We start from the raw sequence: 144179 nt of genomic DNA on the forward strand, positions 1-144179 counted from the left end.
CCGCATCCAGCCACTTGATCACTTCCTTCTTCACCACCTCTTTCATATTCAGGTTCAGCCGTCGTTGATGCTCTCTGGAAGGTTTGTGCCCCTCTTCCAAGAGAATCTTGTGCATACAAAAGGCTGGGTTGATACCCTTTATGTCTGTCATGGTCCAACCAATAGCAGTCTTACATTCTTGTAACACCTGCAAGAGTTGCTCTACCTGCACAGCTAGCAAACCAGATGATATAATAACAGGCAAAGTAGAATTAAGCCCTAAGAAAGTGTACATGAGGTGTGATGGAAGCGGTTTCAGGTCCAACTGTGGTGGCTCCTCTATTGATGGTTTTGCAGGTGGTGTTGCTCTTTCTTCTAAGCGTAGGGGCTCGAACTAAGGTTCCCTTTTCCAGAACCCTTGAACCTCGAGAGCCATGACCCACTCCGCCAACCCTTCACCATCTATCTCTTCCAAATTCATCAAACATGCTTCTAGCGAATCCCTGACATTAAGGGTCTCATCCTCCTCTTGCAGTATCACATCCACGGCCTCCACTAGCAAGCAATTTGTAAATTTGCTGGGTCTCCTCATGGATTGTTGAACGTTGAATATTATTTCTTCATTGTTCAACCTCATTTTCAACTCTCCAATCTTACAATCAATCAATGCTCTCCCAGTGGATAAAAACAGCCTTCTCAGAATAATGGGTATCTCTTCATCCACTTGCCAGTCAAGAATAACAAAGTCTGCAAGGAATACAAATTTCCCCACTTGAACAAGCACATCATCAAGAATTCCTGTCGGTCTTTTGACTGTGCGATCAGCCAGTTGCAACAACATTGAGGTCGGTCTAGCTCTGCCAATGCCCAGTTTTGTATAGATTGCCAAGGGCATCAAGTTTATACTGGCCCCCAAGTCACACAATGCTTTAGCAAAAGCATAACTCCCAATGGTGTATGGAATAGTGAAACTACCTGGATCAGACACTTTTTGAGCCATAGGTCTTGTCACTACCGTGCTGCAGGTCTGCGTCAGAGTTACAGTGGACAGGTCCTGGAAGTCAAATTTTCGCGACATCAGGTCCTTCATCATTTTTGCATACCCTGGCATTTCCCTCAAAGCATCCATCAGTGGAATATTCAATTGAATTTGTCGAAGCATTTCCATGAATTTCCTATATTGATCATCTTTCTTTTGCTTTGCCAATCTCTAAGGGAATGGTGAAGGAGTCAACCTCTGCCCATTGTTTGGTGTCTTTTCTTTGTTGGAAGCTTTTTCTACCACCTGTTCTGAGAGTTGTTCACCTTCCTTCTCCTTACCCCTGTTAGCCTGTACTTGTTCAATTATAACCTCGGTGAGCTCTGCTGACTCATCTGCCTCTAATGTAACTGGAGTAGTTGGCATAGTCTCTCTTCTAAATTGAGCAACTTCTTGCTCTCTGTCTAAATCTCTTCCATTCCCGAGACTCACTGCCATTAGCTGATTTGGGTTATGTTCCTTTGGGTTAATATTTGTATCTGCAGGCAATGTTCCTTGTGGGCAATTGTTCAAGGCCATAGACATCTGTCTCAATTGACTTTTAATGCCTTTGATTGCCGAATCATATGCTGCTAACTTTTCTTGCATCTTACCATTTGTCCCAATGAGTTGTTGCAACATGCCCCTAATTTCTGTCATGTTGCTGTCTTGTTGTTGATGAGGTGGTTGGTAGGCTAACTGTTGCTGGTGCTGCTGATTATAGCCCTGTTGCCTTTGATAAGGCATGACTTGGCCTTGTGGTCGTGCGCTTCTTGGATTGGGGTTGTGTTGTGGCTGGTTTGGTATGTACTGCTGGTTTGGTGCTAGTCCCCATTGCTGCCCACCTTGTCTCTGACCTCCGAAATTATTGACATAATTCATGTCCTCTCTGAATCCCTAGTTGTCATTCTCTCCACTCTACGAGCACACATATGACTGGTTTATGCAAGGAGTGCACAAGCCTCCATTTATTGTATCAACAATGTGCACTTGATTTATACCCATCTCATCAATTTTCTTTGTCACTAAGCTCATCTGGGTCATGAGAGTGTCTATGTTCTCTGCATTGGAATTTTTTGGGTCAAGAGCAACATAATACACTATTGGTGTAAGTGTCGTACCTCTAGTCATCCAGCCTGAATTTTGAGCCATCTTGTCGAGAAGAATCTTGCACTCTGTGAACATTTTACTCAAAAGTGCACCCCCAACTGAAGCATCTACATTGGCCTTCAAACTGTCTGCCAAACCCATGTAGAATCTCTGCCCCAGCATCTGATCTGGAATGCCATGGTGTGGACACTTCACTAGCATACCCTTGAACCTCTCCCAGGTTTCTTGCAAGGTCTCAGTCGGTTTCAGCCTGAACTGCAATATCTCATCAATTTGCCTTGCAGTCTTGTTGGGAGGATAAACCTTGTTTAAGAACTGCTTGACTAATTCTTTCCAAGTAGCAATGGAGTTTATTGGGAGCAAATTCAGTCAAGTTTGAGCCTCTCCAGTCACTGAGAATGGGAACAGTAATAGCTTAATTGCTTCAGGAGTCACATTCGGCTGTCTTTGAGTCACACAAATCGATAGGAAGTTCTTCAGATGTTGTTGTGGGTCTTCGATGTATGACCCAGAGAATAGTCCCTTATTCTGCAATAGGTGCAGCATGTTGTTGGTAATCTAGAATGTTTCCACTTGTATCTGAGGAACAACAATGGCAGTGGCCAGGTTATTAGCAGTTGGTTGTGCCCAATCATAAAGAGCAGCTTCCGGCACAAGAGATGCCACCACTCCATTGTTTGGGTCAACACGATCATTCCGATTGTTTCCGTTGACGTCGTCTATGTTGTCCATTTCACTTTCGAGTTGGTCTTTTTGTTTTAACTGTTTGTTCTTCTTGTTGGCCCGATTTAATGCCCTGAATGCTTTCTCGGGGTCTGAGAGTCCTTCAAAAAGTTCACCAGTTCTCAATGAGCTTCTAGGCATACACCTGAGTCACATAAGAGTTCAAATGTGAGAATTTCAATGGAAATTTTAACACCGTAGAATTGATCTAAACTAAGAATCCTAGCAATTCTTCTAAGTTGTAATAAATAACACCGTTAGGTCCCCGACAACGGCACCAAACTTTGATCACGCCCAACTATGCCTTGTAAAAAGGACTAAGCGGTCGCTGCAAATATAATCTGGTTCAAGTCCGGGGTCGAATCCCACAGGGAACTAACCTATTTACTACAACTTTTAACAATGTTAATGATAAGCTCAGATAATTTCCGGATGCAAGATTTTTAATAGAGCATAAGTGGAATTTATTTATCTAATGAAAAAATGACAACAAAATTAGAAATAATCAAGAATAAGGTTGAATTCAAAGGTTAAAAGGATCAAGGGCTATTGATTTCCCCAATTGCCGGACTAATTCATGACACGTTAGCTTTAATATTGCCGTAATACTCTATGAGGATTATGAGTTCCGGGCTACCGTAATTATCTCTCGATCAATTACGATAATTTACTAGAAGCATTCTCTCGAACTACTCTAGTTAACAATTTATGCAACTCAGAATTATCCCACCAAAATCTCGTTATCTCTAACCCTAATTTTAAATTCAAGTAATTAATCTCTTAACTTATCCGAAAGTGGTGTTGTTCAACAACAATCTAACCAAGTGTTCTTTCTCAAGCAACACAAGGTAACTAGACACGATTAATCAAGGGCCCTTTCAATTAATCACAACACAACACATAGTTGAACAATCATAGAATATGAACGACTCAATTATATCTAAACATAGTCAAAACATCATCCAACAATTGGTTCCATCAACCCTAGATGATGGGTTTAGCTACTCATACTATTGGATAAAAATTCACTATAACAACTCATAATCAACAATGGAAGTAAGAAGAAGAAGATGAAAACTCTTAGGAAATTCTCCGTCTTCTCTCTCTTGTTCTTGCCTCCAAAATCTCCTAAAAACAGCCCTCCTTCTCTTCTGGGCGAATTAGGCTTCATATAGGTTTAGGTTAGTCGCTTAAAAATTACATAATTGCCCCTGAGTTGTTGGCCTCCGTCCGCGACCTCGGATTCGACCGCGGATCTGGCCGCGAATTTCAGCCAGTGATCTGCTCCAGTGCGCGGTCCAATTTGCGATCAACTCTGCGGCCGCGCACTTGGAGGTGACCTCCCCGCTTGCTTTTATCGCTTCTTTTCGACCGGGCTGGCCTTCGATTGGCCTTCCACACTCCATATTGACTTCAAAATACTCTTTAGCCTCCTCCTAGCTCGGAGTGGCCCTGCAAAGCATAAAATTCTTAATTAGAGCATTTTGTTATCTTTTAGTATTCAAATATCAATAAAGTATGTCTAAATTAGAGTATAAATAGTGTCTAAATTGCATAAATATAGCCTACTATCAAGTATAAATTATGTTATGTTTCTAGAACCATCACTAAAAAGACAAAAATCAACTGATAGTGTTAGCACAAACAGTCAAGTAAGAAAAAATAGATGCAGCATTAATAAAAGAGGATATACACTTTCTCATAGAGTTTATGTCTAGCAAAAGCACTGCTACATCTCCTGCAGTTGATGAGACATCCATCGAGAAGTGTATTGGCACGTTGGAACTCTAGTGACATAGTAGCTGGGAGTGAAATTTACAGTTTCACTATGAATATGTTCCGCAAGAAAAATAACCGACATATATTTTTTAGGATGCCTACTGATGAAGCTCGCAAGTGTTGGTTGGAGTTTAACTATCAGTTATACCTCAAGAAAAATGGATAATGTATCATTGTGGTTGAGTATTTCTATTATTCCATATACGAATATTGTGGTTGTATATGTAAACGTTATTACGGTTTTATGTGTAAACTTTATATATTGCTTCTTGTTTAGACGTTGTGATTGTATCACCAAACCTTTATAAAATTAAAGCTTATGTTTGTTGAGCTTCTATTGTTAAGCTTCGGTTAAGCTTACTATTGTTAAGCTTCAGTTAACATCATGTTTGTAAAGCTTCAATAATACTTTAATAACTTCAATTAGCTTTTAGTTAGCTTCCCTTTACTTTATGTTTGTAAAGCTTCAGTTAATGTTATGTTTAGAAAGCTTCAGTTAACTTATGTTTTCATTTTCAGTAAAATGGAGAGTTCGAACTCTAGTGACATAGTAGATCCTTATCTAAGTTATTCGTCAGACGGTGAAGACAAAGAAGAACTGGAGGAAATACAGAGGGAGAAAGATGAGAAGGAATGGACGGTTTTATGTCAAATAGCAGGTAAATTGATTTTGATGTATGACAAAAAATACCTATGCAAGAAACCTTGTCGTACATCTAGTCGCTCTGAAAATATATTTATTCGAGAGATATTAAGAGGAAAAGAGACTCATTATTATGAAAATTCTTGATTGAGGAAGTCGGTGTTTGTTGATCTATCGAATGACTTAACTGAAAAATATGGGCTTAAACCCACACGTGGAATGTCTATACACGAGATGTTATGTATGTTCTTGATGACTTGTGCACATGGATCTGGAAATCAACTGATACAGAAAATCTTTCAACATTCGGGAGAAACAATTCACACACACTTTGATAGTGTTTTCAAGGCCACTTGTGAGTTTGCAAGAGATATAATTAGACCACATTCAAATTACAATGATGGTGCAGGAGCTCACAAGCCATGTAACAGTCGATATCTCCCTTTCTTTAGAGTAAGAAATATTTATACATAATTATTTTTTTATTAAACTTATAACTTAACGTTTATAAGTATTACTAACTTAAGTTAAATTTATACTTGTATATGTATGTAGGATTGTATTGGAGCACTTGATGGCACACATGTTAAAGCAAGATCACCGCAAGGTTAAGAGATACCATATATTAGATGTAAAGGTTATCCGACTCAAAATATTCTTGTTGTCGTAGATTTTAATATGCGTTTTATATTTTCACGGGCTAGGTGGGAAGGAGCAGCTCACGATAATCGTATATTTGGTGAGGCCTTTCGTACACCAGAACTTAACTTTTCACGTCTAATTAGAAATAAGTATTATCTAGTTGATGCAGGATATCCGCATATGAAGGGATATATGGCTCCATACAAAGGAGATAATGTGAGATATCACCTAGCACAATTCCGTCGTGGTGCAATAAGACAATTGCGAGAATCAAGAAGACGAATTAAAAAATTTAACTATTTTCATTCTTCTTATAGAAATATTGTAGAGCGCACATTCGGGGTTTGGAAAACAAGATGGTCTATTTTGCGAGACATGCCTTTCTATCACATTGACACTCAAAGAGACATCGTACTTACTACTATGGCCATTCATAACTATATTAGAAAGAAATGCAATATAGATGATTCATTCCGAGCAGCTGAGAATCAAAGATATGCTCCATCTGTTGATCCTGATGTTGGTACATCTTTGAGAGCTAATAAAATATAAATGCAAAAAATGTGAAAGAGCAAAGTGATCTCGTTTGGATGTGTCTTCGTGATTTGATTGCTAATGAAATTTGTGAAGCTTGATACTTGTAGTTGTATGAATCTTTTAAAACACTAATATTTATTGTTTTACATTCCAATTGAGAAATGTTATTTTGCTTCGTTCTCTTGAAATATACATATAATGACCTAACATTCGATAGAATTTGAGAAATCATTATTCTGGAAGTTTGATGTATTGATTTTATATTCCGAATCTTTATTATTTAAAGGAACACATTATTTTTCTTTGCTCTTCTGTACAAGCTAAACACATTCCAGTGGAATATTCTTTTCTTCTTTTCCTAGTGTCTAATCATTAATTTTTTTTTTGTATTCTTATGAAAAAACAAAAATTATATGGAGAGTGTCGATAATATTGAGTTGAATAGTCAGCTGCATCCCCCACCCTATGCCAATACCTATCATTCCATGATATATGCTTCAGAACAAAAAGTATTATATGCTTCAGGACAATGAGCTCGTTTTATTTTTATGGATGTTTACTTGATTGAAGGTGGTGAAAAATGAGCGTTCAAGAATTATATTTGTAAAAATATCTTAAGTAATCATTTAAATTTAAATATAAATTATTTTTTATTTACATTAATTATGAATTAAATATATTGTAGTAGTCAGCTTCTTTATAATGTTAACAGCTTTAAGAATATTTCTGTCTTTTTAACAGAAAAAAGTTCTTACCAGCACTTGTTACACTTCAACAGCTTTTATTAAGTTTTATCACTTTTATCCAAACATATAACTGCTTATTTATAAAACAAGCTTTAGCACTTAAAAGCTACGTTTTTCCAGCTAATCCAAACAGGCTCTAAACTTACGTGGACTGAAGAGGCTTTCAAAATTGGAGCTGAAGTTGGGGAAAGTTATAGAAGAAGAGGAAGAAGAAAGCAGATGTTGCAACAAGAATGGAGAAAATAAAGAGATTGTATGTTTTTTTTTAAAGAAACAAACAAAAAAAAGCCAATGGCTATTGCTACCAAATACAATATAGCAGTAGCATAATAAAAAATGAAAAGTACAAAGCTACTAATTTGAAACATCTAATTATTGGCGACGACAATGAATTCACACACCAGTTGCAAACAATTCCTTGTAGAATATACAAAGCTCTCACCCGACGCCATTTGTTGCAATCCAAAGAAATAGGTATGTATAAATCCACTAGTTGTAAAGCAAATCAGTTTGGACATCTTCATTTTGAGCCTGCATTACTCCAGCAGCATTGTTGGTACAGAAAACAGACATTTGAGATTTCTTTGCTTGTGCTATAGTGTGCATTGTTAAGTGTGATCAGTTAACAAGTCAGGACAGTTGATACTTTGAGGAAAGTGTTTGAACACTTGAAAATGATTCAGAATTTCAAGTTGTAACTGAGTTGTATCTTTCTATCTGTTGAGGCAGCAACCACAGACTGAGCATTATATAATGCTAATACCACTGAGTGTTAAAACATCTCCAAACAGAAATGATACAGTCCTAGAGAGCCCAGTGTAGTAAGTCTCATCAGTAGTAGCTTCTTCAATTGTCTGCATAAGTACAACAGATTGCTGAACAAGCCAAGCAGCTTGAGTATGAAGGTATGTAGAGCAGGATTGCTTTCAATTTTCTGCAGCTGATGTGTATTGACATCTGCCTTGATGAAGTGTTTTTGTTGTAATGTGTCAATCAACCCCCATAATGAGCATTGTAATATGCTAAACCACTGGCAATTGATACGAAGACAAACAGGCAGTAATAACCTTCAGAAGAACACCAGACATAGAGATATGTTCTGCAGAAACAGTTCTGCTTGAACTTGCTGTGTAATGATGTTCTACTGAGTATTTGGAGTGCTAACACCCATGTATGTGGTTGCATAAAAAATCCTAGCCTATCTCTGGTACCTGCAAAATGAAGCAAACAAGTTAGGAAGGAATGCTCTGCTCCCAGGTTCTTGTGTGTTCTGGCAGCTTTGTAGATGATTAGATTGTGATTGATGGAGAAGGGCTGCTGGTGCTGTCTTGTGGGTGTATTGTTGTATATCTTCAAACCTTCCCAAGGATGGGTATGTTGCCATGCTAATAATAGGGGGAAATAATACGATAAATGCAATATCTCCCTAGTATCAACAGCAGAGGTCAATCTCTTTAAGTGTTGCCTTGTTGTTGTGTTTAAACTCTTGATTTGGATGATATTCCAGTAGCAAGAAAGAAGCAGTAGCCCAAATACAAGGGTATGTGCTTTTGGATAAGCTGTTATAACCAAACACCCAGATATAACAAACACATAATTATGCCAAATGAAAAATCTGTACATTAGTTGCCCATATACAGTGTAACCTAGTTGTTGTGTTAAAGTTCTTGAGTGAGTTGTACTCGCAGTAGCAAGGAAGAAGCAGTCTCAAGTGTTCTAGCACAATCAGTCCTAGTAATTAAAGGTCTCAATTAATGTAAACCTTGTAACAAATCAGTGGTAGTCCCCCAGCTTGCGGCAATATATAAAAGCTCAGAGACTGTCTTAATCCTTCAGTAGTAGAGTGCATTGTGCTATTTAGAATCAGGGTAATATTTACTAAATGGATTAATTAGTCTGGTGCTTTCCTTTTTGCAATTCTTACCCTAAAGTGAAGGATTTATGATTTTTTCATGTTAAGGATTGTCTTTGCTACTGTAGGCAGACTTTCAAATGAGTGAAATATGGTATCACCTGCAAAAGAGAAAACAAAGTTAGCTAAAAGGTCAGCAACAACATTTCCTCTGAACACATGCTTAAATAGGACATTATAGTTGTTCTTGATCTTTTTTATTTTCTTGACATCTGCTCTTATGGTCCATGGGCATTCCCATTCCCCTTCAATGATCTTTTTCATTACCAAAGAGTCGGTTTTCATGATTAGTGGATGCAACTGTTTATCAACACAATATAATAGGCCATGTAAAATTCCTTTTGCTTCTGCAATTATATTGGTTGTCTGTCCTATATCTGCAGCTTTAGCATATAGCAAATCACCAGTACCGTCTCGTACATAGTAGCCATAAGAACTAGGGCTTGGGTTCCCTTTAGATACCCCATCAGAGTTGCATTTGAACCAGCCTGTAGTGGGTAGTTGCCAGGTAACTCTTCTGCTAACTATATAAGGCTTGTAGTTCTCAAAGTATCTGATCATATCCGGCCATAATACTGGAATGTTTGTCAGCCAAGAATATCTTACTCTTGCTAGAAGATACAAAGTCTTGTTTACTTCATGTATCACCCTCTTGTCTGAGACAGCTCCCCCATGTTTCATTTTGTTTCTCCTCTTCCAAAGTTCCATGTTATAATGGCAGGTGTTGCTTGGAATAATGGCTTTAGCTTTGGGCGACATGGTTCATTCCACTATGCTCTGATAACTTGATGAACTTGCACCATGTTTATCATTATTCCAGCTGGTTGAAGGAAGCTTTTCCACACTCTGTCTGTTGTTTCATTCTTCATGAAGAGATGTTGGACGGAGTTTTCCTGTGGAGGTAAGCAACAGATCATATGTTTTAGGGTTTTCTACCGAGGGGTAATTTTGGAATTAAGAAAAATTATAAGTGATAAGAATGTAATATCCTTGGTCAAAGCAATATGGCTTTTAAGCCAATTTAAAAAAAGTTGGGTTTACCCAACTTGTTTGTTGTGGCTCTTTTTAAGAAGATTTTAACTTTGTTTAAGCCCCCTTTTTCGTTGTCAAACACTTTCAAAAATTAAAAAGACAAGTGGTTTGACCAGCCTTCAGCCTATCCAAACAGGATCTTAATCTTCCTTTTGAATTTCAATTCCTGATGTGTTTTCAAAGTTTTGGAATTATGAACATCATAAACAAGTCTTGATATTTAATGTTTACCCATTAAAATTAAATACTATTATGATTTATTTCTGGGATGTACATAATTTTTTTCTATTTTTTGCTCAAGGATTAGTACTTTCACCCCCAAGAGATGGCTCGCTAAATGCTCTAGGATTTTAATTTTGTTTCTGTACTTGCATTTGCAGTCTACTTCTTTTGCTAAATAGAAAATTGCAATGTGCTTGAACTAGGGTTTAGGAATGTGTTAAATAGAAAATTGATGACATCATAAGATCTTCACTCTTTATGAAGAAAGAAAAAAAAGGTTTAGGATGACAATAAAGAAATAAGAACATATAAGATAAATTGAAGTGGCATACTTGTCAGAAAGTTCATGATTGTAAATAAGTATTGTTCTTGCTGAAGCCCTTTATTGTGGGAGGTGGTTGTAATTCTGGAAGCCAGAGGATAACTTTCTGTACCGGAATAAACTAGTTCAAAGTAGTACTATTTAACTTACACCTACACAAATATATAGTTATATTTAAAAGAAACTTAACATGTATCACATTCCAGCTAAGTTTTATGTTGCCTTCTTTAGTTCATTAGATTCTGCTTTTGGGATGGATATGATAAGGTATTTACTTGTTTGTTTAGTTCTTATTAAAGCCATCAAGGTTATTCGCCTTATTTCTCAAATATAACAGAAACCAAACATAATACTTCATCAATAAACAAAAAGACAAGTGGCCATCTTCGCTTGAGATCTGCGAATAATTCCTTCACAAAACCTCAAAGCAAACACCTAAAGGCATTCTTTTTTTCGAACACAAGGCTCTTTTAGGCTCTCTTTATGTAACTTCAGTCTTAGCTTCTTGGTTGTTCTGCTTTCTTCAGATTATTTACATTCAATCATACCGAACAATGCTAAGTGGGACGATGATACATATATTATATTTCTTGAGTTGTGTGAGCAAGAGGTTAGAAAAATAAATAGACCAAACACTTACTTAAATAAAGATGAGTGGAAAAGTATTATTGACGAGTTTTGTAAGAAGACGAGAAAAGACTATATTTAAAAAAAATGAATAATTATTGGAATTACATGAAATGCGAATGGACACTTTTAAGTAGTTGATGAGAGGGGAGACAGGTTTAGGATGGGATGCCACGAAAAATACGATTATGGTAGATGATGATTGGTGGGAGCAAAAAATTAATGTATCTCTCTCACATTATTATATGTGTAATTCTTATTTTTGTCATTGTTAATTTTATCAGTTTGATTAAAGTAGTTTTGATTTTTTCTTTTTACAAGAGAATGTAATATATAAGAAATTTAGGAAGAAATATCTTTCGCTCATATGGTTTCGCTACGATGCACTGTTTCATGATGTTGTTTCCACGGGAGAAAGAGCACGTGCAACATGTAACGACTCGACCGATTATTTTGCTTTCTAGATTCCTCTTCCTCTAAATAAGACTCCTCGTATGCACTTCTACTATTTTATAACTTACGGGGATGGTTAGTTCGGGACTCGAAAAGATTCGGGTTGAAATTGAAACAATTGGTTCCTTAAGGTTGGCTAAAAGGGCTAAGTTTGACTTGAGTCAACGTTTTGAGTAAACAACCTCGGAACCGAGATTTGATGGTTCCAATAGGTTCGTATGGTAATTTTGGACTTGGGCATACGTTCGGATCAGGCTTTGGATGACCCGGGAGCGTTTCAGCGCTTAATATTGGAAGTTGGCACATTGAATGTTTAAAAGTCCCTTAAGTTTGGTTTGAAGTAGGATTTGGTGTTATTGAGGTCCGATTGGGATTCCGAGCCTGAGAATAGTTCCATATGATGATTTAAGACTTGCACGCAAAATTTAGAGTCATTCCAAGTAGTTTAAGTATGATTTGGTGCGTTCGGAGTAAGTTGGAAGAACTTGAAGTTCATAAGTTGATTCTATTGGTTTTGGCGTATAATTCTTAGTTTTAATGTTGTTATCTGTGTTTTGAGGGTGCGAGCGAGTCCGTTTTATGTTTACAAACTTGTTGGTATGTTTAGATGAGGCCTCAGGTGCAATCCGGATGATTCGGACGATGAGCGGAAGTTATTTGGCCTTAGTTGGATAGCTAAAGCACCCAGCTTCTGCTGCAATCGCGCCTACGGAGGGCCAACCACAGGTGCGTGCTCGCAAAATGGAGCCAGCAGCCACAGAAGCGGCCCAATATAGGCAGCCCAAAAATCACAGATGCAGAGGCGTGGTCGCAGAACCGTTCAAGGGACCGTAGAAGCGAGGATGACCGCAGATGCGGCTCGAGCGCTGCAGAAGCGAGCCATTCTTTCGGAGATGCAGACTTAGGCCAGCCAGGAGAGGACCGCATCTGCGATGAACCTTCCGCAAATGCGGAGCCGTAGATACGGCCCAAGGACTGCATATGTGAAAATCCTGGAGGCAGTGAGATCCATTTATTTCGGACTTAGGTCATATTTGGTTCATTTATTTCGCTTCTTGGGGCGATTTGGAGCTTCCTAGAGAGAGATTTCCACCTAGCTATTGGAGATAAGTAATTTCTATCCAATGTAAGTTAAATACACAGATTATGGGTAGATTTTAACATGAGAATTCGTTAAAATTATGGGTTTAGATGAATAACCCTTGGTTTTAATAAAAATAGGATTTACCCATGAAAATGGTTATGGGATTGAGTGAAAATTATATATTTGAGTTCGTAAGGTTATGGGTAACAACTTTCTTCAAAAATTCCCGGAATACAGGCACGTGGGCCCGGGGGTGAATTTTAAGAATCTTCTAATTTGGGTTGGGTAATTACTATAATAGTTAGATCATTTACTTTTGAGCGTATAATGATTAGTTTATACAATATTTGTCTAGTTTCAGATTGTTTGGCACCAAGTTGAGGCTTTAGGGTGAATTTAAGGCAGAAAAGCGAGCTTTGAGACAAGGTAAATCTCTTGCCTAACCTTGTTAGAGAGAATTTACCCGATAGGTGATTTAAATTGCTATTTGCTTCTAATTGTGGGGTCTACGTATGCACGAGGTGATGAGAGTCCATGCATAGCTACTAATTATGCTGTGTTCGGGTAGTTTAGGACCCGAATCATGAAATACTTGTAACGTTTGCACCATACTTGCTAATTAAAGCACCTAAATTATATTGAAACTTGTTAAAGGAATTGTAAAAGACCGAATTTCACTTACTTGAGTTTTGGCGGGTTACTTGACCGTTAATGAAAATTGTGTTTTGTTGTACATTAGCCTTGTATTAGCTCTTAAATCGGTTGTTTATAAAGTATCCTCTTTTCTTGTGGAGTGGGTCGAACGTCTCGCCAGTAGATAGATGCATCTATGGTTCGTGCCTCTCGACCCTCGGCAGTGTACACATTATTCTGGATTAGGCCGTACGACCTCGACATAATCGTGCATGATAACACTCGAAGTGTAATTAAATATTTGATATCTTTTCCTGGCCTGAGAGGCAAAAGTTATATAGGACAAAAATTTATTTGGAACTTACCATGTGTGAATTATTATTATTATTATTATTATTATTATTATTATTTTTATTATTATTATTATTATTATTATTATTATTATTATTATTATTATTATTATTATTATTATTATTATTATTATTATTATTATTATTATTATTATTTACATAACCCATGCTTATTTAGAATTCTGTATTTATTTACTGTTAGCCCTTAGTAAGTGTCGATGTCGACTCCTCGTCACTAGTTCTTCGAGGTTAGACTTGATACTTACTGGGTACATATTATTTATGTACTCACGCTACACTTCTGCACTAACTGTGTAGGATCTGAGGCAGGTGCATCTGGCGGTCACAGCGGCGCGCATCCACGATACCTTGTGGCCTAGTAGTGAGCTGCTTCCTGATCTGTTTTGCAGCACTAGAGCCTTTCTTTTGTACTTATTTTCTGTCTATGATATTTCAGACAGTAGTTAGAGTTTTGTATATTCTACTAGTGCTCATACACTTGTGACTCCAGATCTTGGCACACACTCTAGTAGACTTTATAGTTTTGGAATATTTATATATTTATGATCGCACTTAGTTTCTTTCGTTTTATTTATTAAATCTTCTACTTCTTAAATCTCTTAATAAATGAAATTTAATTACTTGGAAACCTATTAAAATGAGTAATCACGTAGTTAATTCACTGTTGGCTTGCCTAGCGGCGACGTTGGACGCCATCATGGCCTATAGGAGAAATTGGGTCGTGACAACATAGTATCAGAGCATTAGGTTCACGTAGGTCTCACAAGAGCAGGCCTAATTTGCGGATCGGTGCAGAGACGTCCGTACTTATCTTCGAGAGGCTATAGGGTGTTAGAAAACTACTATTTTCTTCATCTACTATCATGCAATTGATGTTGTACTAAGTGTCATTCTCTTATTCTCTCACACAGGGTGAGAACGCGCGTGACAAATGTACCCGATCATGGAGGAGTTGCTCCCGCTATTGCTAGAGGCTGAGGCTGAAGTCGGGGGAGGGCTCCAGCTCGTGGTAAAGGACGAGGGTGCCCCAGAGTTGGTCCAGCCATGCCACTAGTAGATCCGGTAGAGGATCCTATTATTGATGAGTAGGGCAAGGTGCCTGCAGTAGAGCCAGCCCCAGTGGATTTCATGTCTGCACCGGGATTCCAGGAGGTCATGGGCCGTATGTTGTGGTTCATGGATTCTATGACTCATGCTGGTTTATTTCCAGCAGACCCAGCCACATCTCAAGCAGGAGGGGGAGCACATACCCCTACCGCTCAGGCTCCAAGGCATGCAGTTGCCGTATATCAGACCCCGTGCGCACTACTAATAGGCAGAGCCCAGCCAGTGGCAGCAGCTATACCTGAGCCTAGACCACCTGCGACCGGCGATATGCAAAAGCTATTAGACCGATAGACTAGGCTACACCCTCATGTCTTTGGAGGTGAGCGACATGAGGACCCCTATGACTTTATAAATTAGTGCATGGACAGACTGCACAACATGAGGATATTAGAGTCCCATGGGGTGGATTTCACTACTTTCCAGCTGAAGGGTGGGGCCTGTAGGTGGTGGCAGTCATATCTTCTCAGCAGACCAGCAGGTTCTCCTCCCATGACTTGGGATCAGTTCACACACCTCTTCTTGGACATGTATATTCCACCCTCTCAGAGGGAGGTGTTGCGATTTTAATTCGAGCAGCTCCAGCAGGGTCAGATGTCAGTGACTGACTATAAGGTGAGGTTTTCTGAGTTGTTTTGCCATGCATTTATGATACTTCCTACCGATCCAGAGAGAGTGCAGAGATTTGTTGCCGGTTTGCACTCTGGTATCGAGGCCACCATGGTTTGAGAGTTGGAGATGAGGACTTCTTACGGGCTAGTTGTGGAGATAGCTCAGAGGATCGAGGGTGTCCGTCAGCGGAGCCGAGAGCAGGTGACGATGGATAAGCGATTTCGATATTCTGGAGAGTTCAGTGGTGCCCCGACTGGGGGCAGGGGACAGTTCGTGATGGGTCAGTCTAGTAGGCCAACATATCTAGCACTGCCGCCTCCATGGGTTGATCCAGTGTGACCTTAGTTTAGTGCCATGCCAGAGAGGTCCTACCACCCACCAGCTATTCAGGGATCCTCCATAAACTTAAAATATAATCCATTGCGGCGCGCAACCCGATCCCCCAATATATTCATTTTCATTTCTGTTGCGGCGTGCAACCTGCTCCAACAATATAAAATTAACAACTCTCGATTGTAATAAAAATACTCCAATAAATTTCACATTCAATAAGAAATTATTAGGCAACAAAGTATACAATGATTATAATTTATTCAGGAAACAAGAAATGACAAGTAGCAATTACTTGTGGAAATCGGGAAAAAAATAGGTAATTTCATATTTAATATGCTAAATGTCAAGTAGCAATTAAGACACATAAATCAAATAACCATGTAACAATTATTGCATGAATTCAAGAATTAATAATTCATAAGGAATATGAGAAAAATAATTATTATAACAATTAATTCGTGTCTTAAAATTATTTATAATTTTTAAATAATTATGCAAACAATTAATTTGACAAAGTATAGGCACTTGTCACCTTGCCTATACATCGTTACATATGAAATCCACGTAGAAAATAATTCAAGCATTCTATTCCCTCAAGTCAAGGTTAACCACGACACTTACCTTGCTTTGCAACCAAATTCAAGATTCAAATACACCTTTGCCTCACGAATTCGTGTCCGAAATCCTCAAATCTAGTCATAAACAATTCAATATACTCAGTACAAATCGTAAGAATTAATTCCATATGAATTTACTAATTTTTCGAATTAAAATCCGAAATTCATCTCAAAAATCAATAGTGGGGCCCACATATCGAATCTCAGAAAAACCTACGAAATCCGAACACCCGTTCCAAGACGGGTCCAACCATATAAAAATTATCAAATTTCGATGTCAAATGGACCTTTAAATCTTAAAATTTTCGTTTTTGGAAAGTTTTACAAAACTTTCAATTTCTTCCATCTAAATCCGAAATAAATAATGAATATAGACATAGATTTATGAAATATAATCACTATATGATAGAGAACACTTACCCAGTTCGAAATCATGAAAAACTCCTTTGAAATCGTCCCTAAACCGAGTTCTAATTAAGGGTTTGTGAAAAATGGGAAAAATCCCGTTTGGGTCTGTTTTAATCACTGCGCGCCAGGCCTTCTTCGCGTTCGTGAAGGGCCTGTCACGTTCGCGATGTGCAGCAGCCCAAGTGGCCTTCGCGTTCACGAGTCCTCCCACGCGTTCGCGAAGGCTGCTCCCCCATGGCCTTCGCGTTCGCGAGCCAATACTCGCGTTCGCGTAGAAGAAACAACGATTCCCCCTCCCCAGGTCACAAGACTACGTGTTCGCGGGAAGCTGGTCGCGTTCGCGAAGGGTAAGGTCCCCCATTGCTTCGTGTTCACGACCCAACTATCATGTTCGCGATGAAGAAAATTCACATATCCCAAATTCCTCTTCGCGTTCGCGATAAAGGCTTTGCGTTCGCGAAGCACATGACACCAGAAACCAGCAGAAGTCCCAAAAAAACCTAGATTTTTCAAAGAACTAAGGTCCGTAGGCTATCCGAAACTCACCCGAACCCTCGGGGCTCCAAACCAAATATGCACACAAGTTCAAAAACTGCATACGAACTCGCTCGCGTGATCAAAATACCAATTTAACACATAGAACTATGAATCAGATACCAAATCAAATGAAATTTTTAAGAAAACTTTAGAATTTCTATTTTAACAACCGGACATTCGAATCACGTCAAACCAACTCCGTTTCTCACCAAATTTGACAGACAAGTCATAAATATAGTAAGGACTTATACCAAATTCCGGAACCAAAATACGGACCTGGTATCAACAAAGTCAAATATTGGTCAATTCTTTAAAGTCATTAAGCCTTTAAACTTCAAAATTTTGATAACAAGCGATAACTCGAGCTAGGGACCTCCGAATTTGATTCTGGGCATACGCCCAAGTCCCAAATCACGATACGGACCTATCGGAACTGTCAAAATACTGGTCGAGGCCCGTTTTCTCAAAATGTTGATCAAAGTCAACTTAATTGAGTTTTAAAGCTCTATTTCACAATTTAGTCAATTTTTCATATAAAAACTTTTTGAAAAATTATACGGATTGCGCACGCAAGTCGAGAAATAATGAATAATGCTATGAGGTCTCACAATATAGAAATAATTATTAAATTTAAAGATGACCTTTTGGGTCATCACATACTTACTGGTTATATGTTGTTTATGTACTCACGCTACACTTCTAAACTAACCGTGCAGGATCTGAGGCAGGTGCATCTGGCGGTCACACCGGCGCGCATCCCCGATACCCTGAGGCCTAGTGGTGAGCTACTTTATGAGTCGTTCTGCAGCACCTAGAGCCTTTCTTTTGTACTTATTTTCTGTCTATGTTATTTCAGACAATAGTTAGAGTTTTGTATATTCTAGTAGTACTCATACACTTGTGACACCAGATCTTGGCACACACTCTAGTAGACATTATGGTTTTGGAATAATTATATATTTATCATCGCATTCAGATGATTTTGTTTTATTTATCTTCTTAAATCTCTTAATAAATGAAATTTAATTACTTGGAAACCTATTAAAAGGAGTAATCACGTAGTTAGTTCACCGTTGGCTTGCCTAGCGGCGACGTTGGGCGCCATCATGGCCTATAGGAGAAATTGGATCGTGACACAGCAAATCAAGAACAATCATCCGGTATTGGACAAAATCTTGATGAAGAAGAAATAAATGTTATTGATGATTGTGACAAAGAATACTTTACTCATCTTAAAGATGAAATAAGCGATGAAAGTGATGATCTACAGAATATAAATTCTGTTATATTTCCAGAGCTATCACTAAAAAGACAAAAATCAACTGATGGTGTTAGCACCAACAGTCAAGTAAGAAAGAGTAAGAAAAAAAATAGCTGCAACATTAATAAAAGAGGATATACACTCCCTCATAGAGTTTATGTCTAGCAAAAGCACTGCTACATCTCCTGCAGTTGATGAGACATCCATCGAGAAGTGTATTGGCATGTTAGAACAAATTCCTGATATTCTAGCTGGGAGTGAAATTTACATTTTTATTATGAATATGTTCCGCAAGAAAAATAATCGACAAATATTTTCGGGGATGCCTACTGATGAAGCTCGCAAGTGTTGGTTGGAGTTTAACTATCAGTTATACCTCAAGAAAAATGGATAATGTATCATTGTGGTTGAGTATTTCTATTATTCCGTGTTCGAATATTGTGGTTGTATGTGTAAACATTATTACGGTTTTATGTGTAAACTTTATATATGTTTCTTGTTTAGACGTTGTGATTGTATCACTAAACCTTTATTAAATTAAAGCTTCTGTTTGTTGAGCTTGTATTGTTAAGCTTCGGTTAAGCTTACTATTGTTAAGCTTCAGTTAACATCATGTTTGTAAAGCTTCAATAATGCTTAAGTAACGCCAATTAGCTTTTAGTTAGCTTCCCTTTACTTTATGTTTGTAAAGATTCAGTTAATGTTATGTTTAGAAAGCTTCAGTTAACTTTATGTTTTCATTTTCAGTAAAATGGAGAGTTCAAACTCTAGTGACAAAGTAGATCCTTATCCAAGTTATTCGTCAGACGATGAAGATGAAGAAGAACTGGAGGAAATACAGAGGGAGCAAGATGAGAAAGAATGGACGGTTATATGTCAAATAGCAGGTAAATTTATTTTGATGTATTACGAAAAATACCTATGTAAGGAACCTTGTCGTTCATCTAGTCGCTCTGGAAATATATTTATTCAAGAGATATTAAGAGGAAACGAGACTCGTTGTTATGAAAATTTTCGATTGAGGAAGTCGGTGTTTGTTGATCTATTGAATGACTTAACTGAAAAGTATGGGCTTAAACCCACACGTTGAATTTCTATACACGAGATGTTAGGCATGTTCTTGATGACTTGTGCACATGGAGCTGGAAATCGACTGATACAGAAAATCTTTCAACATTCAGGAGAAACAATTCATAGACACTGTCATAGTATTTTAAAAGTCATTTGTGGGCTTGCAAGAGATATAATTAGACCACATCCAAATTATAATGATGGTACAGGAGCTCACAAGCCATGTAACGGTCGATATCTCCCTTTCTTTAGAGTAAGAAATATTTTTACTTAATTATTTTTTTGTTAAACTTATAACTTAACTTTTATAAGTATTACTCACTTAAGTTAAATTTATACTTGTATATGTATGTAGGATTGTATTGGAGCACTTGATTGCACGCATATTAAAGCAAGATTACCGCAAGGTCAAGATATACCATTGTCACGACCCCAAATTCCCTTCATAGGATGTCGTGATGGCACCTAGTCTCTAAGACTAGGTAAGCCTATCAATGCGGAATAATAATAATATCTTAAATAAATATACTATAATTCAAATAATTTTAACTCCCAAAACCCGGTAGAAATAAGTCACAAGCTTCTAAGAATTCATTCTTTATATTTCTATACATCAGAGTCTAAAGCAAATAAGAAAGACAACATAGTAAGATAGAAGGGGACTTCGGAGTCTGCGGACGCTGGCAGATATACCTCGAAGTCTCCTCGTACAGCTAGTTTACTGATGCCTGGTCTGATAAGATATACCTGGATTTGCACAAAAAGATATGCAGAAGTGTAGTATGAGTACACCACAGCGGTACCCAGTAAGTGTGAAGCCTAACCTCGGTAGAGTAGTGACGAGGTCAGGTGAGGCCCTACTGGAATATAATAATGGAATGGTAAAATGTTTAACAATATAGTGAAATAAAATGACACTGGAAATGAATCAAATAGTATGTCACATTTAATGACACCAAATAATCGCAAATAATATCTCGTGAAATCAAAACATAATTTCCTTCAACTTTATGAAAATCACAACAATTAATCGAAGGCAACTATGGCCATAAATCAATATTAACAAGGGCACTACCGAGGTACCGCCTCGTAGTCCCAAATTATAAATAATTTCACAATATCTCATTTTTTTATCTCACCGCGGGAGCTTTCACAATTTATTTTAAAAAAATATTTTTCCCGAAATAGCATCCCGCGTTTTAGCCACCCTTATCATACCGCATGACTTCTAGTAGTTCCCCTACTAGCCACGCGTATCAAGCCACCCTTATCTCACCGCATGCATTTCAATACCCAGACCTTATACCACCGCATGCGTATCAATATCACAATATATCATAATTTGCACCTCAAGTGCCCAATATTTTGATTTTTCCAAAAATAAATCGACAACAATATTTTTCAATAATAAAGAGCTCACGGTTCATGCCAAAATAATCCAACAATAATATTTTTTCACAATAAAGAGCTCACTGCTCCATCACAATGAGTACAAAAATATTCAGGAGTAAATAATTCAGGAAAATAATATTTCAAAATCTTTAATACGTTGCTTCAATATCAAGTTTAAAAATGTCAAATACTTCATATTAATAATATTTAATCTAAAGAAAATCAACCTTGAAATAATGCACAGAATTAAAGAAACCAAGTTTCAACTAAACAGGTCAAATAATTAGTAGGAAAAGGTCAAACAAATTTGAAGTATATATCTCATACCATTGATGAAGAATATAACAAGATAAAATAATTTAATAAATGCACAATAGCGATCTACACAATTTAAAAATATAATCTTTCACATTTAGCCCGTGTACACACTCGTCACCTCATGTACATGACTTTCAACATATTTCAATAATCACATTCATATTAATTCTAGGGGAAATTTCCCCCATATAAAGTTAGATAAGTCACTTACCTCGACTTGCTCCAATTTAACTAAGTATTATGCTTTTTTCTCGAATTTTCGAGTCCGGTCGACTTGTATCTAGTCATAATTAATTCGATACAGTCAACAAAAATTATAGTAATCAATTTCATAAAAACATATTACATTTTCATTAAAATCCGAAATTAGCTCAAAATTTTCCCGTGTGGCCCACATCTCGGAATCCAGCGAAACTTACAAAATCCGACAACCCATTCAATTACGAGTCCACCCATACCAATTTTATCAAAATCCGATAACAACTGGACCTCCAAATCTTAAATTTTCGTTTCTATGAGATTTTCTAAAATTTTCCAAATTTCAATCTCAAAACACTAATTAAATGGTGAAAACAATGATATATTCGTGTATATTGACCAAATCCGAGTTAGAATCACTTACCCCAATATTTTTTCTTGAAAATATATCAAATATCGCTTCTGCTCAAGCTCCAAGTTGTTAAAAATGGCGAAATGGACGAAGCCTCCCTGTTTTTATAACTTACAGATCTGTCTAGGGTGACCTCGATCTCGGGGGACTCCGATCATGGGGAGTCCGATCATGGGAGTCCGATCATGGGGAGTCCGATCATGGAGTCCGATCATGGAGTCCGATCATGGTGAGTCCGATCATGGACTTCCTCGATCATGGGCAACCTCGATCTGTCATGGACCTCGTTTTGTAAGGGACCTCGATTTGTCATGGACCTCGATTTGTAAGGGACCTCGATTTGTAAGGGACCTCGATTTCTTAGGGTCCTCGATTTGTAAGGGACCTCGATTTCTTAGGGACCTCGATTTGTAAGGGACCTCGATTTGTCATGGACCTCGATTTGTTATGGACCTCGATTTGTAAGGGACCTCGATTTGTAAGGGACCTCGATTTGTCATGGACCTCGATTTGTCATGGACCTCGATTTGTTATGGACCTCGATTTGTTAGGGACCTCGATTTTGTCAGGGACCTCGATTTTGACAGGGACCTCGATTTTGACAGCAGCCCGATTTTTGACAGCATTTCCAGCAGAAAAATTGCAGCAGCTTTTGCAGCAGCTAAGTCCCACTTTTGATTCGTTAACCATCCGAAACTCACCCGAGGCCCTCGGGACCTCAACCCAAAACACCAGCAAATTCTAAAACATCATACGAACTTATTTGAAACCTCAAATCACATCAAACAATGCTAAAATCACGAATCATGCTCCAATTCAATCTTAATGAAACTTAGAATTTCCAACTTCTACATTCGATGTCGAAACCTATCAAATCAAGTCCGAATGACTTCAAATTTTACACACAAGTCATAAATGACATAACGGATCTGTGAAAATTTTCAGAACTGAATTCCGAACCCGATATCAAAAAGTCAACTCCCCGGTCAAACTTCCAAACTTTAAATTTCTATTTTAGCCACTTCAAACCTAATTTTACTACGGACTTCCAAATAAAATTCCGATCACGCTCCTAAGTCCAAAATTATCATACGGAGCTGTTGGAATCATCAAAATTCTATTCCGGGGTCATTTGCACATAATTCGACATCCGTTCACTATTTAAACTTAAACTTTAAATTTTTCATCAAAATTCCATATCTCGGGCTAGGGACCTCGGAATTTGATTTTGGGCATACGCCTAAGTCCCAAATAACGATACGGACCTACCGGAACTGTCAAAATACTTATCCGAGTCCGTTTACTCAAAATGTTGACCAAAGTCAACTCAGTTGAGTTTTAAAGCTCTAATTCACATTTTAATCCATTTTTCAACTGAAAACTTTTCGGAAAATTTTATGGACTGCGTACGCAAGTCGAAGAAGGATAAATAGTGCTTTTCGAGGTATTAGAATACAAAATTAATTATTACATTTAAAGATGACATTTTGGGTCATCACATTCTCCACCTCTAAAACAAACGTTCGTCCTCGAACGGAGTTAGAAAAAGTACCTAAGCTGGTGAATAAATATGGATAACAGTTGCGCATATCAGGCTCGGTCTCCCAAGTCGCCTCTTTGACCGGATGACCCGTCCACTGAACCTTCACGGAAGCAATGTTCTTTGACCTCAGCTTTTGATCCTGCCTATCCAAAATAGTCACTGGTTCCTCAACATTAGATAGATCCTTGTCCAATTGAACCGAACTGAAGTCCAACACATGAGACGGATCGTCGTGATATTTTCGAAACATGGAAACATGGAATACCGGATGAACCCCAGAGAGACTAGGTGGTAGTACAAACTTGTAATCCACCTCTCCAACTCTCTCCAGAATCTCAAATGGCCCAATATACCTAGGGCTCAACTTGCCCTTATTCTCGAACCTCATCACACCCTTCATAGGCGAAACCCGGAGCAATACCCGCTCACCAACCATGAATGCAACATCACAAACCTTCCGATCCGCATAACTCTTCTGTCAAGATTGGACTGTACGAAGTCAATCCTGAATCAACTTAACCTTTTCCAGGGCATCCTGAACCAAGTCTGTACCCAAAAGTCTAGCCTCGCCTGGTTCGAACCAACCCACTGGGGACCGGCACCGCCTGCCATGCAAGGCCTTATACAGAGCCGTCTGAATCTTTGACTAGTAACTGTTGTTGTAAGCAAACTCCGCAAGTGGTAAGAACTGATCCCAAGCACCCCCAAAATCTATTACACACGCACGAAGCATATCCTCCAGTATCTGAATAGTGCGTTCGGATTGCCCGTCCATCTGAGGGTGAAATGCTGTACTCAACTCTCCCCCGAGTACCCAACTCTCGATGTACAGCCCTCCAAAATCGTAAGGTAAACTGTGTACCCCGGTCAGAGATGATAGATACCGGTACACTGTGATGTCTGACAATCTCGCGAATATATACCGGAGCCAGCTGCTCTGAAGAGTATGTAGTAATCATAGGAATAAAATGAGCTGACTTGGTCAATCTATCCACAATCATCCAAACTGCATCGAACTTCCTCCGAGTCCGTGGGAGCCCAACAATGAAATCCATAGTGATCCGCCCCCATTTCCATTCTGGAATTTCCAACTTCTGAAGCAATCCACCCGGTCGTTGATGCTCATATTTCACCTGCTGACAATTTAGGCACCGAGCTACATATTCCACTATGTCTTTCTTCATCTGCCTCCACCAATAGTGTTGTCTCAAGTCTTGATACATCTTTGCAGTACCCGAATGAATGGAGTACCGCGAACTGTGAGCCTCCTGGAAAATCAAGTCGCGCAAACCATCTACATTTGGCACACATAGCATGTCCTGTATCCGTAATACATCTTCATTTCCAATAGTGACTTCTTTGGCATCGCTGTGCTGAACTGTGTCCTTAAGGACAAGCAGATGTGGGTCATCATACTGACGTTCCCTGATACGATCATAAAGAGAAGACTGAGAAACCACTCAAGCCAAAACTCGACTCGGCTCGGAAACATCCAATCTGACAAACTGGTTGGCCAAGGCCTGAACATCCAAGGCCAAAGGCCTCTCTACTTCCGGTAAATATGCTATGCTGCCCAAACTCTCCGCCTTACGACTCAAGGCATTGGCCACTACATTGGCCTTCCCAAGATGATAGAGAATGGTGATAGCATAATCCTTAAGCAACTCCAACCATCTCCGCTGCCGCAAATTAAGATCCTTCTGTTTAAACAAATTTTGTAAACTTCGGTGATCGGTCTAGACCTCGCAATGGATACCGTACAAATAATGCCGTCAAATCTTTAAGGCATGAAAAATAGCTGCTAACTTAAGGTTGTGTACAAGATAATTCTTCTCGTGCACTTTTAACTCTCTGGATGCGTAGGCAATCACCCTACCGTCTTGCATCAACATTGCGCCGAGGTCAATACGCGACGCATCACTATACACAATATAAGATCTTGAACCTGTAGGTAATACAAACATTGGGGTTGTAGTCAAAGTTGTCTTGAACTTTTGGAACCTCTCCTTACATTCCTCGGCCCATATGAACGGAGCACCCTTCTGGGTCAATCTGGTCTTAATAGTTGTTCATAATCAATTACAAAAATGTCAATTAACTTTATGTTAACAAAAATCTCGTTTTAAACCTTCACAATACTGATAACGAGATACGAGACATGAAGACCTCATAATTATTTACCCGAATTAACGAGTCACCTTTAACTTCACCTAGGAGGGAACCTACCTCGTAGGTTAAAACTCAATAATTACAACACAAAATTGGCAAGTATGCACAGAGAATTTCATATAGAATTTTCAAATAAGCCTAACAGGCATGACTCCCTATTAGTACTATAGTACAAGTTAAAATTCACAAGGGAGAACTTAAACACAAGAATTTTCCTCACAAGGATCTCGTCCTTATATAACTTCCACCGTAGCTCGTAGCCCGGTTTAAACATATCAGTTTATATTAAAATGCGAGGATCTCATCATCGGTTCAGAATCACAAGTAATATGCACATCGTGCCAATTGAAAATTTCTATTTTCTCCTTTTAAATAATTTCGGTTGCACCAAATCACAACACATAATGAACCCCATACCGGTAAGGCATATAATTCATAATTTATAATTAATTATCCGTAAATTACATAAAAACTTACCGAAATGAGTAACAAAAAACCACATTTAGCCTCACAGGTCTTATTAGTGACCAACATGGAATGATAGGCGTAGTTATCTCCATGGAATCTCCCAACAAGAGTAAACATATAAGTAGATTGTAGAATTATGAAACTCACTCATAAGTGGAGCACAATAGGAGGACTCGTCTCGATACTCAGAACCGAATCAAGTTAAGGAATTTATTCCTTTATATTGTATGAAGGTCGTACATGTAACGACACCAAATGATTTAGCGACCTCCGCCATACCATAAAACAAATATATCAACGGTTGGGTCTCCACCTCTAGGACACCTTCTACCCGTCTGTCCTCTACCCCTAACTGGTTGTGTGGGTGGTGTAGTAACTGCAATGGGGCACGTAGCCTGAGTGCTTTGATGAAATAAGTCTCTCCCAAGTTTGGGACAATTTTCTCATGATGTGCCTAGTATCACCGTATTCATAACAACCCCTTTGCGGGTTAGGCTGCTCATATTGAGTCTGTGCCAGATAACTAGAATAACCATTGTAGGAACTCATGTCGGTGGTGCATTAAAAGAACTTACTGGAGCACCCTGAGTAATCCGATGTGCGGACTGGGCTGGACGACTGCCTGAGCCCCCGCCATAATGATTTATACTTGCAGAGTAGAATCCACTGAATCCCCCAGAACCTCGAGACGTCTTGGTCTCCTTAGTTTCCTTTTTTTTTCCTCACCCTGAACACGTTCTAATATCTTGGCAATTTGTACAACTAGCAGAAATGAAGTATCAGCTTGTAGCTCCCGAGTCGTACAAAATTTTATGATCATAATTGAGTCCTTTAATGAGTCTGTGGACTCGCCCTCTGGCTATAGAAAGCAAAGTAGGAGTATGACGAGCTAACTTATTGAACTTGATGGCATATTCTGACACCGTCAATGGTGACCTGACGCCACCATTCAAACCCTATGCGCCACGCATTACGGAGAGTCCGGGAAACAAACTCTTTCAAAAGTGTTTCTGAGAACTGAGCCAAGTGGCGGTGTTGCATTGGCTGGTTTGCCCTCTTCATAGGATTTCCACGAACACCGATGGAAAATTATCTCTCCTAAGGCAAATTTCTTCTTTTGTTATGCTGACTCAACACTGTTGAGCTGACCCATTTCTTTACATACTCTTTGATTCTTCTTTGGGGTAACCCTTACCCCTATTTATACACAACGATCATAAAAGTAGAACTCTATATAGACAAATCTTGGCATGAACCACATAGTCCATAATCTCGTCAACAACTATACTTCCTCCAAAGCACCCCAAAATCTGCAACCGTGACGTCCACGCTGAGTAGACCTTTTGCAAATTTAGAGTTGTTTCTATAACTCCTTTGGTACTGAAGTACATGATTATTAAGGATGCGTACATACCGCAAGTCCCGACCTTATCCTCTACAAAATCTCAGGCCTTAAACATGTGTAAATTTTAGGGAACCTTTCAGTACCACATATAAACATTTCAGGCCAAAACTGATATAATACATGACCCCGCAATCCACCAATTGGTAGTGGACTCCCCCCCCCCCACTCGGGGCGAAGTCATAGGTCACAACGTCCGATGATCCACAATAATAACCTTCACAACTTGTATAAATCAACCAGACGCCAACATCCATTGCACCCCCACATGATTCACTAGGTGATCTCTCAATACGCCCGCATCTTCAGTCGGAACCACACGTTGAGGCAATGTTTGAGCATCTCTGGTTCCCTCATAGTCCATCTACGGCATCACGAACCATTGACGCATAATTGATACCAAATGCGCAATATCATACACGAGTGAATACAAAGGAATATAAGATATATGTTTCAAGCTAAATCCATGCCGCACGATAAAGAGTCAAAGAAGTGAATAGTTCCTAACTATTCCATAGTCTCTCGAAGATAAGTACAGATGTCTCCGTACCGATCCACAAGACTCTACTAAACCTGCTTGTGACTCATGACACCTATGAACCTAGAGCTCTGATACCAACTTGTCACGACATCAAATTCCCTTCGTAGGATGTCGTGATGACACCTAGTCTCTAAGACTAGGTAAGCCTATCAATGCGGAATAATAATAATATCTTAAATAAATATACTACAATTCAAACAATTTTAACTCCCAAAACCCGGTAGAAATAAGTCACAAGCTTCTAAGAATTCATTCTTTATGTCTCTATACATCAGAGTCTAAAGCAAATAAGGAAGACAACATAGTAAGATAGAAGGGGACTCCGGAGTCTGCGGACGCTGGCAGATATACCTCGAAGTCTCCTCGTATAGCTAGTTTACTGATGCCTGGTCTGATAAGATATACCTGGATCTGCACAAAAAGATGTGCACAAGTGTAGTATGAGTACACCACAGCGGTACCCAGTAAGTGCCAAGCCTAACCTCGGTAGAGTAGTGACGAGGTCAGGTGAGGCCCTACTGGAATATAATAATGGAATGGTAAAATGTTTAACAATATAGTGAAATAAAATGACACTGGAAATGAATGAAATAGTATGTCACATTTAATGACACCAAATAATCGCAAATAATATCTCGTGAAATCAAAACATAATTTCCTTCAACTTTATGAAAATCACAACAATTAATCGAAGGTAACTATGGCCATAAATCAATATTAACAAGGGCACTACCGAGGTACCGCCTCATAGTCCCAAATTATAAATAATTTCACAATATCTCATTTTCTTATCTCACCGCGGGAGCCTTCACAATTTATTTTTAAAAAATATTTTTCCCGAAATAGCATCCCGCGTTTTAGCCACCCTTATCATACCGCATGACTTCTAGTAGTTCCCCTACTAGCCACGCGTATCAAGCCACCCTTATCTCACCGCATGCATTTCAACACCCAGACCTTATACCACCGCATGCGTATCAATATCACAATATATCACAATTTGCACCTCAAGTGCCCAATATTTTGATTTTTCCAAAAGTAAATCGACAACAATATTTTTCAATAATAAAGAGCTCACGGCTCATGCCAAAATAATCCAACAATATTTTTCCACAATAAAGAGCTCACTGCTCCATCACAATGAGTACAAAAATATTCAGGAGTAAATAATTCAGGAAAATAATATTTCAAAATCTTTAATACGTTGCTTTAATATCAAGTTTAAAAATGTCAAATACTTCATATTAATAATATTTAATCTAAAGAAAATCAACCTTCAAATAATGCACAGAATTAAAGAAACCAAGTTTCAACTAAACAGGTCAAACAATTAGTAGGAAAAGGTCAAACAAATTTGAAGTATATATCTCATATCATTGATGAAGAATATAACAAGATAAAATAATTTAATAAATGCGCAATAGCGATCTACACAATTTAAAAATATAATCTTTCACATTTAGCCCGTGTACACACTCGTCACCTCGTGTACACGACTTTCAACACATTTCAATAATCACATTCATATTAATTCTAGGGAAATTTCCCCCACACAAAGTTAGACAAGTCACTTACCTCGACTTGCCCCAATTTAACTAAGTATTATGCTTTTTTCTCGAATTTCCGACTCCGGTCGACTTGTATCTAGTCATAATTAATTCGATACAGTCAACAAAAATTATAGTAATTAATTTCATAAGAAAATATTACATTTTTATTAAAATCCGAAATTAGCTCAAAATTTGTCCATGGGGCCCACATCTCGGAATCCGGCGAAACTTACAAAATCCGATAACTTATTCAATTACGAGTCCACCCATACCAATTTTACCAAAATTCGATAATAACTCGACCTCCAAATCTTAAATTTTCATTTCTATGAGATTTTCTAAAATTTTCCAAATTTCAATCTCAAAACACTAATTAAATGGTGAAAACAATGATATATTCGTGTATATTGACCAAATCTGAGTTAGAATCACTTACCCCAATATTTTTCCTTGAAAATATATCAAATATCGCTTCTGCTCAAGCTCCAAGTTGTTAAAAATGGCGAAATGGACGAAGCCTCCCTGTTTTTATAACTTACAGATCTGTCTAGGGTGATCTCGATCACGGGGGAGTCCGATCATGGGGAGTCCGATCATGGGAGTCCGATCATGGGGAGTCCGATCATGAAGTCCGATCATGGAGTCCGATCATGGTGAGTCCGATCATGGACTGCCTCGATCATGGGCAGCCTCGATCTGTCATGGACCTCGTTTTGTAAGGGACCTCGATTTGTCATGGACCTCGATTTGTAAGGGACCTCGATTTCTTAGGGACCTCGATTTCTTAGGGACCTCGATTTGTAAGGGACCTCGATTTGTCATGGACCTCGATTTGTAAGGGACCTCGATTTCTTAGGGACCTCGATTTGTAAGGGACCTCGATTTGTCATGGACCTCGATTTGTTATGGACCTCGATTTGTAAGGGACCTCGATTTGTTATAGACCTCGATTTGTTATGGACCTCGATTTGTCATGTACCTCGATTTTGTCACGGACCTCGATTTTGACAGCAGCCCGATTTTTTACAGCATTTCCAGCAGAAAAATTGCAGCAGCTAAGTCCCGCTTTTGATTCGTTAACCATCCGAAACTCACCCGAGGCCCTCGGGACCTCAATCCAAATACCAACAAATCCTAAAATATCATACGAACTTATTTGAAACCTCAAATCACATCAAACAACGCTAAAATCACGAATCATGCTTCAATTCAATCTTAATGAAACTTAGAATTTCCAACTTCTACATTCGATGTCGAAACCTATCAAAATGACTTCAAATTTTACACATAAGTCATAAATGATATAACAGATCTGTAAAAAATTTCAGAACTGAATTTCGAGCCCGATATCAAAAAGTCAACTCCCCGGTTAAACTTCCAAACTTTAAATTCCTATTTTAGCCACTTCAAACCTAATTTTACTACGGACTTTCAAATAAAATTTCGATCACGCTCCTAAATCCAAAATTACCATACGGAGCTGTTGGAATCATCAAAATTCTATTCCGGGGTCATTTGCACATAATTCGACATCCGTTCACTATTTAAACTTAAACTTTAAATTTTTCATCAAAATTCTATATCTCGGGCTAGGGACCTCGGAATTTGATTTCGGGCATACGTCTAAATCCCAAATAACGATACGGACCTACCGGAACTGTCAAAATACTTATCCGAGTCCGTTTGCTCAAAATATTGACCAAAGTCAACTCAGTTGAGTTTTAAAGCTCTAATTCACATTTTAATCCATTTTTCAACTGAAAACTTTCCGGAAAATTTTATGGACTGCGTACGCAAGTCGAGGAGGGATAAATAGTACTTTTTGAGGTATTAGAATATAGAATTAATTATTAAATTTAAAGATGATATGTTGGGTCATCACAACCATATATTGGACGTAAAGGTTATCCGACTCAAAATATTCTTGATGTCGTAGATTTTAATATGTATTTTATATTTGCATGGGCTGGGTGGGAAGGAGCAGCTCACGATAGTCGTATATTTGGTGAGGCCCTTCGTAGACCAGAACTCAACTTTTCACGTCCAATTGGAAATAAGTATTATCTAGTTGATGCAGGATATCCGCATATGAAGGGATATATGGCTCCATACAAAGGAGATAATATGAGATATCACCTAGCACAATTCCGCCCCGGTGTAATAAGAAAATTGCGAGAACCAAGAGGACGAATTGAAAATTTTAACTATTTACATTCTTCTTGTAGAAATATTGTAGAGCGCATATTTGGGGTTTGGAAAGCAAGATGGTCTATTTTGCGAGACATGCCTTTCTATCACATTAACACTCAAAGAGACATCGCACTTGCTACTATGGCCATTCATAACTATATTAGAAAGAAATGCAATGTGGATGATGCATTCCGAGCAGTTGAGAATGAGAGATATACTCTATCTGTTGATCCTGATGTTGGTACATCTTTGAGAGCTAATAACAATATAAATGCGAAAAATGTGAAAAAATAAAGTGATCTCGTTTGGATGGGTCTTCGTGATTTGATTGCTAATGAAATTTGTGAAGCTTGATGCTTGTAGTTGTATGAATCTTTTAAAACACTAATATTTATTGTTTTACATTCCAATTGAGAAATTTTATTTTGTTTCGTTCTCTTGAAATATGCATATAATGACCTAACTTTCTATAGAATTTGAGAAATCAGTGTTCTGGAAATTTGATGCATTGATTTTATATTCTGAATCTTTATTAGTTAAAGGAACAAATTATTTTTCTTCTGTACAAGCTAAACACATTACAGTGGAATATTCTTTTCTTCTTTTCCTAGTGTCCAAACATTAGAATTTGTTTTGTATTCTTATGAAAAAACAAAAATTATATGGAGAGTGTCGATAATATTGAGTTGAATAGTCAGCCGCATCCCCCACCCCACGTCAATGTCTATCATTCCATGATAGATGCTTCAGAACAAGAAGTGTTATTTCTTTTTCTTATTTTTAGAGGACAATGAGCTCGTTTTATTTTTATGGAAGTTTACTTGATTGAAAGTGGTGAAAAATGAGCGTTCAAGAATTATATTTGTAAAAATTATCTTAAGTAATTATTTAAATTAAAATTAAATTAAAATACAAATTATTTGTATTTACATTAATTGTGAATTAAATATATTGTAGTAGTCAGCTCCTTTATAATGTTAACAGCTTTAAGGATATTTATGTCTTTTTAACAGAAAAAAGTTCTTACCAACACTTGTTACACTTCAATGACTTTTTTAAAGTTTCATCACTTTTATCCAAACAAATAATTGCTTGTTTATAAAACAAGTTTCAGTACTTAAAAGCTACTTTTTTCTAGCTAATCCAAACGGGCTCCTAATCATCGCATTACAAAATCCAGCGTGTGCCAAATCTGGCCTACAAACTAATTATATAGGAATATAAGGTTATGTGATGATTAGTGGTGGTGGCGACAATAAAAATTTTGTTAAGAATATTTAAAAATAATGAGTAACATATTAATTTTTGGTGATAATATTTGGAGCCACCGCTGATGAATGTACGAACTATTATAAAGTGAATGATACATTGGTTGTTATCCTAAATTACTTTAGGAGCATATTTATCTTTAAATACTTTTTATTTCTATCTCTTCTCGCACATAGAATAATACTCAAATTCTCATGATTATAATTAATATACTGTTTATAAAACAAACTACTATCTTTGTAAAAGTTAATGTCGCAAGCAGAATTAAGGTTTATTAATTATGCGAAAAGAATTATAGGAAAAATCAAAATTGTATTAGTTATGCGACGATAAATAAATCAGTGCTTTTTGTGTCAACCCATTTTATTAGTTATGAAAAAGTTTTATGGCCAAATTATTCTTAGAATTGTGCGGTCAATCAAACAATCATTAGAATTTAGCTTTTTTATACGCTGATAGTATAATAAAATTAATTATACATTCAAGTCACTTTAATTTTCTATAACGATCATAAGCTGGTAACTTTAGAATATGCTAAGTGAGCTTGAATGTGCAATATGGTAAGCGTCTAAGCGATATGGTAAAAGCTACTCCGTGACTATGGACAGTGTCATAAGACAGGTTTGCTTCAATCTATTAATATAGCAAGAGTGCACATGTATTTTTACATATATGATACAGCTTAAATAGAAAAAACAAACCAATTATTAAAAGGACAAACCAAACTACAAGCTTAAGAACTGGAAAAACATTGAAACAGAAATTGTAATAGAACTGATACAGCTCAAGGATAAGCCAAAATAACAGATGCAATTGCGTTGATGTGCTTAATACAATGCCTATTGAATCCAGCTGCAGTCAAAATATGAGCCCATTCTTTGGCAGTTCTTTCTTTTCCATTTGTTGTGTGAGCCATCATTACCATATCCAGCATAAAACCAACATCTTTGAGCTTTTCATTTCCTCCTCGTTCTTTCTCAAGCACTACCTCCACAATTATCACTTTTCCTGTGTCTTTTGGGATAATCTTTATGCAATTTTTCAAGATTTGAATACATTTCTCGTCACTCCAATCATGCAAGACTGACTGATATTTACCACAAGGAAGATCCAGAAAACAAATTGAAATAGAGAACGTTAAAATATGCATATAAGGAATTGGAAAACTTAGGTACATTCACTTAATTATTTGTCAAAAACGTAGTAAATCTTTTAAAAATAGTAACCATATATATACGGGTAGCTTAACTTGCTGTAATGGTGATTTTAGCATATAGGATCCATATACGGCTTAATTATCTCACTATATATATCATACTATAATCATAAAGAATTAACCTAATTAAATAGCCGTCAACCCAACATCATAGACGGTAAATGTGTATAATTTATGTATACCGATTATGAAAGTAAAAAGTAAATTCCCTATTTGCCCTACTTACCATGAGGAAAGCAGCATCTGCTTTGGGAATAGAATCAAACATATTCCCCTCAACATGTCGAACACCATGACAAGGCAGAGCAACAGAGACAACATGAGGAAGATCAAAATTAATCCCTCTAATCCAAGGAAATGTTTTCACCAACAGACTAATAGTTGTTCCATCACCTCCACCAACATCAACTAAAGTCTCTATCCCTTTGAATATTTCTGGACAATTATCGATGATCGCACGTATTGCCACTCGTGCATGGCACGCCATGGCGTCGTTGATCAGCTTGCTGTGCTCTGGATTGGTTTCTGCATACTCCCATACATCCTTTCCATGAACTGCACTAAATGCTGCAGTATTCCCTGTTGAGATACAAGTAATATAAAAATTTGTTTCTTTAATAACGTCATCTTTTAGATGAAATGGTAAAATATTAAAATTGGGGGGTGGCAAAATCAACCAATTTTTATTAATATAATCCGTTTGTTAACTTAACTCCATCGACTAATTGAATTCGAAATGACCCATCAAATCATTGAGCAAGACAGACCAAACAGTGTAATCCAATGGGTTCAAGTACAACTCAAGCACAAATAGACAATTTATTTAATTGGGTAAGGATGGGAACTCAGATATACCAAATCAAATTTAGAGAACTTAAACTAACAATTTAAGAAAAATATAGTACTCCATTAGCTTTCATATATATATTTTTTCTTTCCAAAAAGCAAAATAAAAAAGATGTGAGGTTGGATTATATTAGGCGAGTTGAGTTATGGCAAGATATTATTTTAACTCAACTCATTATAATACGGGTTGGATCATGATCCGCTTATTGATTCCCCGTCCAAATCCATTTGCCACCTCTAGATAAAATGATCATACAATTCAACATTATTCTCACCTTTTGCCAAAACGCGGGCATTCAAAAAATGCCATGGCGCAAGCATCACTGGGCTAGCTTCAAGTAGGACAAGAGCAGCCATACTATTTCCTCCATCTCTCCTCAGCAAACGAGAAAGAGGTGTTTGGACATAACCTATTTCGCCATGTCCTGTGGATTCCTCTTTGAATATTCCCCTGTTAATCAAGAACCTCAGGATGCGGTAGAGAAAATTAGAAGAAGAGCAGCCAAGTGCAGACGACAGTTGATTTAAGGTGATGGGTTTTTGATGGTTTTCTAAGAAATCAGGTATTCCCAACTCAATAGCACATTTTACTGCAGCCATTTCAGTGAAACCAAATGTGTACTTCCATATATCTTCTTGAGCTTGAGACTCAGCTTTGTCTCCTTCATGGATTCTTGCTACTGATCCATTTGTTTCTTCCCCCATAATATACCAATTCTTGTGACAAATTAAAGCTAAAAGATTTGCTATTTAGTGGTGCAAGCTAAGTGATTCAGCTATTTATAGAATTAGAGCCCGTTTGGATTGGCTAAAACAAAGTGACTTTTCAGCCAAAATAGCTTTTAAGTCAAAAAATAATAAGTTAGATTGCCTAGCTTATTGTTTTTGGCTTACTTTAAGCAGTTTTTAACTTATTTTAAATACTTTTTGAGTTTGTAAACACTTAAAAAATCAAAAAAAAACTTAAAAGCTGATTTGACCAGCTTAAAAGCCAATCCGAACACCCTCTTAATTACACCTTACACTGGCTAGTAGTTGGAATATAGTCTTGTTGCAAGGTGTATGTTCCCAATGATTGAGTTTAATTTTTGATTTAACATGCAAAAACATGTAACTCGACCATATATCAAACTTGATCTGGTAGTGTAAAAATAAAGCAAACCAACCGGTTAAATTCTAAGTGAAGAATTCATTCGTACCATATATATATATATAACTTAAATTCTTTATCGTCGTGCATTACACATTCACGTCATTTTGATCAATATCGGCCAAACTCAATGACCCCTCACCCAAGAAAATTGACCCAAATCTCACTTAACATGTTTTCTCACTAATCACAACAAAATAAATAGTACCAACTAATGACATTTAGTTGGCAATATCTTACTGGAAAAAGAATGCAAAACATCAAGTTTGTCGTTACTTGGAAATGGATTGATGGAGACACGTATCTCATGAACTATGGTGTACCATCTACTTAGAACATCAAGAAGATAACATTGAGCGCCCATAATCACGTTAATTTAAATAGTAACCAACAAGGTTTGACATATTTCATTCGAATAAATACATAATCAATATGACTGACAATTTCAATTTTTTCTTTTATGATGGTGTCCGGATTAACTTGCACACAATTTGACTATTTCACCAGGTGTAGCTGCTGGATGTTTCCCACCAATACAAATATCAAATAATTCTACCCACCAAAGTATAGGCAGACGGACAAAAATCAACTATTCTTTGCATCTCAATTTATGGAACACTTTTTTCTTTTTAGTCCGTCCAAAAAAAATGATACATTTCTATATTTAATAACAATTTTACTTTAAAACCTCACTTTACCCTTAATGAAATGATTTATAATCATACAAATATCTATAACTCATTTTAAACCAAAAGTTTAAAAAATCTTTCTTCCTTTCTTAAACTTTGTGCCTAATCAAATACCATTACATAATTGGGAAGGGAGGCAATATTTTTTGTCTCCACTAAAATTTGAACCCGAAAGACCTCATGATTCTCCTCCCACTTTATTGACCACTAGGTCACACGGTGACTGGTGACTGACAAATTCATTCATAATCTTGCCAACTATATTTACTATCTAGTGTTGTCCTCTCGTAGACAACACCTACTGGATGAGATGCACGATGGTTCCTTACACTTCAAAGCGAGGCGAAATGCTCAACCTGGATTTCTACCAAAGCTTAGATGTGCCTCAAACACGCCTTCAACAATAGTTTGAGAAAAGGAAGATGTACAGAACCTTCTTTTGTAAGGTAAAATAAAATTAAAGGAAGATGTACAGAGATTAATCTCCTATATATCAAGATAAATTCATATATACATCACTGGTTATAAGATTCCATGATGTAGAAAATTTTAGCTTCCCACATGCTGTTTCCTTATAATCACAGAGCTGAGCTTCTCAACCTCACTCAACAATGAGGAATTTCCTTCACAAGCTTCTTTCAAAATCTGTAATCTATTTACCACATTGCAACTGTGCTGGGGCATCTCAGATCTGGTGTCTGGCCTTTGGTACTCCAGTAAGTTAACAAAAAGGCTCTGTAATTGGGGATAAAACAAAAGTATGAACGAAACATCTCCGAATAGAATCATAAAACCAGAAAATGCACTTCAAGACCAGCTTTAGTAGAGCTATCAGGTTACCTAGTTGAGTCAAGGAAAGAAAGAAAGCATGGATGTAGAATTGTAAAATTTCATAAACACTTATACTTTAATGTGCATGAAAACAAACTTACAAGGCAAATCAAATCAGCGAACAGGAGCATTGTTAAAGGCAAAAAAGCACGGGAAAGCATCAAGTTCTATCTAGGCTTATGCACAAAGCTCAATTGAAGTACGATTGTTAGTGAATAATGCCACAAAATGAAGAAAAAATGATAATGCATAGTGCAAGAAGAATAACTATAAAGTAAGCTACAATTATATGTACCAAGGAATTAGAAAAACTGAATTTAAGTTTATACAGAGGATAAACCATGTCAATCGAGTTCAGAAACCATTTTAAAATTCTGAATCAGATACAGAGATGCATTTAAGTTTTTAAATGAAGGTGAGTAAGTTTGCTTAATTTAAATTTCTAATTTCCTGTTAATAATATAATGCATCCATAATTCTTCCCTTTAGGATTAGTGGTACATCTTTTTACCGGCTTTATCTATCTGTTAGCAACGTCCTCTTCAAGATAGGGGACATAAGCCTTATAAATTAACCTTATTTATAAATATGAAAATAAAAACAAATTGTTGGTTGGTGGGAATTTGCTAAGGCAACGCTTTAGAGCCTTGACATATTCACTAATGCGCCATGTAAGCAGCTGAAAGCACACATCCTGCTAATCACGCCTCAAAACGAGCCTTTGACAAAACAATAAGGGTTTAACTAAGCAGTTAGCAAGTCACCAATTGGCACTAATTTGCATACCTCATGTTGCTTCTTACGGGAGTAGTCTCGTAGCAGAGATTTGGCAAGCTTGTTTCGCAAAGGAAGCATATTCCTAGAGCAAGTCTGGAAAACAAATGATGACAGATGGTGCAAGGCCAAAGTGAACGAGGCAGATCCTCGACTTGCTGCTTTGTCTAGAGCTCCTGAAACCCATGATTTACAGTAAGCTTCCAACATCCTCTCGTCATCCTGCATCAAAGTATTAATTATCCGCAAGTTAGCAAAGTATTAACTAATTCTTAGTCTAGAGCAGAAATTTTGTAAGAGCTTTCCTCAACTCAACTTGCCCAATCCTACAAAAATTGAACTGCACGAATCAATCTCTCTCAATTCACTCTTTCCCAAACAATGTTTAGTAATGTCATAGTTACAATGTATATTTCTAATAACCTTCCCTTCTACCTTGGACAAGAGTGGGTTGCTCTAGTGGTGAGCACCCTCCACTTCCAACCAAGAGGTTGTGAGTTCGAGTCACGCCAAGAGCAAGGTGGGGAGATCTTGGAGGGAGGGAGCCGAGGGTCTATTGGAAACAGCCTCTCTACCCCAGGGTAGGGGTAAGGTCTGCGTACACACTACCCTCCCCACACCCCACTAGTGGGATTATAGTGAGTTGTTGTTGTTGTTGTTGTTCCCTTCTACCTTGTAACACTTTGTTGCCATCCTGCCTTGTTCTTAGGCATCAGTATCTTGTGACTGGACAAGATTAATTACTATCTGGATTTATATATGAGGACATCCTGAACAACTAACACAAGTACTAAAAATTTTGTGCGCCCGTTATTAACCATCTATAATATACAAGTTATTTTTATGACTGTCACATGGCCAGAAAGAGCCCCCCTCCCAAACAACCATTTTTCCTTTCCCTTTCCTTTTCCCTGTCTCTCTTTCTCCCATTTCCTTTTTGTTTCAGAATATAAAGTTCAAGGAGGGAGGCAGAGCCCAAAGAGGGCAGCCCGGTGCACGAAGCATCCCGCATTCACGCAAGGTCCGGAGTAGCGCCGCACCCCAAGCGGCTGATTCCACGGCTCGAACCCGTGACCTATAGGTGATAGGTCACAGGAGACAACTTACCGTTGCACCAAGATTCCCCTTCACGGCAGAGCACGAATAACTCTGGACTATTTCTTCTTCCTCCTAACTTCCAACCAACATGGTGGGGATAAATAACATGAAGCGATAAATGGACCTTGGGGTTAACTCAACCCCAAAAGCTAGCTCAAGAGGTGAGGATTGTCCAAGGCCATATAAGGAGACCAAGTCCCCATCCCACCACCGATGTAGGACTCAACACTGTAAGCACACATAGACAATGACACATCTAGATCAGTGTCAAAGTAAACATTCACAAGTGAGTCACCGAAATCATCAGCAAGTTACTCAGAGCATCCATCTAAGAGAAACACATATCAAACTTGCATTAGGATGGTGAGAGGAGATGTATTTTACATCTAATTTTGGATATCTCGTTGTTTCTGGATCAAAACAATATTATATTAATATCCTTAAACAGAAAACAAACTTTCCTGTATGGGCGCCTTTCCAGAATCCCTGTTTTACTCAATAGTCAACATAAAACTCTAGATTACTTGGAATTTGTTGTGTAATTAACAAACATCCATAGAACAGAAAAGGAATTTATATAGCTTTCACTACACTGAAGGACAACTTGATGTTATGTGATTGGCAAGTGTTCAATGAATTTGCTGATAGTGTTTAAGTAAGCAGTACCTCGACAGGTTCAAGATATCCACAAGTTGCGGCAATGCACTTCTCCAAAGGAGGCAAAAGCTCGAGAGCACAAGCATTAGACAGTGCATTCCATGCAGCAAGCCTTACAGGATCTTCAACAAAGTGATGCAGATACACTCCAACTTGCCGACCAAATATCATGTCACCATAAGAAACTGCAGCAAACTGCTCCACTAGATTGTCAATGAAGGTGGAGTAGTTCTCATGTATGTCCGTCTTAAATTTCAGTTTCTTTGCATCAACTTTTTCTTCCCTATCAAGGAGCTGTCCATAGACATCTTGCAGAGCTTTGTAGAGATCCCTGCTATTTTCCTCCTCAAAAATGTCCATTCCAGAAAGTAAAGTCGCAGACAACGCATGCAATTTCCATACAATAGGCACATTTCGAACTGATGTACGCAACTCAGCAGGAAGGGAGGTGGACATTAGTTCAATCCCTAAGAGAAAGAAGAGTCCACCTTTTGCAACTTTAAGAAAATCGAGAGTCTCATGGCTGGTAGAACAAAGCAGTGAGAGTGGACTGAGAAACCAATGCAAGGGAAGATGCAACCGTTGGTGAGCCCACTCAGCCACCAAACATTTAGGCTCTTGGCTGGCAAGGTTTGATGTAGAAATTTCCTCGGGAATGGTGTCCAATAAAATACTTCCTTTTTTTGGATTCTTTCGGCATACGTGCTCATCTCCAGCAGCAGATTTACGCTTCTGTTTTGCAGACAACCATCTCTTCTTGAAGTGAGAAGCTAAGACATCACTCAACAGTAAATAGTCCTCTTCTTCATACACCCTCTCGAGAGCCTGATAACCTTGCTTAAGAGTAAGAAATTGGCGTATACTGAAATCGATGTACTTTAGAGTGGGAACTTGAAATAAGAAATCAAGCAGCTTATCTACTGCAGAACTATCCATTGGCCCCAGCAATAAACACGCTCCCATGACAGAATTTATTTTTTGTATTATAGAGTTCATGCCTTCAGTTGTAAACTGATCTTTGACAGATACGATAGGGAAAACATCAAGCAAGTAAATGAACAATCGTGCATCTACTTGAGCTGATAAAATGTGTTTGGACCAAAAACCCCCACCAGGGGCACCCCAGCCTACACCAATTCCTGGTGCCGGACCACCTCTACCAAATGTCTCAATTGATTTCATATGACGCCATTTGGAACCATTTGATTCCACTAAACTTGTCATCAAAGTTCTTAACTCAGGCAGAGAGGAGTGGAGAATCCCATCAGCAAGAGTTTTTTCCTCTCTTGTGAAACTCTGATATTTGGCGAATAGATCCCGAGGCTCATTGTTAGCTAGTAAGATCAGCTTATCAACACACCAAGCAACTCGCAACAATCCCTGAAGGCAACTACTGGACGCTATTGACGTTTCTCGTCCATTTATTTTTCTCAAATAACACAAACACTCAAGGAATGAACCGCTGCCAGCAGAATTATCATGGCTTGCTAGTACTAAGCCTGAAAAACTCATAAGTCCATTTTTTAAAATTTCTAGTCCAATCTTAGGGACAAAATCTGGCAGCCATGGAAGACTCCCATGGCGCAACTCTGCATTATCTTCAGGGATTACAGCTTCAAGCACTGCAGAAAGCATGTCCATAATTGAAGATATCAACCACAGCAAGGGAGTAACTGCTGAATCCTGTATATCGCCATTCAATTTCTCCTCATTTTGCCACTCAATTAGACGAGATAGGAGAGGTATCTTCTTTAACCTGATCCACTCTAGGGCAGAATCAATCATAGGACCAACATGGGCCCAACACCAGTTTTCTGCTTCTTCTGTAGTACCCCTGTCCAATTGTTGCATGTGGGAATAAAAAATCGGCAGTCTTCTAGTTAAAGCACCCAGGACAAGGTATGCTTCCTTGGCAATGGCAGCATATTCGCTGAGGACACTGTTCTCAATCATCTTTCCAAACGCAGGAACATTCAACCAAATGCACAAGGCAGGAAATAAATCGGCAAAGTATGATACACAATACCCATGTTGCACACAAACCTTCCACAACCGTAACTGTTCAACCAGAAGAGCTGATGAAAGTTTACAAGCCTCTTTTCCAGACTTTACCCATTGGTCAAAAGAGGTATATCGATACAATTGCCATATCATCTTTTGAAATATTCCAGTCTTGACAAAATCTAGGCAGTTCTCTTTGTCAGAACGAGCCAAAATCTGTCACATAATAAAGAATAATATTTAAATGTTGGAATCAACTTAAAATTTGGATAGATTTATTTCAGACACAAACGCTCCAAGCATGGATTCTTGATGCTTACTCTCAGGAGTGCAACTGACTTGATCTTTGAGATACTAATCTCCATTTGCTCTTTACTAGTGAATCTGTTGATGATCGTTTGAACCAGCCGTTGACACTTCATAATTGCATCTGCACATGTTGGCGAATGCCTAGCTATCGCAATTAATATGGAAATTAGGCATTCTTCCAAAGCTGCTGAAGGCTCAGTCTGGCATTTAAAAAAAGATAATATGTCATACTACAGTACACAACGCGCAGTCAGCATTTATGAGGCAGATTTATATATTGGACAAGTTGTTCCCACAATCACAAGCTAGAATAAAAAAGAAGCATGGCTCCTTATAACAGACAGACATACCTCCAAGAGATATTGAACCCTTTGAAGGATCCCCATCCTAATCAGTCCTGCAGCTATATCTTGGCCAGCAATAACAACATCATCCTGAATAGTGCGTTCACTTTCATCATTTTCCAGAGAATCACGGGCAAAAGGAAGTATATTGGAAGTTTTAGTATTGTATTTCCAGAAACCACCATGGAGAAAACCATCTTCGATCTCTGGTCGACTTCTAAAGACAGGAGCAGTAGGTGCATCTCTCTGAAGAGTCGGTATCCTCTGATAAAAGCACAGAGGTTAAGTATAAACCATCTCCCAATGCATAGTTCAAAAGAGAGAGAGAGAGAGAGAGAGAGAGAGAGAGAGAGAGAGAGAGAGAGAGAGAGAGGCAATAAAATTCATAGTCTTACCTCCACGATTTCAAAAAAATCCTCATTGATCTCAAAGGAAAGAGCACACTGAATAGCTCTAGCACAAGCCAGAACTACGGACCTGTGGTTGTCATCCAGAGACATCCTAAAAGTAAAAAATGCATTTTCATTGAACACTTCCTTTGAGTAAGAAAGAATACAACATTTGTTGTCTGAAAGAAAATTGATCTTGTTCCACGCATAGCAAAGTTCACTATTTCCAGGAATCCTAATTTAACTACTGAAGTACATTATTTTCAGATTGAAGGGCTGTCATCCAGCTATTCCTAGTTCATACCCTTCAACTATAATGTGGAAAAAAGGCAAATACAATCAACTTTACTTCCTTGAACACAAACCAAAATCATTCTGGTATAGACATATCTATGTCTATGAACCCAAGGTTTTGAGCCAACTACTAAGCTGAGTAGTTCAGATTGCATAGCAGTAAGGAGACCAGAGTAAATCTCTACTCTTTATTTATTTCAAGGTGGATACGCAAGAAATTCACTATGTAAAGTAGAGTAAATCTCAGATTCTTGTGTAGTAATAAATCCATGAGTCCGCGACATTGAATCTCAACATGAACCATGAACTTCTCAGAATGCTAGGTAGAGCATTTACCATCAGCTGACCTGCCGACCACCCAATCATTTTTAGACGGGCCTATGTATAACAATGCCCATCCAGAAAAAAGGATTTTTAAAGGGCTAATTTGGTTCTAAGATTCTACAAGGAGGCACACCAAAAACAGAAACTGTGGGATATAATTCTGTTACTTGCAAGTTCTGCAATCAACTTTACACTGTTAATAGATTTTACCAACTTTCCCCCTGTTCTCGACAGTTTTCACAATTTCCACCTATTTTCCCACTATATTCTTTTTTAGCCATTTTTCAAATAATTTTGAGAAGTTAACAAAATCGAATAACCCAAAGGTTTTTGCCTTTGACCTAGGAAAAAGATTAACACTTCGCATGATGTTTTTTCCTTCAAAAACAAGTTGTTCTTGCCCTTCCACCACAACAACCTTCCTACTCCCCATTCCAAGTGGAGGCTCAAAAGAAACAAGTGAAAGCAATGCTAAAAACAAAGAAGATTACCAACAAATGGAGAAAAAAAATGAATAATTGGGTATGCATGGACAACAACAACAACAATATCAATGATGTCTCCAAACCAAAAACAAAGGCATTACATCTTGAGAACTATTTTGGGAAAAAAAGCATAAGATCTAATTCAGGGAAATGAACAAGCATGGCACTATCTCATACAGAGGCCATTATTTAGCACATCACAAGCAAGAGGCGGCCAAGTCAAACAAAGAGGAAGCACTTAAATCTACCTCAATGATAGAGCAAGCTCAGGTTCTGGCCCTAGTATGAAAGCCCAAATGGCCTCCCAGTCATTAAATCCATCTCTGTCCTGAGATCTTAAGATACACCCCAGCTGATTCTGGTGAATTCTGCATATTGCTCTATCAAGCACAGATGCAATAAGATGTAAAGCAATTGTTCGTTGTCCAGCTACCTGTAGCCAAGGAGCTCAAAAACTTAAAACACGCAATTAGACTAACATGGACATGCAGACACAAAAAAATGATATTAAACATCCAAAATATTCAAATTTAAATATACTAACTGCACTTCTTGTGAGAGCGACTGCTTCTTTTATGGTGTAACCAGCCGCGCCAGGATCACCTTCAGTTCGTAGATAGTCACGCTCGGAGAGATCTTGCGCAACGGACACACCTGCGAGGCAAACACTATGTACATAAACCTATAGGTCCAATATTTGCGAACAAGGCAAGGCCAGTTCTTAGCTACCAGGTTGGAAATAGGCACCAGTTCTTTTAATTTTTTTCCTTGATGCATGTGTGTAGTTGGGGTATGAATATACAAGGTCAGTTCTTAACTTTGACAGTTGACATGAGAAACACTGTCCTCCCTCAAACAAAAACATCAGTCGATACCTGGCAAGTCTAAATATATGCAGATACCATCAAATTCTACAGTACTTAAAGAAATTAAAGTGTGTCCGATCCAAAACGTAGAATAGACAGTCTATCTTCAGTCACCACATAAAATCAACCCCGATGAGACATGTTAAACTGGAAAAGATTTCCTGCAAAAGAAATATTTGACGAGCACTGAAAGCAGACAGAATTGATCTGGAAAAGAAAGTTGGATATTCCCCAGTAGTACGAAGAAATGACTTTTACTAAAAGAATACTAAGATAGCACTACAACAAAGTGGTATCCACCATGAAGATAGTTCGGGCATATCTGCACTTAATGAAGACTTGAAGAACTCCTACCCCTCTTGGGAATGACCTATCTTGGTTTCTATTGGTTATATGACAAAGTGATCCATGTGCGCGCAAAGTGTTTCCTCAAATATACCAGAGAGGTCATCCACCCTAATCCTTGCTGCAAACTAGGATTAGAAAAGGAATACACATGAACATATGAACCGGAACTTATTCAATAGGATTAGCTGATGCAACTGCGCCAACCACATAAATGTAACTCATATTAGACATAAGATTGATCTACATATTCATCTTTGACTGTTTCGACCAGCTTAAGTACAGGAGCCTGCCACTAAACTCGTGATTTCCAGTGCTCACTTATGATGCTAGGTAAATTTATTTCTTCCTTAGATGAATCATGCAGACATACACTAGAAGGAAATAACAAAGAATGAACATGCAGTACCAAATAGTATTAGCTTCGAAGGTATAAACAAACTTAGGCTTACCACTCTTTGGGACCTCAAGTTCACTCTCCACAATATTGCCATCAAAAGAAAATCTTAATTCTCGGACACTCTCAACTCGTTTACTCCATTCATCCCATACACTGGTACTGGCGTTCAACTTTGGAGTATCATCTTCCACATTTTTTTTCTGTGTGCCTTGTGAGGTTTCATTCTTCATCCGATCCAGCAAACTACCCTTTTCTCCACTGAGATGAGAACCGGATCTATAAGATTTTTCTCTTTTCAACTTCTCTTGGCCTTTCCTTTTCAGTGCCTCCAAAACTGCTGGACTTAGTTTTGCCAATAATTCAGCCTGTGCTTCAGCAATTTCATCAGCTGACATTTTTGCTAATTGAGCTCGATTCTCAGCATCAATTTGACTCTCAAGATTACTAGCATTGTGCCTTCCTTCCACTTCCTCGGAGTCAAAGCTAGCATCGGCTTTGTTTGCAGAAATGCTACATTTCTGAGCGTTAACCTGTAAGGTAGGATGCATATCCTCAATTATTTCTTCATCCTGTTCAGTGATACCATTTCCACATTTCTGCTGTGGTAAGACAGAATGGCTACTTTGTTCCACACCTCCCTGTTCGATATCCATGGCCATGTCTTCCTCTTTCTCTTGAACCAAATGCTCATCCTCCATGATGACATCCTGAGATTTTGTACCATCTTCTACAGATAAACTAGCACCATTTCCATTTTCATCTGGTGGACGTTCATTTGAGTTGTTTTTGTTTCGAGATGCTTCTGCAACAGCCTTTCGCTCTTTTGATGTCGAATTCACCTTGCGCTCCCTTTCTTCCCTCTTGTATGGCACAGAACTATTATCACTAGCCACTATCTCCCGCCAGTTACAAAAATCCATCCCTTTCTTCTCTTTTCTTTGCACGGGCTTAGCAAAATTTCCAATCTGGTTGATTCCAGTGAAATCTTCTTCTTCCTCTTCATTCTCTTCATCATCGTGATCATTGTTACCACAAACATCTCCAACCTTTGGTGCCCAATGCTATACAAATATGGGGATAGATGCACATATTAGTTCAAGTAACAAGTCAGGTTCCTAAATACACTGAGATAACCAAAAAGCTCATTCTTCCTCCTATACATGACTCTCTAAACTAAGCAGTTACTTTATACTATGACGTGCCAAACAAAAGCATATACTTCCTCATAGCCAAAAAAAAGCACATACTTCCATTAATGCAGATGAGTATGTAAAACGCTCAATGTCTAATACTATTCCTTAGCTAGTCCATATTTGTATCTCTCAGTATTAGTCTTGTTAGTACATTTACTTCGGGTCTAGAGCTTACTAGGTGTCTTTTTGCCCTATAAGAGATTTTTATGCCAATAGAAAATGTAGAGATTCTTCATTCTAGTACTTTTTATTTTTATTTTGTATAATGTTGGCCAGCTGAATTTAAACGGAGAAACATTGGTCAATGAGGGTTCATAAAGCCGACCTAACTTGTTTGTGACTGAGGCTTAGTTGTTGTAATGACAAAAAAGATCAAATCTTTGCCAAAGTGGGAGCTGAAATTAAACTTGTTAATTAAAATGGATGCAGAATAGCTACAGATTAACAAAGAGGAGGGGCTTACTGGACCGTGAGAGCGGTGACGGGGCACAGGAAAAGGAAGAACAGTGGGGCGAGGGGCAAAAGTCCAACTAGTTGGCCCGTTTAATGGTTGTTCTGAAAAACCCTTTTCAACTATGCCGCCGACTAAATGGGAGGCATCATCTTCATTTATAACTGTTCCAAAAATTTTCTGAGTGGTGGGATTCTTAGGGTCTGTGTTCTTCATTGATATACACTTTTACAATATTGGGAATAACAGTATTGAAAGTTTCTTGGAGGAGGTAAGCAAATGGTTTTTGCAGGTTTATGGGGTTTAAGCAACAAAAGAGACGATCTTGCAATTGTACAGGGTCCCCGAAGGTTTTCGCTGAAGTCCAAGGAAAAAAACAAAGGAAGTATAAAGAAAAGGGAAAGGTCGGGCCAAATTTACCTAGAAAATAAGAGGTATAAAACTAACATCTATGCTAAATCCCATGCCTAATTCCTGAAGGACTCGGTTTTACATTGGCGGTCACACTTCATTAGTGTGAATCTTGCTCGTAATATGCTTTTAAAAGAATATTTTATAGTAACCTTTTATTTCATATCGTATGTATCTTTTTTTCTTTTCTTTCAGGAAGAAAATACAGAGAAAAAGAATGTCAATAAAATTAAAGTAACTAGGATTTCGTAAATCACCCAACCGTTGACCAAATGTCCATAAAAATAGCACTAGTTGGCCAATTTTTGGGTGTATAATTGAAAAATAACCAATATTAGTTAAATAATTAAAAACTAGTCATTCTTTATGTGAATTAAAATTTGGACAATGATATTTCAATTTAAAAGGAATTTTTTCATATATATACGAAAATTTAAATTTATTTACCCGATTTATCTAAAGCCCGTTTGGACATAAGAAAATTTTCATTTTTTTCAATTTTTTTTTTAAAACAATGTTTGATTATCAAAATCTTACAAATTTTCCAATCTCATTTGAAAATGCATTTTCAAATTTGAAAAATTAAAAATGGGAAGGTTGCTAGTTTTCAGTTGTAAAATATGTTGAAAAAAATACATCCAAATATGTTACAAAAATTATAACCAAACACAACTTCATCTTCAATTCAAATTTTAGTGAAATTCCAAATTTGAAAAAAAATAATAATTGGAATTCATGTCCAAACGCCTACTAAGTTTTCCTATTTACAAAAGGTAACCAAAACTTTTTACAAAATATATATAAATTCGGTCAAAATCTACAATTTATATACAACTTGAATACAATATTTTTTGTAGATCTGGTAAAAAAAGCCACGAATTACATATAATGTATATACAACTTATATACAATTATGTTAGTTGTATATATTTTGTATGTCGTTTGTGCACATAACATTTAAAATATATACAATTTGTTTATATCTTCTTATTCGAGTTTCAATATGAAATTTCAACTAAAACCACTTCGAATTTTCACCAAAAATTCTTAAAAATAAGATAGAAACTCGAAAAAACATTCTCAACCATTTACAAAAACACTCAATCCAAATAAATAACAATTTTACAAAATTCAATTTACATATTCAAAGCTTCGAAGTTTTTCAATGGTGGTTAATGGTGTTTTTAATAGTTTTACGGGATTTTTAATTAAATCTACTTGCTTCTGATTAGTACTATTTACTCCCTCCGGTCCACAATAAGTGATCATTTTACCTTTGGCATACCCATTAAGGAAATACGAACACGTAGAGAGAAAAAGATGTATTCACTAAATTAACCTAAATTAATTATTACCTTGACAATTTGGAATATGTAAATCGGAAAAGGATCCGCCCTGTCCCTAAACTATCATATTTGGTCTAAAATTGCCCCCCATTCACCTATTGGGCTAAATATAATCTTTCCGTTATAATTTTGGCTTACAACTGCCCTTTCAGTTAACATCCCATATCAGATTAAAAATTAATATTAGTTTTAGTGACGTGGCATTATCCTATTGGTTAATTTAAAATCCACTCCAAATATGTCCAACCCACCCATTCTACCCGACCCATCACACCATTACCCATTAAACTCTCTAACCCATTGATGATTTCTAAACCGAGACTCCCCTCCTCATAAAATACGATTGATACCCCACTCTTTGTAAATTAGGGTTCTTTTTTATTCTTCCCTCTCCCAAATCTGAAAATCAGAGTTCTTAAATCTTCCCCATCTTGTTTTAGCTTTAAAATATCTGAATCTTTTTCTGCTTCTTCCCGTAAAGAGAAAAAGAGAAAATGGTGGGTAGACCAAAGGTAAAGAGAAAAGGAGAAAATTAGATCTTCCATTGTGCTTCTTTGGTTCATTAAATTATTTTCATTTTCCGGTGTACTTCTTTGACTCCATCTTGTTTTAGCTTTAAAATGTCTGAATCTTCTTTTGCTTCTTCCCGTAAAGAGAAAAAGAAAAAATTATGGGTAAACCAAAGGTAAAGAGAAAAAGAGAAAATTAGATATTCTATTGTGCTTCTTTGGTTCATTAATTTCCTTTTTTTCTCTTTACGGGAATAAGCAGAAGAAGATTCTGACATTTTAAAGTTAAAACAAGATGGAGATAAGAACTCTGATTTTCAAATTTGGGAGAGGGAAGAATAAAAAGAACCATAATTTACAGAGAGGGGGAGTATCAATCGTATTTTATGATGAAGGAGTCTTGGTTTAGAAATCATCGATGGGTTAGAGAGTTTAATGGGTAATGGTGCGATGGGTCGGGTAGAATGGGTGGGTTGGACATATTTGGGGTGGATTTTAAATCAACCAATAGAATAATGCCACGTCATAAAACTAATATTAATTTTTAATCTGATATGGGTTGTTAACTAAAAGGGCAATTGTGAGCCAAAATCTTAAAGGGAAGGTTATATTTAGCCCAATAGGTGGAGGAAGGGTAATTTTCGACCAAATCTGATATTTGAGGGGAAGGGCCGACCCTTTTCCGTATGTAAATAAAGGCAAAATTTGAAAAAATAAAATTAGTTCCTTATTGATTACGTAAATTGACACTTATTTTGGACCAAAATAAAAAAGGTAAAATATTCATGGGAGTAGTTTATTAAGGGTCGCTTGCAAATTAGATTTGTTACTTGTCTCTCCGTAAAAATCCTTGAAGTGTGCGATTTATTGTTCCGCGGGATCTTGTACATTCCCAGAGAAATGTACCAGAAGCTAACGACGTTACAATTACTGCTCTAAGCAGCCAAGAACCTGGACATATTCGTGTTGTGAACACAATGTTCAGATCAAATTCACCAATACTTTGGTTATCTTCTTGCCAATGCTTTTCATATTGATCGAAAGATTATTTTGTACATAATTGATAAATTATATATGCTAATGTAATTAAGTGATAATCTCTCAAGGAGTGGTAAATAAATTTATAATATTGTATAGATAAGTAAAAGTTTCAATTTAAAACAACTTGCTTTATCTATTCCCCTATTTTTCCCCCTGGAGTTTCGCAAGTTTGAAGTCCACGACACTATAGTGGAGTATAATTTGTAGAAGCTTGAATTTTAACACACTGTTTTTGGAATTTGAAATAGTAAAAAGGATGAAAAATTGAGATATTTTTATCCAAATATTATTTTCTTATAAAAATGGATTAAGTTTCATTAGTTTTGTAATTATGACTTATTTGCAAACAGCAGACATAAAAGTGGCTATTTGTGAATTTTGCTGTGGCTGGCCCAAAAGGGTTTACATACAAGGTCCGAAACAACCTTGTACATCTCGTCCATGTGTCAATGGCAGAAGCTATTTCCAGGAGGTATCTTCTCAGATTTGCATCCCCTTCAAATTACTTTAAATAGTACGTACAAATCTCTCTCTATTCTCCCATTCAAGAATCCATCAATCAATCTACTATTCTAATGGCTGAATGGTCTCAACTCCCTCGAGAACTCGTAGACCTCATCTCCAAATACCTCTCTTTCGAAATCGATTTCCTCCGTTTCCGTTCCGTTTGCTCTTCCTGGCGTTCCTCCGTTCCTCCTAAACCCTACCCGAATACCCCTTCTCGTTTCCCCATTCTCCCTAATAACGGCATCGCTGAAAACAGCTGGGGTTTTAAACTTACCAAAACACCCCTCTACCTTATCAGTCCCCCCAAACAAACGACGTCGTCTGATGATAACCACGGTGGATGGATCCTTAAACTGGATAGGGAAAATCCTCAACGTATGCGTTTGCTTAACCCTCTTTCTAGATCCCAATTCAAACCTCTTCCTTCCAATTTCCCTAAAAATTTGGATCCCTCGCAATACCCAATTCTTGAATTAGGCCAGGAGTATACTCTTCAGTTTATTAAGTACCGACCTAGGGCTAATTCAATTGCGGATGCGGGGAATCTTTACATGGAAAAAGTTGCTGTTCGTTTGGAAGAAGATGGGTTTTTGTTACTGACAATTCATGTTTCTGGGAAATTGGTGATGTATAGATCTGGTGATACGAAGTGGTCGATTGTTGATGACTCATCATTACCGTACGATGATGTTATTCTTAAAGATGGGAACTTTTATGCTGTTGATAATACTGGGAAGGGAGTGCTTGTTAAGTTGAGTGATGGGTCAGCGCCGGAATTGACCATTGTTGGTCAGTCTGTGTTTGGTGGGGATAAGAAGTTTCTTGTGGAGTCGTGCGGGGAATTGTTGATGGTTGATAAGTATTTGAGTATTGGTCCAGAAGATGATCTTGGATATAATGAGAATGTGGAGTTTTACGAGGAATTTGATTGTTACATGAGTGAAAGGACAGTTAGGTTTAAAGTTTATAAGCTGGATGGAGAGATGCAGAGGTGGGTTGAGGTTACTGATTTGGAAGATAGGATACTGTTTGTGGGGGATAATTGTACGTTTTCTGCATTAGTTTCTGAGGTTGATTGTGGGTGTAAAGGGAACTGTATACTGTTCACCGATCAGTTTTTTTGTAGCACGGAAGATGATGGAGGAATGTGGAAGAATCACGGGATAGGTGTGTTTAGTTTGGATAATGGCAGCATTGGTCCAATTAGTAGTTACAATGGCTATGCTGAGTTGTTTTGGCCTCCTCCTTCTTGGATTTGTTCTCCTCAGCCTATTGATGTAAGTGGTGTTGCTGTTGTTTCTGTTTCAGGTCTGATTGTCTTTACATTGCTTATCCTATAGGATTGTGCATTTGATTTGGCAATGTGATGCTTTTATGTTTATTTCTTGCCTGCATGTTCTTGTGTGGTAGATAGAGGTTCTTCTTTTTGCTCTTTTCTGCATTGGTCTGTAAATATGTCTCACTGATTTATCTGTTCATCACCATGTTATATTGTTATCTATATTTAGAATAGTGTTAGACCTATTATTTTGGGATGATACTCTGGGAATTAGACTATTGAAATAGTTAAAGATGGATGAAACTAACTATTAGCCTTCCAGTGAAAGAAAATAGTATTTCAACTTAAACAATGTATACACTGCTGCCCCAGTTCCTTGATGAAAAATATTCTGTAATTTTACTGGAAATGCTCTCTGTATTTACTGGCTAAGATTCCTAAGAACCGTTCCGTCTTGAAAATTATTTCATTTTTTCAACTTCAATTCAAATCAATTACTTATTGTTTTGCATTTTGGTCCTTTAAATCATTGTCAACTTAGAAATGGAGAATTTGAAGCTGAGACACTAGTTTGCCCTTTTTCAACTTTCAACTTCAAATACTCTATATTTTTTCTAAGTTCAACCAAATATGCTCCAAATGCCTAATGTTATGGCAACTCCCCGAAAAATGTGAAGGTTGGGGCTACATTCTGCTGCCAGAGCAACTACTCTACCTTTTCTTTTTCACCGTTTAAGGGCTTAAAATGTATCTTCTTTTAATTACATTTGCTATTTCATGCAGGCTGAGCTGAATGAGCTGAAAATCTAAATCTCTTGGAGCTTAATGGAGAAACAACGAGCTAGCCAAAGCTGATGATATGCTGGAAACTGTACATATAGTTTTCTTTAGAAAGTGACATTTACCTCAAGGTTTAACCTGCAAAGCAACATGCTTATGTGGCACCGGCTTGCACAAACTAATGAATAAGTTGTTAAATTATTTTCATCGTTGGTATTATGGTAAAGAAACAAGGATCTTCATGTGTTTTTAACTCAATGTGGTTAGCGTCATTTCCACCTTTCTTATTTTAACTATGGTTTCAACTACTGTCAGCATATACTTATTTACCAGTCATTTGAATGGGTGATTTTGCAAATCTGCTGCATTTGCAGATTTATGTTGGTTATCTCCGTCATTTGATTGCCACACAAGTAAATTTTAAGAAGCATGAAATTCAATTGCTCTGAGTTCTGAGACTTGGCAGGTTAAAAATATTTTATAAACAAACTAATTGATCTCTTTTCATATGCTTTAGCATTGGTGGGCAGAGTGTGGCAAGTATTCAATGGAATAGTCAGATGCTATGCAAAGTGGTCCCGACACCCTTATTATTAAAACAAAAAGGGGGAAATTTTACTTCTAAATAGCCTACGAGCATTGCCTCTCGCGAGGAGCAAGGCATCTTAATTGCTGTTTAGGGATGGGCTTTTAAGCGTTTTCCTTTGTAGGTTCTAATTACTTTTGGCTTCTAATTCAAGAACAACTGTGTTAATAAGGCCTGAAAACTTATTGATATTTGATTTGCCCTAGTGTTAGTTGGATTTGGAATCCTTGTCAATATTGGTTTGGGAGTTGTAATTGGAATCGGGCTGGGAAAAAACTATTATAAATATTTTGTATATCCCTCTACTTCCTCTCATCTGAAAAATTAGCCATTAGAAAATATGGATACGAACCTGGGGAAAATCATGAAGAAGAATGAGTACTCAGAATTAGATTCCTTGACCAACTCGTGCCTTCCAGATGAAATCATCTTCCACATCTTAAGCTATGTGCCCCTTGAGTATCTTCATAGGTTCAAATTTGTTAATCGCAAGCTTTGGAATACCATACTTCTACACCCTGATTTCACCTACCTTCGCATTCGCCATCGGGATTCCGTGCCGAATGATTCGGATTTTATGTTTGAAAGTCTCTGTTCCCGCATAAGCCAGAGTAGTCAGGGCTTATTTCTGGCACAATCATCAGATTCTCCTGTGAGATACTGCTTACGCCACCCCTTATTGCACCAAAATATTGACATTCCCAGTCCACATAACCCTAGTTTGTGCATCGCCTTGGACTTTGTTCCCTCTGTCCAAGCTGTCAAGTTGCTCTCTGTTCATGAAGATCATCAATCACTCGGTTATGAAATTCTTAGCGTTGGATTTGTTGGCAATACGTATTGCTGGAGAGCTGTTGAGGTGCCTAACCGCAATAGGAAGAGGGAGAGAATTCAGGTTTTCTTTAGAAGAGGAGTTGCTTATTGCATTTGGTTTGTTGAAACTGCAGGCGGCCAGGATGATGTTGATATGGAAGTTGATATTTTGGATATGGAGAATGAGAGCTATATCGGTCATACTACTTTTCCTAAAGGTTTCTTCCCAAAGTTGAGCAGTACTAATCTCTTAGATTGGAATGGCCAACTCTCGTTTGCTGAAATTGTAAAGGATGAGCTACATGTGTTGGTTTTAGAAGATCACAAAAAACTGAAATGGGCGGAAAGCAAACGTATCATCGGGCAGCTGCCATTCGATAAAATTACGGATACAGTCGTTTGTGGTGACAAGTCTAGTTTGTTCTTTCTTCGGAAAAACAAGATTTGTGACGAGGAAAATGAGACATCTGATTATCACATGGAAAATGATCTCTATGACTGGGAAAAAGAAACATCTGATCTCTGTAAGTATGACATTGATACTAGCAAGTTAACAACTCTGCTGCCCGGCTACTTTGAAATACGTGGTGCTGAACTTGCCGCTATCATCACGATGCATCTTCACGTCTAACATATATGAAGATACTTAATTTCCTTTTCTTTTACCTACTTATGATACAAACTCATGGTTAGTATAAACTAGCTCGTTGATATCCTTAAGTACTTAATTCAAATCTCGTTTTATTTGCCTTAATTATTGCGTTGACTATAAACTCGTTATTGGTATCAGTAATCTCACAGTAGAGTGATTACTTATTTAAATACTTAATTATGCACGCTTATCGAGGGATATTCTGAACCTCATATTTTATATTGGTCTGACGTATACAGTCTTGACATTAGTAAATCTGTATATGCAACATTAAGCGTGTATTCATCATGCTGCAATTATATTTTTCCAGATGTTGTTGATGTTATCATTGTTTTGTTAGATAGTTTAATTTGTAGTAATATATTAGTGGGATGTACCCCCGACGGAAGACAAAATGAGTTTGAAGGCTTAATTTATCAATATCTATCATATTATAAAAGTAGAAACCCCTAACTTTAAAAGTTATGGGTTGAACACTAGAATATAATTGAGACCAATTGCATGCCCAACCTCTCAAAGTTAAAAACAGGATGTGTTCTAAAAGAAAAACCAAAGGAGAAAACGATGGAAAGGAAAAGGAGATTGTGCCAGAAGATGAACCTGATGGAATGCTTCACTTATTTCTATATATTATTTTGCTTTTTGATGCAGGAGGTAGAACTAACTGGTAATGATATTTAGAGGCGGACCTACCTTCGAGGTAGGGTCACCGGAATCCGTTACCCTCGGCAAAAATACTGAAAAAATATTTTATGCACATTTGTATATATACTGGGGATCCCTCAAATAATATACCTGCCCCATTAAGTAAAAAAACCCGGATAGAAGTGCTGGTTTTGTAGCCTGCTCAAGCAACTTTAGTTAGTTGATGGACCCAAGTTTGAAACTTACCTTCACCTCACTCACTCCTTCCCTTTACTTTTTTAATTCAACGATTGTTTACTTAGTACTAATCTACTACTTTTTTTTTATTTTATCTTTTCTGATTTCTTTAATGCTTGTACCAATACTCAACTTAAGTTTTTAACCTTTTTAAAAACCTCTCGCTCACCCCTTTTGCTTAAAAACAAATATTCTTTTTCAATTGATTGTTTTAACCTTTTTCTACATTTGCTGAACTCTTACTGTGCGAATCAGCGACGGTGACTCAGTTTGAGACTCTTCTTCAGCTGAAACATACCCTTAGTAAGTTTTTTTTTATTTTGAAGATATTAACTTAGCAAAATAATCTACTATCGAACTTTTGCTTTCTGCAAAGAGTCAAGTTAAAAGAGAACGTCAAATTAATGTCGTAGCTAGTAGGCATTTGAAAATTGAGTGCAAATGTTAATTTGAAATATTCTTTCAGTGAAGTGTTTGTCTTCAAACAAAATTGTGTTTGGAAATTAGTATAAAAGCAGAACTTCGAATTAGAATATCTTTTATAGGACTAGGGTGAAATTTCGAACTTGTTTAATTTAATTAATACTTATTCCCATAGTAGTTAGGTTAAGTAGTAAGCCTTAAAATCTTATTATAACTTGAACATTGGAACTGTTTTTATTAACAAAGTAGTAAGCATTAAAATCTTATTATAACTTGAACATTGGAACTGTTTTTATTAATAAAGTGTATAGTATAATAATATTCATTTCTTACAAATGGATTTTGGTCTTGGGATAACTTTGTTGTCCACTTGGTAACAATATGGTATTTATGTATATAAGTAATAATATTTAATAAAATTAAAGTTTGTATTTTGCTGATAATTTATCATAATTATATGTATTTATACTATGTATTGACTCCCTTAATTTTCTGATATGTTTATTTTTATATATTTGAAAACCCCTCAACAAAAATTATGGATCCGCCATTGGCCAGTAATTGGTATGCTTAATATAATAGTGCTCCCGTAATGCTCAAATCCTGGGTCCGCCTCTGATTGATATTGCGTGTGACAAAGTTGTAGTTGACATGGCGCATCTTCAGATTTTTGAGGACATGGCCCTGGATAGGCAGGTGTGGAGGTCGAGCATTAGGGTTGTAGGTTAGGGGGGCAGTTGGGCGTTTTTTCCTCGTTGTTCCGGCTACTCTAGGACTGCTAGCGGTTTTTGTTTCATCACATTATTTTTATTTTCAATTTTTATTATTACGATAATTATTGTCCTTTCACTTATTTGTTATCTCATACGGTGCTGATATTATTTGTCTGGTTTCTGTTGTTATTACATATTTTTCGTCTCTGAGCCGAGGGTCTTACGGAAACAGCCTTTCTACCCCTCCGGGATAAGGGTAAGGTCTGCGTATACTCTACCCTTCCCAGACCCTACTAGTGAGATTAATACTAGGTTGTTGTTGTTGTTATTTTGGAAAAAACATCCAAGAATATTTGATGAGCAGAAGCCCGCCGTCCCACTACAATAAAAATGCTTTGACTTATGCAGCCCAACATAAACACCTTAAAGCCAAATCGGCAATCATGCATGTAGAATAGGACTGGCTAAGTACAAATCGTAGTCCAAGATCAACATATTAAGAAATTAGTAACCAAATTGTCATGTGCAATGTAGTGTTGCCCGCCTTCCAAGAGCGTAGTAAGATGTTCTGGGAATACCATGTTAAATGATCTTGATAATGCGTTGTACACAATGAAAGTTTTGTTAAAATGTGTGCTCTGAGAATGGTTGGCATTTGACTAAATGGTGGAATTCTCCTTTAAAATACTTCCCATTTGTAGCAAATCTCTGGCCACCCTAAAAACGGGCAGGAGACGTCCGAAATTCGTAATCAAAATATGAGGCCTTCAAAATCTCAAATCGGTGTAAAGGTTACCTTCGACAAAATTTTAGTTTAAAAACATCTAAACAAGCACATCGGGGAAAGCTTCCGATCATACCGGGCCCCCCACGAGTTTCAAACAAAACTTGCATCGAGAACAAGTCTTGTTCGGACCTCCGAACAACAACTTATTACTACCATTTACTCCATGCTAAGGCATTTGAAATCTTTACAATTATAAAGATGATACCAAAAGCAATAGACTCGAAAATTGCCAAAAGGGAAAAAAGCGTTATATACATTCCAAAAATGTCTTTACAAAGGCCAACGGAAACGGCCTCGACAAAATAAATGTACAAAATGCAAAAAAAAAAAAAAAAAAAATCATAAGGCACCTACGTCTGATCTTCACTAACTCTCCTCGTTACCAGAGCCGTCGGGGTCTTTTCCATCCTCGGGTTCGCCGGAGCCCTCAGAGCCTTCCTCGCCCTCAGGTTCAGCCAACTTCTTGGTCTTGGCCTCGAGCCTTTTCGCCTCTTCAATCTCGGCCGACAGGTCGAAACCTCAGGCGTGGATCTCCTCGAGGGTCTCCCTCCGAGACAACCGCTTCACGTACTCAACGGTGACTTTCAGGCGGGCCTCGGTTGCCTCGACATCGTCCCTGTACTGGGCCACCATCTCTTCAGCTTCAACCCTGACTGTTTTCGATGCGGACTTCGTTATTTCGAGCTCCTTGCCAAGGGTATCTCGTTAGTAACGGCCGAGCCAGTGAAAGAATACAAGACAGTGAGATTGAGTACTCTGAGAGTGTGAGTATATGAGTACAATCTCTGAGATACATTGCATTGACATACACACATGACATATATGCATAGAGATGTATTTTTCTCATGCTGTACGGTATCACATTATCCATGATTTCTCATACATGTTGATAGATAGACATAGTAATGCATTTATTTTACACTGGTTATCTAGAAAGAAAATGAGATATTTTATTTATTATTGAAAGGATTTTGGAAAAATTACTGTTTTCAAACTTATTCATATTTTTGGTAACTTCGGTAAACGATTTGGGTTTTCATTGATGTACTTGAAAGGCAGAACTATTTTCAGAAGTCATGATTTAGCTGAGCATTTATTCTTTGAGTTACTTCTGGTATTACTTGTTTAATATTGTTATGAACTATTGTTGGTTATGGATGTTGGACTCTGACCTTGGTAGAAGTTCGTCACTACTTTCAACCTACGACTAGGTTTGTTACTTACTCAGTACATGGGGTCGGTTGTACTGATACTACACTTCTGCACATTGCGTGCAGATGTTGGTTGTTGTTGTTGCTGTGCTCGATGGTTGCGGGATTTGAAGATGTACCTGCGTTCCTGTTGTAGTTGCCTCTTGTTCAGGGTAGCCTTAGATTTATAGAAGCTTTGTTTATGTATTATTCAAATAGACTATGTATTTATTTTATTTTCGCTTTGTATACTCTATTCTTAGAAGCTCATGATTTGTACTACCAGTTCTTGGGGAATGTATAAGGTTAAGATAATTATTTACTTAAATTGCTTTAATAATTGTTATTGGAATTGGATAATTGAAAGTTGGTTTACCTAGCAGGTTGGGTTAGATGCCATCACGACTAGTTGGATTTTGGGTCGTGACACAAATATCATGATCAAAATATTTTACATATAATTGTTTTAATAAGATGAAATATAGATGATTCAAAAACACAAAAGGCTATATTAGAGAGGAAAGAGTGATAAGGGGTTAATCCGCACATGCGTTCACTTAAGAACAATGCATCAAATTAATAACATAAATTCATAACAAAAAAAGATTAAATTTGACCTTTTATAAAAAAGGTTATTATATCGTTTACGTCAAACCGACGACAATAGAAATTATACCCGATCCATAACATGAAGGTAAAAATAAATCGGAAAAATCATTCTCAATATATCAATTATCTAAAATATTACTACTTCAAAAGCACATGAGTAATATCTTCAATCAATTACAAACAAATAAAGTGCCTACTCAACCAACTGACCTAAGAAACTCAAATGGAAACCTTATTATTTAGAGTTATTCAATCTCCTTTTTCTGAATCGTAACTCTTAATGAATAGACATGATGACAAATTGACAAAGAATTTGTTATATGATTATTCTTGATATTAATATCATTTCATCTTGAGGGCATTTCAAGTTATGTTAGAAAATCTTCTTTCTCGGCTATTTTATTGGTAGATTTGTTTAGGTATTATCACAGAAATAAAGAAGGGTCTCTATTACATTGTATTTGTGAAGTTGTTTACGAATCAAAGGAGGAAGCATAACTTACGTAAGTTTTTGAAGTTATATGGATCCATTCAGAATATATCGACAATTTTCATACGATTTAAGAAGGCAACGAGATATCAAGAATCAATAATGAAAAGAGCAGAATAGAGAAACATATCTTGAGAAATTTACATCAACTTTATTCTAAATGAAAGAAAAAGAACAAGCAATAAAAAGAAGAAATAGAAAATCGACCTCTTTTTAGTAAGAATTAATCCAAATGATGACAGTTCAAAAAGTAGCAATAATTGATAATAGATGAACAAAAAAAGTGAAGAAGTAAAGTGATTTAAAGGAGAAAGTTTTCTTTCAAGAGTTGGAGATATAAATCCAATATATGAAACTTTTTTGAAAGAGCACATTCCTTTGGTTATTCTCCCTTAATACTACTTCGGGAAGAAAAATGTCACAAGTTTCTTGGGAAAATTGAAAAAAAAATAATACACACTTGAATCCTAAGTACTGGTCAGATTCTTCATCCAGTAAGTATTTGCTTATTTTAATATTATTTATTGCATTTCTAACTCTTGCCAGATAATGAAGATATGGACGAAACCTGTATCTATTTTATGACCTGAATTAGATAAACTCGTAGAAAGGCAAGAAAATAATATGCATTAGTTTCTCATTTAACAATTTTCTTTTTATAGTTTTCAATACATATTGCTTTCACATTCTGTTTCTAAGCATTATAATGTTTTTTTTGCTTAAGTAACTAAAAAACATTGAATTGAATATATAGAATATACATTTCATACCATCCCATAAATTGAAAGTAAAGTAACACATGATCTTATTCATGTAACCGTAAAATATGCCAATTAGTTATTTTTGGTTTAGCAATGAAATAATAAAGTTAATTACTTATAACATTACTAATCGATATTATTATAAAAGTATAAAGACCATAAATTAGAAGTTAAATTACATTTATCCTAATATTTATGAAAATAAGTTTCACAAAAATCACAAGGAATAAATATATAACGATTATAGATTATAAGTATTGAAGTTATAAGAGAGTAAAACCTGGTTTTGTTGCTATTTATTTTTCGAATTCACTGTGGTTTGATGTTGTGTCTGACTATCTTTACAGTGGAAGTCGTTTGATCTCATAAGAAAAATATTTCACACCTTTTTGTTCTTCAGATTTTCACAAAATTTTAACCAAGAATCCAAGGTTTTGCATGGCCTTTCACTCCACAAGATTGAAGCGGTAGCATCACTTAAAGTTTCACAAAAAAAAAAAAAAAAGGGAGCCGTTTTGAATTTAAGTTCAGGGAAAAGAGGCAAGAAGATTCAGACATTCTTTTCCTTAAAACTCGTAGAGAATTCCATCCTTAATTTTCAACGTTGTCTTAAGGCAATATTCTTCAGACTTGTGATTCTAAAAAAAAAAAATCAAAATCTTATTATTTGATGTATGTTGTTACATCATGTGCGTTCCAAGGTGGCGTAATGAATACTTGTTAATCATGATTTAAATGACTTTAAAGTCATAATATAGCTATATATGATGTTTGGATAGAAAATATGAAGTTTGGAAAAAATCGGATTAAAGTTACGGAAAAACCGACTAAGAATTTGCCCTGTAACAGAGCTTTTTGAGAAATATATTTTGTATTCTATATGAGGTCTTTTTTGGACATATCATATATCAAATTGAAGGTCTTGGAATGTAATTTCCAATGCACTTAACCGTTCATTCATACGACACCCGGATAAAACGTTATAAGCGTTGAAAGAAGGGCCAATCAAAGGGTGCCAAGTATCACCTTTATGACTTTTAAAACAATTGAGATATTTACATTCCATCTCGTCTCTTTCTCTAATTTTCCTGAGAGCTCGCCCAAATAACACCCCTAACTTTACTCTTAAGCTCTCTATAAGAGCTTCAGACAATATTATGATCCCGGGCACGGAATCAAGAAGCGATAACATTAAAACGATCCCTACGATGTAAGTATCGCTATATCGCCTCTCTTTTTCTTTGTGGTCTGAGTTTTGGAAGGTACTTCATAGTTAAAAAAACGTGTACTTTCTGTATTTAAGTGTTTAAATGTCAAGGAAGGTTGATAAATTCATTTCCTAATAGTTATAACTCACGGGACAGTGATCGTAAGCCGTGAGTTCGAGTTATTTGACTTGTAATGGACTGTTTTGTGGGTTGTTTCGTATTGCCTTTGGGCTGTATATTTTTCTACTGTTTAATGGAGTTTTGGAGGATAAATGGTGTAAAAAAATACCACATAATGACAGAATGGTGGGCTGGTCGTTCATCGTTACATTATTTTAAGTTGTTTGACACTATTTTGGTTGTCGTTTTATGTATGAAGTGATTAGGGTGTGTGGGCTATTTTGTGGTATATTATGATGGAGATAAGGTTGGAAAATTATGCTCACATGTTGTTATTGTTGTGTTGTTGTTGGTATGTAGTATTGAAGGAGGACCTAGTTACAGGGGAGATGCTGCCCAAATTTACGTAAACGCACTACTAGTTTAAGTTGCGGACTTAGCATTTACTCAGCACTGATTTTGAATCTCCTATGATATGGTAGATTGAATTGAGTTGTTTGAAGAATTTCTTGGAAGGTATTAAGGACGCAACGGAGTTAAGGTATGTTAAGGCTATCCCTCATTTTCTTTTGTCATGATCCATACGATACAAACGAAACGAGCAAATACGCAACTTTCATAAATGACCCTATTCATAGAAATACTAGGGATGTCTATACTCTTGATTCCCCATATGAATTATTATTATATCCTCTGTTCATGGATCTCAGAAAAATATGTATTTGACAAAGTTTGTCCGAAAGGCATATTGATTTTATGATATTCGAGAAATCTTATTAACGTATTTCTTATGCATTTCATGCATTTATACATGTACATTGACCCATGACCAGAAGGCGTTATATACGCGTATATTATATGTATATGGGATATGGGAAAAGGTTAAGGCGTTATATACGCACCACCACCTGATCAGCTGATATACGTTGATGATTTTGCCCACAGTAGCTGAGATGAAATGATGGGATGCCCTCATAGGCTTGATGATGTTATGTACGCATATACCTATGCATGGTATGCCATTTATACGCACATGTATGACATTATAAATTTTCGTGATTCGCACAACTATTCAGAATTTCAGGTTGAGTTATTTACTCCATGTTTCTTTCATGTCTTTTATATACTATTGTCATGCCTTACATACTCGGTACTTTATTTGTACTGACGTCCCTTTTTGCCTGGGGACACTACGTTTTATGCCCGCAGGTACCGATAGACAGGTTGAGAGTTCTCCTAGTAGGCTATCAGCTCAGTAGAAGGTATTTGTGCACTCCACTTGCTCCGGAGTTGCCTATTTGGTCAGTATGATTTGAATATGTATTGTTTGGTATGGCGGGGCTCTGTCCTGACCTTTATGATTTTTATGTACTCTTAGAGGCTTGTAGACAGATGTCATGTATACAGATACTAGTATGGCCTTATAGGTTAATACATCATATGTATAAGTCGGTATATCAAGTTGGGTTACCCTATATTGAGTATTTCCTCATGTTTTATTTTACTTATCTTACAACAGCCTCTCCGGCTCAATTACCTATGATAGTATGATACGAAAGATACTTTACGTTGGTACTCGATTGAGTAAGGTACCGGGTGCCCGTCGCGGCCCATTGGTTTGGGTCGTGACAGAAGTGGTATCAGAGCAGTTCCGTCCTAGGGAGTCTACAAGCCGTGTATAGTAGAGTCTTATTTATGGGTGTGTTGTGCACCACACTTATAAGCAAGAGGCTATAGGGCATTTAGGATTGTCACTCTTTCTTCTTACTCTAGATTGTGTGGTAGAGCTCAGCTATAAGAAATTCAAATTCCTAAATTCTATTTTATTCGTTATACAACGATATCTACATCTAAAAAGACAGTTGGTAAGAGATTGAATGTGGCTGTGGAAGAGTCGAGTCAGAGAAACTCGATTTTGCGTCATGCTTATGATGAGTAAATGTAAGGCCTTTAGTATATATGTGTGTACTACGACGTGTGAGCCTCTTGATAAGGAGCCCTAAGGCAGGAATATCTATCTACCCCTATGGTAAAAAACAATGAGAGAATCAGAAGGTAGATAAAAGTTTCAACAAGTAAAAGAAGCTAGGTGAAGAAGGATCCCAGTTAGTGAAGATTATTTGTATGTACAATTTTGGCAGAGAAATATAAACATTCCGAGTTACTTTCAACAATAACAAAGATATATTCACTTGACAATACCCATTTCAGTTATGCCATGTGGGAGCTAACATATATAATTTAAGAGATGGATGGGATATCAGCATCCAGCTGGGGTTAGAGTAACCCAAAATTATGGATGGATTGTTATCATTAGCTCACCTTTCCGAGAGATATTGCAAACGTGGTAATGGTTCTCCTTGTGAGATACCCAGATGGTACACTCTAGAATAGTTCAATCAGATATGAATACTAAAATGTTCAAAACTTTCAGAAGATTGGCATTGGAATCCTAGAAGAGATAAATATTTACCTTTGTATGGCTCTCGTCCCTAGTAAAGAGAAAGTGTTAAGCGACCCAAAGAGCCAGTGAGTTGAATCAAGGGAGGCTAGGGGCTAAAAGTGAAAGAATATTTTGAAGAAGTCTTCATAATAAGGTGATAGACAAAAATATTAGCAGGAGAATAAGAATAAAGTAAATAAAGCATCATGAGTAAGATGTGATAAATGGATGATAACGGTAAATCAAAATATGATAGGACTACAGATTCTATAGTCAAGTGAAGGAAAAGACAAGAAGTTACCTGCCTTGAGACAATAAAAGAGTATAAGCCAAAAAGTCATGTCCCTATTTCGAGAAATGAGTTGGTGACTCATACATGATTACTAGAAGGAAAAGTTAGACCCCGGAGTAATAGACATTAGTATGGGCTAGTAAATACGATAAACTGAACATGAATTCGGGACCGAAGGATTTGATAATAGTTGACATCGTGAGAATTTTAGAGATCGCGTTCCGGCAATAATTGAATAGACAACAGAAGAATAACCTTTAAAGGTCATTCAGGAAGACGTTTCCCTAAAACAAGCGTTGTGAGCAAAGTTAAGCTTAAGGGACTAAGTGTGCTAGTTACACTAGGTGTCACCTTTGTGTGTAAGAAATTAAATTATCCGTGGTACAGAAGGGTTACCACAAGGAAAGTAAGAGTTTGTGAAGATGTGAAAAGATGCCAAATATAAAGAGGTGAAACATTTATAGTTAAATCTTCATAGCAATAAATGTTAGTACTCCCCTAAAGGGGGGAATGTGGTGTGATATGGTATTAAGTTGGAGTTATGTGGTTAAGGTAACTATGGAATAGTAAAGGAAGAATGTGGTAGAAAGGCGAAAGGAATGAGACTGCATTTATTCAGATCTTACGGATATGATACGACTCCAGAACATTATGTAAGCATGACGATGGGGAGAGGCAGAAAGGGTTCCATCACTAGATGTTATTGATAAATAAGTGCATATGAACACTGGATACATAAGGAGCCAGTGTGCGGAGTAAGTTAAGACAAAGGATATAACCCAAGAGAGATTATGCAGAATATAGATATGAGAATGGACTAACGTATAGTTAGTAGTTGATTCAGGAAGAACCTAGCCATGGCTAAACAAAAGGGTACCGATAAATCAGCAGGTTGTATAAGATAAACATAGCGAAACCCAATATAGGGAATTCAGTCTCGCAGATATGATGACATCGTAATCCTTGAGAAATATTCAGATAGGAGTTGGGGTTGTTAAAGGTACCGTATAAGTGTTACAAAAAAATAACGGTGCCACTGAGAAGTCAGTCAAAATTTTTAGTTTAGAATTAACCTTACGAGCACAAGGGCACAGAGGTAAGTAATTAAGGATAATTATAGGCGAGTAAGAACGTCAAAAATTCTTTCGGGTATACGATGTAATAAAATCGCAGCTTTACAGGAGTCAAAGGGTCCCCCCTAAGTCTACAAAGAAAGACTAGCTGAGGGAATAAGAAAGAAGGCTTCAACTTAAGGATAGTGACATAAGGAAGAAATGGTCTTATAACAACAGTCTCACAACAACATTGGATGCACTCCATAAGAAAGTGGCACCTATCGTGGCTAACGAATGAAAAAAAATAAAATCAAAAGATGATATTTGAGATCATATGAGTTACAAGAAATTCTAGTATTTGTGGGCAATGAGATAAGCCATGTATTCATGCAGCAAGTGGTAGAACGACCATGAAAAGTAATCGCTTATGTTTAAAGACAACTAAGAAAGCACAGGAAGAATTATCCGACCCACGATTTAGAGTTAGCGATGATTCGTGCACTAAAGATGTGGACACACTATTTGTATGTCATTCATGTTGATATCTATACAGACCATAAGAGCCTTCAATATATATTCAAGCAAAAGGAATTGAATTTACGTCAGAGGCGATGGTTGGAGCTACTAAAAGACTATGCTGTTGCTATTTTATACCATCCAGGAAAGGTGAATGTAGTAGCTGACGTCCTCAGCCGTAGATCTATGGATAGTCTGTCATATTTACAGCCAGAGAAGTGTGGGATAGCCCATGAGATTAATCAGCTAGCTAGTCTTGGAGTTCGATTACTGGACTCAGGTAATACCGGAGTTACTATTCAGGACACGACAACATCCTTTTTTAGTAACTAAAGTGGAGGAATGCCAGTATGCGGATCATGTGCTAGCTCATTACAGAGATACATCCCCTAAAAGGGAGAATACACCATTTGAAATTACAGGAGATGGAGTCCTCAGATATCGAGGTCGATTATATGTTCTAATGTGGCAGGGTTGCGCCAGCAGGTTATGGGAGAAGCTCACTATTCTCGTTATTCTATTTATCCAGGAGCGATGACGATGTATCATGGTATCAGGGGAATATACTGGTGGGACGAAATGAAGAAGGATATAGCAGAGTTTGTTGCTCAGTGCCCAAATTGTCAACAGGTTAAGATTGAGCATCAGAAACCCACTGGATTATTATAGGCTATAGAGATTCCGATTTGGAAATGGGAAGTGATTATTATGGATTTCATCATAGGCTTACCTCGTACCCAACGTAAGTTCGATGCTATACGGGATAATCGATAGACTTACAAAAGCAGCCCATTTTCTGTCTGTCAGGACTACTTACTCAGCAGAGGATTATGCAAGGCTTTACATTAGGGAGATAGTACGACTTCATGGTGTCCCTATATCTATTATCTCAGATAGAGGTGCTCAGTTTACAGTTAATTTTTGGAGGTCCTTCCAAAAAGGATTAGGGACTCAGATAAGTTTTAGTACATCATTTCATCCCCAGACAGACGGTCAGGCTGAACGTACTATTCAGACACTGGAGGATATGCTACGAGCTTGTGTAATGGACTTCAGGGGTAGCTAGGATGATCATCTTCCACTTATTGATTTTGCATATAATAATAGTTATCATTCCACCATTCAGACGGCTCCATACGAAGCTCTTTACGGACCAAAGTATAGGTCTCTTATAGGATGGTTCGAGATTGGGGAAACTAAGTTAGTAGCACTAGAGTTGCTACAATATGCAGTTGAGAAGATTAAGCTTATAAGGGAAAGGCTATTAGCAGCACAGAGTCTTTAGAAGTCCTATGCAGATAATCGACGATGAGACTTGGAGTTTCAGGTAGATGACTGGATATTACTAAAGGTGTCACCGATGAAAAGCGTTATGAGATTTGGTAAGAAAGGAAAGCTTAGCCCTTGGTATATTAGACCTTATAAGATTATACGCAGAGTAGGCCAAGTAGCATATAAGTTAGACTTGCCTTCCAAATTGGAGTCTGTACATCCAGTATTTCATGTGTCTATGCTTCGTAGGTGTATTGGAGATCCCTCTAAATTCATTCCAGTTGACGATGTTCAGGTTACAGAGCAACTATCATATGAGGAAGCTCTTATTTCTATACTAGATAGACAAGTTCAGAGATTAAGAACTAAGGATGTAGCTTTGGTTAAAGTACTTTGGATTAACAATAATGTGGAGGAGATGACTCGGGCAGCTGAAGAGGAAATGAAGACTAGTTATCCTCACTTGTTTCCACTTCCGTAGGAGGATCAGACTGAGACATCACAACCTTTAAGTACGTATATGGTACTTGATTCTTATGTAAGTTATTATTATTGGTCGTGTGAGGCCATTGGTGTTATTGATGATTGTGGAATAATGTGGCTTTGTATTGATGGGTTTACTATGTGACAATTTGGTAGTAGTACCGTTATAGAGGAGATTCCGCCAAAATTTCTATAGATTTCTGGGAGTTTAACATTCGAGGACGAATGTTTCTAAGGGGGAAGATTATTGCACCATGTGCGTCCCAAGGTGGTGTAATGAATATTTGTTAATCATGATTTAAATGACTTTAAAGTCATAATATGGCTATATATGATTTTTGGATAGAAAATATGAAGTTTGAAAAAAATCGGATTAAAGTTGCGAAAAAACCGACTAAGAATTTGCCCTGTAACAGAGCTTTTTGAGAAATATATTTCATATTCTATATGAGATCTTTTTTGGACATATTATATATCAAATTGAAGGTCTTGGAATTTAATTTCCAATGCACTTAACCGTTCATTCATACGACACCCGGATAAAAAGTTATAAGTGTTGGAAGAAGGGCCAATCAAAGGGTGCCAAATATCACCTTTATGACTTTTAAAATAATTGGGATATTTGCATTCCATCTCGTCTCTTTCTCCAATTTTCCAAAGAGCTCGCCCAAATAACACCCCTAACTTTAATCTTAAGCTCTCTATAAGAGCTTCAGATAATATTATCATCTCGGGTACGGAATCAAGAAGCAATAGCATTAAAACGATCCCTACGATGTAAGTATCGCTATATCGCCTCTCTTTTTCTTTGTGGTTTGAGTTTTGGAAAGTACTTCATAGTTAAGAAAATATGTACTTTCTGTATTTAAGTGTTTAAATATCAAAGAAGGTTGATAAATTCATTTTCTAATAGTTATAACTCACGTTCAAGTTATTTGACTTGTAATGGACTGTTTTGTGGGTTATTTCGTGTTGCCTTTGGACTGTATATTTTTTTAGTGTTTAATGGAGTTTTAGAGGATAAATGTTGTGGAGAAACACCACATAATGACGGAATGGTGGGCTGGTCATTTATCGTTACATTATTTTAAGTTGTTTGACACTACTTTGGTTGTCGTTTTATGTATGAAGTGATTAAGGTGTGTGGGCTATTTTGTGGTATATTATAATGGAGATAAGGTTGGAAAATTATGCTCACATATTGTTATTGTTGTGTTCTTGTTGTTGTTGGTATATAGTATTGAAGGAGGGCCTAGTTACAGAGGAGATGCTGCCCAAATTTACGTAAACGCACTACTAGTTTAAGTTGCGGACTTAGCATTTACTCAGCACTAATTTTGAATCTCCTATTGATGTGGTAGATTGAATTGAGTTGTTTGAAGAATTTCTTGGAAGGTATTAAGGACTCAACGGAGTTAAGGTATGTTAAGGCTATCCCTTATTTCCTTTTGGTATGATGCGTACGATACAAACGAAACGAGCAAATACGCTACTTTCATAAATGACCCTATTCATAGAAATAATAGGGATGTCTATACTCTTGATTCCTCATGTGAATTATTATTATATCCTCTGTTCATGGGTCTCAGAAAAATATGTATTTGACAAAGTTTGTCCGAAAGGCATATTGATTTTATGATATTCGAGAAATCTTATTAACGTATTTCTTATGCATTTCATGCATTTATACATGTACATTGACCCATGACCAGAAGGCATTATATACTCGTATATTATATGTATATGGGATATGGGAAAAGGTTAAGGCGTTATATACACACCACCGCCTGATCAGCTAGTATACGTTGATGATTTTGCCCACAGTGGCTGAGATGATATGATGGGATGCCCTCAGAGGCTTGATGATGTTATGTACGCATATACTGTTACGCGGCGCCTTCCTGAAGTTCCTTGAAAGGGCGACGTAAGGCTAGGAAACCGATGTCAGTACGGTTGCTGTCCGCCAACTGAGGTCCCCTCCGTACGCTAGACTAGATTGTCAGTGCCGTACGGGAAAACCAATGTCATGAGCAATTGAAAGAGAGCAGAAAAGAGAATTGAGAATGAAAGAAAGCTTGATTGCATTGAATGAAAGCTATTACAGAAAACAAGATGGTGTCGGGGGGGAGAGACACCAGTACAGAGAATTGTTTGCTTGCTTGAAAGTTTTGATTGCTTGGTCCCCCTTAATAATGCTTAAAAAAAATAAACCAAAGTTACATGACTAGACCTATGAAAGCTGAAAAATCACACTTAAAGAAAATGCAGCAAAACTACTCTATATTTACAATGAAAAGGACTTAGTCTTCTACAAAGCAGCAGCAAGTCCGTTGGCAGCAACTTTGTCTTTAGCATCAGGGTCTGCGCGCGCGGCGCTGTTGGCTTTTGCCTGTGGCTGGGCGCTGGCGATGGCTATCGGTGGGGCGACAGAGGCACATGCGCGCTTGTCACTTGGAGCTGCCGAGACCACGGGGCCACCGTGGCGATGGGCATTGGGAGGCTGGCCAGGACGCCACGGGACGCGTCCAAGGGATCATGGGGCATGGCTGGAAAGCCGCCCATGACATTCTCCCCCACCTGAGTTGGCGACGTCCTCGACGCCTTCCTTGCAAGGTAATCATCAATCAGGCTCTTGTAGGCTTTGAGGTTTGTTCCCCTCTCCCAAGTATTCTCCTCTGCATCACATCCCTGCCATTTCACCAAGAACTCCTGGTGATCTTTTCTTGAGGCGTGAATCACTCGATCATCAAGAATAGCTTCAGCACGCCTTTTCCCGGTTGAATTGGGGCCTCGAATACTTGGTATTGTGAGTTGGCTTCGTGAAGGATACTCCATATCTTCCCGAAAAGGTTTCAGGAGACTGACATGGAAAACAGGATGGATTTTCCACCAAGCTGGGGTATCCACCCAGTATGCAACTTTCCCAATGCGCCTTTCAATGGACAAGGGTCCAATATATTTTTGCAATAGGCGAGGGTCATGGACCCCTGCAAACAAGTACCGCTTTGGGATTTTGACCATCACTTTGTCTCCCACCTGGTATTCCACAAAGCGGCGATTCTGATCAGCATGCCTCTTCATCCGCTTTTGGGCTTTGACAAGATAGCTCCGCACTATCTCCAAATTTTGCTTCCATTCTTTTGAGAAGCTAGCATCCCGAGGAGATTTTGACATGTTTGGCGCGTTCACTGTGTGTGGGAGTAGCGGTTGCTATCCGGTAATAATTTCAAAAGCGCTTTTGTTGGTGCTTGAGCTCTTTTGTGAATTGAAACACAGTTGAGCAGCATCCAGAAGCTTCACCCAATTCTTCTGCGATCCGGTCACAAAGTGCCGGAGATATTCCTCTAGCATGCCATTGAATCGCTCCGTCTGGCCATCAGATTGCGGATGAAAACTTGAGCTATGACTCAATTTTGACCCGAGGCATTTAAAGAGTTGGGTCCAAAAATTGCTAGTGAAGCGTGAGTCGCGATCACTAACAATGTCTTTAGGTAAGCCCCAATACTTGACGACATGAGAGAAGAATAGTCGAGCTGTATCTTCTGCTGATATATATTGTGGGGCTGCTATAAAGGTAGCATACTTGGAAAACCGATCCACCACAACCAAGATAGTTGTGAGATCTCCGACCTTGGGCAATCCGGTGATGAAGTCTAGGGAAACGCTTTCCCAAGGTCTTTTTGGTACAGCTAGTGGTTCCAAGAGCCCTGCCTGCGTCAAGCGGTCTGACTTATCTTTCTGGCATACTAGACAAGTCTTCACATACTGAGCGACGTCATCGACCATTTGAGGCCAATAATATGCACGGCGAAGTAATGCCATGGTGCGTTCCTCGCCGGGATGACCGGCCCACAAAGTATCGTGGCATTCTGCAAGAAGAGTCCGTCGCAGATCTCCTCCTTTAGGAACATAAAGTCGGTTCCCTTTCACCTTCAGGAACCCATCTTCGGTGTAGAACTGGCGAGTCTTGCCCTGTCCTACCAAATCAACCAAATACTGTGCAGCAGGATCCTTGATGAGTAGATCCTGTATCTGGTCTTTTATGGTGGTGGTTACTTCGCTTCCCTTTAGGGCGGCGAGTACACACATCGATGCTAGATCAGCTCTCCGACTGAGTGCATCAGCAACATGATTGGTCTTTCCACTTCGGTACTCCAGGTTGAAGTGAAATTCCGCTAGGAGTTCCTGCCACCTAGCCTGTCGTCCATTCAGCTTTGGCTGGGTCATGAAATGGCTAACGGCTGTGTTGTCTGTCTTGACCACGAATGGGGCTCCCAGTAGATAATGCCTCCAAAGGCGTAAGCAATGAACGACAGCCAATAATTCTTTCTCATGGGCGGCATAGCGCCGCTCTGCATCCTTCAGTTTCCGGCTCTCGTACGCTACGGGATGCCCTTCTTGTAGCAATACTCCACCAAGTGCATAGTCGGAGGCATCCGTTTGCACTTCGAATGGCTTGGCCAAGTCAGGGAGGGCCAAGACTGGGCTACTAGACATAGCCATCTTCAATGCGTCGAAGGCCTCTGCCCGCTTGGGGCCCCAATCCCACGGGGTGGCCTTCTTGAGAAGTTCTATCAGCGGCACTGCAATGAGGGAGTAACTTTTCACAAACCGCCGATAGAAGTTGCATAGGTCAAGGAATGACCTCAAGGCATGTATATCCTTAGGAGGCGGCCATTCTATAATGGCCTGAATCTTCTGCTGGTCCATCTTGATCCTCCCTTCCTCGATGACATGTCCGAGGAAGTCAATTTGTTTCTGAGCAAAGGAGCACTTGGATAGCTTCGCATATAATTCGTGCTCCCGCAATCGGGCTAGGACCTTCCGCAAATGCTCCAGGTGTTCTTCTAGTGTCTGGCTATATACCACAATGTCATCCAAATAAACCACGACGAATTCATCAATGTATTCTCGGAAGACTTGGTTCATCAAGGTGCAAAATGTGGCTGGCGCGTTAGTCAAGCCAAAGGGCATAACCAGGAAGTCGTACGACCCATATCTTGTCACACAGGTCATCTTGTGCTCATCACCATCGCCAATCCGAACTTGCCAATAACCTATCCTCAGGTCTATTTTGGTGAATACCGTCGCACCACCCAGTCTATCAAATAAGTCTGCCATTAGCGGAATAGGGTACTTTAGAGCCCGGTAATCCACGCAGAGTCATAAACTACCATCATGTTTCTTTTGGAATAGCACAGGGGACCCGTATGGGGACTTAGAGGGCACAATGATCCCTGTGTCTAGCATTTCCGTCAATTGTCTCCGAAGCTCGGCGAGTTCGGGTTGTGACATTCTGTATGGCGCCCGGGCAGGTGGCTTCGCACCCGGCACCAACTCAATCTCATGGTCCACAGTTCGCCTAGGCGGAAGACGCTTTGGCATGTCTTGTGGCATGATGTCTTCAAATTCCAGAAGTATAAGCTTCACTGGTACTTCTTTGGCTATTCCACCCACTGGTTGAGGTGGTGAGTTGATAGCCTTCACACGACCTTTGCCCTTTCCTACAACTAGTCCAAGACGCTCCACCTGAGTCGAGGCTAAGTAGTTGTGGGTGGCACCCGTGTCTATCATTGCCCGAATGGGCTTGCCATTTACCTTCATGTCAACGAACATTAGGGTCCTCTCTTGATGAGGAGGAGTCCTCAAATTCGCCTTCTTATTTCCTTTCCTGGTAATTGGACAGGGGTCCTTCTTCTTGCGGATACCGGCATAGGTTCCCGCTAAGGGCTCAGAAATGGAGCCAACAATTGCATTGAATGCATCTACTGGCTCGGTCTGGTCCGCATCATCGGCGTCATCATCCGTCCCATCCTCAAAAGCTTGATGGGCGTTCATCTGTGCATGTGGACATTCATTATTCCAATGTGGTCCACCGCAATGGCGACATCCTGAGGGGGGCTTCCTCCCCCGATCATTGTTGTTAGATGCAGCACTAGTACTGCCGGAAGAGGGAGCCTTGGATTTGGGTGCACTCCGGTCTCCTCCACTTCTGCTAGGGCCACTAGTGTTTGGTTGGCCCCCTTTGTATCCTCCTCGGATAGGCTGTTGAGGCCTATCCTTCCGGGCTTCCACTTGGTAATCCCCAAGGCACTCTGCTGCTTGGATTGCCTTAGGCAACGTGTCTACCCTTTGTCTCTGCAACTCCATCCGAGCATAAGGTTTCAACCCTTCCAGGAAGATGAAGAGTTTGTCTTTGTCCCCCTTGTCACGGATGTTCAGCATGAGCGCGGAGAATTCCCGCACGTAATCTCGCACTGATTTGGTCTGGCGGAGCTCCCGCAACTTTCTTCTGGCATTGTACTCAACATTTTCGGGGAAGAACTGTAGGCGTATGGCTGCCTTCAGTTCCGCCCATGTGTCGAGGGCATCTTCACCTGCCTTGATGGCTTCGTACTTCACCCGCCACCAGAGTTTGGCATCACCCTGAAGATACATGGCAGCAATTGCTACCTTCTTAGCTTCTTCCAGGCTTCCCACGGCATCGAAGTATTGCTCGATGTCGAAAATAAAATTTTCCACTTCTTTGGCATTCCGAGCTCCACTGTATGGCTTTGGCTCAGGAATTTTCAGCTTTTGTGCCATGGGGGCGAGGTTCACACCGCCCCCAAATTGGTTTCCACCTCCTCGAAGTAGGCCTTGTAAAGCAGCATTGACAACATTGAGCTGGCCTGTCAAGTTGTCTATGGTTTGTTGCATGGCAGTCACCCTGTCTGCCTCTTGTTCCCTGTTGGCTAAATCCTCGGCACGCTCCTGCTGGAGGACCTCAAATTTACTAAAAATTTCAGGTGCCTCTGTGGTTGCTGTTTGCCGGTCTCCTTCAGAGTCGCGGCTGATGTTTTCTATGTCAACTTCGGCCTGGATGAGTCTGCGGTCCAGGTCGTCCAACCTTTGCACTAGGCTGGTCTTTAGATCGGGCACCATTTCCACGATGGGCCGTAATGCGTCAACCGTTCCCTCAAGGGTCGCGATGCGATCCCCATAATTCACCATGGTCAGAAATGGTGGTAATTGCAATGTAATCCCTCGTCCGATGTCGAACCTAGGCTCTGATACCAACTGTTACGCGGCGCCTTCCTGAAGTTCCTTGGAAGGGCGACGTAAGGCTAGGCAACCGATGTCAGTACGGTTGCTGTCCGCCAACTGAGGTCCCCTCCGTACGCTAGACTAGATTGTCAGTGCCGTACGGGAAAACCAATGTCATGAGCAATTGAAAGAGAGCAGAAAAGAGAATTGAGAATGAAAGAAAGCTTGATTGCATTGAATGAAAGCTATTACAGAAAATAAGACGGTGTCGGGGGGAGAGACACCAGTACAGAGAATTGTTTGCTTGCTTGGTCCCCCTTAATAATGCTTAAAAAAAATAAACCAAAGTTACATGACTAGACCTATGAAAGCTGAAAAATCACACTTAAAGAAAATGCAGCAAAACTACTTTATATTTACAATGAAAAGGACTTAGTCTTCTACAAAGCAGCAGCAAGTCCGTTGGCAGCAACTTTGTCTTTAGCATCAGGGTCTGCGCGCGCGGCATTGTCTGCGCGCGCGGCGCTGTTGGCTTTTGCCTGTGGCTGGGAGCTGGCGATGGCTATCGGTGGGGCGACAGAGGCACTTGCGCACTTGTCACTTGGAGCTGCCGAGACCACGGGGCCGACCATGGCGACGGGCGTTGGGAGGCTGGCCAGGACGCCACGGGGCGCGTCCAAGGGATCATGGGGCATGGCTGGAAAGCCGCCCATGACAATACTTGTGGGTGATTCTACGTTCCCACAATTTAGCACGGGTCCACACAACTATTCAGAATTTCAGGTTGAGTTATTTACTCTATGTTTCTTTCATATCTTTAATATAATATTATCATGCCTTACATACTCGGTACTTTATTTGTACTGACGTTCCTTTTTGCCTGGGGACGCTACGTTTCATGCCCGCAGGTCCCGATAGACAGGTTGAGAGTTCTCCTAGTAGGCTATTCCACTTGCTCCGGAGTTGCCTATTTGGTCAGTATGATTTGAATATGTATTGTTTGGTATGGCGGGGCTCTGTCCCGACCTTTATGATTTTTATGTACTCTTAGAGGCTTGTAGAGAGATACCATGTATACAGATACTAGTATGGCCTTATAGGCCAATACATCGTATGTATAAGTCGGTATATCAAGTTGGGTTACCCTATATTGAGTATTTCCTCATGTTTTATTATACTTATATCACAACAGCCTCTCCGGCTGAATTACTTATGATAGTATGATACGAAAGATACTTTACGTTGGTACTCAATTGAGTAAGGTACCGGGTGCCCGTCGCGGCCTATTGGTTTGGGTCGTGACAGAAGTGGTATCAGAGCAGTTCCATCTTAGGGAGTCTACAAGCCGTGTCTAGTAGAGTCTTGTTTATGGGTGTGTTGTGCACCACACTTATAAGCAAGAGGCTACAAGGCATTTAGGATTGTCACTCTTTCTTCTTACTCTAGATTGTGTGGTAGAGCTCAGCTATAAGAAATTCAAATTCCTAAATTCTATTTTATTCGTTATACAACGATATCTACATCTAAAAAGACAGTTGGTAAGAGATTGAATGTGGCTGTGGAAGAGTCGAGTCAGAGAAACTCGATTTTGCATCATGCTTATGATGAGTAAATGTAAGGCCTTTAGTAGATATGTGTGTACTACGACGTGTGAGCCTCTTGATAAGGAGCCCTAAGGCATGAATATCTATCTACACCTATGGTAAGTCGGTATATCAAGTTGGGTCACCCTATATTGAGTATTTCCTCATATTTTATTCTACTTATCTCACGACAGCCTCTCCGGCTCAATTACCTATGATAGTATGATACGAAAGATACTTTACGTTGATACTCGATTGAGTAAGGTACTGGATGCCCGTCGCGACCCATCGGTTTGGGTCGTGACATATATGTGTGATTGATTTATCGAGTGAATGAATAAGTTATTTACTAGTCAATGAAACAAAACGGTGGCTTCGAAACAGATGTGTCTCTTGGTAATTAGTTTCTCTTAAATTAAAAAAAAAATATTTAGGTTAATTAAAAGGGCATTTAAGTAATTTAATTTTTAAGTTTCGGTCTTTCCACTTTTATAATAACTAGTTTTTCGATTGCACGTGTATGTCGAGCGAGGTACAAAATATAAAATTTTATTGAAAGATCAATGTGGATAGTGAAAATCAATACGATTAAAAACATTGGAAGAATTATGGATCAAAATAATATATGCAAGAATACAAATCAAATTCTGAATGTTATGTTAACTCAAGTTGCTTTTATATGAAGAACACTAAAGATATTTAGATTGACACAACAACGATAATACTTTTTCAACAAATAGATTTGCAAAAATCAAATTTGTTCGTAGTTTGTTTCACCATATTTAAAGAAAGACAACTAATCTTTTTTAACTTTAATATTTTATTACTAATTGGACATTGATCTTCATTTTTTTGTCCATTTTTTCGTATCTTTGCTGATTTATCTTCTCTCAACTGCAATTGCATCAATACTTTTAAGTTCATCTATCTCATGAGAAATTAAATTTCTTCTTGAATTTTTATTTTTATTATCAATCTTGACAAGGAAAGCGAATTCTTTATCTTTACTCAACATCAATCTGTCATAGTACGTAGATTCTTCCTTTTTTAACATTTAACTTCAAGCCATATGTTTTTAAATTATTTTTTGTTAAACAAAATTATTCAACTTAATAATTCCTTTCGATTAAATACTTTCAAAGTATTAATTAATATATTAAAAGTTTAAATAAATTATGTTCTCACCTTCTCAGAGGTTGATTGAATGTACTCTTTGATACTGCAACCTGACAAATATCTTGCAGCATTAAAAAGGATACCCTGCTACGTCGGTTTCCATCACAAATTTCAATCCTTAGGTAATATCTAAAACATCATCAATAAATTAACTTTTTTTTATGAAATAGAAAAATACTTTTTAATGCATCTCACCTCCTTTCTTAATCAATATTTTGTATGGTAAAATTGATATAAGTTTCAGTATTATTTATAACATTCACTATCTTGTAGCATTTTTTGCAAGAAGAACCATATTCCATCTTTATTTATAATGCTTGTAGTCTTCGCAGCGAACCTATTAGAAAATGTACATTATCTCTAGATTTGAAAGAACAAATTTTAAAACTCCATGGTTTTACAAGCCATGACTTCTAATCCAATAGTATTAACATAAGTATAATTTTCTATATGGGGAGAAAATATGCTATACCAACTGCGGAGATATTAAAAAATGTACATTACCAATTTCAGGGCTCTGTTGCTTTTTGAATTGTTGCATTGATTAACACACTATAATCGATATTTCAAAATCCCCTAGTTAGAGAAGAAAAGGAAATTTAGAATAGTTTTAGTCCATAAAATTTGATATACAAATACATAAAATTATTTGCATAATACTTTTTAAAAGGCTTAGGAATATAAATTTCGAAATAATAATATCTTAAGATATTCCTGATAGTTAACACATTCATGAATGTGCATGTGTCGCGCACGCGCGCGCACACACACATATATATATATATATATATATATATATATATATATATATATATATATATATATATATATATATATATATATATATATATATATATATATATATATATATATATATATATATATATATATATATATATATATATATATATATATATATATATATATATTTTGAAGTTTGAATAATAAATCAGTTTCTCTCTATACTTGTCTTTACTTTGCAGTTTTTATTTTATAATATTAGGCTACTTATTATGGAGGAAAAAAAGTATTCCTAATAAAAGAATAAGGGAAAATAAGGAGAAATTCAGGAAAACGGTCAAAAGAGAATTGTAATCCTAACTTTAGAGAGGTGCCATGTCATGTCAGCACCTCTTTATCTCTCTTTTATATATTTATTTATATAATATAGATATATAGTAAGGATATTAGATAGAGTATGTTAAAAGCTTCTACAGCTACAGTATTAGTGGTGCTATCTTTCTACAAGTTCCAAAGAACCCTATATATAGCCTAGCTATAGGGCAACATTTCCCCATAATCACTTCCCTCGATCTATTAAGTAATAACCAATCTTTTCTTCTCCCCCACACAACTCTCTCTCTACTTGTCATTTCCTATGGCTGTTACTCGTATTCAACTTAACGCTCTTCTGGACAAGAAAGTCCTGAAAACACTTATCAATGATCTTGAAATTTCGATTACTAATTGCCAAAATGTAAATGATGTCACTACAATTTCGAGGAGAATTACTGAGTTGGTTAGAGAAACAGATAAAGCAATAAAGCATGTGGACTGGAAAATTACAGAAGAGAGGATGTTCCCATCTCCTAATAATGGGAATCTTCATCGAGATTTGAAGGAAATAAAGGACCTACGCAGGAGTAGGGATGCCCTGGATAAACTAAAGTCGAATCTGATAATCCAATGTTGCATTACGGAAAGGTTTGACTAATTTCTTTCTTTTGCATGAAATGTTTTGCTTTGACAGTTTTTTAGCATTCTTGAATTTTTTTTTCCATTCTTAGAAATTTGTGAATTCTTCAGAGTTTGGTAAATATCGATATGGCTATATTCACTGATCGATCTAATATTTCAGGATATTCTTTTTGATGTATAAGGGAAATTAGTAGTGTAATTGTTTGCTAGTAGATACAGTTATGTTGACAATTTTTGGCATTTTCTCTTTCTCCCAGTCTTAAGGTTTGATTAGATCATTCTTTTGCATTTCTTGATGGAAAGTTTTAGCATTCTTGAAATTTTGGTAAATGTAGATATGACTAATATTTGAAGATCTTCTTTCTGATTTTTAATCCAAAAGTAGTATAATTGCTTATTTTGCATATATTCTTGATTGAAAGTATTAGAATTCTTGAAAGTTTTGTGAAATCTCCAAATTTTTGTAAATGCCGGTAGATCTAATATTTCAAGATTTCAAGATCTTCTAATTTCTTTCTGACGTTTAATGGAAAGTAGTACATTTTTTTGCCGTTGTTTAAACATATCAGGAACTTGTCGTTGTTTAAACATATCAGGAACTTCATATTGTTGGCTTTTCTCTTACTTTTCTTTTGAGTGAAATTTTTAACTATCAGTTAAGAATGAATTGAGTTAATTACGACTTGGACCAGAGGCTGTGTACGCTGGAGGGCACAATCTCCTTTTCCTTTCCATCGTTTTCTCCTTTGGTTTTTCTTTTAGAACACATCCTGTTTTTAACTTTGAGAGGTTGTGCATGCAATTGGTCTCAATTATATTCTAGTGTTCAACCCATAACTTTTAAAGTTAGGGGTTCCTACTTTTATTCAAACTCATTTTGTCTTCCGTCGGGGTACATCCCACTAATATATTTACTACAAATTAAACTATCTAACAAAACAATGATAACATCAACAACATCTGGAAAAATATAATTGCAGCATGATGAATACACGCTTAATGTTGCATATACAGATTTACTAATGTCAAGTCTGTATACGTCAGACCAATATAAAATATGAGGTTCAGAATATCCCTCAATAAGCGTGCATAATTAAGTATTTAAATAAGTAATCACTCTACTGTGAGATTACTGATACCAATAACGAGTTTATAGTCAACGCAATAATTAAGGCAAATAAAACGAGATTTGAATTAAGTACTTAAGGATATCAACGAGCTAGTTTATACTAACCATGAGTTTGTATCATAAGTAGGTAAAAGAAAAGGAAATTAAGTATCTTCATATATGTTAGACGTGAAGATGCATCGTGATGATAGCGGCAAGTTCAGCACCACGTATTTCAAAGTAGCCGGGCAGCAGAGTTGTTAACTTGCTAGTATCAATGTCATACTTACAGAGATCAGATGTTTCTTTTTCCCAGTCATAGAGATCATTTTCCATGTGATAATCAGATGTCTCATTTTCCTCGTCACAAATCTTGTTTTTCCGAAGAAAGAACAAATTAGACTTGTCACCACAAACGACTGTATCCGTAATTTTATCGAATGGCAGCTGCCCGATGATACGTTTGCTTTCCGCCCATTTCAGTTTTTTGTGATCTTCTAAAACCAACACATGTAGCTCATCCTTTACAATTTCAGCAAACGAGAGTTGGCCATTCCAATCTAAGAGATTAGTACTGCTCAACTTTGGGAAGAAACCTTTAGGAAAAGTAGTATGACCGATATAGCTCTCATTCTCCATATCCAAAATATCAACTTCCATATCAACATAATCCTGGCCGCCTGCAGTTTCAACAAACCAAATGCAATAAGCAACTCCTCTTCTAAAGAAAACCTGAATTCTCTCCCTCTTCCTATTGCGGTTAGGCACCTCAACAGCTCTCCAGCAATACGTATTGCCAACAAATCCAACGCTAAGAATTTCATAACCGAGTGATTGATGATCTTCATGAACAGAGAGCAACTTGACAGCTTGGACAGAGGGAACAAAGTCCAAGGCGATGCACAAACTAGGGTTATGTGGACTGGGAATGTCAATATTTTGGTGCAATAAGGGGTGGCGTAAGCAGTATCTCACAGGAGAATCTGATGATTGTGCCAGAAATAAGCCCTGACTACTCTGGCTTATGCGGGAACAGAGACTTTCAAACATAAAATCCGAATCATTCGGCACGGAATCCCGATGGCGAATGCGAAGGTAGGTGAAATCAGGGTGTAGAAGTATGGTATTCCAAAGCTTGCGATTAACAAATTTGAACCTATGAAGATACTCAAGGGGCACATAGCTTAAGATGTGGAAGATGATTTCATCTGGAAGGCACGAGTTGGTCAAGGAATCTAATTCTGAGTACTCATTCTTCTTCATGATTTTCCCCAGGTTCGTATCCATATTTTCTAATGGCTAATTTTTCAGATGAGAGGAAGTAGAGGGATATACAAAATATTTATAATAGTTTTTTCCCAGCCCGATTCCAATTACAACTCCCAAACCAATATTGACAAGGATTCCAAATCCAACTAACACTAGGGCAAATCAAATATCAATAAGTTTTCAGACGACAGATGTTATCGCTTGGTGTCTTCCCCCCCCCCCCCCCCCCTTTCTTTTTCTTTCTCAAATTCCCTTTGTTTCAATTTATGTGACTTAATTTAATTTATCATAGAATTTAATTGTAAAAGTTTTATAGGGCATTTTCTTGATATCTGCTGGATTTATAAGAATTTGGAACACGTCGATTACAGATGCACGGTGCTGGTGGTCAATCATGGTGCCACAGAAAGTCAACAAGGCTCCTTCTATTATTCGTTCCAATGTATCACGACACCACTTCGTCCAGCTTCTACTACATACATTTAAAGAATATTTAACAGAAATATATATTAGTTACCAATGATGCCACCTAACAATTGACATTGCGTGGTCCATTGGTTAAGCTTGTCTTTTATTGGTAAGAGTCAGGGGATCAAACCTATTGCTTAACTGTTTAGCCTCATTGTTTAAGTCCAACTAGTATGGACGAAGATCATTCATAATCATTTTCTAAGTATTAACATTTTTTAGCCCCATTGTTTGGAAATAACATGGACGAAGCTCATTCATAACAATCTAAGTGATAAATACATTCTATTTCTACTGAATTACTAATCCTAAATTTTGTGAAGGACTACGTGATTTTTGGCTATAATTATATATTTTTAGTGCATTACTTACCTTATATTTTGGTGCTTTAATGCTTAATTATACTATATTTGTGCTTAACTGAGTTTATTTTATGTATAGGTACGTTGAAGACAAAATTGGGACCAAAGTAGAGATTTTATGTGTATCTTATATATTACTAGAATGGTTCGTGATTATTTGATGACGGAAAATATTATGATGTATAATTGTGCAATGTTTGAAGACCAACCAAAAGAAGACAAAAGAACAAACTGAAAAAAAGAAGGGAATTATTGATGAAGAAGGAATAAATGAGAAAGAAGAAAGACAAAGAAACGAGAATGAGAACTGGTTAGGCACCAAATCAAAAATGTAAGCAAAGCAACCTTCCAGGCGACGCGAGCCTTGTTGCTTGCTATAGAGCAGGTGGGGCGATCTTTCTTGCTCGCGTGTGAGTGTGCGCCGCGAGACCTACCGCGAGGCACAGTGTAAAGCGACGTGGAGCGCGCTATAGAGGTCGCGAGGCGAGGCCTGTAGCGAGGGTGTTCCGAATTTTTAAAGTCTATTTTGTCTCCTATTTAGTTTTGGACTTGGTTATTTCGTCTAGGTCTTTTCCCTATACATATAAATAGTCATTAAATACCATTTTTAAATAGGAACGTTTTTTTAGAGGAGACCGAGATTGGACAGAGACCGACTTTGGAGAGATTTAGACCAAGGGAGAGCACAGAGCCGCCGTGGAGGCCGGAATTCATCAGATTCCATCTTTCTTCCATCAAACTTAGTAACCTTTACTTTTTCTTGATGATTTGTTGTTTTGCTAACATATCTATGTGGAGCTAAATTTCGCGTTCTAGGGTTGTGGCTGTCATGAATATTGAAGTTTATTAATTATATTACTGTTAATTCGAGTTATCATCTTTGGTTGTTTCTCTAATTCTGTGCATAATTGCTTAATTGTTTGGCCATCAATTGAGTTTTATTTACTATCTATGCTATGCTTGGGAAAGCCGTGTTTAGAATAGAGTAAAATTAGAGAGAGCTTGTTTTTGAACCCGTGGCTCGGGGAAAGATTTTGCGGTTAGGATAGGAATATACCTAACAATCTTGCTTAGTTGAATACCGTATTATATTCGTTCACGATAGATTCAAGACCATATGAATATATGGTTGATATATTATGGATAGACAGATAGTATTGTGGGAACATGCTATTTATATAAACGATCCGGTCAACTAGCAATCATAGTTAATTTAGATTAACAGGTGTAATTACGAACTCAATAGGATTGATAAACCGACCAAAACCCCGGAATTTATATCTCCCTTGGTTACGTGTTTAAATTTCACAATAGTAGTTGTAATCAAAAAGTTAAACTTTTGATCATTTTGGACAGTAAATTGATTTTAGTTTGTTTAGTTAACGGTTAATCTAAGTCTTTGTGGGTTCGACATCCGACTTTCGAGTCGCTTTCATTACTTGACGGCCACGTATACTTGCGTGTACTTGGGGAACGCCAAGTTTTTGGCGCCGTTGCCGGGGACTTAATTATTGATTGTTTATCTAAGTTTAGCTTTTAATTAATTTATGTTCAAGTTTTTAATTTTCCTATTTAGTTATTTTTCTAGATTAGACTTTTACTTTTATCTTTATAGGTTTTGTTTATTTTTTTTCATTTTGTAATTTTTTTTATTTATTAGAATTTGATCTTTCTCTTAGTGTGTTCATAGTTCTCTCAACATGACATTTGGGGATAAAATATCCGGAAGTAAGGTTATTGATGAAGACGTTTGGTTGACGAAAGATTTTTATGGCCCGTCTTTTTGGGCTTGTCATGACCTGAACTCTGGGAGGTCCGAATTTGAATATGGGAGTAAGGCTTGGTATTGGGACGAATATTCACAATTAAGGGAATATGAGGAACGCCGTTATCTTCTAACAAAGTTGGTGAATGACTGGTCGAATGAGAGAGTTGATCTTGCACAAGAAATTGACAAGTTTGGCTTCGCTTTGCATAACTTGGATGCAGATTTGAGTGCAAAGGTTGATGCGTTCACCGCCCAACAATTTAATGATGAGTTGTGTGAAACTGAAAAAAATCTTCTAGACCAAATTGAGGAGCTAAAACGAGAATACCAAGCATTAGACCATATTTTTCTTGAGGATGCCAATGCCGAGAGGAGTGTTCTAGAGTCATGTGAGGAAGTAGATAATATTATATTTGAATACTCTAGTATGTGTACATATGAGGATGTAAAGAGTAATACAATTCTAGAGTTAGGGCGTATTGGTCCTCATTCCATACATTTTTCAACATTGTGTTTGGATGATGACATGGAAATCGAGGCATCTGAGCCTTTGGAGGAGCCAATAGACGAGGAATAGGGTACCTATATTCTTGAATTTGTTGTGCCAAAAAGAGCAAAAATTACATTCCTCATCTAAAGGTCAAGATGTGTATAGCAAAAATTTTATTGCTTGGCCTGGTTTTCTTTGTAGCCCCACCGAAGGAGCATAGCCACAGACTGGATTCCCTATTGGGGGCTCAATTTATAAGTTCGAGATGGAGATAAAAAGTGCTACAAGTCGTGTCGCGACGTTAAATCAGGCGCTTGTTGGGAGACAACCCAACTTTACTGCTTTCTTTTATTTTTATTTTTATCTTATTATTGTTGTGCTGTCAGTTTTTGTTTTGTAGGATTATAAGCATAGGAGGCAAAGCTATTGGAAGAGTGCAAAAGCGAGCTAGATGGTGAGAACTAAGTGTGGGGTGACCACACAAAGGATCATGCCTGGGGGAAGTCTGAGTATCCCATGAGCCGCTACTGCTTCGGCCTTTGGCCTTTCCGGGAGTTTCTTGTCCACTCTTGTTATTATTTTACTTTATTTTTGCATTGGGGACACTGTACTCTTTTAAGTGTGGGGTGGGAGAATTCTCTAGATAATTAGTAGTAGGATGTTAGAAAAATTTTAGCTTCTTAATTTTGTTTTTGTAGTTGTGTAATATTTATTAACTTAATTTATTTTTTTAAAATGTGGAAAATAAGAAAAAAAAATCGAAAAAGGTAGAAAAATTGGACTTTTCCCGACGATGGATCTCCTAGACAATTTTCTTGAGGGATTAAAGTCTAAACAAAAATCTAAAAATATGTCTTTTAGCTTTCTTTAGGTAGTAATAATCCCATTTGATTTTTCTTTGTGCCTCAGTTCTTTTCCATGAGATGTAGTTTGAACCGGGTAGTAGTTTTTTCTTTTATTTTTTTATTTTATTTTTAGAGTAGATTAGAAATTGTGGAATAAATGGAGGAAGAAAGATGATATTCTTAGGCGCCCTTGACTTGTTTGATAGTAGTATATTTATGCTTTGACATGCGTAGTATCTTCCCTATGTGCTAACAATGCTTATGATGCCTTGGTTATTTGGATAGCATATTTTGTGACGCCTATGTCTCATTTTCTGACTTATGTTCACTTTGTGCTAAATGCTTAACATCTCGTGGCTCCGTGAATACTTGCATTAGTATGAGAGTCGGAATGAAACCGTCCTTAGTGAGTCATGTGCCATGTGTGGTGAGATATTTTTATAGTCCATGTTATTGTGCTTGTGTCTAGAACTTGCCCGGTATGTGAGTCGAAGCGAACTTTTAGGTGATACTCGGTTTGAAAAATAATTTTAGGCTATCTTTATTCTTTTTAAGTTGAATGCTTATCACAAATAAAATATATCCCTAGTTAACCATTTTGAGCTTATAGACTTTTATTTGGCACCCACATTACAAGCTTAAACCTCTTTTGTACTAATTTGATATTATTTTTATCCTTTTACCTCTTAAAGCACTTTAATTGCGAGATGAGCACTAAAAGGAGTAAGAAGGGACTAAGTGTGGGGTGGTTGTTGAGTGGAACCAGTGAAAGGAAGAAAGGTGCATATGTTTTGTAAAAGAATACACCACTAGTGAAAATTGCAAAAGAAAAAAAATTAAAATTAGATGAATAAATTGATATTTTGTTCTTGCTAGCGGGAATGAATTAAAGTAGTGCTTAAAGAAAGAGGGAACATTGTTAGGGATGATTTTAGTTGTGAAATTAAAATTGCGATTGAATAATTTGCGCTTACAGTTGATTATGTGATGTGTTAAAGTGCTTAGGAGGGTTAGCCACTATTCCTAATATATCCTTCCTGTCCCTTAGCCCATATTACAACCATAAAAAAAGTGCTGATTGATTTTAGACTGAACGGGCCTACATTAGTAGAGATTTACATTAAGGGCAAGCCTATGATGCCAATTGCATGCATGTGACTTCTTTTGTGTGAGTGAGAGATGTTCTTTGATATATATGAGTCCTTATATTATATTTGAGTATTTGATTTAAGTGTGTGGATTCAACTTACTCTTTTGTTCTTGTTGTGAGGGCACATGGTTTCACAAGGGATATGTGACGTTATTAGACTTCTCTCTATGATGTTGGGTGTTCAAGCCATGAGTGCATTGTGACATAGAGTTGGTTTTTGAGGCTAGGATTGTTAGGAGCATGTTGTCTTTGTTGGGAATATTTTTGAAGTATGGCATAAGAAAAGGGAAGTGTATGTGATTGCACTTGTTAAAGTTTAATTGTTGCTATAAACCATGGTCATTGGTGTAGTGTGCCTCAATTGTGTAAAAACGAAGTGCTCAAGTATAGTGTAATGTGTTGTTTGACTCAAGGACGAGCAACGTTTAAGTGTGGGGTAGTGCTGTTCGGATATAATTATATATTTTTAGTGCATTACTTATCTTACATTTTGATGCTTTAATACTAAACTATACTATATTTTTGCTTAATTGAGTTTATTTTATGTGTAGGTACGTCGAAGACGAAATTGGGACCAAAGTAGAGATTTCATGTGTATCTTATATACTACAAAAATGGTTCATGATTATTTGATGATGAAAAATATTATGATGTATAATTATGCAATTTTTGAAGACCAACCAAAAGAAGACAAAAGAACAAATTGAAAAAAAGAAGGGAATTATTGATGAAGAAGGAATAAATGAGAAAGAAGAAAGACAAAGAAACGAGAATGAGAACTGGTTAGGCACCAAATCAAAAATGTAAGCAAAGCAACCTTCTAGGCGATGCGAGCCTTGTTGCTCGCTATAGAGTAGGTGGGGCGATCTTTCTTGCTCGCGTGTGAGTGTGCGCCGTGAGGAGGAGCTCGCTACAGAGCTTGCGAGGCATAGTGTAAAGCGACGTGGATTGCGCTATAGAGGTCGCGAGGCGAGGCCTGTAGCGAGGCTGTTCCGAATTTTTAAAGCCTATTTTGTCTCCTATTTGGTTTTGGAATTGGTTATTTCATTTAGGTCGTTTCCCTACACATATAAATAGTCATTAACCGCCATTTTAAAATAGAACATTTTTTAGAGGAGATCGAGATTGGAAAGAGACCATCTTTGGAGAGATTTAGACCAAAGGAGAGCATGGAGCCGCCGTGGAGGCTGTAATTCATCAGATTCCATCTTTCTTCCATCAAACTTAGTAACCTTTACTTTTTCTTGATGATTTGGTGTTTTTCTACCATATCTATGTGGAGCTAAACTTCGCATTCTAGGGTTGTGGTTGTCATGAATATTGAAGTTTATTAATTATATTACCATTAATTCGAGTTATCATCTTTGGTTGTTTCTCTAATTCTGTGCATAATTGCTTAATTATTTGGCCATCAGTTGAGTTCTATTTACTATCTATGCTATGCTTGGGAAAATCGTATTTAGATTAGAGTAGAATTAGAGAGAACTTGTTTCTGAACTCGTGGCTCGGGGAAAGATTTTGCGGTTAGGATAGGAATATACCTAACAATCTTGCTTAGTTGAATACCGTATTATATTCGTTCATGATAGATTCAAGTCCATAGGAATATAGGGTTGACATATTATGGATAGACGGATAGTATTGTGAGAACATGCTATTTATATAAATGATCCGGTCAACTAGCAATCATAGTTAATTTGGATTAACAGGTGCAATTACGAACTCAATAGGATTGATAAACCGACCACAACCCTGGAATCTACATCTCCCTTGATTACGTGTTTAAATTTCGCAATAGTAGTTGTAATAGAAAAGTTAAACTTTTGATCATCTTGGATAGTAAATTGATTTAGTTTGCTTAGTTAACGGTTAATCTAAGTCTCTGTGGGTTCGACATCTGACTTTCGAGTCGCTTTATTACTTGACGACCACGTATACTTGCGTGTACTTGGGGAACCAACAAGTTTTTGGCGCCGTTGCCGGGAATTTAGTTTTTGATTGTTTATCTAAGTTAAGCTTTTAATTGATTTATGTTCAAGTTTTTAATTTTCCTATTTAGTTATATCTCTAGATTAGACTTTTACTTTTATCCTTATAGGTTTTGTTTATTTTTTTCATTTTGTAATTCTTTTTTCATTTTTATGAGAATTTGATATTGCTCTTAGTGTGTTCATAGTTCTCTCAACATGACGTCTGGGGATAAAATATCTGGAGGTAAGGTTATTGATGAAGACGCTTGGTTGACGAAAGATTTTTATGGCCCGTCTTTTTGGACTTGTCATGACCTGAACTCTGGGAGGTCTGAATTTGAATATGGAAGTAAGGCTTGGTATTGGGACGAATATTTACAATTAAGCGAATATGAGGAACGACGTTATCTTCTAACAAAGTTGGTGAATGACTGGTCGAAGGAGAGAGTTGATCTTGCACAAGAAATTGACAAGTTTGGCTTGGCTTTGCACAACTTGGATGCAGATTTGAGTGCAATGCAGATTTGAGTGCAAAGGTTGATGCGTTCACCGCCCAACAATTTAATGATGAGTTGTGTGAAACTGAAAAAAATCTTCTAGACCAAATTGAGGAGCTAAAACGAGAATACCAAGCATTAGACCATATTTTTCTTGCGGATGCCAATGCTGCGAGGAGTGTTCTAGAGTCATGTAAGGAAGCAGATAATATTATATTTGAAGACTCTAGTGTGTGTACATATGAGGATGGAAAATTAATAAAATTCAAGATCTAGGGCATATTGGTCCTCATTCCATACATTTTTCAACATTGTATTTGGATGATGACATGGATATCAAGTCATCTGAGCCTTTGGAGGAGCCAATGGACGAGGAACGGGGTGCCTATATTCTTGAATTTGTTGTGCCAAAAAGCGAAAATTACATCCCTCATCTAAAGGTCAGGAGTTGTAGAGAGAAACGTTTATTGCTTGGCCTGGTTTTCTTTGTAGCCCCACCGAAGGAGCATAGCCACTGACTGAATGCCCTATTGGGGGCTCAATTCATAAGTTCGAGATGGAGACAAAAAGTGCTACAAGTTGTGCCGCGACGTTAAATCAGGCGCTTGTTGGGCGGCAACCCAACATTACTGCTTTCTTTTATTTTTATTTTTATCTTATTATTGTTGTAGTATCGGTTTTTGTTTTGTAAGATTATAAGCATAGGAGGCAAATCCATAGGAAGAGTGCAAAAGCGATCTAGATGGTGAGAACTAAGTGTGGGGTGACCACACAAAGGACCATGCCTGGAGGAAGTCTGAGTATCCCATGAGCCGCTATTATTATTTTGCTTTATTTGTGCATTGGGGACACTGCACTCTTTGAAGTGTGGGGTGGGATAATTCTCTAGATAATTAGTAGGATATTAGAAAAATTTTAGCTTCTTAATTTAGTTTTCATAGTTGTGTAGTATTTTAGTAGCTTAATTTATTTTTTTTAAATGTGGAAAATAAGAAACAAAAATCGAAAAAGGTAGAAAAATTGGACTTTTTTCAACGATGGATCTCCTAGACAGTTTTCTTGAGGGATTAAAGTCTAAACAAAAATTTAAAAATATGTCTTTTAGCTTTCTTTAGGTAGTAATAATCCCCTGTGATTTTTCTTTATGCCTCGATTCTTTTTCATGGGATGTAGTTTAAACCGAGTAGTAGTTTTTCCTTTTTTTTTTTTTTTTTTTCATATATTAGTTTTAGAGTAGATTGGAAATTAGGAAATAAATGGAGGAAGAAAGATGAGATTCCTAGGCGCCCTTGACTTGTTTGATAGAAGCAAATTTAGGCTTCAGCATGTGTAGTATCTTACCTATGTGCTAAAAGTGCTTATGATGCCTTGGTTATTTGGATAGCATGTTTTGTGACGCCTCTGTCTCATTTTCTTGACTTATGTTCACTTTGTGCTTAATGCTTAACATCTCGTAGCTCCGTGAATACTTACATTAGTTTGAGAGTCGGAATAAAACCGTCCTTAGTGAGTCATGTGCCATGTGTGGTGAGATTTATTTATAGTCCATGTTATTGTGCTTGTGTCTAGAACTTGCCCGGTATGTGAGTCGAAGTGAAATTTTAGGTGATACTCGATTTGAAAAATGATTTTAGGCTATCTTTATTCTTTTTGAGTTGAATGCTTATCACAAATATAATATATCCCTAGTTAACCATTTTGAGCTTATAGACTTTTATTTGGCACCCACATTACAAACCTAAACCTTTTTTGTTTTAAATTGACATTGTTTTGATCCTTTTACCTCTTAAAATACTTTAATTGTAAGATGAGCGCTAAAAGGAGTAAGAAGGGACTAAGTGTGGGGTGGTTGTTGAGTGGAACAAGTGAAAGGAAGAAAGGTACACTTATTTTGTAAAAGAATACACCACTAGTGGAAATTGCAAAAGAAAGAAAGAAAAAAATATTAGATGAATAAATTGATATTTTGTTCTTCCTAGTGGGAATGAATTAAAGTAGTACTTAAAGAAAGAGGGAACATTGTTAGGGATGATTTTAGTTGTGAAATTAAAATTGCAATTGAAGAATTTGCGCTTATAGTTGATTATGTGATGTGTTTAAGTGCTTAGGAGGGTTAGCCATTATTCCTAATATATCCTTCCCGTCTCTTAGCCCACATTACAACCATAAAAAAGTCCTAATTGATTTTAGATTGAGTGAGCCTACATTAGTAGAGATTTACATTAAGGGTAAGCCTATGGTGCCAATTGCATGCATGTGACTTCTTTTGTGAGAGTGAGAGATTTTCTTTGATATATATGAGTGATTAAAATATATTTGAGCATTTGATTTAAGTGTGTGGATTCAACTTACTCTTTTGTTCATGTTGTGAGGGAACATGGTTTCACAAGGGATATGTGACATTATTAGACTTCTCTCTATGATGTTGGGTGTTCAAGCCATGAGTGCATTGTGACATTGAGTTGGTTTTTGAGGTTAGGATTGTTAGTAGCATGTTGTCTTTGTTGTGGATATTTTTGAAGTATGGCATAAAAAAAGGGAAGTGTATGTGATTGCACATGTTAAAGTTTAATTGTTGCTATAAACCATGGTCATTGGTGTAGTGTGCCTCAATTATGTAAAAACAGAGCGCTCAAGGATAGTGTAAGGTGTTGGTTAACCCGAGGACGAGCAACGTTTAAGTGTAGGGTAGTGATATTTGGCTATAATTATATATTTTTAGTGTATTACCTACCTTACATTTTGGTGCTTTAATGCTAAACTATATTATATTTGTGCTTAATTGAGTTTATTTTATGTGTAGGTACGTTGAAGACGAAATTGGGATCAAAGTAGAGATTTTATGTGTATCTTATATACTACAAGAATGGTTCGTGATTATTTGATGACGAAAAATATTATGATGTATAATTGTGCATTGTTTGAAGACCAACCAAAAGAAGACAAAAGAACAAATTGAAAAAAAGAAAGGGAATTATTGATGAAGAAGGAATAAATGAGAAAGAAGAAAGACAAAGAAACGAGAATGAGAACTGGAATGAAAGTTAGGTAGCAAATAAAAATGTAAGCAAAGCAACCTTCCAGGTGACACGAGCCTTGTTGCTCGCTATATAGAAGGTGGGGCGATCTTTCTAGCTCGCGTGTGAGTGTGCGTCGCGAGGCCTACCGCGAGGAAGAGCTCGCTACAGAGCTTGCGAGGTACAATGTAAAGCGATGTGGAGCGCCCTATAGAGGTCGCGAGGCGAGGCCTGTAGCGAGGGTGTTCCGGATTTTTAAAGCTTATTTTATCTCCTATTTGGTTTTGGACTTAGTTATTTCGTCTAGATCTTTTACCTACACATATAAATAGTCATTAAACACCATTTTTAAATAGGACATTTTTTAGAGGAGACCTAGATTGGACAGAGATCGACTTTAGAGAGATTTAGACCAAGGGAGAGCACAGAGCCGCCGTGGAGGCCGGAATTCATCAGATTCCATCTTTCTTCCATCAAACTTAGTAACCTTTACTTTTTCTTGATGATTTGTTGTTTTGCTACCATATCTATGTGGAGCTATACTTCGCGTTCTAGGGTTGTGGTTGTCATGAATATTGAAGTTTATTAATTATATTACCGCTAATTCGAGTTATCATCTTTGGTTGTTTCTTTAATTCTGTGCATAATTGCTTAATTGTTTGGCCATCAGTTGAGTTCTATTTACTATCTATGCTATGCTTGGGAAAGCCGTGTTTACATTAGAGTAGAATTGGAGAGAGCTTGTTTCTGAACCTGTGGCTCGGGGAAAGATTTTGCGGTTAGGATAGGAATATGCCTAACAGTCTTGCTTAGTTGAATACCGTATTATATTCGTTCATGATAGATTCAAGACCATAGGAATATAGGGTTGATATATTATGGATAGATAGATAGTATTGTGGGAACATCCTATTTATATAAACGATCCGGTCAACTAGCAATCATAGTTAATTTGGATTAACAGGTATAATTACGAACTCAATAGGATTGGTAAACCGATCACAACCCTGAAATCTATATCTCCCTTGGTTACGTGATTAAATTTCGCAATAGTAGTCGTATTAAAAAAGTTAAATTTTTGATCATCTTGGACAGTAAATTAATTTTAGTTTGCTTAGTTAACGATTAATCTAAGTCCCTGTGAGTTCGATATCCGACTTTCGAGTCACTTTATTACTTGACGGCCACGTATACGTGCGTGTACTTGGGGAACCAACACTACGTAATTATAATTCTACAGAAAAATTGTCTGGTTCTTTTGTTTTTTGCTTTCCTTCAACATAGATGAAGAATAAAAAGATAGAATATTTATGTTTATGGTGAAATTTCTTTAAATTTACTATCGCTAATTTGTATCCTTGTGAATCAATATATATTTTAATTTTTAAATGTGACACCGCTTATGAAAAATTATACGTGCGCCACTAATTCCATAATCTGCCAAGAGGAGCAAAGGGATCTTTCCTTTTGGTCAAATTTCAGAAGGCCTAATATTAGGCAAAGATATGATGTAATTTTTTGTTTATTTGCCAGTCTTTTATTGAAAGAGTTCTATTCTTCATAAGTAAAATATATATATATATATATATATATATATATATATATATATATATATATATATATATATATATATAGAGAGAGAGAGAGAGAGAGAGAGAGAGAGAGAGAGAGAGAGAGAGAGAGAGAGAAAGGATAACAACAATTTAAGTTTATCACTCCCCCTGAAGGGAAGTGTCACGACCCAATTTCACCTAAAGGTCGTGATGGCGCCCAACACCACAACTATGCAAGCCAACTATTAAATTAAACATATATTTATTAAACTTTTAATCCAAGAATATAATAAAATATCAAATTCTACCAATGTGTGTGCCAAGACCTGGTGTCACAAGTGTATGAACATCTAGTAGGTTATACAAAACTCCGAATATTATCTGAAATAAAAAAAGACAGAATGAAACAAGGAGAGGCAATAGTAGTTGCATGACGACTCAAAAAGGCAGCTCACCACTATGCCTCTAGATAATGAGGATGTGCGATAATAGGTCCTCCACAAGTACCTGTCTCAGATCCTGCATAAAAAGTGCAGTAAGTGTAGTATGAGTACGTAAACAATGTGTACCCAGTAAGTATCAAGCCTAATCTCGAAGTGGTAGAGACGAGCTAGTCGACTTTGACACTTACTAAGGGTCGAAAATAATAAATAGGATGAAATAAAGTTTATTTAATTCAGAATGACTCACAGAGTTAACAATAATTTTTACTAAATCAGCAGAAATAATCAAATTCTTCCAAATGCAACAATTCTCAATGTATTAATTAAATTCCTTCATGTATAATAATTTTTAATTTATCAATTAGCTTCACAAGTTGCAATAAACTATCGAAGTATCGTGTATTTATTATTATTATTAAGCATGATTTCTGCCGAGGACATACGGCCCGATCCAAAGTGTCGTGTACACTGCCGAGGGACGTGCAGCACGATCCATAGATACATGTATCCTGCCGAGGCATTCAGCCCGATCCACAAGAAAGGAGGACATTTTTTTTATGTACCCCCGGAATGAGAGTATTTATTGCAAGATTTATTCGAGAGGATAAATAATTTATTTCAACAATTAATAAATTTAAACAAAAAATTAAGTATATGAAAATTTCATCTTTTACTACCTTTCATAACAATTCACAATATGTTCATCAAATAATTTAATTAATAAAGAATATAATTTACACAAGTATTTCATGCTTTGAGTCCTAAATTACCCGGATTTTAACATTAATTATAGCTACGCACAGACTCTCGTCACCTCATACGTACGTAACCCCCGCAATTAGCAACAATTATTTAATTTAATCCTAATGGGGTAATTTTTCCCTCACAAGATTAGACAAGAGACTTACCTTGTCTCAAAGTCCACTTTTCGATTACAGCGTCGCGTAAAATTCTTGATTCGACGCCGAAAAATCCGAAACTATCCAAATATTGTACCAAATAATTAATATGCATCCAATAATTCGAATTTAGGCTATTAAATAAATTTCCTTAACCAAAACGGAAAAATTCCTAAAATTTACCTCGGGCCCACGTGCCCGGATTCTGAAAATTTTCGGATGAAAACATTATCCATAATCTCAAGAACTCAAATATATAATTTCTATCCAGTTCCATAACCATTTTCTTGGTTAAAATCGTGTTTTTATAAGAATCTAGGTTTTTCATCTACACCTTTGATTTTTAAGATTTACTAGTTATAATCTACCCATAATCTATGTATTTAACTCAAGGGGTGTAGAATTAACTTACATTCAAATTGCTAGTTGAAACTCCCCTATCAAAAGCTCTGAAATCGTCCGAAAAATGGGCTCAAAAATGTCTGAGCCCCGATTTTTAACCATATTGCCCAACATTGATTTTCGCACTTGCGGAAGGTGTTCCGCACATGCGGCTTTCGCACCTGTGGAAAAGCCTCGCAGGTGCGCAATTCCCTCCTTTGTCCTGGCACCGCACGTGCAGAAGAGTTGCTCGTTTCTGCGCAAGCGCAGGTGCGCCCATTCCTTCGCACCTGCGCATCCCTCCGCTTCTGCACACAAGGCTTTCACACCTGCGCGTTCGCAGGTGCGCCAAATTACTCAGCATCTGCGATGGTTGGGAAGTCTCCTCTCCTTCGCACCTGCGGTTGTCTAAGTGCAGGTGCGATTATGATAGTAGCTGGGAGCTTCAGTCTTTGCTCAATTTTTCCAAAATTGGTCCGAGCCTCGTCCGGTTAACACTCAGGGCCCTCGGGGCCCCCGGGGTCCCGCCCGAATATACCAACAGGTTTGAAATCATAAAACGGACTCGCTCAAACTCTCAGAACGCGTAAAACAACATCAAATCTAACAATCATACCCTAAACCAAATTGATTCAAACTTAAGAAATTTTAAGTTCTTCAATTTATTTCCAATGCGCCGAAATATACTTAAACTACTCAAAACGACACAAAATTTTGCGTGCAAGTCTTAAATCACTATACGGAACTATTGCCAAACTCGGAATTCCAAACGGACTTCAATTATTCAAAAACCTACTCCAAACCAACTTTAAAGAACTTTAAAACTTTTAAATAGTTAATTTTTACTAATAAGCGTCAAAACATTCCCAGGTTATCCAAAATCCGATTTGGACATATGCCCAAGTACGAAATCTTCATATGAACCTATTAAAACCGTCAAATCCCGATTTCGGGGTCGTTTTCTCATAATGTTGACCGAAGTCAAACTTGGCCATTTAAAGCCAACTTAAGGAACCAAGTGTTCCGATTTCAACCCAGACACTTCCAAATCCCGAACCAACCATCCCCTCGAGTCATAAATCAATAAAAGCATGTTTGGGGAGTTTTATTTTTTGGAACGGGTTTCTAAAAGTTAAAATGACCGGTTGAGTCATTACATTCTCCACCTCTTAAACAGACATTAGTCCTCGAACGGGTTTAGAATAATACCTGGAGTGCTAAATAAGTGTGGATACTTGCTCCGTGGGTCCTCCTCGGCCTCCCAAGTCGCTTTCTCGACTGGTTGGCCCATCCACTGGACTTTTACTGCAGAAATCCTCTTGGACCTCAACTGGCGAACCTGTTTATCCACAATGGCAAATGGCTCCTCTTCATAACCCAAGATAGATACGTGGAAAACAGGATGAACTCCCGATAGACTGGGAGGCAATGCAAGCTCATAAGCAACCTCCCACAACTCGTCTCAACACCTCAAATAGGCCTATAAACCTTGGGCTCAATTTCCCCCTTTTCCCAAATCTCATGATTCCCTTCATCGGCGAAACTTTCAAGCGAACCTTTTCACCTATCATAAATGATAAATCACGTGCTTTCTGATACACGTAACTCTTCTGTCTGGACTGTGCTGTACGAAGTCGCTCCTGAATCAACTTTACCTTTTCCAATGCATCCTTTACCAAATCAGTACCATATAACTTAGCCTCACCGGGCTCAAACCATCCGATGGGCGAACGACATCGCCGACCATATAAAGCCTCAAATGGAGCCATCTCGATGCTGGATTGGTAACTGTTATTATAAGCGAACTCGGCCAAAGGCAAGAAACGATCCCACTGACCTCCAAAGTCAATAACACATGCCCTGAGCATATCCTCCAAAATCTGAATTGTTCGCTCTAACTGCCCGTCGGTCTGCGGATGAAAGGCTGTGCTGAGTTCTACACGGGTCACCAACTCACTCTATACTGCTCTCCATAAATGTGAAGTAAACTGAGGACCTCTATCTGATATGATGGAAATTGGCACACCATACAACCGAACTATCTCCTGAATATAAATCTGGGCCAACCTCTCTAAAGTATACGTAGTCACAGCAGGAATAAAATGTGCTGACTTGGTCAACCTTTCAACAATGACCCAAACTGAATCAAACTTCCATAAGGTCCGCGACAACCCAACTACAAAGTCCACAGTGATACGCTCCCATTTCCATTCTGGTATAGTTATCTACTGAAGTAGGCCACCTGGCCTCTGGTGCTCATATTTAACTTGCTGGCAATTCAGACACCTAGCTACATACTCAACTATATCATTTTTCATTCGCCGCCACCAATAATGCTGCCTTAGATCACGATAAATATTCATAGCACCTGGATGAATAGAATACCGAGAACTGTGTGCTTCCTCTAGGATCTTTTTCCTCAGTCCATCCACATTAGGAACACAGATCTTAAGAGCGTGAATAATCACAGCTAACTCCAAATCATGTACCGGATAATTCTTCTCGTGGGGCTTCAGCTGACGTGAAGCATATGCAATAACTCGCCTTTCTTGCATCAACACACAACCCAAACCAATGCGTGAAGCGTCACAATACACTGTATACATTCCTGAACCGAAAGGCAACACTAACACTGGTGTTGTGGTCAATGTTGTCTTGAGCTTCTGAAAGCTTATCTCACAATCATCGGACCATCGGAATGGAGAACCTTTCTGGGTTAATTTGGTCAAAGGCACTGCAATAGATGAAAAACCTTCCATGAATCGACAAAAATAACCTACTAAACCCAGAAAACTCTTGATCTCAGCCGCCGAAGTGGGAAGATGCCAATTCTGAACCGCCTCAATCTTCTTGGGATCAACCTTAATACCCTCGCTCGATACAATATGCCCCAGATATGCTACAGACTCTAGCCCGAACTCACATGTGGAGAACTTAGCATATAGCTTCTGTTCTCGCAATGTCTGCAGCACCACTCTCATATGCTGCTCGTGGTCCTCCTTACTGCGCGAGTAAATCAAAATGTCATCAATGAAGACAATGACAAATGAATCAATATATGGCCTGAATACCCTGTTCATCAAATCCATAAACGCTGTCGGGGCATTAGTTAAACGGAAAGACATCACCATAAACTCATAATGACCATATCTAGTACGGAAAGTAGTTTTCGGAACATCCAAAACTCGAATCTTCAATTGATGATACACCAACCTCAAGTCGATCTTAGAGAACACCCTAGCTCCCTGTAACTGGTCAAATAGATCATCAATACGCGGCAACAGGTACTTGTTTTTAATAGTGACTTTGTTTAATTGGCGATAATCAATACACATCCGCATTGTTCCATCCTTCTTTTTCACAAATAATATCGGTGCACCCCAAGGCGATACACTCGGTCTGACGAACCCTTTGGCTAGTAACTCTTCAAGTTGTTCTTTCAACTCTTTCAATTCTTTCGGAGCCATGCGATACGGTTGGATAGATATAGGTTGAGTATCTGGAGCAAAGTCAAGACAGAAATCAATATCACGATCAGGTGGCATACCTGGAAGATCTGAAGGAAAAACATTGGAGAACTCCCGAACTACAGGCACTGAATCAATAGTCGGAGTCTCTGCAGTAGTATCTCCAACATAAGCTAGATAAGCTAAACAACCCTTCTCAACCATGTGTTAAGCCTTTATAAAATAAATAACCCGATTAAACGAACCCTTCCACTCTAGCCTAGGCAAAGATGGAATAGCCAAGGTAACAGTTTTGGCATGACAATCTAGAATAGCGTGATATGGAGATAACCAGTCCATACCCAGAATAATTTCAAAATCGGTCATCTCGAGCAATAAGAGATCTGCTCTAGTTTCATAACCACAGAATGTAATAATACAAGACCTGTAGATCCGGTTCGCAATAACAGAATCGCCCACAGGAGTGGACATATAAACAGGAGTACTCAAGGACTCACGAGAAACACCCAGGAATGGAGCGAAGAGAGATGACACATATAAATACGTAGATCTTGGATCAAATAATACTGAGGCATAACAGAAATAATACTTGTAATCATGGCATTTGAGGCCTCCGCATCTGGTCTGGCCAGAAAAGTATAGAACCGAGCTGGAGCGCCAACTGGTTGGCCTCCACCTGGCTGACCTCCACATCTAGGATGACCTCGGCCCACCTGTCCTCCACCTCTAGGTGGTCGGACATCTACTGGAGCAACTGGTCCGGTAATCATAGGCTGCTGACCCTGTTGCACTGGTCTACCCCGCAGCTTGGGACAGAATCTCCGTATGTGACTGGGATCCCCGAACTCGTAACAACTCTGTGGTGCAATAAGCTGCTGGCTATAAGTCTGGCCCTGGGGACCTGAATACCCACCGGAAGAACCCTGAATAGTCGGTGGGTGGTAAGAACTCTCTGGAGCACCCCGAGGAGGTGGTGTTGCTGGATATGCGGGCCTGCTGGACTGTCCTCTGCCCCCAGACGAAGCACCAATGATTTCTCTAGAATACCTAAACCGCTTATCTCTCATAATCTGCTCTCGGCTCCGCTGATGTACACCCTCAATCCTCCGGGATATCTCCACAACTAGCTCATAAGAAGTATCCATATCAGCCTCTCGAGCCATAGTGTCCTGAATACCAGTATGTAAACCGGCTACAAACCTCCGCACTCTCTCCGCCTCAGTAGGGAGTATCATAAGTGCACGGCGAGATAACTCAGAGAACCTCGCCCCATAATTGGTCACTAACATCTGACCTTGCTGGAGCTGCTCAAACTGAAACTACAACTCTTCCCTCTGGGGGGGAGGAATATACCTGTCCAGAAAGATACATGTGAACCTGTCCCAAGTCATGGGAGCATAATCTGCTGGTCTGCCAAGAACATAAGACTGCCACCATCTACGGGCCCTGCCCTATAGCTGAAAAGTAGCAAAGTCAACCCCATGAGATTCCAATATCCTCATGTTGTGCAGTCTATCCCTGCACCAATCAATGAAGTCCTGGGCATCCTCATGTCGCTCACCCCCAAAGATAGGAGCGTGTAGTCTAGTCAACCTATCCAATAGTTTCAATGGATCTGCGGCTGCAACTGACATAGGCTTAGATGTAGCTGCTGCTACTGGCTGGGCTCCACTCACGGGTAGTGCACCGTGGGTCTGATATACAACAACTGCCTATCCATGTGCCTGTGCGGTAGGGGTCTGTGCTCCCCCGCCTGCCTGAGATGTGGCTGGGTCTACCGGAAATAAATCGGCCCGAGTCATAGTGTACATGAATCGCAACATACGACCCATAACATCCTAAAATCCCGGTGCAGATGTGAAATCCACCGGAGCTGGCTCTGCCACAAGCACTTCACCCTAGGGCTGCTTATCGGGCGGATTGGGCGGTTATATACTCTTAACGGTTTGGCTTATCGGTTATCAGCTTTTAAATATATTAATCCGCTAGCCACCCGATAAGATATTGGGCGAATTGGTATCGGTTTAGCTCTTATCGGGCAGTTATCGGGCGGTTTATCGGATTATTTGTTGACCGCTATGACTCAAAATAAAATTCCTATGCTCAGCAGACTACATTCTAGTCTATAGAATATGGCACCTAAGAAGAGAGCTAAATAGAAGAAATAGAGAGATGTGTATTCCAACGTATTTCCCAGTAGAATCATCTCTGGGGATGAACCTATTAACAACTTATAACTATCAGAAGAAATAGAAGAGAACACTGGGTATAATACGTGACATCAAAATTATCTAATAGTAACTAAATGGAATAGTAAATTATAACTAAATGTCTAATAGTAAATTAGTAATAGAGAATAGAGATAGAGTACTGGAAGTGGAAGAATAATTTTTGATTATATATATATATATATATATATATATATATATATATATATATATATATATATATATATATATATATATATATATATATCCTTAACAGGTTAACGGATTATCCGTTAAGAAAATTGAATAATTCACCCCAAACTGATAAGCCGTTAATAAAAAAAATTCAATCCGTTCCCCGTCCGTTAAACCGATATCAATAAGCCATTAAGCTTCGGTTTCGGTTCGGTTTTCGGTTTCGATTCGGTTTTGAACACCCCTACTTCACCCTGCTCCTCAACAATGGGATCTTCTGCTGGACCCACTGGTGGAATAACTAGAACAGTCCTGGGACGTCCTCTACCTCTACCACAGTCTGGGACTCTTCCTCGGCCTCTGCCTCGGTGTAACTACCCGATCGGTTGTTTTGACTATTGCAATCCCGTTCCCTCATTTACTACTCAAATTCTGATTTACAATTGTTATTTGGCTTACCAGGGTAATTGGTTTGGGTTCGGTGAGGTTTTGAAATGATTTGGAGCACTTAGTTCCAAGGTTTAGAATTTAAGTTGAAAAGGTTGACCGGATGTTGACTTATGTGTAAAGACCCTGGAGAAATTTTGTTAAGAAAATTAAGGCTCGGACCTTTTGGGTTGAACAATGCACCGAAGTGTAAAGGAAAATTTTGTCGGAAAATGGTCATTTATGCGACCACTATGCGGTCGCAGAATCACTCCGCGGACCGCATAATGGTCGCAAAGTGGATCAGGAGAGGGGCAAGATTTGAGGAAAATTTGCGATGCACTATGCGACCGTAGACCTGTTTTGCGGTGCATTATACGACCACATAACAAGTATGCAGACCGCATAATGACCGCAGACCGGGTCAGTAACGCCCAGCTTTAAAGGCCAAATTATGCGGCCGGTATGCGGACCGCATACCTGTTATGCGATCGCATAACTGCGTCGGAGCTTCCATTCTTTCTAATTTTTGACCCGACCCAACTTCGATTTATAGCCCTTGAAGCTCATTTTTGAGCCAAAATCTGATATTTTAGAGAGAGGTGAGAGCATTTTAGAGAGAGAAATTGAAAACTTGGTCATTTATCCATCAATTCTTGTTCAAGGTTTGAAGATTTCACAAGGATCTTGCTAGGGCTTCAAAGAGGTAAGAATTGCTTTCTTCAATTCTTCAATTTCGGGTTTGGCGTAAAGATGGGTGATTAATAGTATGATTATCTGGTGTAAGAGTATTATGTATAAATACCAATAAGGTTGTGGAAGGATTGTTAAGTTCAAATGGGTAAGGATTGGGTTGAAAGTGGTAGAAATCTTCATAGACTTTAATTGAAGATTTGAGGGTCGAGTTGATGTCGGATTTTGGTAAAATTTATATGGTTGGACTCGTGGTTGGATGGGCATTCATATTTTGTAACTTTTGTCGGGTTCTGAGATGTGGTCCCTACGGTCGAGTTTTGAGTTAATTTTGGATTTTATTGGAAAAATTTGTATTTCCTTATGGAATTAATTACAATAATTTGTATTGAGTGAATAGAATTAATTGTGGCTAGATACAAGACTTTCGGAGACCAATTCTCGTGGCAAGGGCATAGCGGAATAAATAATTGCACGGGTTGAGGTAAGTAACAATTATAAATCTGGTCTTGAGGGTATGAAACCCCGGATTTTGGTATCATGTGATTATTTTGGAGGTGACGCACATGCTAGGTGACTGGCGTGTGGGCGTGCACTGAAGGGATTGTGACTTGGTCCGTCCCATGAAACTGTAAAGTTGAATAACCTGTTGTTAGCTATAAGCTCTCTTTGTGTTGAAGAAATTTGACTGTAAATCATGATTAAAATCATGCTTAGGATATGTGATAGTATTGTTGGGACCCACAAAGATCGCGTACTTGTTGAATTATTTGCTAATTGCTGTCTTGTACTCAGTCATGAGTTTTCTTGCGTATTATACCTCAGTCATTCTGGATATTTGTTGATATACTATGTTATCTTTGTTTGGGCTAATCTTTGTGATTTCTGAGAGCCCGAGAGACTTGAGAGGTTGGGGACTGAGTAAGGCTGAGGGCTTTTCGGTGAGGTAAGGATATTATGGCACGTGAGTTTTCCGTGTAGGATATTATAGCACGTGAGTTATCCGTGCAGATTATGGTGCTTGGGCTGTAGGAGCCCCTCCGGAGTCTGTATACACCACCAGTGAGCACGAGTACCCATTGAGTGTGAGTGCTTAGGGATGAGAGCCGAGTGGTTGAGCTGTTGTGATGAGCTGTGTGACTGTTGCCTGAGAGACTGTACTTGCTTTGAATATGTTGTTGCACTTGGTTGCTATCTGTCATTTTTGTGAAATCTCTGAAAGAATTTATATCCAGATTACTCGAAATTAAACTGTATAAAATTGATTTGACTTAAACTGCCGGATTTGAAAGCATGTCTATTCTTTGCTGGAACTACTGAAAGTGAACTATGTCTGTGTAGCTCGTCATTATCTTCAGTTCCTTAGTTATTATTTTTACTTGCTGAGTTGGTTGTACTTATACTACACCCTGCACTTCGTGTGCAGATCTAGGTGTTCCTGAACATAGCGGGTATTGATCATTTCACGCAGTTCATTTTCAGGAGATTTTGAGGTAGTTGTCGTGTTCCGCAGACCTTGTCTCTCCTTCTCTATCTCCTTGTTTACTGTATTTGGTCTCAGACTATTATAGACCGTATTTTCAGACTTGTACTCATATTAGATGCTCATGTACTCAGTGACACCAGGTTTTGGGAGAGTTGTATCAGAAATTGCTAGATCTTTTGGTATTGTATTAAACATTACGTTTTTAAATTTAAAGGAAGTCATGGGTTATTGATGTTGTCGGCTTGCCTAGTACTAAGATAAGCGCCATCACGACATATTAGGATTTTGGGTCGTGGCAAGTTGGTATCAGAGCCTAGGTTACATAGGTCTCACGAGTCATGAGCAGGTTTAGTAGAGTCTTGCGGATCGGTACGGAGACGTCTGTACTTATCTTCGAGAGGCTACAGAAAACGTAGGAAAACTTCATTTTCTTGTATTCCGTCTTGTGAATTTGTTGATTCCGGAAACTAAATTTCTGTTAATCTATTCTCTCACAGATAGTAAGGACACATACTACCGGATCGGATGGTCAACCATCAGTGCCACCAGTTAGTGCCGCGAGAGGCCGGGGCCGTGGTACAGGTCAGGGTTGAGGTAAAGGTCGAGGTGTAGCTTGTACCACAGTTGGACCAGCACCTGTAGTACCACCAGTTGCTCCAGCTCAGGAGCAGATTCCAGATATAGCTGAGCCGATAAGATCAGCTCAGGCACCAGCTGTGCCCATTGAGATTCCAGGCCTTCAGGAGACTTTAGCCGAGATATTGGCAGCTTGCACTGGTCTGGCTCAGGTGGTTTCGGCTCAGGCCGCACCTGCTTCTTCTCAGGCCGGGGGAGGTACTCATACCCCCGTTGCCCGTACTCTAGACCAGGTAGTACAGGGACTTCAGATACCAGGGGCACTACCAGCCCAGCTGGTTGCAGCTGCTCAGGCCCTGGTAGTTCCTGTTATGGCAGATGATGAGCAGAGGAGACTTGAGAGATTTGAGAGGCTTCGACCTCCATCTTTTAGCGGTGTTGAGTCAGAGAATGCCCAGGGTTTTCTGGATAAGTGTCAGCGGATGCTTCGGACAACGGGTATTCTGGAGATCAGTGGGGTCTCATTCATTACTTTTCAATTTTTTGGGGCTGCCTTCTGATGGTGGGAGTCTTACGAGAGGTGTTGGCCGGTCGGTGAAGCACCCCTTACCTAGCAGCAGTTCTCCGATCTATTCCTGGAGAAGTTCGTACCTCAGTCCCGCAGAGAGGAGCTGCGCAAGCAGTTTGAGTAGCTTCGTCAGGGTAATACGTCTGTGACGCAGTATGAGATGACATTTTCAGAATTGGCCCGTCATGCTATCTAGTTGATTCCTACAGACAAGGAAAGGATCATGAGGTTCATAGATGGCCTCACTTTTCAGCTGCGATTACTCATGACTAGGGAGAGAGTGTTTGGTGCTACTTTCGATGAGGTTGTTGACATTGCTTGTTAGATTGAGATGGTTCGCAGCCAGGAGTGGGTTGAAAGGGAGGCTAAGAGGCCTCGTGGTTCCGGTGATTTCAGCGGTGTTCCTTCAGGGGGTCAGGTTTATCGTGGTAGGGGCCGTTCTTACAGACACACTCAGGCGGGTCGTCTAGTTCATCGTGGTGCATCAGCTAGCCATGGTTTTTACAGTGCTCACTCAGGCCAGTCTTAATTCAGTGCACTACCAGCACAGAGTTCTCATCAGGCCTCGTTCACTCAGGCTTCTATAGGTAATTCTTCGGGTTATCTAGAGCAACAGTTCCGTTAGAGGAGGGGTTGTTTCGAGTGCGGAGAATTGGGTCATTTCAAGAAAGATTCTCCTAGGCTGTTGAGTGGGGCTCCACAGCAGAGTTCTCGACCAACGGCACCAGCACCAGCAGTTACACCACCCGCCCAACCAGCTCAGGGTGAGGGTCAGGCAGCTAGGGTCCGCTCAAGAGGGGGAGGCCGATCAGGTGGCGGCCAGGCCAGATGCTGTTGCTTCAGATGCAGTGATCACAAATATTGTTTCAGTGTGCCAGAAGGAGTCTTTTATATTATTTGAACCTAGTTCTACTTATTCATATGTATCATCGTATTTTGCTCATTATCTGGATATGCCCTGTGAGTCCTTAGTTTCACATGTTAGTGTATCTACACCGGTGGGCAATATTATTACTGTGGACCATGTGTATCGGTCGTGTGTGGTAACTATTGGGGAACTTGAGACTAGGGTTGATCTTTTATTAGTAAGTATGGTTGATTTCGATGTAATCCTAGGTATGGATTGGTTGTCTCCATGTCATGCTATTCTGGACTGTCACGCAAAAACCGTGATATTGACGATGCCGGGGTTGTCGAAGGTTGAATGGAGGGGTTCTCTAGATTTTGTTCCTAGCAAGGTAATTTCTTATTTGAAAGCCCAACGTATGGTTAGGAAGGGGTGTTTGTCATACTTGGCTTTTGTGAGAGATGTTGATGTAGATACTCCTACTATTGATTCAGTACTGGTAGTGAGGGACTTTCCTGATGTATTTCCTACAGACCTGCTGGGTATGCCACCCTACATGGATATTGATTTCGGTATTGATTTGGCGCAGGGCACTCAACCCATTTCTATTCCTATGTATCGTATGGTACCAACTGAGTTAAAAGAATTGAAAGAGCAACTTCAGGAACTCCTTGAAAAGGGGTTTATTAGGCCTAGTGTGTCACCTTGGGGTGCACCGATTCTGTTTGTGAAAAAGAAAGATGGTACTATGCGGATGTGCATCGATTATAGGTAGTTGGACAAAGTTACAATCAAAAATAAATATCCCTTGCCGCGCATTGATGATTTGTTTGACCAGCTTCAGGGAGTGAGAGTGTTCTCCAAAATTGATTTGAGATCTGGGTATCACCAATTGAAAATTCGGGATTCGGATATACTGAAGACAACATTTAGAACTCGTTATGGCCACTATGAATTTCTTGTGATGTCTTTTGGGCTAACCAATGCCCCAGCAACATTTATGCATTTGATGAATAATGTATTCCAGCCGTATCTTGACTCATTTGTCATGGTATTTATTGATGATATCCTGGTATACTCACGTAGCCAGGAGGAGCATGCACAACACTTGGGTATTGTATTGCAGAGGTTGAGAGAGGAGAAACTTTATGCCAAATTCTCTAAGTGTGAGTTCTGGCTTAGTTCGGTGGCATTCTTGGGGACATATAATGTCTAGTGAAGGAATTAAGGTGGATCCGAAGAAAATTGAGGCAGTTCAGAGTTGACCCAGGCCATCTTCAGTTACTGAGATTCGGAGTTTTCTTGGCTTGGCCTGTTATTATTGTCGCTTCGTGGAGGGTTTCTCGTCTATTGCATCGCCTATGACTAAATTGAACCAGAAAGGTTCTCAGTTCAGGTGGTCGGATGAATGTGAAAAGAGATTTCAGAAGCTCAAGACAGCTTTGACTACAGCTCTAGTATTGGTGTTGCCTACAGGTTCAGAGGCTTATACTGTGTATTGTGACACGTCGCGTATTGATCTCAGCGCAGTGCTGATACAAGACGGTAGGGTGATTGCCTATGCATCCAGACAACTAGAGGTACATGAGAAGAATTATCCAATCCACGATCTTGAGTTAGCAGCTATTGTTCATGCCTTGAAAATTTGGCGGCGTTACTTGTGTGGTGTCCAGTGTGAGGTGTATACCGATCATCGGAGTCTACAATATTTGTTTAAATAGAAGGATCTTAACTTGCGGCAGCGAAGGTGGTTGGAGTTGCTAAAGGATTATGATATCACCATTCTCTATCATCCCGAAAAGGCCAATGTGGTGGCCGATGCCTTGAGTCGTAAGGCGAAGAGTTTGGGCAGCTTAGCATACTTACCGATAGCAGAGAGGCCTTTAGCATTGGATGTTCAGGATTTGGCCAACCAGTTTGTTAGATTGGATGTTTTCGAGCCGAATCGAGTTTTGGCTTGTGTGGTTTATCGGTCTTCTTTATATGATCGCATCAGAGAGTGCCAATATGATGATCCCCATCTGCTTATCCTTAAGGACACGGTTCAGCATGGCGATTCCAAGGAAGTCACTATTGCAGATGACGGTGTATTACGGATGCAAGGTAGGCTATGTGTGCCTAATGTAGATGGTTTGCGTGAGTTGATTCTCCAAGAAGCTCACAGTTTGCAGTACTTCATTCATCCAGGTGCCGCGAAGATGTATCAGGATTTGAGACAACATTATTGGTGGAGGCGAATGAAGAAAGATATAGTTGAGTTTGTGTCTAGGTGTTTAAATTGTCAACAGGTAAAGTACGAGCATCAGAGACCGGGCGGATTGCTACAGAGACTTGAAATTCCGGAGTGAAAATGGGAGCGTATTACCATGGACTTCGTAGTTGGGATCCCATGGACCTTGAGAAGGTTTGATGGTATTTGGGTGATTGTAGATCAGCTAACCAAATCTGCGCATTTTATTCCAGTTGGTACTAATTATTCTTCGGAGCGGTTGGCTGGGATTTATATTCGCAAGATTGTTTGCCTACACGGCGTGCCGGTGTCCATTATTTCAGATCGGGGTACATAATTTACCTCATAATTTTGGAGGGCAGTGTAGCGAGAATTGGGCACACAGGTTCAGTTGAGTACAACATTTCACCCTCAGACGGACGGACAGTCCGAGCACACTATTCAGATATTGGAGGATATGCTACGCGCTTGTGTCATTGATTTTGGGGGTTCTTGGGATCAATTTCTGCCACTCGCGGAGTTTGCTTACAATAATAGCTACCAGTCAAGCATTCAGATGGCTCCGTATGAAGATTTATATGGGAGACGGTGTCGGTCTCCGGTGGGTTGGTTTGAGCCGGGTGAGGTGAGCCTAATGGGTACTGACTTGGTTCAGGATGCTTTAGAGAAGGTTAAAGTAATTCAGGAACGGCTTTGCACGGCACAGTCTAGACAGAAGAGTTATGCCGACATGAAGGTTTGTGATGTTGTTCACATGGTTGGGTAGAAGTTTCTGCTCAAAATTTCACCAATGAAGGGTGTGATGAGGTTCGAGAAGAAGGGCAAGTTAAGCCCTCGGTATATTGGGCCTTTTGAGATACTTAAGAAAATTGGAGATATGGCTTATGAACTTGCCTTGCCACCTAGTATATCAGGTGTTCATCCAGTGTTCCATGTATCCATGCTCCGAAAGTATGTCGGGGATCCGTCTCATATTTTGGATTTCAATACAGTGCAGCTGGACGGTAATTTGACTTATGATGTGGAGCCGGTAACTATTTTAGACCGGCAGGTTCAGAAACTGAGGTTCAAGAATAAAGCATCAGTAAAGGTGTAGTGGAGAGGCCAGCCAGTCGGAGAAGCTACTTGGGAGATTGAGCAGGAGATGCGGAGCAAATACCCACACTTATTTGAGACTCCAGGTATTATTCAAAACCCGTTCGAGGATGAACGTTTGTTTAAGAGGGGGAGAATGTAACGACCTGACCGGTCGTTTTGACTATTGCAATCCCGTTCCCCCATTTACTACTCAAATTGTGAATTACAGTTGTTATTTGGCTTGCCAGGGTAATTGGTTTGGGTTCGGTGAGGTTTTGAAATGATTTGGAGCACTTAGTTCCAAGGTTTAGAATTTAAGTTGAAAAAGTTGACCAGATGTTGACTTATGTGTAACGACCCCGGAGAAATTTTGCTAAGGAAATTAAGGTTTGGTAGTGCCGAGGTAGATCAATTAGTACAAAGATTATAGAAATTTCTCACGGCGAGCTTGCTCGCCGCGGCTCGGACCTTTTGGGTTGAACAATGCACCGAAGTATAAAGGAAAATTTTGTCGAAAAATGGTCATTTCTGTGACCACTATGCGGTTGCAGAATCACTCTGCGGACCGCATAATGGTCGCAAAGTGGATTAGGAGAGGGGCAAGATTTGAGGAAAATCTGCGGTGCACTATGCGACCGCAGACCTATTTTGCGGTGTATTATGCAATCGCAGAACAAGTATGCAGACCGCATAATGACCGCAGACCGGGTCAGTAACGCCTAGCTTTGGAGGCCAAATTATGCGGCCGGGAGGCAGACCGCATACATGTTATGCGATCGCATATGCGACCGCATAACTGCATCGGAGCTTCCATTCTTTCTAATTTTTGACCCGACCCAACTTCGATTTATAACCCTAGGGCTGGCTCTGCCACACTGCGGAGCTTCCATCGGAATTAATTACAATAATTTGTATTTACTGAATAGAATTAATTGTGGCTAGATACGAGGTTTTTGAAGACTAATTCTCGTGTCAAGGGCATAGCAGAATAAATAATTGCACGTGTTGAGGTAAGTAACAATTATAAATCTGGTCCTGAGGGTATGAAATCCCAGATTTTGGTATCATGTGATTATTTTAGAGGTGACACACATGCTAGGTGACGGGCGTATGGGCGTGCACTGAAGGGATTGTGACTTGGTCCGTCCCGTGAAACTGTAAAGTTGAATAACCTGTTGTTAGCTATAAGCTCTCTTTGTGTTGAAGAAATTTGACTGTAAATCATGATTAAAATCATGCTTAGGATATGTGATAGTATTGTTGGGACCCACAAAGATCACGTACTTGTTGAATTATTTGCTAATTGCTGTCTTGTACTCAGTCATGATTTTTCTTGCGTATTATACCTCAGTCTTTCTGGATATTTGTTGATATACTATGTTAGCTTTGTTTGGGCTGATCTTTGTAATTTTTGAGAGCCCGAGAGACTTGAGAGGTTAGGGACTGAGTAAAGCCGAGGGCCTGTCGGTGAGGTAAGGATATTATGGCACGTGAGTTGTCAGTGCAGGATATTATAGCACGTGAGTTGTCCGTGCAGCACGTGAGTTCTCCGTACAGATTATGGCGCTTGGGCTGTAGGAGCCCCTCCGGAGTCTGTACACACCCCCAGTGAGCACGGGTACCCATTGAGTGTGAGTGCTGAGGGCTGAGAGCCGAGTGGTTGAGCTGTTGTGATGAGCTGAGTGACTGTTGCCTGAGAGGCTGTACTTGCTTTGAATATGTTGTTGCACTTGTTTGCTATCTGTCATTGTTGTCAAATATCTGAAAGAATTTATATCCGAATTACTTGAAATTGAACTGTATAAACTTGATTTGACTTAAACTGTCGGATTTGAAAGCATGTCTATTCTTTGCTGGAACTACTGAAAGTGAACTATGTCTGTGTAGCTTGTCATTATCTTCAGTTCCTTAGTTATTATTGTTACTTGCTGAGTTGGTTGTACTCATACTACACCCTGCACTTCGTGTGTAGATCCAGGTGTTCCTGAACATAGCAGGTGTTGATCATTTCGCGCAGTTGATTTTCAGGAGATTTTGAGGTAGCTGCCGTGTTCCGTAGACCTTGTCTCTCCTTCTCTATCTCCTTGTTTACTGTATTTGGTCTTAGACTATTATAGACCGTATTTTCAGACTTGTACTCATATTAGATGCTCATGTACTCAGTGACACCAGGTTTTGGGAGAGTTGTATCGGAAATTGCTAGATCTTTTGGTATTGTATTAAATGTTTCATTTTTAAATTTAAAGGAAGTCATGGGTTATTGATGTTGTCAGCTTGCCTAGTACTGAGATAGGCGCCATCATGTTAGGATTATGGGTCGTGACACTCGGCCTCTAGCAACTAGGGGAGTAGCTTTTCCCTGGTCCGGAACCTCATTCGAGCGCGTTCTCACCATCTGTGAGAGAGTAAGAGAAGCATATATAGTATTACATCAATTGCACAATGGAAGATGAAGAAAAGTAGTTTCTTAACACCCTATAGCCTCTCGAAGATAAGTACAGACGTCTCCGTACCGATTCGCAAGATTCTATTAGGCCTGCTCATAACTTGTGAGACCTACGTGAATCTAGTGCTCTGATACCATTTATCACGATCCAATTTTACCTAAAGGTCGTGATGACGCCCAATACCACAGCTAGGCAAGCCAACTATTAAATTAAACATATATTGATTAACTTTTAATCCAAGAATATAATAAAATACCAAATTCTACCAATGTGTGTGCCAAGACCTGGTGTCACAAGTGTATAAGCATCTAGTAGATTATACAAAACTCCGAATACTGTTTGAAATAAAAATAGACAAAATAAAAATACAAGGAGAGACAATAGTAGCTGCAGGACGACTCAGAAAGGCAGCTCACCACTATGCCTCTGGATAACGATAATGTGCGATGATAGGTCCTCCACAAGTACCTGTCTCAGATCCTGCACAAAAAGTGCAGCAAGTATAGTATGAGTACGTAAATAACGTGTACCCAGTATGTATCAAGCCTAATTTCGAAGTGGTAGAGATGAGAAGGTCGACTTTGACACTTTCTAAGGGTCGAAAATAATAAATAGGATGAAATAGAGTTTATTTAATTCAGCATGACTCACAGAGTTAACAATAAGTTTTACTAAATGAGCAGAAATAATCAAATTCTTCCAAATGCAACAATTCTCAATGTATTAATTAAATTCCTTCAAGTCTAATAATTTTCAATTTATCAATTAGCTTCACAAGATGCAATAAACTATCGAAGTATCGTGTATTTATTATTATTATTAAGCACGATTTCTGCCGAGGACGTACGACCCGATCCAGAGTCTCGTGTACACTGCCGAGGGACGTGCGGCACGATTCATAGATGCATCTATCCTACCAAGGCGTTCGGCCCGATCCACAAGAAAGGAGGACATTTCCTTATGTACCTCCGGAATGAGAGTATTTATTGCAAGATTTATTCGAGAGGATAAATAATTTATTTCAACAATTAATTAATTTAAACAAATATTTAAGCATATGAAAATTTCATCTTTTACTACCTTTCATAACAATTCACAATATGTACATCAAATAATTTAATTAATAAATAATATAATTTACACAAGTATTTTATGCTTTGAGTCCTAAATTAATCGAATTTTAGCATTAATAGTAGCTACGCACGGACTCTCATCACCTCATGCGTACGTAGCCCCCGCAATTAGCAAAAATTATTTAATTTAATCCCTATGGGGTAATTTCTCCCTCACAAGATTATACAAGAGACTTACCTTGTCTCAAAGTCTACTTTTCGATTACCGCATCACATAAAATTCTCGATTCGACGCCGAAAAATCTAAAACTATCCAAATATTATATAAAATAATTAATATACATCCAATAATTCAAATTTAGGCTATTAAATAAATTTCTTTAACCAAAACAAAAATATTCGTAAAATTCATCCCGGGCCCAAGTGCCCGGATTCCGAAATTTTTTAGATGAAAACGTTACCCATAATCTCAAGAACTCAAATATATAATTTCTATCCAGTTCCATAACCATTTTCGTGGTTAAAATCTCATTTTTATAAGAATCTAGGTTTTTCATCTAAACCTTTGATTTCTAAGATTTACTAGTTATAATCTACCCATAATCTATGTATTTAACTCAAGGGGTGTAGAATTAACTTCCTTCAAATTGCTAGTTGAAACTCTCCTATCAAAAGCTCTGAAATGGTCCGAAAAATGGAGAAAAATGGGCTCAAAAATGTCTGAGCCCTGATTTTTAACCATTCTGCCGAACAGTAATTTTCGCACCTGCGGAAAGTGTTCCGCACATGCGGCTTTCGCACCTGCGGAAAAGCCTCGCAGGTGCGCAATTCCCTCCTTTGGCGTGGCACCGCACCTGTGGAAGAGTTGCTCGCTTCTGCGCAAGCGTATGTGCGCCCATTCCTTCGCACCTGCGCATCCCTTCGCTTCTACGCACAAGGCCTTCACAAGTGCGCCAAATTTCTCCGCATCTGCGATGGCTGGGCAGGCTCCTCTCCTTCGCACCTGCGGCTGGCCAAGCGCAGGTGCGATTATGACAGTAGCTGGGAGCTTCAGTCTTTGCTCAATATTTCCAAAATTGGTCCGAGCCTCATCCGGTTAACATTCGGGGCCCCCGAGGCCCCGCCCGAACATACCAACAGGTTTGAAATCATAAAACAGACTCTCTCGGAACGCGTAAAATAACATCAAATCTAACAATCATACCCTAAACCAAATTGATTCAAACTTAAGAAATTTCAAGTTCTTCAATTTACTTCCAATGTGCCGAAATATACTTAAACTACTCGGAAGGGTACAAAAGTTTGCGTGCAAGTCTTAAATCACTATACGGAACTATTCCCAAACTCGGAATTTCAAACGGACTTCAATTATTCAAAAACCTACTCCAAACCAAATTTAAAGAACTTTAAAACTTTTAAATAGTTGATTTTTACTAATAAGCGTCAAAACGCTCCCGGGTTATCCAAAACCCGATTCGGACATACGCCCAAGTCTGAAATCATCATACGAACCTATTGGAACCGTCAAATCCCGATTCCGGGGTTGTTTTCTCAAAATGTTGACCGAAGTCAAACTTGGCCATTTAAAGCTAACTTAAGGAACCAAGTGTTTCGATTTCAACCCAGGCATTTTCAAATCCCGAACCAACCATCCCGGCGAGTAATAAATCAATAAAAACATGTTCGGGGAGTTTTATTTTAGAGAACGAGTTTCTAAAAGTTAAAATGACCGATTGGGTCATTACAGGAAGCATGGTCTGGAAGAACACTTGGCTTGTCACGCAAAAATAACACCCTCGGAGATGGAAGAGACTTTGTCAATAAATCAGCAAGCTGGTCTTGAGTAGGAACATATTGAACTTGAATTACTCCGGAAGCAACCTTTCCCCGTACAAAATGAATATCAATTTCAATATGTTTGGTATGAGCATGTTGGACTTGGTTGTGAGCAAGTAAATGCTACTAATATTATCACAGAAAATAGTAGAAGGAGAGGAAATGGGCATATGTAGATATCGTAAGAGATATTGCACCCAAATAATCTCGACAGCAGCATGAGCAACTGATCTATATGCTGCGTCAGCACTAGAGCGAGATACAACACTCTGCTTCTTAGAAGACCAAGAAACAAGATTAGAACCAAGGAACAAGCAAAAAGCTGAGGTAAATCGTCGAGTCCCAATCGGCGTCACCATAACAAGACCAACTATCAATAGAACTACCAGGAATGAACAAGCCATGGGTCAAACAGCCATTCAAGTATCGTAGGATACGTTTCACCGTAGTAAATATGAGATATTAAAGAGACTGCACCCTTACTCGCCTTGTTCAATACCACTAGGTAAGATAGAAATAAGTTAAAGGCCAGTCGGCTAACTTTATTTCAGTATGATGATTATACTGTTGTCCTCGCTTATGGCTGCAAAGACCCTAGTTCATGGATTTCCTTGGTTAAAAATCCTCTATGCACGAGCTTGGCTAGCCTGAGAATTAAAAATCTTTGAGCATGGTTGTGGTTTGAGTTCTGTAAAACCAATGTGCAAAAGGCGAATCTCCAATAAAGATTAGTGAATTTGTTGATATCAATAATTAAAACCTCCCAAAATCAATTACAGATGTTTCTCATTTATAACATTTATCAGATGTCTACAGTCATATCAACAACTCTAACATCAGAAAGTATGATCATAAAGAGTCTAAAATGTGGTTTCAAACAACTTCAATGTGATGCTGCTGCTATTGAATTCATTGGCTTAGTACACTTTTTGAGTTCTTGATTGTATTACGGAAACTAAATTGGAAGTTTGGAAGAGGTATGTGTGAGATCTTGTCTGCTTGTACTTTACGGTTTTCTTTGCCCTCATTACTATAACATACATGTGGACTTGCAAGTTTAGTTAATTATTTATTTTAGCTGGTAATTGTATTGACTTTCATGGATGAATATTCAGAAATTTTGAACCATCTTAGGGGGTAAATCTCCTTAATTTTCTAGTGTTTGTGTTTAGATTTAATTATCAAGACACTTACTGGTGTAAAATTCTTGAAGGAGGAGAAGACTGAATATTTGATGGACCAAAAAGACTAAAATATAAAACAAGAACCGAACGAATGATTAATATGTTTATTGCCATTCCTCTTGTGTAGCAAATAATTTGACTAATATCGTAAAATACGGGTTAACCCAGTTAAAGTATCAAGATCAAACTGCAACCTTGTGTTAGGTCCATGGCCTGACAGAAGATGTGTTTGGTGGGTTAGAGTCTTGTGTATGCATAATTTTAATTAAGACTGCAATTTCCTTTTGAAACAAGAATATATTTATGTGAGAACTGCTTTAAATTATATATCTGTTCAAATCTGTTCGAGGACATTGTAGATTCCTAGATTCTAACAAAAAGAACATAACCCATGATAAAATTCGTTAAGAAATTAGGGACAGTTACCACGAACCTTAGATGTCTTTGATTGTTAAAGAAGGTCTTTTGCATTTTTGTGCTATGTTTATTTTTATAGCTATTAGCTTAGAAAAACATAACATCTGTTCTTCTTATTCAACTACAATAGGAAATCTTAGCATTTATGCATGGATTCTCTGTTTGCTCTTTGAATTTGTTCTTGAGAGATTTATTTTCTAATTGCATTGACAGGAGAAAAGATCTAAAGGCGTTGTCCGAGAAAGTGAAGTAATGTTGTGATAACTATCATAGTGTGCCAATGCCATGTTGCCTCTCTCTGTTTTCACTGTGAATGAAATTAGAGAATTCTGTTTTCAGCTGAATAGTTATTTCAACTACTACTGTGGTTTTTGCCCTTGATGTTTTTAGGAGTATGTCTTACTGGGGTTATAAATGATATTCTTAAGATCAAACAGTGAATTTCGAATGTAAACTTATCTTCCAAGAGCTAGAAGCACTGTCTTTCATGCCGGTAGCTAATGTATTCGTTTTACTCCGATTCAGAATAAATTCTTTATCTTCACAGTTTCTAGCGAATTCTCATATGTAAATTCTGTGATGTTCCACGGGCTGTTTCTCAATCTTCGTTTCCACCTCTCTTTGTAATCACATTCAACACAAAGCTGGTGTGAACCTTCAATCCTCAGCATAGTTGGAACTTGGGTTAAATTGACATTGTGGCTTTATAGCCTTGCTAATTTCACAAGAAAGGAACCATAAAGCAAAAATATGCCCAATATTTGTTACAATCAACAAACAACTTCAGAATCGACTCTCAAGCTTATACCACTTTCACTAAAGAAAAATTTCACGAACCAATTTCACCTATAGGTCGTGATGACGCCCAACACTATAGCTAGGTAAGCCAACTAATAATTTAAACGTATATCGATAAAATTTAAATCCAAGAAAAATAATAAGACACCAAATTCTACCAATGTGTGTGCCAAGACTTGGTGTCACAAGTGTATGAGCATCTAGTAGATTATACAAAACCTCAAATACTATCTGAAATAAAAATAGACAGAATGAAAAAAATACAAGGAGAGAATGAAAAACACAAGGAGAGACACTAGTAGCTGCAGAACGGCTCAGAAAGTGCAGCTCACCACTATGCCCCTAGTACTTGCCTCAGGTCCTGCACAAAAAGTGCAGCAAGTGTAGTATGAGTACGTAAACAACGTGTACCCAGTAAGTATCAAGCCTAATCTCGAAGTGGTAGAGACGAGATGACCGACTTTGACACTCACTATGGGTCAATAATAATAATTGAAATAAAACTAGAATATCTAAATCAGCATGATTCACAGAATATTACAATAATTTATTTAACCAGCAGAAATAATTAAATTTCTTCAATTTTAAAAATTCTCAATATATTAATTAAATTCCTTCAATTCCCAATAAATTTCTAATTATCAATTAGTCTCATTTACAGGAATAACACTATCAAAGTATCGTGTAATTATTATTATTATCAAGCACGATTTCTGTTACGGCCCGATCCAGAGTTTCGTGTACACTGCCGAGGGACGGCGGCCCGATCCATAGATGCATTTATCCTGCCGAGGCGTTCGACCCGCTCCACAAGAAATGAGGACATTTTCTTATGTACCTCCGGAATGAGAGTATAGTTGTTATAAGATAAATTCAGGATGAGGAACAATTTCGCTTAACAATTAATTAATTTAAACAGAAAATCAAGTATATGAGATTTTCATCCTTTAATATTTTTATCTAACAATTCACAATATATATATATCATATAATATTAATTAAACAAAGAATACAATTTACACAAGTAATTCATGCTTTGAGTCCTAAACTACCCGGACTTTAGCATTAATAGATTATATATATATAATTTCTCCCTCGATTAGACAATAGACTTACCTCGTCTTGCTCCAATTTAATCCACTAGTAGACCCTTTTCTCGATTATCCAACTCTGTCTGGCTCGAATCTAGCCAAAACAATTCGATACAATCATTAAAATTTATAGGAATCAATTCTATAAGAAAATACTACATTTTCAATAAAATTCCAAAATTAATTAAAAATTCGTCTGTGGGGCCCACGTCTCGAAATCCGATGAAAGTTATGAAATCCGATAACCCATTCAATTACGAGTCCAACCATACCAGTTTCACTCAAATTCGACTCTGAATCGATACCGAAATCTCAAAAATTTATTTATATGAGATTTCTAAAATTTTCCCAAATTTCAATCTGAAAATACTAATTTATGGTGAAAACAATACTTGTATATGTAGACCAAATCCGAGTTAGAATCACTTACCCCAATATTTTTCCCTTGAAAATCTGTCAAAAGTCGCCTCTGCTCAAGCTCAAGTTTGTCAAAATGGCAAATGAGACGAATGCCCTCTTTTATAAACTACCCAGGCAGCCTTCGGAATTGGGCCTCGATCGTGGCTTCGATCGTGGCCCTCGAGCTTGGGCTTCGGTCATGGCCTCGAGCCTGGGACTCGGTCATAGCCTCGATCATGGCATCAAGCCTGTTCCTTCGATCGTGACCCTCGATCTTGGGTCTTGATCCTGGCCCTCGAGCCTTGCCTTCGATCATGGCCCTCGAGTTGGACCTTCGATCGTGGCTTCGATACACAAGCTCGAGCCTGAGCATCGTCAACCCTGGGCTCGATACCTGGGCTCGATATCTGGGCTTGATATCTGGGCTCGATATCTGGGCTCGATCACAACCCAGAATGTCTAACAGAAGAGGAAAAATTGCAGCAGCTTTTTAAGTCCAACTTTTTATCCCTTAACCATCCGAAACTCACCCGAGGCCCTCGGGACATCAACCAAATATACCAACAAGTCCTAAAATATCATACGAACTTATTTGAAATCTCATATTACATAAGACGACGCTAAAACCACGAATTATGCTCCAATTCAAGCTTATCGAAACTTAAAATTTCCAACTTCTACATTCGATGTCGAAACCTATCAAATCAAGTTTGATTAACTTCAAATTTTGCACATAAGTCATAAATGACATAACAGAGCTATGAAAAGTTTCAGATCTGGATTTCGACTCCGGTATCAAAAAGTCAACTCCCCGGTCAAACTTCCAAACTTAAATTCCTATTTTAGCCATTTCAAACCTAATTTAACTACGGACTTCCAAATAAAATTCCGAACACGCTCCTAAGTCCAAAATAACCATTCGGAGCTATTGGAATCGTCAAAATTCTATTCCGGGGTCATTTTTTCAAAATGTTGACCGAAGTCAAACTTGACCTTTTAAAGCCATCTTAAATAACCAAATGTTTCGATTTCAACTCAAAAACTTTCAAATCCCGAACCAACCATCCCCGCAAGTCATAAATAATTAAAAGCACATACGGAAAGTTTTATTTTGGGGAACAGGGTTCTAAAAGTCAAAATGACCGATTGGGTCATTACATTCTCCACCTCTTAAATAAACGTTCGTCCTCGAACGGGTTTAGAATTATACCTGAAGTGCTGAATAAGTGTGGATATCTGCTCTGCATGTTTTCCTCGGCCACCCAAGTCGCTTCCTCGACTGGTTGCCCCCTCCACTGGACTTTTACTGCAGAAATCATCTTGGACCTCAACTGGCGAACCTGTTTATCAATAATGGCAACTGGCTCCTTTTCATAATCCAAACTATTATCTAGCTGAACTGTGTTGAAGTCTAACATACGCGATAGGTCGACATGATACTTCCGGAGCATGGATACATGGAAAACTAGATGAACTCCCGATAGGTTGGGAGGCAATGCAAGCTCATAAGCAACCTCCCCAACTCGTCTCAACACCTCAAATGGGCCTATAAACCTTGGGCTTAACTTGCTCTTCTTCCCAAATCTCATGATTCCCTTCATCGGCGAAACTTTCAAAAGAACTTTTTCACCTACCATAAATGATAAATCACACGCTTTCTGATCCGCGTAACTCTTCTGTCTGGACTGTGCTGTACGAAGTCGCTCCTGAATCAACTTTACCTTTTCCAAGGCATCTTTCACCAAATCAGTACCATATAACTTAGCCTCACCGGGCTCAAACCACCCGATGGGCGAACGACATCGCTGACCATATAAAGCCTCAAATGGAGCCATCTCGATGCTGGATTGGTAACTGTTATTATAAGAGAATTAGGCCAAAGGCAAGAAACAATCCCACTGACCTCCAAAGTCAATCAAACATGCCCTGAGCATATCCTCCAAAATACGAATTGTCCGCTCTGACTGCCCGTTGGTCTGCGGATGAAAAGTTGTGCTGAGCTCAACACGGGTCCCCAGCTCGCTCTGTACTGCTCTCTAGAAATGTGAAGTAAACTGAGGGCCTCTGTCTAATATGATAGAAATTGGCACACCGTGCAACCAATCTATCTCCTGGATACATATCTGGGCCAACCTCTCTGAAGTATACGTAGTCACAACAGGAATAAAATGTGCCGACTTGGTCAGCCTGTCAACAATGACCCAAACTGCATCAAACTTCCGCAAGGTCCACGGCAACCCAACTACAAAGTCCATAGTGATGCATTCCTATTTCCACTCTGGTATAGTCATCTGCTGAAGTAGGCCACCTGGCCTCTGGTGCTCATATTTAACTTGCTGGCAATTTAGACACCTAGCTACATACTCAACTATGTCCTTTTTCATTCGCCTCCACCAATAATGTTGCCACAAATCACGATACATATTCGTAGCACCTGGATGAATAGAATACCGAGAACTATGTGCTTCCTCTAAGATCATTTTCCTCAGTCCATCCACATTAGGGACACATAGACGATCCTGGAATCGCAGAACGCCATCCGCTCCAATAGTAACTTCCTTGGCACCACCCCATAGTACCATTTCTCGAAGAACCATTAAGTGTGGATCATCATACTGGCGAGCCTTGATCTGTTCAAATAGTGAAAACTGAGCTATAACACATGTAAGAACTTGTCTGACTCTAAAATATCCAGCCACACAAGTCTGTTGGCCAAGGACTGAATATCTGAAGCCAATGGCCTCTCCTCTGCTGAAATGAAAGCCAAACTACCCATACTCTCCGCCTTTCTACTCAAGGCGTGTGCAACCACATTTGCTTTGCCCGAATGATACAGGATAGTAATATCATAATCTTTTAGTAACTCAAGCCATTTGCGCTGTCTCAGATTTAGGCCCCTTTGCTTGAACAAATGTTGGAAACTGCGATGATCAGTGTAAACTTCACAAGACACCCCATAAAGATAATGCCTTTAAATCTTAAGAGCGTGAACAATCGCAACTAACTCCAAATTATGTACTGGATAATTCTTTTCATGGGGCTTCAATTGACGTGAAGCATATACAATAACTCGCCCTTCCTGCATCAATACACAACCCAAGCTAATGCGTGAAGTGTCGCAATACACTGTATACATTCCCGAACCGGAAGGCAACACTAACACTGGTGCAGTAGTCAATACTGTCTTGAGCTTCTGAAAGCTCTCCTCACAATCATCAGACCATCGGGATGGAGCACCCTTCTGGGTTAATTTGGTCAAAGGTGTTGCAATAGATGAAAAACCTTCCACGAACCGACGATAATAACCTGCTAAACCCAGAAAACTCCTGATCTCAGTCGCCGAAGTGGGACGATGCCAATTCTGAACTGCCTCAATCTTTTTGGGATCAACCTTAATACCATCACCCGATACAATATGCCCCAAAAATGCTACAGACTCTAGCCAAAACTCACATTTAGAGAACTTAGCATATAACTTTTGTTCCCGCAATGTCTGAAGCACTACTCTCATATGCTGCTCATGCTCCTCCTTACTGCGCGAGTAGATCAAAATATCATCAATGAAGACAATGACAAACGAATCTATATATGGACTGAATACCCTGTTCATCAAATCCATAAATGCTACTGGGGCGTTAGTTAAATCGAAAGACATCACCAGAAACTCATAATGACCATATCTAGTTCGGAAGGCAGTCTTCAGAACATTCGAATCCCGAATCTTCAACTGATGGTACCCCGACCTCAGGTCGATCTTAGAGAACACCCTAGCACCCTGCAACTGGTCAACTAGATCATCAATACGCGACAACGGGTACTTGTTCTTAATAGTGACTTTGTTCAGTTGACGATAATCAATCATATCCACATTGTTCCATCCTTTTTCTTCACAAATAATACCGGTGCACCCTAAGGCGATACACCTGGTCTGACGAACCCTTTGGATAGTAACTCCTCAAGCTGTTCTTTCAATTCTTTTAATTCTTTCGGAGCCATGCGATAGGGTGGGATGGATATAGGTTGGGTATCTGGAGCCAAGTCAATATAGAAATCAATATCATGATCAGGTGGCATACCTGGAAGATCTGAAGGAAATACATCGGAGAACTCCCGAACTACATGCACTGAATCAATAGCTAGAGTCTCTGTAGTAGTATCCCGAACATATACTAGATAAGCCAAACAACCCTTCTCAACCATGTGTTGAGCCTTTATAAAAGAAATAACTCGATTAAATGAACTAATAGGCGAACCCTTCCACTCCAGCTTAGGCAATGCTGGAATAGCCAAGGTAACAGTCTTGGCATGACAATCTAGAATAGCATGATATGGAGATAACCAGTCCATGCCCAGAATAATTTCAAAATCGGTCATCTCAAGCAATAGGAGATCTGCCCTAGTTTCATAACCACAAAATGTAATAATACAGGACCGGTAGATCCGGTTCACAACAACAGAATCGCCCACAGGAGTGGACACATAAACATGAGTACTCAAGGACTCACGAGAAACACCCAGGAATGGAGCAAATAGAGATGACACATATGAATACGTAGATCCTGGATCAAATAATACTGAGGCATCTTTGCCGCAAACAGAAATAATACATGTAATCACGGCATCTGAGGCCTCTGCATCTGGTCTGGCCGGAAAACCATTGAACCGAGCTGGAGCGCCAACTGGCTAGCCTCCACCTGCCTGACCTCCACCTCTAGGACGGCCCCTATTCACCTGTCCTCCACATCTTGGTGGTCGGACAACTGGTGGAGCAACTGGTCCAATAATCATGGGCTGCTGACCCTGTTGCACTAGCTTACCCCGAAGCCTGGGGAAAAATCTCCGTATGTGATTGGGATCCCCGCACTCATAACAACTCTTCGGTGCGATGGGCTGCTGACTAAGAGTCTGGCCCTGGGGAACTGAATACCCACTTGGAGGACCCTGAATAGCTGGTGGGCGATAAGAACTCTCTAGTATAACACTGAAATAAGGTCGCACTGGAGCATCTCGAGGAGGTGGTGGTACTGGATATGGGGGCCTGCTGGACTGCCCTCTCACGAACTGACCTCTGCCCCCAGACGGAGCACCTCTGAACTCTCACGAAAATCTAAACCGCTTATCTCTCATAACCTTTTATCGGCTCCGCTGACGTACACCCTCAATCCTGCGGGCTATCTCCACGACTAGCTCATAAGAAGTACCCATCTCAACCTCCCGAGCCATAGTGGCCTGAATGCCAGTATGTAAACCCGCAACAAATCTCCGCACTCTCTCCGCCTTAGTAGGGAGTATCAAAAGTTCATGGCGAGATAACTCAGAAAACCTCGCCTCATAATCGGTCACTGACATCTGACCCTACTGGAGCTGATCAAACTGAAACCTCAACTCTTCCCTCTGAGAGGATGGAATATACCTTTCCAGGAAGATACGGGTGAACCTGTCCCAAGTCATGGGAGGAGAATCTGCTGCTCAGCCAAGAACATAAGACTGCCACCATCTACGGGCTCTGCCCTCTAGCTAAAAAGTAGCAAAGTCTACTCCATGAGACTCTAATATCCTCATGTTGTACAGTCTATCCTTGCACCGATCAATGAAATCCTGGGGATCCTCATGTCGCTCACCCCCAAAGACAGGAGGATGTAGTCTAGTCCATCTGTCCAATAGTTTCTGAGGATCGGTGGCTACAGCTGTCCTGGGCTCAGGTGTAGCTGCTGCCACTGGCTGGGCTCCACCCATGGGTAGTGCACCCTGGGTCTGATATACAACAACTTCCTGTCCATGAGCCTGCGCGGTCGGAGTCTGTGCTCCCCCGCCCGCCTAATATGTGGTTGGGTCTGCCGGAAATAAACCGGCCTTAGTCATATTATCCATGAACCGCATCATATGACCCATGACATCCTGAAATCCCGGTGCATATGTGAAATCCACCGGAGCTGGCTCTGCCACAGGCACCTCACCCTGCTCCTCAATAATGGGATTCTCTGTTGGACCCACTGGCAGCATAATTGGAACAGTCCTGGGACGTCCTCGCCCTCTACCACGGGCTGGAGCCCTCCCTCGGCCTCTGCCTCGGCCTCTAGCAACTCGGGGAGTAGCTCTTCCCTGGTCTGGAATCTCATTAGAGCGTGTTCTCACCATCTGTGAGAGAATAAGAGAAGGATATTTAGTACTACATTAATTGCACGATGGAATATGAAGAAATGTAGTTTCCTAACACCCCATAGCCTCTCGAAGAGAAGTACAGACGTCTCCATACTGATCCGCAAGACTCTATTAGGTCTGCTCATACCTTGTGAGACCTACGTGAACCTAGTGCTCTGATACCATGTTTTCACGACCCAATTTCACCTATAGGTTGTGATGGCACCCAGCACTAAAACTAGGCAAGCCAACTAATAATTTAAACGTATATCGAATCAAATTTAAATCCAAGAAAAATAATAAGACACCAAATTCTATCAATGTGTGTGCCAAGACCTGGTGTCACAAGTGTATGAGCATCTAGTAGATTATACAAAACCTCAAATACTATCTGAAATAAAAATAGACAGAATGAAAATAATACAAGGAGAGACACTGGTAGCTGCAGAACGGCTCAGAAAGGCAGCTCACCACTATGCCCCTGGATAACGTGGGTATAAGACGATAGATCCCCCACTAGTACTTGCCTCAGGTCCTGCACAAAAAGTGCAGCAAGTGTAGTATGAGTACGTAAACAACATGTACCCAGTAAGTATCAAGCCTAATCTCGAAGTGGTAGAGACGAGATGGTCGACTTTGACACTCACTATGGGTCAATAATAATAATTGAAATAAAACTAAAATATTTAAATCAGCATGATTCACAGAATTTACAATAATTTATTTAACCAGTAGAGATAATTAAATTCCTTCAAATGCAATAATTCTCAATATGTTAATTAAATTCCTTCAATTCCAATAAAATTTCCAATTTATCAATTAGCTTTATAAGCTGCAATAAACTATCAAAAATCGTGTAATTATTATTATTATCAAGCATGATTTCTGCCGAGGTCGTACGGCCCGATCCAGAGTTTCGTGTACACAGCGGAGGGACGTGCGACACGATCCATAGATTCATCTATCTTGCCGAGGCGTTCAGCCCGCTCCACAAGAAAGGAGGACATTTTCTTATGTACCTCCGGAATGAGAGTATATTTGTTATAAGATAAATTCAGGAGGAAAAACAATTCTCTTAACAATTAATTAATTTAAACAGAAAATCAAGTATATGAGATTTCCATCCTTTAATATTTTTATCTAACAATTCACAATATATATATATATATATATATATATATATATATATATATATATATATATATATATATATATATATATATATATGTATGTATAATTTACATAAGTAATTCATGCTTTGAATCCTAAACTACCCGGACTTTAGCATTAATAGTAGCTACGCACGGACTCTCCTCACCTCGTTTGTACGTAGCCCCCACAATTAGCAATAATTATTTAATTTTTAATCACCTATGAGGTAATTTTTCCCTCACAAGATTAGACAATAGACTTACCTCGTCTTGCTCCAATTTAATCTACTAGTAGACCCTTTCCTCGATTATCCAACTCTGTCTGGCGTGAATCTAGCCAAAATAATTCGATACAATCATTAAAATTTATAGGACTCAATTCTATAAGAAAATACTACATTTTCAATAAAATTCGAAATTAATTAAAAATTCGTCTGTGGGGTCTACATCTCGAAATCCGATAACACATTCAATTACGAGTCCAACCATACCATTTTCACTCAAATCCGACTCCCAATCGATACCGAAATCTCAAAAATTCATTTCTATGAGATTTCTAAAATTTTCCCAAATTTCAATCTCAAAACACTAATTTATGGTGAAAACAATGATATACTTGTATATGTAGACCAAATCCGAGTTAGAATCAGTTACCCCAAATATTTTTCCCTTGAAAATTTAGTAAAAGTCGCCTCTGCTCAAGCTCAAGTTCGTCAAAATGGCAAATGGGATGAATGCCCTCTTTTATAAACTGCCTAGGCAGCCTTCAGAATTGGGCCTCGATCGTAGCCCTCGAGTCTGGGCTTCAGTCATGGCCTCGAGCCTGGGACTCGGTCATGGCCTTGATCATGGCATCAAGCTTGTGCCTTCGATCGTGACCCTCGATCTTGTGTCTTGATCCTGGCCCTCGAGCCTTGCCTTCGATCATGACCCTCGAGTTGGACCTTCGATCTGGGTTTCGATACACAAGCTTGAGCCTGAGCCTCGTCAGCCCTGAGTTCGATACATGGGCTCGATACTTGGGCTCGATATTTGGGCTCGATACCTGGGCTCGATATCTGGGCTCGATCACAGCCCAGAATGTCCAACTGAACAGGAAAAATTGCAGCAGCTTTTTAAGTCCAACTTTTTATCGCTTAACCACCTGAAACTCACCCGAGGCCCTCGGGACCTCAACCAAATATACCAACAAATCCTAAAACATCATACGAATTTATTTGAAACCTGAAATCACATAAGACGACGCTAAAACCACGAATTATGCTCCAATTCAAGCTTATTGAAACTTAAAATTTCTAACTTCTACATTCGATGTCGAAACCTATCAAATCAAGTTCGACTGACCTCAAATTTTGCACATAAGTCATAAATGATATTACGGAGCTATGAAAAGTTTTAGAACTGGATTCCGACTCCGGTATCAAAAAGTCAACTCCCCGGTCAAACTTCCAAACTTAAATTCCTATTTTAGCCATTTCAAGCCTAATTTAACTACGGACTTCCAAATAAAATTCCGAACACGCTCATAAGTTCAAAATCACCATTCGGAGCTGTTGGAATCGTCAAAATTCTATTCCAGGATCGTTTTCTCAAAATGTTGACCGAAGTCAAACTTGGCCTTTTAAAGCCATCTTAAAATAACCAAATGTTCCGATTTCAACCCAAACACTTTTAAATCCTGAACCAACCATCCCCGCAAGTCATAAATCATTAAAAGCACATACAAGAAGTTTTATTTTAGGGAACGGAGTTCTAAACGTCAAAATGACCGGTTGGGTCATTACAGAAAAAACCAGAGAAATTCAGTAAAGGAAAAAACTAAACAAACCATTTAGATTCAAACACCACTGTTTAAGTTTTCAGTTAACCATTTTCAAAATCGACTAAAAAATCTTAAACCACTGGCAACAAAATTCAAATGGAACTAAACTTAAGGGATAACAAATGAATATAAATAGATCCGAATATAACTAAACGTGGATCATTCAAATTCAGTCAACTAAAAAAATTCAAATCTAACTTCAATCAAACACGTTAAAAAAAAACCCAAGCAGATTCGAAATAAATTTCTCATTATACCCAAATTAGTATTTGAGATTTCAGAGCAACAAATACATTGCGTGGATACATACCAAGTGACTTGTATTAGAAGGGTTTTAGAGCAAAAAACTGTCAAACTCTTCTGTTCCCTTGTTGGAAAGAAACGACTCTTTTTTTTTCAAGCAATGTATTATTATAACTTATATAGGACAAAAGAGTAATGATAGTATGACAGATGAAGAATGTATAATATCATCTAACAGAGTGATAGTAATAGTATATATATTGAGCATTAACTTACATAGATAACTATATAACTGTGTACGGTCAAAATCGATTGACTTAGTCATAAAGACTGGTCAAGACGATGATGTTTCGATCAAAGGATATTTGCATGACGAGCTCGGTCGAAGTCCGAAGTAGGGACGTCGAGTTTCGAGCTATAAGACCGATCAACAACAAGACTCGGTATCATTATCGAGCCCATATCCAAATCGAACTACGAAGCAATTCGTAGATTATTGAAGATGCCTAGATCGACCAACACTCACCCCGAATATCGATGCCCCAAGGCAGAATCGAGCTCGAACCAAGACCGGGGGCTCGATCCAATACCGAGCTCGAGCCAGTATCAAGCTCGGAGACAAGAGCCGTTACAACCGCACCAACGGAGAGAATCTTGACGAGAACCGAGGAAGAGACAAATCATCATGGGTCCTCCACTATATGCATTATTTATTATTTTGTTATAGATAAAGCAATGACCCTCTATTATAAAAGGGAGAATCCTTGTAAGCTATAGGAACAAGATAGATGCAATAAACACATCCTTTTCTTAGATACATTGAGATTTCTTGGTGTTTGTTTTGTTTCAACTTATTCAATTTCCCTATTCATCATTCCAATCCTCATATTAAAAATATTTGTATTGTTATTTTTGTATCAAAGAAATTTACGTATCCTTAGAACTATACCTAAATTTAACGTTATCCGATTTTTTGAGTAAACAGTTTGGCGCCCACCGTGGGGCTAAGGATAACAGTGATTGTTTGATATAAATCTACAGTACACTCCAGCCTACAACTTCAAGTCAGCAATGGTTTTACCTATCGACCTCGAAGCCAGCCTTCGAGATGAAACCAATAACTTGGCACCCGGGGGTGGAAGGCTGCCTAACGATGGCAACGAGGCTCGAATCGAAGTACCCGAAATTTGAGCCGAAGTACCATTTGATGTCAATTCACAAATAGCTCTGGAGGCGAATCAACATTCCGAACCGGAAAGAAGCATTCAGGGCGGTGCTCGACCCGTAGCCCGAGATACCCACAACACGGGAGAAATCGGGGCCAACTTGCATATGATCTTCGAAATGTTAGAAGCTCAACAAGCAGTGATAGCTCAGTTACAGAGCCAAACTCCTATACAAAGAAGGCCAGACTCTAATCCGCTTCGAGAAGTCACACCCAGAACGGAGCCCGCCATAGTGAAATCAAACGAGCAAGAATCAGGGACCACTCTCGAAATTACTAGATTGCTAGAGGAACTCGCAAAACGAGTCGAAGCCAACGACAAGAAAGTGGAAACATATAATACCAGGGTCGATCAAATCCCGGGGGCTCCGCCAATGATAAAAGGGCTTGATTCGAAAAAATTCATTCAAAAGCCTTTTCCCTCGAGTGCGGCCCCAAAACCAATTCCCAAAAAATTCCGCATGCCCGAAATTCCCAAATATAACGGTACGACTGATCCTAACGAACATGTCACCTCTTACACATGTGCCATCAAAGGCAACGATTTGGAGGACGATGAGATTGAATCCGTGTTGTTGAAAAAGTTCGGGGAGACCCTCTCGAAGGGAGCAATGATCTGGTATCACAATTTACCACCAAACTCCATCGATTCTTTTGCCATGTTAGCAGACTCGTTCGTAAAGGCACATGCTGGTGCCATAAAGGTTGCAACAAGGAAATCAGACCTCTTCAAAGTAAAACAAAGGTGTAACGAAATGTTAAGGGAATTCGTATCCCGATTTCAGATAGAACATATGGAATTGCCACCGGTCACAGAGGATTGGGCCGTACAAGCTTTCACCCAAGGGTTGAATGAGCTAAGTTCGACAGCATCACATCGGCTGAAATAAAATTTGATCGAGTATCCAGCAATAACTTGGGCAGATATACACAACCGGTATCAATTGAAAATCAGGGTCGAGGATGATCAATTAGGAGCTCCGTATGGAACCGTGCATCAGAACAGGACGACCACTAAGAACCAAATAGGGATCGACAGAGAACAAAGGTCGAATAGAGACCGATATCAACCGTACGCCACAGATCGGATGAATAACGGTTCAACACATGATCCAGTTCGGAACAATCGGAGGACTGATCGAGGGCAAAATTCACGGGGATTTATAAGCAAGAGCGGATTTGATAAATATGCCGATCCTATAGAAGTTCCTCGATTATCAGAATATAACTTCAACATCGATGCATCCGCCATCGTGTCGGCTATCGGACGCATCAAAGACACCAGATGGCCTCGACCCATGCAGGCCGATCCTGCCCAAAGGAATCCCAATCAAATGTGCTAATATCATGGCACCCATGGCCACAGAACGGAAGATTGCAGGCAATTAAGATAGGATGTGGCCCGCTTATTTAACAAAGGGCACCTTCGGGAATTTCTGAGTGATAGGGCAAAGAATCATTTTAAGAACAAGGATTTCAGCAAGCAAAACGAGCTAGAAGAACCACAGCACGTCATTCACATGATCATCGGTGGCGTCGATACCCCTCAGGGACCAATGCTTAAACGCCCTAAAACGTCGATTGTGAGGGAAAAACGATCTCGAACTCAAGATTACACACCCATAAGGACTTTGTCTTTCAATGATGAAGATGCAAAGGGAGTCATCCAACCTCACAACTATATGCTGGTGATATCAGTACTCATGAATAAAACTAAAATTAAGCGTGTGTTAATTGATCCAGGTAGCTCGACCAATATCATCAGATCGAGGGTCGTAGAACAGCTCGGCCTGCAGGACCAGGTCATACCCGCAACTCTGGTTCTAAATGGATTCAATATGGCATGTGGAAGCACCAAAGGCGAGATAATCATACCGATAAACGTGGCCGGAACCATCCAGGAAACAAAGTTTCACGTGATCGAAGGCGATATGAGATATAACGCCCTTTTCGGAAGACCATGGATCCACAACATGAGAGCTGTACCTTTGACCCTACACCAGGTCCTCAAATTTTCAACATCGAGAGGTGTCAAAGTAGTGTACGGGGAACAACCGGCCGCAAAGAAAATGTTCGCCGTCGAAGAAGCAAAATCAATATCTTCGCTTTCGCCGATAAAAGGATCGAATTCAGAAGGAGAACAAAACACCAAATAGCAATCACAGACATCGGCTTCGACCCAGCCAGGTAGGCAGAACATCAAAGAAGATGATGATCAATGGATCCCTCGATCCTTCGTGACCCCCGATGATTCCAACGCCACCAAGTCAACACTTGAGAAACTGGAGCAAATCATACTAATCAAATACTGGCCCGAACGAAAGGTATACATAGGAACGGGTTTAAGCCCCGAACTTAGGAAGAAACTTATTCGATTTCTTATCAATAACATTGATTGTTTTTTCTGATCCCATTTAGATATAACAGGGATCCCAACGGACATAACGACGCATCGGCTAAGCTGGGACCCTAGGTTCAGACCAGTGAAGCAAAAAAGAAGACCCCAGTCGGAGGTAAAGCATGCATTCATAAAGGACGAGGTAACCAAACTTCTCAAGATAGGGTCCATTCGGGAGGTGAAATACCCCGAATGGTTAGCCAATGTGGTTGTAGTGCCTAAAAAAGAGAACAAACTTAGAATGTGTGTGGACTATAAGGATTTGAACAAAGCATGCCCCAAAGATTACTTTCTGTTGCCCAACATCGATCGCATGATCGATGCCATGGCCGGCCACGAGATCCTCACCTTTCTCGATGCCTATTCCGAGTATAATCAAATTCAGATGAACCAGGAGGACCAGGAAAAGACTTCATTTGTCAACAAATATGGATCATATTGTTATAATGTAATGCCCTTTGGGCTGAAAAATGCAAGGGCTACTTATCAACGCCTAATAAATAAAATGTTCGAAGAACAAATAGGTAAATCAATGGAAGTCTATATTGATGACATGCTAGTTAAGTCCCTGCGCGCAGAGGACCATTTGGCCCATTTGCAGGAAACGTTAGAGATTTTGAGGAAATACAACATGAAGGTCAACCCCGAAAAATGTGCTTTCGGGGTCGGTTTGGGCAAGTTCCTCGGCTTCATGGTGTCAAATCGGGGAATCGACATTAACCCCGACAAAATTAAGGCCATCGAAGACATCACCATCGTGGATAGCGTGAAAGCTGTACAAAGGTTAACAGGAAGAATTGCAGCCTTAGGCCGATTCATTTCGAAATCATCAGATCGAAGTCACAAATTTTTCTCTCTACTCAAAAAGAAGAACGACTTCGCTTAGACACCAGAATGCCAACAAGCATTACAGGAATTGAAATGATATCTATCGAGCCCACCACTGCTTCACACTCCAAAAATCAACAAAAAACTTTACTTGTACTTGGCGGTATCGAAAGTCGCCGTAAGCAGTGTCCTAGTTCGAGAAGAGCAAGGTACGCAATTTCCCGTTTATTATGTAAGTTGGACCTTAGGAGAAGCGGAAACTAGGTATCCGCACTTAGAAAATTTGGCACTTGTGCTGATAAGCGCCTCTAGAAAGTTAAGACCGTACTTTCAATGTCACCCCATAAGCGTATTAACCACCTACCCACTTCGTAATATTTACATAGGCTCAACTATCAGGCCGATTGGCCAAATGGGCCATCGAACTCAGTGGGTACGATATCGAATATCAACCCCGTACGACCATCAAGTCTCAAATTTTAGTAGACTTCATGGCCGACTTCACGCCAACCCTCGTACCCGAAGTCGAAAAAGAACTCCTGTTGAAATCGGGTATATCGTCGGGGGTATGGATCCTTTTTACGGATAGGGCTTCGAACGTAAAGGGGTCCAGGCTAGGCATAGTTTTGAAACCCCCCACGGGTAACATTTTTTGGCAAGCTATTAAAACTATCAGGTTAACTAACAACGAGGTCGAGTATGAAGCCATGATTGCAGGTCTCGAGCTAGCTAGAAACTTGGGAGCAGAAGTCATTAAGGCTAATTGTGACTCTTTGCTGGTGGTGAGTCAAGTAAACAAAACCTTCGAAGTCCGAGAAGGTAGAATGCAAAGGTATTTGGACAAACTGCTTGTCACTTTGCACCATTTCAAACAATGGACTCTACGGCATATTCCACGAGAACGGAAAATGGGCACGCCGGTCGAGGTAGATGATTTGAGCTCGGGGACTGTCGTTCAACTTTCTAGATCGGTAATCGAAGATGGGCACGCCGAGATAAATTCTACTAGCTTAACCTGGGATTGGAGAAACAAGTATATTGAATACTTAAAGAACGGAAAGCTCCCATCCGACCATAAAGATTCCAGGACCCTACGGACTAAAGCTGCTCGATTTACGTTGGCCGCAGACGGAATACTATATCGAAGGACATTCGATGGACCGTTGGCAGTATGCTTGGGTCCGAGAGATACCAATTATTTCCTATAGGAAGTACATGAGGGCACTTGTGGGAATCACTCCGGTGCTGACACATTAGTTCGAAAAGTGATCAGAGCGGGGTATTATTGGATTGATATGGGCAAAGATGCGAAAGAATTTGTTCTTAAATGTGACAAATGTCAAAGGTTTGCGCCAATGATCCATCAACCCGGAGAGCAACTTCACTCAGTCCTATCCCCATGGCCATTCATGAAATGGGGAATGGACATCGTCGGCCCTCTGCCATCGACCCCAGGTTGAAGCGCAAGCATTCGAGAAAATAAGAGAGAAAAAAGTTATAGACTTTATTTGGGATCATATCATATGCCGATTCGGGATACCCGCCGAAATAGTATGCGACAATGGGAAGCAATTCGTTGGCAGCAAAGTCACAAAATTCTTCGAAGATCACAAAATAAGAAGGATACTATCAACGCCATACCACCCCAGTGGGAACGTACAGGCCAAATCAACGAACAAGACTATTCTTCAAAACCTGAAGAAGAGGTTGAACGACGCTATGGGAAAATGGAGAAAAATCCTACCCGAAGTCCTTTGGGCATACCGGACAACGTCAAAGTCCAGTACGGGGGCGACCCCATTTTCCTTAGTATATGGTTCCGAAGCATTGATACCAGTCGAAATCGGTGAACCTAGTCCCAGATTTCGATTCATGATGGAAGTATCAAATAACGAGGCTATGAACACCAGCCTTGAATTATCGGACGAAGGACGAGAAGCTGCTCTCATCCGATTGGCCGCCCAAAAGCAATGAATCGAAAGATATTATAATCAAAGAACTAAGCTTCGCCATTTCAAGCTTGGGGACTTAGTGTTAAGAAAAGTCACCGTCAATACCCGGAATCCAAACGAAGGAAAACTAGGACCAAATTGGGAAGGACCATATCAGGTGCTCGAGAATGTCGGAAAGGGATCATACAGGCTCGACATTATAAACGGCAAACAGCTATCAAGCAGTTGGAATGTATTGCACCTAAAACAGTACTACTGCTAAGGTACGACCTTTCCATATTCATTTAACTGACCCCTGCAGAAGTCCGAACAAGAGCTGAGGTGGATCTTTCGCTTAAAAGCACGTGTTGCACTCTTTTTCCCTTAGACCGATTTTATCCCAAATGGGTTTTTCGACAAGGTTTTTAATGAGGCAACCATCAATCGTGCTGCACTTTCAACAATATCCGAGGCCTCTTTCCAATCGACCTCAAATGCCAGGGGGGCATCAGGTCCTCAAATACATCGAGTTCAGGTGCAAGAAAGTCATTTCACAACAATAGGGTTCCAACAGGAAAAATTGTAAGAGCCAAATGGTCAAAACGAACCTTGATCATGTAGATTGGACCGAACCTAGGCGCAAAACATGTACAATGACTTGAGATTTATTGTGCAACCAGAATTAAGATTCACTCGACTATTAAGCCTACAGGCTACTTTTATTCCGAGTTCGAGCAAGCACTCACTCGACCATTACGCCTATGGGCTACATTCTTTCGAGTTCGAAACATTCACTCGACTATTAAGCCTACGGGTTACTTTTATTCCGAGTTCGAGCAAGCACTCACTCGACCATTACGCCTACGGGCTACATTATTTCGAGTTTGAAACATTCACTCGACTATTAAGCCTACGAGCTACTTTTATTCCGAGTTCGAGTAAGAACTCACTCGACCATTACGCCTACGGGCTACATTATTTCGAGTTCGAAACATTCACTCGACTATTAAGCCTACGGGCTACTTTTATTCTGAGTTCGAGCAAGCACTCACTCGATCATTATGCCTACAGGCAACATTATTTCGAGTTCGAAACATTCACTCAACTATTAAGCCTGCGGGCTACTTTTATTCCGAGTTCAAGCAAGCACTTACTCGATCATTTACGCCTACGAGCTACATTATTTCGAGTTCGAAACATTCACTCGACTATTAAGCCTACGAGCTACTTTTAGTCCAAGTTCGAGCAAGCACTCACTCGACCATTACGCCTACGGGCTACATTATTTCGAGTTCGAAACATTCACTCGACTATTAAGCCTACGGGCTACTTTTATTCCGAGTTCGAGCAAGCACTCACTCGACCATTTACGCCTACGAGCTACATTATTTCGAGTTCGAAACATTCACTCGACTATTAAGCCTACGAGCTACTTTTATTCGAAGTTCGAGCAAGCACTCACTCGACCATTACGCCTACGGGCTACATTATTTCGAGTTCGAAACATTCACTCGACTATAAAGCCTACGGGCTACTTTTATTCCGAGTTCGAGCAAGCACTCACTCGACCATTTACGCCTACGGGCTACATTATTTCGAGTTCGAAACATTCACTCGACTATTAAGCCTACGGGCTACTTTTATTCCGAGTTCGAGCAAGCACTCACTCGACCATTACGCCTACGGGCTACATTATTTCGAGTTCGAAACATTCACTCGACTATTAAGCCTACGGGCTACTTTTATTCCGAGTTCGAGCAAGCACTCACTCGACCATTACGCCTACGGGCTACATTATCTCGAGTTCGAAACATTCACTCGACTATTAAGCCTACGGGATATTTTTATTCCGAGTTCGAGAAAACACTCACTCGACCATTACGCCTACGGGCTACATTATCTCGAGTTCAAAACATTCACTTGACGGCTAATAAGCTACCTTTACTCTAAGTTTACACTAACTCAACCATTACACCTACGGGCTATGTTTCTTCAAAGTTTGAATCATCGACTCAACTAGCAAACCTAAGGGCTACATCACTTCAAATCTGATCGATCAGAGAGACTACGAGGTCAGTATTTGATTAAAAGTCTTCACAAAACAAAAACAAGTCGACCTTGTTATATATATATATATATATACAAGATTGCCTACGTGATTAATTTACAAACGTGAAGAATTAAAAACTAAGCTTCCTGGTCACCTACCGGAGCGTTCACTCTAATGTCGAGCTCTTCCCCATCCTCGGATCCGCTTTTGCTACCATCATTATCATCATCATCGTCAGAAGTTAAGGCTTCAGCTTCTGCTTCGAGCTCTTTTGCCTTTTTTATCTCTTCAGTAAGGTCGAAACCTCGAGCGTGTATCTCCTCGAGGGTCTCCCTCCGAGACCTACACTTAGAAAGTTCGGCACCCCAATGAGCTCGAGCATCGGCAGTATTCGCTGCTTCCCGGGCCTCCATCTGAGCAGCCTTAGCATCAGCCCGATATATAATAATGGACTTATCCGCCAAGACTTTCGACGACTCAACCTCCGCTTTAGCCTCAACAAGCCGTGTTTCAAGATCATCGATCTTCTTATCTTGAACCGACCCCTTTTGCTTGACACTTAGAAGTTGAACATCGCCCGATAATAATTTTGCCAAGATGGTTTCTTTTTCCGCAGCCAGGCGGTCGATAGTCTCCTTCCACTGATTGCATTCAGCTCGGATTTGATCAACTTCTTCTCGAAGTAACCCGATCTTTTTGATCTTTTGCTGCAGCTGACACAACGAAGGGTTAACTTCCACAGTTGAGTCAGACCCATACTTTAACAAAACGAGGCTCACCTGCTTATCAAGCTCGGCCTCTTCTTCACGGACCTTAGCCAAATTCGCTTGGAGATCCTTTATAGCCTCATCCTTTTGGCTGCAAAGAAGCCGTAGGGCATCTCTCTTACTTGAGACCTTCCGGAGCTCGGCCTCTCACTGGCTAAGATCGACTCGAAACCTACTAATGGCCTGCACAGTAAGAAACACAAGTCAAGTATGGAAAATAACAAAGAAACCAAGCGTGGAAGAATCATTACCCGAGTAATAAAACGTTGAGCCTTCTCTAATAAAAGAGAAGCGTCGCCGATATCGGAAGCGTCATCGACTCCAGTAAAGCAATCCCTAAAAGGGTCCCCTACACCAGAGCCTGCGCCGATATCGGGAGTCTTCAATTCTCGAGCTTCCTTTAATGCCTCCTTAGAAAAAGTTGGAAGAGAAGGCGAATGACCCATTGTCATAGCCCCGAGAAAATCACTCGAAGTACTCCGGTCGAGACTCGGGACTTCAGAACCAACCCCGACAGGCACAGCCGCCATCGGCTCGGGAGCTCTAGCAACCTCGATAGCCTCCGCAGATCGGATTACCAAACCCGAGGAGTTATCTTCTTCTTCTTCTTCTATCAGTCATTGGACCGAGTCAATCGGAAGGGCAATTGCTTTTCTCCTCACCCTCCGAGTTTTGGTCTTGGCATCCTCTGACCGAGAGGAAGCTCTTCGCTTCTTATCTTTCCCCGGTTGCGGGACCAGGGACTTGTTTCCTTCTTCACTGCTCGAAGGCCTCAAAGCGGCATCCCTGGTTACGCCTGCACAAAAGGAAATTGGTAACAAATAGAATGCAAAGAATATTTTGAAGGAAACAAGAAGCAAACCTCACCATGGTTCTTGGCCTCCCATCTACCTTTAGCCAAATCACGCCAAGCGCGTTCGGCATAAGAGGAAGTCGAGGCTAACTTCCAAACCCAATCCTCGAGGTCAGGCACCGTTTGTGGAATCCAAGGGGTAGCTGAATATCAGGGAAAGACATCAGAAAAAATCGGAAAAGGACACAAAAAGTGAACAAGAATCACTTACGGTCAAAATTCCATTCTTCGGGGAACGACATCTTCTCTTCCGGAATAAGATCACGGGTCCTCACTTGAATATAATGACCCATCCAACCCCGATCCTTGTCTTCATCGATGCTCGACATCAAAGCCTTCGATGCCCGGTGATGAAGTCTGATTAGTCCTCAAAAAATGTGAGGCCGGTACAATCGTATGAGGTGGTTCAGAGAAAAATCCAACCCCCCGAATTTGATAGAGAAGAAGCGCAGTAAGATCACTATTTGCCATAAAGAGGGATGAATTTTACCGAGGGTGACCTGATATCTTTTGCAAAAATCAATAATCACCGGGTCGACGGGTTTCAATGTGAAGGGATAAGTATAAACACTTAAAACCCCTCCACATAAGTGGTGACATTCTCATCGGAGGATGGAATTTGCAATACAACCTCAGAACCCCAATTGCAGTCTTTTCTGACGGCCTCGAGGAGATCCTCCATTATAGAGCACGTATACATCGATACGTGCTCACATCGACCCGGAACGGATGAAGGATTCTCCACCTTAAAATCGGTCTTCAAAGTGCACGGGCCAGGAACATAGTCGTGAACAGACGGCTCCACCGGCGCCTTATCATCGGACGACCATGAAGAAGAAACTTTCTCCTTCTGTGGTACGGTTTTTGAAGTTTTTGCCTTTGATATGAGAAGAAAGAATGCAAAGGAAAGTGAAAAATTGACAGTACCAAAACTCTGGTGCGGGCGGCTCTGAAGCAACGAAATAGAGAGGATAAATAAGAGAATTTGGAAGAGAGAAGGCGCAAAAGTGGTAAAGGTTGTATGGAAAGGCTATTTATAGACTGAAGCATGACAATTCAATATCAGCGATGGCCGACCACCGTCTGACACACATTAAATGCCTCGGTAAAACCGAGCCGATGGGACAGCTATCACATACGTCATGGTCGGGATCGATATAAACATCAGCATATATCTGATAGAGCCGTTGGGAAATCATATCGTTTCTCGCCACATCCTTTTTCGAGAAACGAGGGGACTATCTGTGTACGGTCAAAACCGAATGACTCAGTCATAAAGATTGGTCGATACGATAATGTTTCGATCAAAGGGTATCTGCATGACGAGCTCGGTCGAAGTCCGAAGTAGGGACGTCGAGCTTCGAGCTATAAGACCGATCAACAACAAGACTCAGTATCATTATCGAGCCCATATCCAAATCGAACTATGAGGTAATTCGTAGATTATCGAAGATGCCTAGATCGACCAACACTCACCCCGAATATCGATACCCCAAGGCAGAATCGAGCTCGAACCAAGACCGGGGGCTCGATCCAATACCGAGCTCGAGCCAGTATCAAGCTCGGAGACAAGAGCCGTTACAACCGCACCAAGGGAGAGAATCTTGACAAGAACCGAGGAAGAGACAAATCATCATGGGTCCTCCACTATATGCATTATGTTATTATTTTGTTATAGATAAAGCAATGACCCTCTATTATAAAAGAGAGAATCCTTGTAAGCTATAGGAACAAGATAGACTGCAATAAACACATCCTTTTCTTAGATACATTGAGATTTCTTGGTGCTTGTTTTGTTTCAACTTATTCAATTTTCCTCTTCATCATTCCCATTCTCATAGTAAAAATATTTTTATTGTTATTTTTATATCAAAGAAATTTACGTATCCTTAGAACCATACCTAAATTTAACGTTATCTGATTTTTCGGGTAAACAATAACAATGTTAAGCAATCGGTTCATAAATCAATCTTTCGACGGTCAATCATGACTTCATAAAATTTATCTTTTAAGAGTTACCATATAGTTCATATATAAATTAGATTCTACAAAAGCATCTTACGAAAAACAAACATACTTTGAATGTTTTTTTAAAAACGTAGAATATAATTTATTGGGTAAAAAAATATATGTGTCAGAATTGACATAGTTTATTTTATTTAATCATCACAAGACAATGGCAACATTACTACTAAGATAACCAGGCAACTAGAGTATACTATTTCTTTGCTGAATAGTTAAATATACTTAGATAACATATTGCTAAAGTTATTTTATTTAAATTTGAGTATTATAATTAAAATAGTTGAGATATACTATTCAATTGAAAATCAAAACTATTGAGATATATTATTTAATACTTAGTTTTCATAATCAGTTAGGTAGTTAAACAATTAGGTATTTAAGCACTGTTAGTGTTAGTTATGTCGGTTAGTGTTAGTTAGCAGAGCCAGCTGGCCATATATATATATATATATATATATATATATATATATATATATATATACATACATACATACATACATATTGTCCTTAATGAAAGCAGAGCTTCATTTTATCAATTTCACTCTCTCTCACTGAGTTCTAGAAGCATTATCTCCCACCATGGAAGGTATGGTTGAGCTCGTTCTCACTGATTCTCAGTGTCGAACTTGACATGGTATCAGAGTGAGGTTAATCCCGCACATTATCTTCCCCTGCATCTTTGTTTTTGATTCGTCTCCTTGTTCGATTCTGTTAGATTTCGTACTTTGCCCTAATTTTTGGGATTTCGTTTGTTCGTTAGCGAATTGTTGTCAGAAATTGTGATAATTGAAATTCCTCTGTTTTCTTCATCAATTTCACTCAACCATGGCCGTTCTTGACCAAGACAATTTGACTGGAGTGAAAACTACTGCCACTGTTACTGCGACAAGCACAGGGAATGATCTAAGTGATCCTCTACATCTTCATCCATCTGACAATCTAGGAGCTATGCTCGTTTCAACTGCTTTTGACAGAATATAGTACATGTTTTGGAGGAGAAGTGTATTGAGGGGATAGTGTCACGACCCAAAACTCTAACCTATCGTGATGACGCCTATCGATGGTACTAGGCAAGCGGACTTTCGAAATATTCCGATATTTCATAAAAGATAATCCAAAAACGTTTCCATAATAGAGTTTTCATAAAAAAAAAATAGGAGTTAAACTCAAAATACAATGCAGAAGGATAGCCCCAAACATCGGGGTGTCACCAAGTCATGAGCAACTAGACCTCCATTCTAAGAAACAGTGTTTACAATAGTCTGAGTCTAAATGTCAATACAGGAAAGAAAAGAAATAGCAAAGAAAGAGAACAAGGACTGCGAACGCCGGCAGCTACTTCGTAAATCTCCGGTAATCTACCACGCACGAGCTCAATATCCTACGTGTCTGGGCACACATGGATATGCACACAAGGTGCAGGAAGTAACGTGAGTACTTTTAACTCAGTAAGTAACAGAAACAAATAAGGAACTGAGAAGCAGTGACGAGCTATACAAGTACAGTTCATTTCAGTAATTTCAGTAAAGAATAGGCATGCTTTCAATCCGGAAATTTAGGTCAATCAGTTTTATACAGTTTCAAGTTCAAGTAAACCAGATATAAATTCTTTCAGAAATTTCACAACGCTGACAGATAGCAACTAAGTGCAATAACAAATGAAGGAAATTACAGTCTCACATGGCTACTATCACTCAACTCATCTCAATAGCTCAATCACTTGACTCTCAGCCCTCAGTACTCACACTCAATAGGTACCTGCGCTCACTGGGGGTGTACAGACTCCGGAGGGGCTCTTTCAGGCCAAACGTTATATCACTGCGGCATGCGGCGTACATCTCACAGCTTGGCACTCAGGCCCTATCTCAGTCACTAACCTATCCAGTCCCCCGGGCTCTCAGAAATCATATAAACCAGCCCAAACAGAGATAATAATATGTATCAACAAGGAACAAGAAGAGATGGAGGTATGATAAACAAGTAAAACCATGACTGAGTACAAGATAGCAAATAGAAGCTACTTCAATAAGTACACGGCCTCTGCAGGTCCCAACAGTGACATCATATAGCTTAAGTCTGATTTCTAACATAGATTTCAGTCCAATTTCTATAACACTGAGAGAAATATATAGCTAATAACAAGTTATTCCAATTTACGGTTCCACGGGATGGACCAAGTCACAATCCCCACGGTGCATGCCCACAAGCCCATCACCTAGCATGTGCTCACCTCCATAGTAATCACATAGCACAACGTCCGAGGTTTCATACCCTCAGGACTAGATTTATAACTGTTACTTACCTCAATCCGAGTAAAGCTCTACTCCAAAATTCCCTTGCCTCGCAAGTCGGCCTCCGAATGTCCCGAATCTTGCCACAAGCAATACAATACAATTAATATAGGCTAAAGGGATTAATTCCACAAGAAAACTACTAAATTATTCTAACTATACTAAATTTATCAAAATCCGACACCATTTGGTCATCCAAATCCCCAAAATTCACTCTCCAATTCTCAAACCCTAAACTCCCAAATTTCACTTCAAAATATCCCTAATTAGGTGTAAAATCAGTGGGGAAACACCTTTATTGAAGATAAATAGGCATAAGGAACTTACCTCAGTGATTACTTCGAAATCCCTCTCAAAATCCCCAAAATCCGAGCTAAAAATGATGAAAATGGTGAAAAATCTCGAAGTCTTCTATTTATAGGTTCTCCCCAGGTTTTTGTTCCGCACCTGCGGCTAATACTCCCCTCCTGTGGGCTCCGCTTCTGCGGTAAAAGTGTCGCTTCTGCGGAAGTCACTTGAATCCCAGGTCTCGCACCTGCGCCCTCTTGTCTGCATCTTCGCTACCGCAGGTGCATTCCTTCGCACCTGTGACCCCTGACCTTCCTGGACTTGCCCGCACCTGCGACGTTCCTCTCCGCTTCTGCGGGCTCGCACCTGTGATGAAAATTCCACAGGT

General features: G+C 39.0%; 3 protein-coding genes and 1 long non-coding RNA gene across 5 annotated transcripts; 2 read left to right on the plus strand and 2 right to left on the minus strand.

The window, feature by feature from the left end:
• Window positions 1-33843: 33843 nt before the first annotated feature.
• LOC107819870 (acetylserotonin O-methyltransferase-like) lies at window positions 33844-36421 on the minus strand. Its single transcript, XM_016646042.2, has 3 exons — window positions 35566-36421; window positions 34671-35023; window positions 33844-34315 (listed from the first exon to the last, which is right to left on the minus strand). The coding sequence occupies exons 1-3, from the start codon at window positions 35993-35995 to the stop codon at window positions 34013-34015; spliced, it is 1086 nt and encodes a 361-aa protein (XP_016501528.1). The 5' UTR covers window positions 35996-36421; the 3' UTR covers window positions 33844-34012.
• Window positions 36422-37566: 1145 nt separating this feature from the next.
• LOC107819869 (transcriptional elongation regulator MINIYO) lies at window positions 37567-48415 on the minus strand. The gene is made up of 10 exons (XM_075238150.1): window positions 47903-48415; window positions 46299-47307; window positions 45180-45289; window positions 44884-45068; window positions 43539-43644; window positions 43150-43407; window positions 42811-42999; window positions 40499-42706; window positions 38747-38956; window positions 37567-37864 (listed from the first exon to the last, which is right to left on the minus strand). The coding sequence occupies exons 1-10, from the start codon at window positions 48104-48106 to the stop codon at window positions 37679-37681; spliced, it is 4665 nt and encodes a 1554-aa protein (XP_075094251.1). The 5' UTR covers window positions 48107-48415; the 3' UTR covers window positions 37567-37678.
• A 3164-nt stretch (window positions 48416-51579) lies between these two features.
• On the plus strand, window positions 51580-54072 carry LOC107791639 (F-box protein SKIP23). Of its 2 annotated transcripts, none has more exons than XM_075238152.1 (2): window positions 51580-52981; window positions 53767-54072. In XM_075238152.1, exons 1-2 carry the CDS (start codon window positions 51773-51775, stop codon window positions 53791-53793), a joined length of 1236 nt encoding a protein of 411 aa, XP_075094253.1. In that variant the 5' UTR covers window positions 51580-51772; the 3' UTR covers window positions 53794-54072. The 2 variants fall into 2 exon arrangements, with proteins under 2 accessions (XP_075094253.1, XP_075094252.1); XM_075238151.1 differs by having other exon boundaries at window positions 51589-53012.
• A 26085-nt stretch (window positions 54073-80157) lies between these two features.
• On the plus strand, window positions 80158-84288 carry LOC142173257 (uncharacterized). The gene is made up of 2 exons (XR_012702839.1): window positions 80158-80547; window positions 83828-84288. It is a non-coding gene; the product is annotated as an uncharacterized LOC142173257 (long non-coding RNA).
• Window positions 84289-144179: the final 59891 nt, after the last annotated feature.

Source organism: Nicotiana tabacum, chromosome 19 (assembly GCF_000715075.1).
Source record: "Nicotiana tabacum cultivar K326 chromosome 19, ASM71507v2, whole genome shotgun sequence".
NCBI classification, from domain to species: Eukaryota; Viridiplantae; Streptophyta; class Magnoliopsida; order Solanales; family Solanaceae; genus Nicotiana; species Nicotiana tabacum.

What these genes read in the sequence shown, in the direction of transcription:
- LOC107819869 (XM_075238150.1), bottom strand. Translation starts at nt 48,106, where the DNA reads ATGAAGAACACAGACCCTAAGAATCCCACCACTCAGAAAATTTTTGGA. An exon ending in ACTTGAGGTCCCAAAGAGTG is followed by an intron (nt 45,290 to 46,298) that starts GTAAGCCTAAGT and finishes TTTGCCTCGCAG; the next exon opens with GTGTGTCCGTTGCGCAAGAT. An exon ending in TCGCTCTCACAAGAAGTGCA is followed by an intron (nt 45,069 to 45,179) that starts GTTAGTATATTT and finishes CCTTGGCTACAG; the next exon opens with GTAGCTGGACAACGAACAAT.
- LOC107819870 (XM_016646042.2), bottom strand. Translation starts at nt 35,995, where the DNA reads ATGGGGGAAGAAACAAATGGATCAGTAGCAAGAATCCATGAAGGAGAC. An exon ending in TGCCCGCGTTTTGGCAAAAG is followed by an intron (nt 35,024 to 35,565) that starts GTGAGAATAATG and finishes GTATCTCAACAG; the next exon opens with GGAATACTGCAGCATTTAGT. An exon ending in CAGATGCTGCTTTCCTCATG is followed by an intron (nt 34,316 to 34,670) that starts GTAAGTAGGGCA and finishes GGTAAATATCAG; the next exon opens with TCAGTCTTGCATGATTGGAG.
- LOC107791639 (XM_075238151.1), top strand. Translation starts at nt 51,773, where the DNA reads ATGGCTGAATGGTCTCAACTCCCTCGAGAACTCGTAGACCTCATCTCC.